At 47.3% G+C, this 144,179-nt stretch overlaps 1 protein-coding gene across 1 annotated transcript; it reads right to left on the bottom strand.

The window, feature by feature from the left end:
* Positions 1 to 23,761: 23,761 nt before the first annotated feature.
* Positions 23,762 to 140,887, bottom strand: CDR2L (cerebellar degeneration related protein 2 like). The gene is made up of 5 exons (XM_078654485.1): positions 139,345 to 140,887; positions 69,907 to 70,019; positions 50,199 to 50,347; positions 42,585 to 42,749; positions 23,762 to 24,783 (listed from the first exon to the last, which is right to left on the bottom strand). The coding sequence occupies exons 1-5, from the start codon at positions 139,421 to 139,423 to the stop codon at positions 23,895 to 23,897; spliced, it is 1,395 nt and encodes a 464-aa protein (XP_078510611.1). The 5' UTR covers positions 139,424 to 140,887; the 3' UTR covers positions 23,762 to 23,894.
* Positions 140,888 to 144,179: the final 3,292 nt, after the last annotated feature.

Raw genomic sequence — 144,179 nt, 5'->3', positions numbered from 1 at the left:
GGAACCGCGTGGCTACCTACCTCCGACCCTTGCCGCTGCTGCTGGAGAGATAACCTGGAGGAACGCTTCAGGGAGGAGGCCTGCAACGCACAGAACAGCACAATTGACAAGAGCAAGCAACACTTAGAGCATGACAATGTCCCGTATTTTCAGAAACTCGACATGGTGTAATTGCATAAATCTACATTGAACCTTCTTGAATAAATCGTGAGTATCCTGAAAACCTGGAATGGATCCGTTCTGCATGGATCCGTTTTTCCCACCAATGCTTGAGAGCATGCAACTGGTGCAGATCAGAAGTGTTTGTCTGACAATAGCGAGAAAACACAATTCACATTGGGTGTAACCTCTAGAGGTGAACAAAGATTTGTAAATACTATGAGACACTGCGCTCTAAAGGTCACCCAAGGCAAAGCATTGGACAAGGGCATCAACATGTAGCTACACAGCATCAGAAATATTTTCAGATTTTGCAGGGCATAATAATGCACATGGCATACCAATCAGCATTGGTGATGCAGAAGTACAACCGAATTGCCATAGAGTGTTGCAAAGAAATGACACAGTATCCAGTGCCCCATCAGCTTATCTGTTCCATGGGTCTATAAAATGTCTCTTCCACGAAACATATCGCGCCTGGCACCATGTGCGCCCCATAGGACAACAAGCTTGATCAGCCATACGCCGAAAGCGGCGTCATCACGACGTAAAGACAACCTTAACTGCATGCACCCACTAACATTAGCGCGCCAGTAAACATGTGCGCCACCAGCACAAAGCAAGTGTGAAAGACCCTCACAGAAACAGCGTCAACATAATATGAGGCCAACCTTATATGATTAAACACCCGTGCAAACCTTGTTATAAATGTCCTAGTTATACTGTAACGCGAAACATTTAGCACGCAAATCTAGTTACACTTGAACATGAAACATAACACGCAACCATGCTTTATACGATTATATACACGAAGCATTTAGCGCGCCAACCTAGATATATTTGAAACCTAGTTACACTTGAACATGAAACATATAACGCGCAAACATGCCTTATACAATGATAAAAACGAAGCATTTAGCGCGCCAACCTAGATATATTTTAACACAAAACATTAGCGCGCAAACCTTGTTACCATTGAAAACACGAAAAACATTTTTATAATTGTCCGCCGCTACCAGGAGATAACGTGCTTAAAACATTGCAGACCAGCAACACAAACCTCCTACCAGCGGAATCGCGCGCCAAAGGAGGCAGGGGGACCGCATCGAGTCTGGCCAGGGGCGGAACAGGAGGGGGCTTCACATTACCCGTCCGAACCAAGGGGCCGACACAAGACCACGCGGCCCCGGCCCGAGTCTCCGACCCACTGCTCCCCTCAAAAGCAATAGCGCATTTTCATTTGAACATTATAAAGCCAGAAATGTGCATCTCCCGAAGCAAGAGGATGTAGTGCGTTGCGTTCCCACGTGTAAACAAGGAAATTACAACTCTCACCATGCAATCGGGCGCCAAAGAAGAGAGGGGGACCGCATCGAGACTTGGAGGCGGGGAGCAGGTGGGGGAGGGGGGTCTACCGTACCCGCCAAAACCATGGGGCCCGGCGCTTGACCACGCGGCCTCCGCCCGAGTCCCCGACCCACCACTCACCGCCTCGTGTGCGCCAGAAGCGGGGGATACAAACTTACCCGCACAAGGCGCGGCCCTCAACGCGACTCATTTGGAATAGGTAGCCAGGCGGGCAAGAGCTGGGACCGCATCGAGACTTGGAGGCGGGGAGCAGGTGGGGGAGGGGGGTCTACCGTACCCGCCAAGACAATGGGGCCCGGCGCTTGACCACGCGGCCTCCGCCCAAGTCCCCGACCCACCACTCACCGCCTCGTATGCGCCAGAAGCGGGGGATACAAAACTTACTCGCACAAGGCGCGGCCCTCAACGCGACTCATTTGGAATAGGTAGCCAGGCGGGCCGGCGCCTCACGGACCCGACCGAGGCCCGGACCCTGGCCGGAAATCATAGGCCCCAGCCGGAGAGAACCGATGAAACAGGGATTGCCGCCCTAAGACCCCCAACACAGGGATGCGGAGCGAGTCGGCCAAGAACCACTGTACCAGGCCACGAACCCGCCAGAAAACCCCCCCCCTCCACGGCGGCCCGACGCTAAGCGGGGCCGCCTAGCCAGCACTCGGGACCTCCGCAGGGAGGGAGTAGGCGAAGAGGGGGGTAATGCCCGACGGCAACCCGAGAGACACTCACCGGCAACGAATGAAAGAGTGTCCAGAAGCGTCCTCGCAACGACCGGGGCGGCAAAGAGGCCACCGAGGTGGCCCGAGGTGGAGATATACCTCCTCATACCTGCCGCCCCCCGGACGTGCGTCACTGGTCCGCCCCCTCCACCAGGCGCTCTGCCCGGAGGGGGGGTGGCTGACCCTGTCTAGGGGCGGGGCGGCCCTCCGCGACTAAGGGCCCGCCCTCCTGATGGCCACCGGGTGGCCTCGGGCAGGCGCATTCCTGCAAGGAGGGACGTTGTTAACAACAGCGCCACGAATTCAGCTCTCGCTCTCTGATGCGCCTGTAATTATTTTTTATTGTCAAGGATTTGTTTTGCGCCATCTTGCGGCACCTTCAGAAAGTTTGACCTGGATGGATGGAAAAAGTTACAAAGGGGGTAGCCGAGTTCCGTTCCCCATTGACACTGCAGACCACAGATGGGAGCTCTATTTCGCCCCTCTCCATTTCATTGTCACCCAACCCACCTCAGCCTTTAGCAAGAGGTCAACAGAAGTGCTTTTCAAAGCAGTAATGGGCACCACCCCTAAACTTCCTGCCTTCAATCACGCATGCAGGGGCTGCCTTTCTTACCTACAAGCATCTCCTCCTCTGATGCCCATCGTTTGGAGGTGTGGGCCGGGGGGGGTGCACTCCCCGGCTGAAATACTCATTTAAACGAGCGCAGCCACTAAAGTGAGCAGACGCGCTGCAACTTAATGAAAAAATATAACTAGCGCGGCTGCAAAAGTGATCGGGCTGCGCTGCAAATTAATTAAATAAACAAGCACTGCCGCTAAAGTGAAAGCGGACAAGCGCAGCCGCTAAAGTGACCAGACCTCGCTGCAAATTAAATAAAAAATAAACAAGCGTGGCAGCTGAAGTGAAAGCGGATCGTGCTGCATACAAATTAATTAAGTAAGTAAAGCACGACCGCTGATGCAAAAGCGGACCACGCTGCAAATAAAACAAGCATTTACAATGCAATGGTCTCGGCATCATTAAAGGTAGAGCTATTGGCATTGCTCATGACATTTCTTTTTTTTTTTTTTAAATCATCAATGGCATTGTCATTTACATTGCCAATAGCTTAGTCGTTAAATAAATGGCATTGTCATTTACAATGACAATAGCTTCACCCTACACAGAGCCACCCTCACACAGACACACTCAACAGCACTCTGCACTTTGTACTGAACAGCAAACAGCACTCTGCACTAAACAGCACACAGCACTCTGCACTCAACAACACAAAGCACTCTGCACTCAACAGCACACAGCACTCCGCACTCAACAGCACACAGCACTCTGCACTTAACAGCACACAGCACTCTGCACTCAGCAGCACACAGCACTCTACAGCACACAGCACTCTACAGCACACAGCACTCTACAGCACACAGCACTCTACAGCACACAACACCCTACAGCACACAGCACTCTACACGGTTGTAGAGGGCAGAGAGTACTAAAGTAAGTCCGTCTATCTGTGTTCAGCTATCGGCAGAGAATGGGACAGAAGTCAAAAGTGGTAAGTCAAAAAGCGCAGAATCACTCAGCGCCAAAGTAGGGCAGCCGTGATTGGTGGGCAGCCTCGGCTAGTGTCTGTGTTCTGGTGCCAACAAAGGTCCGTGGGGTCAGTAGCCCCCGCAACCGTGTCCGATTAATTACACGGGAGGGGCTGCGGGCTCTGCCTTTCACTTTTACCCTCGCCGTACATCTCTTATAAAGTTATATTCACAGACACATATCCTGTAGGGTCGGCGGCAGCCCCTGCCTGGCCGGCCTGTCAGCCTCCACCGGCTGCAAAAACTTACAGACGTAAAGAGCATAACGCAGCTGAATTATTAAAATGATCTCCACACAAACATGAAACATTTACGAGACGAGTTTGGGAGTGCTGCATCGTGTTAAACCCTACCCTGGCGTCCCTGAGGAGTTGGGTAAACGTCCCAGAGGAGAATCAAAATCCTGCAAGAAGTAACCACGACATGTCATCGACGTGCATGCGAGCATCACCACCACCTGCACAATCACAGTCTTATTCATCTAGTTCCGGGACACTTACCCCCGCATCACTCTGCTCACGTACACCACCCACATCACACGTGTGCACGCGCCACATTGTCACGCAGATTGCACTTGTTTTTATCGCTACCCTTAAAGGAATATACAGTCACTGGATGAATCGCTTACATTTCATCATAAGTAGAACTACACCGCATCATGCTTTATCCGATTAAAAACAAAACAAACAGAAAAACGAGCAGCTGTACCATGGGGATGAGTGGACACGTATATGTATAGCACTGTCTGATGAAAAGTATACTGTATCCTTATCGGCTGCTGCCCCGCGTCCCTTTCCCTCTATAGAGAATGGAATAACATTAGTCTTGACAGTAACAGCGCAGACGATCTCGATCTAAAACATGGAGTTGGCATTGGTCCTATCACTCGGTGAAAGATTGAGCGCCCATGACCAGATTTATTTGGCTTATAAATAATGCTGCATAAAATGCAATGCACGCCCTCTTTTCGCCCGTACTTGCAATAAGGGTATACAAAATCCCACCCGTACAGAACAGGACCTGCAATGCAGGCAAAACAACGCACACAGGATTATTATAAAATGAGATAATGGTGGTCTCGTTACCTGCTGCATCTAGGGGAAAGGGGGCGCCGTAGCACGCTTTACCTGGAGAAATGGCAACAGCGATGTGGCAGGCGGTGTTGTGGCGGGGGTACTTCGCCGGGTCTGCTCTCCGCCCAGGTTCAGCACGGACATTGTAGGCATGGAAGTTGATTGTGAGCACAAGTAGGGACCGGCCTGTAATCCGGTCGTCTGTATCCATGAAGCGGGCAGCAAGTCAACCAGTGATAGGCAACGGGTGAAAGGCACGAACAACGGCACAAACAGGGGTGCAGGAGCACTAAAAACTGCACAAACGGGGGCAGAGGCAGAGGCTCACCTTCACTGCGGGGAAAAGAAAAATGGCGGCCGCAGGCTTCCGCATTTTTCGGAATCGGGGGCGTGGTTTTGCTGTTTTGAGTGACACATGACGTCACTGTCTAAAGAACAGCAAAACTTACGCCCCCGAATCCGAAAAAGACGGGGCTAAATTGGAGTGATGCATCTCTCCTCCAATGGCTGGCCTCCGTTTAGGAAGCCAGCCAATGGAGGAGAGACGGGGCAGGGAGGCGGGTTAAAGAGCACATTAAGAGACATTAAATCTCCGACCCCAGACTGCGCAAGCGCAGCCTTTAGGTCCTCGACCTAAAAACATTAAACAAAATAGAACTCACAGCCAAGATAAAGCAGACTGTGTAAAATGGGCAGTAAAACGTCTAGTCCTTATGGGCGGTAACAAATGGCGACAAAGCAGTACCAAGGAGGTACTAACAGGCCTATTTACCAATCAGAAGCGAGCATGTACGAAGGACAATGACACAAAGCCAATGACAAATATGGGCGGAGAGTGGGCGGATGTCTAGTGCATACATTAATACAGCATGCCTCGCAGAGTGAGCAATGCTTGCGCGCTGCCGTTAGGCTCGACCTAAAAACAGGCGTGGAATAATTAGTCACATGTGAAACATAGAAACAAAGAGCTGGGGGTGAGTACACGCATGGCAGGGCTGTTGGCGGCCCAGGCAGGGTTGTCACTAGATCCATGTCTTCACAGTCATGGCTTTATCTTTTACTAATCATTACTATTTTGTTTGGCAGATTTATATAGCGCCAACTCGACCCGAAGGTATTGGAGCGCTTTACATGAGCACCAGTTACATTACACAAGCACACATTAATGTTATTGGTAGGCACAGGGAGATTAAGTGATTTGCCCAGAATTACAGGATGTGGAGTTGACCCCGAGGCTGGAAACCTTGGTTTCCCAGCTCCAAAGTCGGCAGTCTAGCCGCGAGACCACATCCTCTCATCCACTATCAGGTGTATCAATGATTCCATAGGAGAAACCTGTGACTTCTTAGAGTACGTCAAGCTGTCAACCGGAATTCCAAACCTGGGAAAATGATGAACTGAAGACATGGAGTTGAGTGGGAAGTCCATTCAGACAAGGCAAGTGCAGAAGAGTCCATATGTATCCAGAAGCGCCCAGGAATTAAAAGTACAGATGCTGGGCAATGAAAATACCAGTAAAACTCATCCCCCCCAAACTACTGAAAGGAGCAGTGATAGCATATTGTCTGCTACACAAGTGCTAATGAACAGTAACAATGTCCTTGGAGCTCACCACCCTTTCCGCCTCTCACCGCTGGAGCTATGTTGAACTTTGCCTGCCTGAAGGTCTCTTACTCAAGCAGATATTCAAAAGCAGAATGTGTCGATCGCCACATTGAGCGTTTGGTGTACCTTTAAGGTAGTTAGCTGTGATTTATACGGAACAGGTGCACAAACTACACTCAAGAACCTGCCCAATGCTTACTAACTAATCTGGAAGTAATATTGCCATTAACAAGTCCTTGTTTCCTATACAAAAAACCCAATCTGAAATCGCAGCGATTTCAAAATTGTAATTTTGGCATTTACACTTATATTATTTCTAAATTAAATATTAAACTGCCTATTTGAATACATATACACAGTTATTTTAACTTTCTTTTAGAACAAATATTTTCAAATACGGAATTAGGATATTACGCGAGATGTACTGCAGTAGTAGTATTTCGTTCTTAAAGCAGTATTCAAGCTTTATTCAAAAGTTTTCACACATGCTTAAAGGGAAAATTGTGTTTCTGGCCTTTTTTAATGGATCTGTACACATCCAAGATGGCCACCACTGAGTCGTTTTTAAAGAACGAGCACAACATCAACCCTGGTGTTCTTTATATGCCAGTGGTTTGTTAAAATGTAAAGATACAACAAGCTATTTTGAAACAGGTGATGGGCTGGCGCTGTCCCACTCTCTTTATGCCTTTTGGTTATAGAGGCTGTTTCAGTTAAAATTAAAGGCGGGATTGGATTGCTCGGAAGTTGCATAGGAACCAAAATCATTTCACATAGACGAGGAAAAATTGAGAGCAAGTGTATTTTCAGAGTGTCATTTAGCATAAGCGTCTACAAGATAAGCACGATTTGTCAGAACACAGCTTCATTATGATGAATACTTTTAACAATAGATTCCTCGAACGTGTGGTCTCCTCAGCCTTTGCTCCACTGGAGTTTCCAGAGATGTTCAGGCAAACTAAATAGTGCTCACAGCCAAGATAAAGCCGACCGTGTAACATGACCATTAAAAGGTCCAGTCCTTATGGGTGGTAACAAACGGAGACAAGGCGGTTCCAAAGAGGGACTAACAAGCCTACTTATGAATCAAAAGCCAGCATTTATGAAGAGCAATGACATAAGCCAATGACAAATATGGGCGGAGAGTGGGAGACGCTTAAGGAACATACTCTATTACAACATGCCTCGCAGAGCGGGCAGCGCATGCGCGGGCCTTAGGCTCGACCTAAAAATGGCTTGCATTTTCCACCTCTTTTGAGCTGGCAAAATGTGTCAACAGGAAGGCCATGGGGATTTGTGCGGTGATAGGGAGCTGGCAGGTCATGGGAGGTTTCTGTATGCCCCGGAGGAGCATTGTCTTTTCTTTTCTAAGTGTTGAGCTACTGTCTGTAAGTGTTGGGCTACTGTCTGTGCTCCTGCATCTGCACCAGTAATGTCAAGTCCACAGCCTCCCTGCCCGGAATTTTTGGGCCAGAGTTTGCAGACCGGATAAAGACCAGAGAAACCAGAAAACTTGTAGTGGTAAGAGGGGTATCCACTCTCCCACTGGGTATACTCTTCTGGGCAACTCACAGAGGCCAATTTTATTGGCCTTTGAGAATGCTATGTTGGTGGGATGATGACTCGCTGTAGCTTCTACAGTGCCTAGTAAAGTACTGCAGGAGTTTCATTTAGGTTCCAAACCTTCTTGCTAAATGTGACCCTCGAACTTAAGTTTAAGGAATTTCGACCATGGGAATACTCCCTAACTCACTAATGCCAGCAAGCAGCGTGAAAGCTCCAAACCGATTATGGTAGTTACTTCAATCATCAGAGCTGCATGCTGGAGCTTGTGAATTGAACATGACTCACGCTAACAGTGCAGAAACTCGCGCTCCACGTGCCGTGCAGTCCAGAAGCCTGAGTATCTAAATGTGCACCAGGGCCTGCTCTATCTGCTGTGTGAGAACTATGTGCTACCTGACTTCCATGCACAGCAACGATGTTCCGCCGAACATGGGGCTTCCACACTAGATACGACTAGAGCCATGCATGCCCCATGGTGAGTGTCTCTTGCCTGTAGACACATGACGTAGAAGTGGCCTATATGGAAAATAAAAAATATTTACAGGACACTTTATAACATATTTTTCCAGGCAGCAGGGGATATTGAGGCGAAACAATTAAACAGAAACAACATTTGGGAAAATATCAACATTACTGGATGCCGCCTTTCCACCATCCGGGATGCTGCACCCACATCATGATTGTACTTCAGTTGAGCTTCCCAAATGTTTCTTAAATACACCTTCCCTCTCCATGCAAGAAAATGTTCACACACCACAAAGGAAGACAAGAAAAAAGAAACTTTGCTTCACTGTATGGAAGCAGCAATCACAGGTTGTTGATCTAGCAACTGAGGCCGAGGCAGGCTCCTACCTGCTGTGTACAGCAGGGCATTAGCAAAGCTAGTGGTGCAATTTGGTCTGAAACATAATAACATTTTTGAAAGGTATATACTTTTCTCCAGTTGGTAAAATGAAGACAAAAGTGTCGAACATTACTAAGAATATTGTCTATTTTTCTGGACTGCATCAAGGACCAGTTGATGTTTAAACGTGCAAATAAACACGTTGAGGAGAGATTGTGGTTTCTTTGAATTTTAACCCCCAGAAGGCAAAAGAAGGAGGATGGGAAAATCCTCAAAATGCAATCAATCAATCAATCAATCAGTAAATTTATAAAACGCGCTACCTACCCGTGAGGGTCTCAAGGCGCTGAATGCACACAAATTATGTCTGAGAAAAAGATGTATAACAGAAGGGGGAGGTCCATTGCATAACACAGGGGTCAGCTAGTAATAAAAAGACTAAGAAAAGGGCTGTATGTAAAGCAGCCTGTAGAAGGAACAAAACCTGTAAGGGTAATAATAAATAACATATATGTATTAGGTATGGTTTTCAGGAACATCTTATTGCTAAAGAGAATCTGGCATGGACATATGATTGTCACAAGTGTGGAAAGAGGGATACTTTTCACCCAGATTAGTAAGAGCTAGGTAAAAGGTGGTGAAGAATAAGTGATGGATAAGGAAGGAGTGGAGGTGAGGGGCAAGATAAAGTCGAGAGTTAATCAGTATTAGGGGAAATGTCTAAAAAAAACAATTGACATATGTGAAGAGGAACAGACATGAAATAATTTTCAGGAGAGTGGAATTTTATAAAATATCAACTTATCCAAGGAATAGGATGCTTCAGAAGTTTACTTGTCCTGTAAAGAAATCCACTTGTGATTTTTGGTGCCATGAGGTGACACACTATAGCAGCATTCTCATATCAGAGCTCTGATAACACCCTCTGTCAGGGATTGTATTACAGCAAGGCTCCGATTTTGCTACCTTTCCACAAATCTAGATACAGGGCTGGAAATAAGTGGGACGCTGTAGGTCCAGAGTTGGATGCTCTAACAGTCTGTTTAGACCCCCAAACTGAAATGTTTAAAGTATTCAAAACCAACTGTCCAATCTCTACCCATAGTGGAAAAGGTTGGAAATTTGCTCCTCACAATATGGCAGAGGTAAAACATTTTCTAGAGTGGGAAAATAAGGGATGTCGGCAAAGCGACTTTCTAAACACTCTGTAGATTTTCACATGAGCAAATATGCATGTGCATATGTGCTCATGCAGAATTGGAACTCACAAATGTTTGCTAGGAAACCAGTTTAACAAGCATTGGCATAGCCAATAGGTCTCGCCTTTGGGACCTTATAAGTGTTTAGCCATGCAACATTTTTTTTTAACATATGTTATTTATATTTGGATATCAACAGTACATTCTCATAGCAATACTTGTTTATGTGCATTCTTGGTAGTCATTGTAGCCATGCAACAGTTGATATTGTTGCAACAAGGATATTGTGCTGCATAACTAAATACTTATAAAGTCCCAAAAGCAAGACCTATTGGCTATGCCAATGCTTGTTTGTAATCTTTGTAGGATGAAAACCTGAGTCAGGAAGATATTAACTTGAAGCACACAGCACCTGTGAATACTTTTGAAAGTACACTATTCCCATATGCACTTTAAAAGCAAGCACTTCTTATGAGGCAAAATGATACACTAAGAGCCAACAGCATCAGGTGAGAGTAATACTCCTCTGGGGATTGGCAAAATCCCACTGTGTAGATGTTTAAGTAATGGTAACAATAGGTATCCTCCGTACCTAACGAGATCTCGCGGGAAGAGGCTCCAGTGGTTCTCTTTCTAATAAACATTTGCATGAACTGTTGTAAAAGGGTTTACATACACTGCCAGGTGTTCCCACAGATCACTACCCTGAGTCCACCTTCAGAGCACTTTATAAAAACCCTACTTCGGAGGGGTATTCTTACGTGCCAAGTGGCCAACATACATACTGAGAGGTAAAAACAAAATGCACTCTGATACATAAGAACATGTGGCACCATCAACGTCAGCAGCAAATAACATTATTTAAATAAAAGAAGCACGCATTTTAAAGTAAGCCCAAATCATGTGGCATTTATGGAAGATTTCACCATTCCATCCCTGTGTTCTCAGGCGGCTCTGCGTCATCTCACGATCAAAAGATGACGCAATAATACTTCCGAAACTTCAGGAATTGTGGCCGAAAAAGGGGGAAAAGGAACAACCACATCCTTACATGGTTTAAACTTGAGCTGGAGTTAACACAATGTGCGCTCACAAAAGAAAGTGGATATCTCATTTGTTATTGGTAGGAGGCGGAAGAGACTTTACAATATGGTAGACATGAACCAAAACAATCTCCTAAGGATGCCAGGCAGCAGACGAGAATAAAGGCATTGCCTGCTTTGGTTTTCTGGAGGAAAAAATGGAGGCCAGAGTATCAAAACTAGTTGTAAGTTTGACTGGGACATTGGTCTGTCTTGTCAGTGCAAACTCATTTTTTCTATTTTTGAAAGTTGTCTCGGCATGGGTAAGAGGATTAGCTGACAAAGATTTTTGGCTAGTAAATCTAGCAGGAGGGAAGGCGGTTGGACAGGTAGTGGCAGTCACAGCCGTCACAGGAGCACCGTGAGATCTTGAGCAGACTTACAGCCCTACACAGTTGTGGATATTCACAAGCTCATCTCTGATTGCTTCCCTCCCTTGAAAAGGTCAGAAATGTACTCCTGTCAAGAGCAGGAACAAATCTATTTCTACAGTGTTAAAGGAAAGCAAGCTCCTGCCGAATACAAAATATAACCCCATAGAGAAAAAAGAAAAAGTTTGGGCGTGCTCATTTTTTTCATGGGTAAAATGTTATGTGTCTATTTAATTCACAAACGTTTCGCTGGAGTACACCCAGAAGCCTGCGGCTCTTGGAGGTGTCCAGTCGTTATATGAAGCATGTTTATGAATCCCAAAAATTTCGAACTCTGTATCCAGTAAAAGACGTAGCCAGAGTACTTCTCACCACACAGTTAATTGGCTCAGTAATGCTGCCGAAAATCAAAACAAAACAATTTAGAACTGGAGGAACTACGGTACCAATTGGCTTTGACAAGGGCCGTGACTACAGCCATCTAAAAACGCCCTAGAAACAACTGCAGTCATGTTGGATGAGTTGTGCAATGTATGTATGGCAGTGTTTCACCAGGGGTCACCACAGGATGTGGTGAGTTACCAGGAATTTTCCTTTTTACATTATCAGAACGTACGAGAAATACATCACCATGGAGATTGATGGCGAAAAAGGAAACAATCAGTCAAATATTGAGCAATTGCGAATGTTCCATACCTTTATCCATCATGAACATGTTTGCTTTACATTGTTTTCAGCTTTCCAATCTTTACTATTACAGGGAAAATTTGGTGTTCAGTGAATGACTAGCGCCATACTCCTGTGGTGCTTTGCATGTCCTGATATAGGACTCACACTCTAGATCTATGCTTTAACTACTTGCTTAAAATGTCTCTATTTATAAGTCAACATATATGTCCGACCATTTCAGAAAACGTTACCACTATTTTATAAGTTCCTACTGAAATTGTTGCTCACCCATATGAAAAAATATTTCAAGGGCAGGAACAGTAAGGGAACACACCCAAAACCGTGGTGTAGCTGAGGGAAGCGATTTTTCCATTTGGAATAATTGTTATCAGGAGTGTTTTACTTGATGCGCTCTGTGGAGGGAGAGGGTAAGGGGCAGTGAAGCGAGGCACGCGTGACGGCAACGAGAAGGGAGTCGGAGAAGGGAGGGTGTAGGGGAGGGCATTCGCGTGATCAAAGAAGCCAAATGCCATCTGTGCATGTTACACGTGCTCTTGTGCGCGTGACAGTAAGCTGGTCGCCGCTTTGGTAGCAATTTTTAAAGCAGCTACTAAATGTCTCGGCCAGACCAGCGCATGCACTGGATCAGGCCAAGACCTAAAAACCTGCATCTGTAAAAATCTTGTGAATTCTGAAACTCATAAATCTTTGCCAATATAACGTCATATACTTGCTGGGACACTTTGTGCCTTTCTTCTAGAATTGGCCCCTAATTAATTTTCCTGTTACTCGTGAAGTTGCTCATGATGGTGGTACTATGATTCTTGTTAAAGATTACCAAAGCCAATGATGACTCATCAATTTAAAATTAATGTACCAGCATCTGAAAGGGACAATTTTTGGATATGGTTGGCTGACCACCGTTATCTTGCTTTAGTGATGGCAGAGACACCTTATAGTTCCTCGATTGGCAACAGGAAGCGTTATGTTTTTTTTCCAAATACCTTTTATTCAAAAATCAAAACAATATATAAGAGATGGTGATTTTTATTTGTGACTAGTAATGAAACTTCATGCATGCATCAAAGTCTGGAAACCAACTACTGGCAAGTTAGTACTCAGACTTTTTTATTTCTTTTTAGAGGAAAAGATACAGTCTTTATTAGTACCAGCCACTGTCACTCCTTTGTCGATGGGTTCAAGCATCTGCCTCCAAACCATCATGGAATAGAAAGAGACTGTAATACTTTTTCATTGCACCAAGTAAAACACCTCTGCGCGGCACCCCTCCCACGTCTATGAATTTCACTTGACTTGCCGACCTTTTCTATGGGTCCAGACCATACTCATGGAGTTTTGAGAAAGTGGGGGTGGTGGGTGAGTTGTCTGGAGGTATGGGAACACTGCAGTACAAGAATCACTATGATTGGTGTTTTGTACTATGGTCTGTGATTATGACATCTGTATAATGTTTGATGTTTCTTTTCCTCATTGAAGTAGATTCTCAGTCATAAAATATGATTGAGAATCTACTCAGATGTGTCACGGTGGATAAATGGCATGAAGTAAGATACAGTATATTGTGTGATAAATTATGGGCTATCTGATAATGTATAAACAGATTTTTAACGGCCTATTAATATGTAGGTTTTTAGTCAATGTTAAGGGAAAGTGCTAATTAATCCAGGGGGTTGGCTCAATCCCTCCGATGTTTTGTTTGGGATAGTGAGTTCCAACCCCCAGGAGGAAGTTAATGCTTGCCTGGAACGCCAGAGAAGTAATGAAATATTTTATTAGTCCCTCTTCAGCCTTTTAGCCAATGTATATGAACAATGTGTATTGAAATGCACCATTTCGCCGTTGCTCATTCATACTGTCAAATTCGAGGCACATATGTAAATGCAGCTCCTTTCAAAGTTCACCAATGGTCACTAGTGGGAGATACGGATTCAGTGTTAGTTTTGTGTTTGCAAGCGGGAACGAGCCACACAGCTATGCTCAGGATCCTCATTTTGGTAAAGATATGTGCATGTTTGGTATATGTATTTTCATGAGAGCGTGACTGGGTAAGAGTGCGTATTATGGGAGGAAGCAGGGTGCTGTTGTAATTTCAACGTGTAAGGAAAGACTTCTTCACACCTGTACATAGTACAGGCAAATGATGGATGTTTACTTAAGAGTTTTGAAGGAGGCTTCCGTGGGAGGAGAATCTGCCCCTCTGGTGAAGAGACTGAGGGCCCGATTCTGATGCAGGTTGGAAAGCTTCCCGACCAAATCAGTTTGGAAATGGTTTCCGAACCACTTGGATCGGGAGAGTCCGACCGACGGAGTACGATCCATCCGGATGCTTCCAGAAACGATTTGGTTGGATTCCCATTGACTTCAATGGGAGCATATGTTCCTAACCGCATCATAATTGGGCCAACGGTCGCGAAGACATGTTCCCGATCCAATTTGGAAGGAGCAAATGCCGTTAGGAGGCCTTTCTAACAGCATCAGAATCAGGCCCTAGGTGGGAATGCTTTCCTAACCGCATCAGAATCAGCCCATGAGTGTACATAAAGGTGTCTTGAGGGTGTGAGTGATAATCCAAGAGGCTGGACCAAGTCAGAGAGAATAAGATGTAGGTGTACATCAGTGAAGCGGCAGATGAGTCTTGTAACTAGGTCACACAAGTAAGAGCTGCTGTTAGGAGGATCCATGTACTCTAGATGCTGGCTCCTCTTGGTACCCATAGTTGGCAGTCTAAGAAGGCCTAATGGGCGTATATCAAACTGAAAGCAGGTTAATTGCATGCTTGGGCAGGGTTTATGTGGCATCCATAAAGGAAACTGTCCATAGTAGACAGGAACCAAACTGGACACTTTTTTGTAGAAGTAATGATTATTTCTGTCACAAACATCAATAAATGTATGGTTTAATTAATATCCCACCAGGAGCAAGTCTGCTTGCTCTAATTGTCTGTCTCCCATCAACATCAGAGAAAAGTGTCATTAGATGACTTCACTTAGGTATGAGAGAACCTAGCGAGAAAGGAAGCATCTGTTGATGCCAGTGCCTCTCAAAGGATGCACCCCAACTTAAGACCCTACATGGGTCCTCCATAAAGGGATTAAGGCAGCATCCACAGGGTAACTTTAATCTTGAGGGACCTTCTCTAGGGCCATCCTGAGCCAGTTGGTGGTGTCCCTCTGGTAGGACCTGGTTTCCCAACCACTCCTAAGCTCAGAGTGGCCATGGATCCATTGGTGCCAGGGTCACGGCCACAAAGGGCCACCACCCATGTGTGTTGGTCGGAGCACAAGAACTTTACCATCTAAGTCCCAATATAGCAGTGTAGTTCCTGGAATACTAAAGCACCAGGTGGAGGCACTATATTTAGTGACATATTGCAGATCCCTACGGTTGAGCACTTGGCATAGTACATCTTCACCTTGGTCGAATCAGTTCACATCGTTTCCATTCTACTGGACGGTCACCCTCTGTCCGCACTAGCAGACAAAAACAGTATCCTTTTCTATGTCCTTTATACCCTGGTAGGTGCACTTGGACCAAGGGATGACAAGGGGTTACAATAACCTGACCTAAAAGTAGCCTGTCACGTTCAACTGCACCGTTCCCTAGAAGTATCCCCTTGCAGAATGGAATGTATGAGCAACATCCATGTATATTGACAGCATCTTGGTGATGGAAACACCCTGGCGGTTGATGACAGCAATTTTGAATTGTAAACAGATTTTTTTTCTGGCAGCTAATAAGATTGGATACTCGCGCATTAATGAGCCTTATGTATCCTGTTGCATAATTTAGAGTTTGTTGACAATCTTTAGGCAAGGTTTTTTTATACAAGTACACAATGTATCAAACACAATTTCTCCGGTGGCACCAATGCTATTTTCCAATGAGCAGATAAGTGTATTTAATGCTGCATGAAAATAATTCTCTTGTCGTAAACCTTCTTTCCAATTATTTCATATGCGTCCTTTGAGACCCATCATCTATTACTTTTCAGGCAATGCATTTGGAAAAATGTGCTATAATATTCACCATTCAGTCCAGTTTCTTGCAAAAATAAAATCTGGAATGCAAAACACCTTCCTCTATTTTATTGTCCTCCAGGCAGCTCTTTTGATTCTTGGCCAGTGTCTCAGTCTTAAGGGGCGGGTATATCTCTTTTTAACAGCTCCTTTGAATTCTAATTCTGTCTTGGCTAAGTAAGACTAAATGAATTACTGTATTTTTTTGTGAAATTAATTAAAATACAATGCAAAAAGGAAGACATACACCAAGTAAATTTGCTGGGTCTTTTTACTATGAAGAGAATAAAGCATCTGTAAATAGAGCTGTCTGATTTGCGTACGAAAACAGCATGGTTGGTCCTCTTTAACATAAGGGAATAATATCTTCCCCACCTTCCACCATGGACAAAAAATCTTCAGTGAGCATCTGTTGGCATGAAGGTAAATACATTTATACAAAGGATAAACACACCAGCAGATCATGAGTGAAGCTGTACATGGCAGTAATGCAACATATAGCACAGCAGTTAAGTTGTCTGCCGTGCATGTTCATAAGGCATGGAGCCTTCCGCACTATATCCAGTTGGGAGACTCGGCTTCTGCAGCTCTTAGTATGGCTTTAGGCATGCTCAGCAAAGGCGGGTTAATACACAGTGCAGTAAGTGTAGAACGCATAGGGTTAGCCCTGTGATATAAAAAACTGCATTAAAGTACTATTAAATGTTCACTAAACACATTCCACGGGTGTGGTCAAAGAAGGGAGCATTTCCCATCATGTAAAAATAAAAGTGGTTAGTAAATGTTCAAGCTATAAACAAAAAATTATACTGGATAATCCACTTCTTAAAAATTTGACCCTATTATACACAGTTAACATACATAACTTAAAGCATTAACAATACATTAAAAACACTGTCTGTAACATGTACACCATTAGCAAATGCGATGTGTCCTATGGCCATGGAAGATAAAATACTAACATTTGCAGCCAATGGCACATCAAGCAGCGGATACTACCCCCATGATGGTATCACTAGGTTATTAAGATAGGGATGGTCATTCTTCCTTTGCAGAAAATATCAACTGCATGAACTAATACCTACCAAAGAGGGACCTCACGAAGAGACGAAGGACATCAGTCAATGATAAAAAGGACAACCAGAGAGGAAGTGGAAGGGAGTGTCATACAAGGATGAAGTGGTCGACCAAGAAGGAATGGAAAACCTTGAGAGGAATAGCGTCAGCCATTAAAGGAGAACGGAATCAACCACGGAAGGATATTGGCCAGGAAGGAAGGAGTCATCTCGTGAGGAAGAGCACTAATCACTCAAGGAAAAGAGAGAAGCTTAGAGAGACATAATCCAAGAAGGCAAGTCATATGTTGATCGAAATGCAGTCACCTACAGAAAAAGGGCAGCAAAAAGGGTTAGCCAAGAACCAAATTGCCATAGAGGGAGGGAGGGTTTAACCAAGAAGAAAAGGTCACCCTGGAACTTAGGGTCCCAACTAAAGAATATGGGGTCTTACCGGGACTGAGGAGTAATTGAGCAAGGAAGGACCATGTACACAGGGAGGAAGCAAACCAGGGAGGAGTTTCACCTAGAAAGGAACGGTTCATTTAGAGACAGAGTGTCTCTATCAAGTAGTTAAATCCACCATGGGTATGATCATTAACTCAGGGGAGGGTGATCCTGGGAGGAAGGGTTAATCCATGAAGAAAGAGACTAACCAGAGTGAAAGACCTCACATAGAAGGAAATGTGTCTAAGAATGGAGCCCTTCCTCCTCACCCCCCACCCCTACCCCTTACCACCCCCCGTAGAATTATGGCAGCATAGGAGGATGTCTCTCAGGGGTGTAAGGGTGCCAGCCAAGGAGAAAGAATTCATTCAGGGGGCGAGTGCTCATATTTTGAGGGACAGCTTCAACCAGGTATATATGTCCTCCAGGGAGGGAGTGGTTATCCAGAGAGAGCGAGGTTGCCAATGAAGGAAGGATATCGGGCATTAACCCCTCAGCTGCTGGCCCGATTTCTCTGCTGTGCTGGGGGGAGGGGGCGCGCACAGCGCCCCGGTGCTCATGACGAGCTCAGCTCATCACGAGCAACGGTTCTCGTATGCTCATGATGAGCTGAGCTTGTCACGGCCACACCCGTTTCAATAGAACGCTCAGCACAGCAGGGGAATTATCCCCGATTGTGAGCGTTCTAACGGGCGTGACGAGCTCAGATCGTCATGAGCACACGAGAACCGTGGCTCATGACAAGCTCAGCATGGGAGGGGTTAACCAATGAAGGACTTAACCACGGACAAGATAGTGGTCAGTGGAGAGACTAGTGTGGAAGGGTACAATAATGGAGAAAATGTGTCTATGAGGGTGGAGAAGTGCCTGGAAAGGTGGATATGCTAATCATAGAAAAGGGGTCAAAAAGGGATGAAGGGTACCAACCAAGAAGAGGTTACATAGGAAGATAGAGAACCAGTAGGGAATGGCATTCTCCTTGGAAGAAGCAGTCATCGAGAGAGGATGGTCACCAGCCAATAAAAGGTATGCACTAGAGAGGACAGGGCCTACTGTGGAGAACAGATGCTGAGTGCATGTGTGCTGGGGAGACCTCTAGGGGCAGAGACCAGACCTTGCAAGCAGTGAAGGGATATTGCAAGTAAAATATTACTACTGAGAGGCCTGCTGTGGGAGTCTGTTCCAGAGGGGGGTTAACCAACCCTTAGCCCCAAGCTTATCCTATGTGCATTCACACAATTGGAAAGGAGTCTGAGATATGGACGATTAACCCAGTCTTAAATCAGAGGTTCTTTCACCAATATAAATACAATATAAGGTCCTCTTTCTTGGATTCATTTGTTCTCAACCCTGGTCCATTTTACCTGGTGTGCCATCCTATTTTATTCCTACCTGAGCACTTTGCTTGATAAAGGTGCAGCTTTCATTCTTCGTACTATTGAGGATAATCTGGAGATCTCATACTTAGGAGAATATACTCTATTTTCAGTGTTTCTTGCTGCCATAAGCAGCGTTTCCCCTGAGAAACAGCAGAACTGTGCCATACTGTTCCTGAGTCTGTAACAGGAACAGTACAGCAGAGTTGTGCTAAATCTAGGTCTGTAACAGAAACAGTCAGAAGCATCTTCCTATATGTACGTTTCTGAAAAAACCCATCCCTCTGCACATTGCTGGTCTGTTGTATAAACACCGCTATCTTTCCACTACCTATGTAATAGAACACAGAGCAGCACCATGCTGCAATAAAGAACATGGAGTTTGCTTGAATCCAGATGTGTAATAAAACAGCAATTCTGAACTATGCTGCTAGGACTGTGCTGCTACAGTGTTTGGTACAGTGGCATCAAGCTGCCTATTATGTCTACGAGAGACGCAGCATAATGGGCCGCTCTACATCTCCCACCAAAGCAGCCACAGGGTCGCAGTGCTGTACACACCGTTGCTAGTACACAGAATCATGGTGCTATTCCCACATCTGTGAGGTTGTAGGTGCTTAAGCTATTGTTTTGACATTTAAACAGCGTTATTCCATTTCAGGGTCATGGCTACTTCCGCCAGGAGTCCCTGCTGTCCCAGTGCCTTACTAGGCCAGTGAACTCCACATCGGATACAGCGGACCTTGAGGAGCCTGGCAGGAAAGAGACCCAGTGCTCCTATTCAGAGCCTGGGTGGGCGGCTGCTGGGTGGGTAGGGAGCTATGAACCCCATCAAGGAAACATTGACTACCTTCTCTTTGCTTCCAGGCGGAATTCCTTGTCTCTCCTGCCCCTCTAATCCCACAAAACACTGTCATTCTGTGTCATCCAATCGAAGAAAGCGTTATCAGAATGCTAAGCAAGTTGTAGCCCATGAGGTATGAGGGCATGCCGAAAAGGCTAAGCAATAGAAAATGTAGGTGTGTAAGGAGCTAGTCCTTTCCTGGAGTACTCTGTCTGCCAAAAGGTACATATAGATTACAGAGTTAACAGAAGGTCTTCAAAGATTGAGCAAGAACTGTCCTAGAAATCTACAGGCGGGCCTAAATGTGCTGCTTTTATTTAGAATAAACATTTTACGATCCAGCAAGAGGCCTATTTGCGACTGCCTTGCCTGCATTCACTGGCCTCATCTGTGAACTGGATCCCTACAGGAGACCACTGGCTCTTTGGAATGTCCAGTTTGATCCGGGCTGTGAGGAGTCTGTGGGCAGTAAGCCATGAGCGCCACTACCATTCCCTATTTTATTTCATCCCCTGGAATGTTCTGTCCGTGGACAGATCACTGCTCTACTTGAGTCCCTGGCTTCCTGGAAGCTCGCAGAAAGCTAGGCCTCTGGGAGTGACTGAGAATGCAGGAGCTGGTGGACTTGCCATTTGTCTCACGTTAGTTTGTGAAATCGTGAGGTAGTGCTGTCATCAAGACAAAAAGGAAAATTCTCGGAAAGGGAAGCTTGGTCATAATGTGAATGTAACAGTTCTCCATTGGATACAGGTTGCACATAGCCTTGGCTATGAGGTCGACCACGGTCAGTCTCCCCAGAGGGCAGAATCTATGCAAGGCCAAGAAAGAGTCTGATATGTCCACTGCACAGAAAGGAGGGCATCTAAGCTGTTGCTGTGCTCCTTCAGGCTTGGCGAGGCTCCTCGTGTGAAGGAGTTTCTTGAGTTGTTTATTGCTGCACAGAGGGTGGACCCCTGATGGAGAAGCATTTTAAGGAGGCTCACCTCGCCGTGCCTTGTGCCCTTTAGACAATGGGTCCTGGAAAACCTTGGATTTCTCACTTTCTGTTGAACCCTTCTACACAGTATTCCTATGACCTAATCAGTGGTCTGCTGCTGCTGCAATGAAGAAACAAGTAAGGCTATGATTTTACTTCTCTGCTGCCAGAGAGGGCTTGGCGGGGAACCTTGAAAAAGGCTTGCGGGCAGTTTTGCACACTCTAGGCTTGGAAGCAGCCCATTGTTGACTTCTTCCTTTAGACTTACCCGTTCACCAGTGCTCATCCCTCCACATCTCATTACTCTTTCACACACTCTTGGGGCAGTAAGACTAACTGCCACTACAAAATGTGCTACCTCAGATGTTCCTCAGCTGCAACTACAGCCAGTCCCTCAGTTTAGGTAATGCCCCTCAGATCACCAATGGGCCCTGGCTTGGCAGTTCGGGCTGGGTTGTTCCAATTGGAGTAGGGTCAAGACTGATTTGCATATAGCTGGGTCCAAATTGAGGTGGCATGGTGTGCAAAATAACGATGGTCTGAGATGCGGCCCAGAGCAACTACCAATGGTTAACATTACTTCAAGCATTCCACCCATCACTTTTTTGTATACTTCAGTCTTTCCTAGGGCGAACATATTTCTTCGCTTCCTAGGAGGATAAACCCTTGTTTATTAGTTTTTGCAAAGTCCAGGTTATTTTGTCATTGTCAAGAGTATATTGTGTAAGATGTTGTCATCCACATCCTAGGATCTCCTAAAGCACCTACATCTCTCAAGGCCCTTGTCTTTTTACGGTACTTCACACCAGGGCGAGAAGCAGTACATCGCCTCGTGAGTCTCCTTTCCAGTTGAGCTCAGAGAGGCCACTATACTTTACCCCCTGTAGGCAGACATGGTGGAAGGTCCTGTGCGCCAAGAGCGTGGCACTGTGCAACACACCTTTTATTCATTCATTTCAGAGAACAGAGGTCAGAAAAAGGAGGGGATAGCTAAGGCAGAGTTGTTTGCATACATGTATGATTAAGTATAGTAGAAGAGGTCAGCATATTCCATTATGGAAGTAATGTAGAAAAAAATGGGAGGTGACAGCCTTCTCATGTCTGTTTAGGAGTAACATAAGAGAGGACAAGCTGTGTCAAAGATGGTGCACACAAAGAACAGTCTTTCTGCAGGATTGGAGAGAAAGTACGCCATGTATTCATGGCAAGAGAAGAAAGACCTTTCTAGAGAGCAAGTAGACAGCAATATAAGATGAAGGCTACAAAGAGGGGCATTGGTTGCCTGTCCTCAATATCTAGGTATCCTAGACATAAGGGCATTGTGAACGGAAGTTCTGGGGGTCGACATGCCAGTTGCATCACACCTTGCTTTTTGTTCTGGGAAAGTGCTCATAAAGGGGCAATACATCTCTGTCTGCTTCCATCGATGCTGCTTTGTGCCCTGCAAGCACGTACAGCAACAATACAAGACACTTTAAAATAGTACGTTGGTCTTTCCAGGGAGTGCAGTTAGAGGAGCAACTGAGCAAGCAAAATCACTCAGGGAAAAAAAGACTTTACCGCACTTTAACGGTTTTTCTTCTTGGCACGTTTACCTCCACATTTTGAATTGGTGATGGAGTATAGTTGTAGCTGTAGTTTTTTTACACGTTAAAAACTTTCCCTCTACAGACAAGTAAAAGTCGAAAAGAGGAAGAAATGCCTCCAGATTTCCCCTGGAAGAATTCTGCAGGTTGAAAAGGATCCAAATGTAATTTGGGTGAATCTTAGATCTAATATTGGCCAAAAGACGCTATTTGCACCCGCTTTTAGATTAACCAGGAAACTCAGGATGAGGGCCTACATTTGTTAAATTGGGTGCAGTCGTTTTGGTGACATCACTACCGCATAATCTGCCATTGAAAGCAGGGTTCCTTGCATAACAAGGCGTCTTACTGAAAACTAGAACTTTGCCATTGTAAATGCATCCGAGGAAAAACTTAGAAATAAATCGTCTGGAATGCTGCATTGACGTCACTGCGTTAGTGACATCACCAAGATTCCAACCCTCAGTGAGGCATTTTAAAACATTTGATTGATGCTGCATTAGTCACATACTCACACAATTCCCAACTTACGCAGCAGCAGTGATGGAAATGCTTAGAAAGATATATGCTCCATTTAAAACAGCTGTTATTTTAAATGGCTCAGACAGGCATTGGGACATCTGAAATAAAAAAAAGTATGGGACCAGAAGAAAAAGTGAATACCACACACTTGCGTCTAGTGGTGGAATTACAGTTTCAGCCACTTGGTGCAAATATAACAATACTAAGTTCTCTGTTTGGTCTTCAAGTGTCTCCAGTTTGCAACACATATTGCATTGAGAATGCTTGACACAACCTGCCGAGTGAAACAATGGCTTTGCTGAGGAGACCTCGCTCCCTTTGAGAGTAACAGTTTCACGTTTCTCTGTAAGATGCGACTGTGCAATGAAGACTGACTGGGTGTCGAGAAACTATCACACAACAGCTTTTAAAATGGCGGCGAAGGGCATTTCATGGTGGCAGGGCCCCGCAGAGCCTGAAGCCAGAGAGTGGAGACCGAATGCGTCAGGATGCTCTGGGGAGGCAGCAGGTCACGCTTTAGACGATTGCCCCAAAACACACATGCAGGAAGTACAAGAGACCGCAAAGGTCCCCTGACACCACAATATTGCTTTTCTGAAGGTTGAGCAGGTTTGACAGACTTCTGCTCAGACCATCCTTAAGGGCTCAAAGCAGATACCTCCCTTTGCCTCACACTGAATACTTGGCAGGTCTTATCTTCACAGGAAGGTGGGAGTTGGCACTGACCTTGCAGAAGGCAGCGCGCAGTCAGGGTCAGTAGGAGTCATGAGGGAATGTGGAGAAAGCACTATGGTGGGACCTTCAGGGCCTCACTTGCCATTTTTCTTGCTAACTTTAGTGGCATTGATGTCTGCTTTGGTCTTCTGAATGCGTGTGAAAATTTCCTTGAAGAGGGCCTTGTACTCAGGCTGGCTCTGCTCCAACCGCTTGTCCACGGCCTCAACCTGCTTCTTCAGGCTTTTTCCCTTGACCTTTCGCTCATCCAGCTCATGGCCCTCTGCCCGAAAGTCCCGAATCGAGCTGTCCCGGGAAATGGGTCGCGATGTCTGGACGCCAGTATGGCGCACACTCTCCTCATGCCGCCGGCACTTGCTTAGCAGCTCCTCATACTTTTCCAATAGGGCGTGGTACTGCTCATCCACTTCACGCAGGATGGACATTCCTCGTTTGCGTACATTGTTGGCATGCAGAGTGTAGTTGCCTTCATGGCGACTGGCCGCATCCTTTGTAACGATAGCATTGAGCGCTGTGTCGCTGCAGCTTTTGCGAACTGGGTGGCTCATGGGGTCAGACATGGATTGATCTTGGCTGCTCCCCCGTCCTTCCTCTGAGATGTCGATGTAATCGGCCTCCGGGGCATTGTTCAGAGGCTCCAAGAGGACAGCAGAAAAGTTGTCTTCTCTGCTGAGAAGATATTTCTTCACCTGCTTCATCTGCTTCAGCTCAAGCAACTCGGTTTCCAGCTCCGCAATGCGCAGTTTGCAGCTCTCGACCTGGCAGACCTGCTGCTCCAGTTCAGAGTACTCTTGGATGACCGACGTATACTCTCGCTCCACTCTCTCCTTTCGCTGCTTCTCCTGGCTCACCTGTGAGCGCAGTGAGTCCACCATGGCCTGTAGGCGCTCGTTCTCCTGCTCCAGGGGCTTCTGGTTGCTGAAGTCCAGGGAGGAGCTGTGCACTTGGAAGGCATCCTCATACCTGAAAAAGAAACAAGGAAGTAGAGAAGACAAAGAACAGCAAGTGAGAAACAAGGCTAAGGTGGCCTCCTGTCTCTTCATGGATGGGCACTTAGAGGCAGAACAAGGATATAACAAGCTAAGCTGCAAACAATACATGTTTCTAAACGTAGCTCTCTTAAAATTCACTGCCTGTTATTACGTCATCCATTGCTGGGAGGTGAGACCGGCAATATCAGGGGAGTGACGAAGGGCTAAACCCTGAAACACTAGTGTCTAGAGATATCTGCACTGCCAGAACCAACAATGGTTAAAAACTACAGCGACTTCAGAGTGCGAACTTACTGCATTTACCAGGATGCAATGGGGTCAAACAGCGCTGAGACGACAAGCAGGGTGCTCCCGCCCCCCTTTGCAATAGCAGGGGAGTTGTTAGGACTCATCACCAGGCTGCCTGCTCCAGCTTGTTGCATTAATAAGCCAAGTCAGGGCAGGAGGAGCAGTGGAACTGTGCAACAGAAATGGGGCAGAATGGGTACCTACAGGGAGAGTGTGGAAAAGACTGCACAGCAGGACATGGTGTTTGTCACCTAAGTGGGGCAGGGGGAAGGAGCTGAAGGGTGATGCAGGAGAGGGAGTCTTTCCTAGAGCAGGGCTAGGCAGCAGAACTGCGCTATGGGACGTGCAAGGGTAAGCCGGTGGGACAGGAAGGAGTGGGGTTCTACAGTGGGACAGGGGCAGAGAGCAGAGCATGGTCTCTGCCTTCCATGACTCCCTGTTTCTCTCTTGCTTGAGTTGGTTCTGTAATACAACTTCTGCTAGACCCCTGAGGTCCAGCATTTGAGTTGATTGGATTCCCAGTGTTTTGCATCTCGACAAACACTTGCTTTGAATGTTGTTGTTTCATCTGGTGACCCTTTTGTCCATTTGTGCTTGTGTCTTAGTAAACTTACAGTTCAGAAACATCCCAGCCACACTTTGCTGTGAATGAACTTGGGTGTATCTGCATCCCCAATAGATAGGATCACAATTCTTCCATGCATTTTCAGAGTTGCAAATGTAAGACTATCTTCAGGCAGAAGGTTTTACTTGTACATGTTCTGGGGTTTGTCTTTTATGCAGTGTCCCTGTTTGAATGTTCATGGGACAGCATTACTTTGGTTGTGTGTGGAGCAGATGTACATGTATGTAGAGAGACACATCATGCTGATATCAGCCAGACAGTCTACTGCAGTGCTTAATTTGTGAAAAAATAAGTGCCAAGGCCCTCGTCAGGAGGCCACTTTTGCTTGCACCAGCCCATAGCTCCTGTCAGAGTCACCTATGACAAAACCAACACAACTATTAACCATGAAAACCTACAAGTGTGTGTTAATTCGGACTATTCCATGTCCCCAAAGCTGTAGGAATGGCTTGGAAGGCAGGTAATAGCTATTTTAAGGTATATTGAATTAATAACCAACTGCTGCTTTGCTTATTTCTATATTGGACAAACATCGCCACCTTGTGGCAGACTGTCATAAGCTCTGGGGCTGACAATTAAGTGCCGGTGCAGAGCACCGGAAACTACCGGCTCAAATTAAGCACTGGTCTGCTGCATGTAATATCACACTATAGGGGTTCTTATTAGGAGGAATTGTTAGCATCCACGGTACCACTCCACAATAACTAAACTCACAAAAAAATTAAGCAGATGGTCTACCTACTGATCTCAGAAAAATGTGTTATATGTGAGGGAACAGACAACTGTATTTGTTAAGACGAGAACCCTCACTCACCCTGAGGTGACATGCTTCATCATTGGGTTCCTTCTTACACACTGCGACCGCAAGGTACACAGTGTGGGCTACAACTCTCCCTCATCTAAAATCAGTGAAGTGAAAAATAGAGATATGGAAGTTCCCTAATAAACTAATGTTTTTCACTTCGCTGATTTTAGATCTATCCACTGGAGACACTATTAAACTTATCTTTGTCCATCCAGGAGATAGTTTTAACTCACTTTTTTAATTCATTTTGCACTCTTCCCCTCACTCTAACTTACATTGGAAGACGTAAAACACCTTGCGCTCCTCTCCTGAGGGAGAGCTATAACCCACACTGTGTACCTTGCGGTCGCAGTGCGTAACAGGTAACCGAATGATGAAGCATGTCACCTAAGGGTGAGTGAGGGTTCTCGGCTTAACAAATACAGCTGCATGTAATGCCAGATTAAAATGTTCAGTGAGGCTGAGTGTCAATGAGGAAGCTGGAGAGGGACTGGGAAACTGGAAGGAGCTGAAGGGCTGCTGTGCACGGTTATGCATCCCCCGAGGCCACAGGCCAGCAGTAATCCCTGAGCACGTGCGGAAAGCCCTTTCTGGGTCTATCTCGCTACTCTTAAAGGAGGGGGTCCCAGGTTCTCATTGTCTTGGTCCAACGTGGTCAAGTGGCACTTTGCTCCCAGTATGCGGACAGGCTGAGAGGTAATTTGAGATTATATTTAACAGATGGACAACCAGGCTTCCTTATGGTTCTGATGGAAGAATGATGTTCCTATCTGGACTTCCCATAGGTAGGATTGGGTTCATGTGGATTGTGAATAAGAGGTGTTAGACCTGACACCTTTTGGCGTGATTCTTCCCCCATATTTTGCCTCTGACTCATGTGTGTTGATGCTGTGCTGGATTTCGTTTTTGCTGATTTAGATGTTTTGGACACTCTGCCACTGCTGATCAGTGTCAGAGTGTAAGTGCTCCTTCTGTAAATTGTGATATTGATTGAGTATACCTAATTGGCATATTTGTATCACCACGAAGTCCCTAGTAGAGGGCACTGTGTGTGCCAGGGCTGGTGATGACAAATGCTACTAGTGGGCCTGCAGCGCAGATTGCGCCACCCACATGAGTAGCTTTTAAAAGGTGACTCAGGCCTGCCAGCGCAGGGCCTGTGTGCAGTCAGTGACTGCCATGTCAGCCTGGCCAGTGTCCCCACTGGCTAGGCCTAATCCTTCCCTGTCTGTGCACATCAGTCACCCCTATGGAAGGCTCAAGGTACCCCCCTGGGCAGGGTGCAGTGTATGGATAAGGTAGAGCATGTGCTAGTGCAGGTACTATGCTCTGGTAGTGGGCTACAGCCATTTTGTGTGCTCACTGCTGTAAGGCTATCTTGCTCCATAGAGTAACATGGAGGGGGGCTGGGCCCATGTGATACCAGCCTATCTCCCCATAGGAACAAGATGGGACATAAGTGAAAGATATCCCTGGACTCAGAATTTAATGACACATCTTTTAGTGAAGGGTGTTTTTAAATCCTGGGTTGGAGAATAGCCCTTTTAGAAAGTGGCTATTCTCTTGTCTAAACCTTTCTGTGTGCCTGGGTTTGTGGAATGTCTGCCTGGTCTGGATGTGACAGGAAGGGGCTGCAGAGCCCCAGAGGAGAGGGTCGGAGCCATCCCGGGGATGAAAGGGCACATCTGCCTGCTTGGGAGGAGGGAGGAAGGAATGCCAGATAAGTGCTGGGCTGTGCCTGCCTACCTCCCCCACATTAGCTCTCTCCTGGTGGTCAACTGACCCCACTGGCCCTGAAGCTGACAGGAAGAAGAAAGCCAGAGACACCTCAGTGCTCCGCAACCCCCAGAACTGGTTTAGACTGGACCCAGGGCCTCCATGCACAAAGAACTTCAAAGACATTGGGGGGTATAAGGAAAGGACCCCTGTCTGCAGAGAATTAGATTCTGAAATTCTGCAAGCAAGAAGGAACCCTCGCTGGAAGGAGGACAGCTAGAGAACTGAAGGAAGACTGCCTTGCTGTGTGCTCTAAGGGCTGACTTGTTCTGCTGTCCACCTGGAAGCTAAGGAGAAGAAAGGGACTTTGCTGTGTGCTGTGACCCTGCCTACTTGAAACTGCCAAGACTCTGCTGTGTGCTGTGTCTACAACTGAATCTCCAAGGGCCTGAGAAGAGCTGGCCTCCTGCTGGGAACCCAGGGCTAAAGGTTCCTAAAGCTATCCCAGGAAACAGCTGCAAAATCGTGCTGTTGGGACCCGGGACGCGTGGTGCTGGACTGCGGAGCGTGAGGAGGAGATCGGTGTGCTCATCGGCACATTAATCGTGAGGGTTGGAGGCTTGTGGAGCCTCCCCTCGTGAAATCTGCTCCCAGGTGGTGGCAAGGTCGAGAGGGGGGGTCTAGTTCCGACCAGCGCCCTTTAAAACACTTTGCCGCCAAATCACCGTCGCAGCCCGGGGCCAGGATCACCCCTGGAAGTTGCTGTTCGTGACCAGGAGCGGCCGCGGCGAAGAACGAAGCCGCCGCGACCCCATTGGCTGAGGGAGCCGAGCCCCCTCACTAACGCCACGACGGGATTGGCCCGCGCGGCGTAGCGTCATCAGGTGTGGTGTGCCGTGATTGGCTGAGCCCGCGGAGCGTCATCGGCGAGGCCGCGCTGCCATTCGTTGGCGGCCTCGCGCTCAGAGGGGCTCGACTGAGGGCCGCGACCGGATTGGCTGCCTCCGCTGAAGCTGCAGGAGGTGCCTCAGGATTCCCCAAAATCACCGCCGGGACCGGGGAAGAGGTCCGACCCCGCCGAGGGACCTGGAAGCGTCCCGCACCCCTGGCCGCCGTCCCTCCATCAGGTGAGCTTCACCGCCTCCCCCGCCGCTCGTTGGATTGTCGAGAGCGGGCGGGAGAGGAAAGGGGACCGGCCGGGGCGGGGACGCGTGCAGTCTGCACGGCTGGTGCGCAGTGGTGCGCCTGTGATCAAGGAAGACGCGAGGCTGCCCCGGGGACGAGAAAGAGTCCCTGGGCCTCGCGAGGGAGTGTCTGACAGCGCCTGAAGCCCATAAATATCAGTACACGTGGGCCTGGTGTTGACTGTTCGTTTTGAGAGCGAAGTGCATAGAAATCAGGGGCATATTTTTGAGGCCTGATTTAAGAGACTAGAGACTATTTTTATTTTTATGCTGAGAACTGCCTATTTACAAGACCTACTAAGAATTAAGTGCAACCTTGTTCTAAATGAAGTGTTTAACGTGCAACCTTTAAGCTAAGAATGCTATGTGTTTTAAAGAAGTGATTATCATGCAACTGCTTCATTTACAGGCTGAAATTAGATAAAGTTATATTTTATATATACTTACCTGTGTGGTCTCAGTTTGTGGTGGATTGGGAATTATTGTTGTGTTAAGTGCAAATGTTATCCACATTGTCTCCGAGTTTAGCCTAGACTGCTCGCGCCATGCTACCTAGAGGGTGAGCAGGGGTTATCTCAGAGGGTTATTCCGTCGCCCTGACCGGAGCTAGGGGTCCCTACTTGGGCCAAGGTACTTACCTTTGCCAACCAGAGACTCCCGGTTCTAACATTGGTGGCTCGCGGTGCGGATTTTGAACTAATGATTGCACTTGACCTGCAGTGATTTCTTGTACATCACTAGTCTAGTTTAGCGGAACAGGTTGCGCAGGATTTTTTCTTTTTGGTGAAACCTTTTTAGTTGAAAAGGGGTAGGAGGTAACATGTCTCAGACCGCGCAAAGCATGAATGCAGAAGGGGAAGTGGAATTTGAAAGCCAGGAGTTGCTCACCTATAACAAGGAGCAACTGAGAAAATTCTGCAGACAGCTTGAATGCCCAGTAAGGGGCGGCGCAAATAAGGAAGAGCTACGGACAGCTCTGAGGGCCTGGTGGGAGGCCAAACATGGTGCCCCGGAAGCCGCTACTGGAGAGGGAGACACACAGGAGAATGGGTTTTTGCCCAGTGAATTGCCAGTGGCGAAGCCAGCGTCTAGGGCCGGCAGCACCCACTCCAGTAGGATTATTTCTCCAGAGGAGGTGGAGGAGAATCAGAGAGCTAGGGCCCATGAGATTGAGCTTTTGAAGCTCAAAGCGGAAGCCGACGAGAAGAGACTGCGCCTAGAAGTTGAGAAAGAGGCGCAGGAGAGAGCGGCGCAGGAGAGAAGGCATGCTCTCGCTTTGGAGGAGAAGAAGCTCCAATTGGCTCATGAGAGGAGCATGAAGGAGTTGGACTTCAAATATAAAGAGAGGGGGTCCAGTTCTAATGGTGGCAGAGCACAACCAGTACAGGCGGGTAAGGTATACATACCAAAGGATCTGGTACAGAATTATCAGAGGGGTGAGGATATTTATGCGTGGTTCAGAGCGTATGAACTTGCCTTAAAGATGAATGAGGTGCCTGAGAAGAATTGGGGAGCAGGATTGTGGAAGCATTTTGAGGCCTCTGGGAGGGATGTTTTGGCACCCTTAGAAGCAAAGGATGCTTTGTCCTACTCCGCCATGAAGGAGGCTTTGTGCCTCAGGTATGGGCTCACTGCTGAACAGTACCGCCAGAAGTTTAGGAACTTCAAGAAGCTTGATTCAAGTACTTGGGTGGAGTGTGTGAGTATGTACACGCGTGCACTGGAAGGTTGGATGAAGGGCAGCAAAGTTACTGATTATGTGGGGTTGTGTCACTTGATTAGTAGGGAGCACTTAAGTAGTTTGTGTGTCCCAGAGCTGCGCCAGCATCTTTTAGACAGTAAGTTAACTGATCCCAGTGAGCTTGCTAAAGAGGCGGACCGGTGGACTAGCACCAGGGTCCACAAGGGGGTGGTAAGTACCCCCGCCAAAGGTGGACAGGGTCCCCAGCAGAAGAGTGGGGGGGACACGGGTAATCAAAAGGAGTCTTCTAAAGGGCCCCAAAGTAGTTCCCCAGAGAAGGTGTCTCAACCCCCCAAGTCTAAGAAGTCCTGGCCCCATAAGGGCCCGCAGGACAAGAAGACCCTCACTTGCTATGCATGTAGGGAGGTGGGGCACATTGCTCCAAACTGTCCAAAGAAGAAATCTGCATCCACTGGTGCTCCAGCTCCAGCTCCGGCGATAGCCAGTGTAGCTTTGGGAGGGGATTTGATTTCTAGTGGGGAGAAGGGGTTAGCATTGATGATCCTTGTCTCTCTAGGAGACCAGGAGATGGCCCAGGAAACCTTGCTGCCCCAAAACACTAAGAAGTACGGGCAGAAGGTGACCATCAATGGACAGGTGGTGGAGGCTCTGAGAGACACAGGGGCCAGCGTGACATCTGTTAGGTGTCAGTGGGTGTCTGAAGAGCAAATTGTTCCCCAGGTACTCCGGCCTGTGGTGGCAGCTGACAGTTCAGTGCGCTACTGCAGGCTGGCGAAAGTTCCATTTGAATGGGGAGGAGTCTCCGGTATTTTGGAGATTGTTGTAAGTGATGCCTTGCCTGTAGATTGTCTATTAGGTAATGACCTGGAGAGCTCCCCCTGGAAAGAGGTGGAGCACCGGACTCACTTGGAGATGTTGGGTTTGCCTGCGTGGATCTGTGTGTCCACCCGTGCAATGACAGCAAGAGAGGGCGGTCTAACAGAGCTGGAGCCTGGAACAATGGCCCAGGGACCTGCCAAGAGAGGAAGGGGTAGAGGGCGCGGGAAACCGGCCCCCACTGTTCCCACGGTCCAGGAGGAGGCAGACCCGGAAGGGGATGCCCTGGAACCTACAGGGGAGCAGGTGGCCGAACTAGGGGAATTGCCTGAGCTGTCCCAGTGGCAGCAAGAGGGTGGTCCCTCCAGGGAGGAATTCTGCCAGGCTCATAAGGAGTGCCCTTCTCTCATTGGTGTGCGGCAGCAGGCTGCCGACCAGGCCGCCGGCCTGGGGTCCAAGGAGCATTTGATCTATTGGGAGGATGACTTACTTTATAGTGAGCCTAAGTTCGCTGAGCCCGGCGCAGCCCGTGTGCTGGTGGTACCGGAGCGCTTCAGGAACTTCCTACTGGGTCTGGCTCATGACGTGCCTCTCGCAGGACATCTGGGGCAAGACAAGACCTATCACAGGCTTGTCACCCATTTCTACTGGCCCCAGATGAAGACGCACGTCTCTGCCTTTTGTAAGTCTTGCCAGACTTGTCAGGCCAGTGGCAAGAGTGGAGGGAGGCGCGTGGCCCCCCTCCAACCCTTTCCGGTGGTGAGCACCCCTTTTGAGCGGGTGGGCATTGACATCGTGGGGCCCCTGGATCCCAAGACGGCCCTAGGCAACAGGTTTATCCTGGTCTTGGTGGACCATGCCACTCGGTACCCGGAAGCCCTTCCGCTCAGGACAGTCACCGCCCCAGTGGTGGGCCGTGCCCTGATGGGGATCTTTTCCCGGGTGGGATTTCCGAAGGAGGTCGTTTTGGACCGCGGGACAAACTTCATTTCTAAATATATGAAGTCCCTGTGGAGTGAGTGTGGGGTGACATACAAATTCACCACTCCTTACCACCCTCAAGGAAATGGTTTGGTTGAGAGATTCAACCGCACATTGAAGGGCATGATCATGGGCCTGGAGGAGCCCATGAGGCGGAAATGGGATGTCTTGTTGCCATGCCTGTTGTTTGCCTACAGGGAGGTGCCTCAGAAATCCTTAGGGTTCAGTCCCTTTGAGTTGCTGTATGGCCACCCTGTCAGAGGGCCTCTGGCTCTGGTGAAGGAGGGGTGGGAGAAATCCCGTGGGAAAACCCCTCAGGATGTGTTCAGCTATGTGCTGGCCATTCGCAACCAGACCAAGCGCTTCAGGAAGCTCGCTCAAGAGAACCTGGAGGCTAGCCAGGAGGAAATGAAGAGGTGGTATGACCAGAACACTTCTCTGGTTGAGTTCCAACCTGGTCAGAAGGTGTGGGTGATGGCGCCAGTGGAGCCTTGTGCGCTCCGTGACAAGTGGTCTGGCCCATATGAGGTGGTGGAGCGCAAGAGCGAGGTTACCTATTTGGTTAACCTGAAGACTCCCAGGCAGCCCCTGAGAGTGCTCCATGTGAACCGCCTCAAACCCCACTTTGAAAGAACTGAAGTGACTATGCTCATGGCTACAGATGTTGGAGGGGAGGAGGATAGTGATCCTCTCCCTGACCTCCTGGCAGTCAAGGAGCAAGATGGGTCAGTGGATGGTGTGGTCCTCTCCCCCACCCTGACCCCAGAACAGCAGGAGGACTGTCGCCAAGTCTTGGGTCAGTTCGCCCCACTGTTCTCCCTGACCCCAGGTGTCACCAAGTGGTGCGTCCACGACGTGGACACTGGAGACAGCATGCCTGTGAAACAGAAGTTTTACAGGGTGGCTGACAAGGTCAGAGCTAGCATCAAGGAAGAAGTTTCCAAGATGTTAGCGCTTGGGGTTATTGAGCCCTCCAGCAGCCCCTGGGCTAGCCCAGTGGTCTTAGTGCCTAAGAAAGCTGCTACCCCCGGTGGCCCCCCAGAACTTCGGTTCTGCGTGGACTACCGTGGGCTCAATGCGGTCACGAAGACTGACGCGCACCCCATCCCCAGAGCTGATGAGCTGGTGGATCGGTTGGGAGCTGCCCAGTACCTGAGTACTTTTGATTTGACTTCAGGGTACTGGCAGATTGCCTTAACTGAAGGGGCAAAGGAGAGGTCAGCATTTTCAACGCCAGAAGGACACTTCCAGTTTCGTGTCATGCCCTTTGGGTTGAAAAATGCCCCCGCCACATTTCAGAGATTGGTCAACCAGGTACTGGCAGGGCTGGAGCAATTCAGCGCAGCCTACCTGGATGACATTGCGGTGTTCAGCTCCACTTGGGAGGAACACCTGCAACACCTCACTGAAGTGTTGAAGGCTCTGCAGAAGGCAGGCCTCACTATCAAGGCCAGTAAATGCCAGATAGGGCAGGGATCTGTGGTGTACTTGGGACACCAGGTGGGGAGCGGCAAGGTGGCGCCCCTACAGGCAAAAATTGATACCATTCTGGCTTGGGAACCCCCCAAGACCCAGACTGAGGTGAGAGCCTTTCTAGGTCTCACCGGGTATTACAGACGGTTTGTCAAAGGCTATGGCACCATTGTGGCCCCTTTGACAGAGCTGACATCTAGGAATCAGCCCAGGAAAGTGAATTGGACTGAGGCCTGTCAAACTGCTTTTGACACCCTCAAAACTGCCATGTGCACAGCACCGGTGCTTAAGGCACCTGACTTTTCAAGTGAGTTCATTGTGCAAACTGACGCTTCAGAGCAAGGCGTGGGAGCAGTGCTCTCACAGATCAATGATGAGGGAGGAGACCAACCTGTGGCTTTCATTAGCCGGAGGCTGATCCCCAGGGAACAAAAATGGAGTGCCATTGAAAGAGAAGCTTTCGCTGTGGTCTGGGCTCTGAAGAAGCTGAGGCCCTACCTGTTTGGGACTCACTTCCGCGTTCAGACCGACCACAGGCCCCTCAGATGGTTAATGCAGATGAGGGGTGAGAATCCAAAATTGTTGAGGTGGTCCATTTCCCTACAGGGGATGGATTTTACGGTGGAGCACCGCCCTGGTACAGAACACGCCAACGCTGACGGTCTGTCCAGATTCTTCCGCCTTAGTGATGAGGACTCCCAAGAGGTTGGGTAGTTCTCCCCACTTTCAGCTGGAGGGGACACGTGTTAGACCTGACACCTTTTGGCGTGATTCTTCCCCCATATTTTGCCTCTGACTCATGTGTGTTGATGCTGTGCTGGATTTCGTTTTTGCTGATTTAGATGTTTTGGACACTCTGCCACTGCTGATCAGTGTCAGAGTGTAAGTGCTCCTTCTGTAAATTGTGATATTGATTGAGTATACCTAATTGGCATATTTGTATCACCACGAAGTCCCTAGTAGAGGGCACTGTGTGTGCCAGGGCTGGTGATGACAAATGCTACTAGTGGGCCTGCAGCGCAGATTGCGCCACCCACATGAGTAGCTTTTAAAAGGTGACTCAGGCCTGCCAGCGCAGGGCCTGTGTGCAGTCAGTGACTGCCATGTCAGCCTGGCCAGTGTCCCCACTGGCTAGGCCTAATCCTTCCCTGTCTGTGCACATCAGTCACCCCTATGGAAGGCTCAAGGTACCCCCCTGGGCAGGGTGCAGTGTATGGATAAGGTAGAGCATGTGCTAGTGCAGGTACTATGCTCTGGTAGTGGGCTACAGCCATTTTGTGTGCTCACTGCTGTAAGGCTATCTTGCTCCATAGAGTAACATGGAGGGGGGCTGGGCCCATGTGATACCAGCCTATCTCCCCATAGGAACAAGATGGGACATAAGTGAAAGATATCCCTGGACTCAGAATTTAATGACACATCTTTTAGTGAAGGGTGTTTTTAAATCCTGGGTTGGAGAATAGCCCTTTTAGAAAGTGGCTATTCTCTTGTCTAAACCTTTCTGTGTGCCTGGGTTTGTGGAATGTCTGCCTGGTCTGGATGTGACAGGAAGGGGCTGCAGAGCCCCAGAGGAGAGGGTCGGAGCCATCCCGGGGATGAAAGGGCACATCTGCCTGCTTGGGAGGAGGGAGGAAGGAATGCCAGATAAGTGCTGGGCTGCGCCTGCCTACCTCCCCCCACATTAGCTCTCTCCTGGTGGTCAACTGACCCCACTGGCCCTGAAGCTGACAGGAAGAAGAAAGCCAGAGACACCTCAGTGCTCCGCAACCCCCAGAACTGGTTTAGACTGGACCCAGGGCCTCCATGCACAAAGAACTTCAAAGACATTGGGGGGTATAAGGAAAGGACCCCTGTCTGCAGAGAATTAGATTCTGAAATTCTGCAAGCAAGAAGGAACCCTCGCTGGAAGGAGGACAGCTAGAGAACTGAAGGAAGACTGCCTTGCTGTGTGCTCTAAGGGCTGACTTGTTCTGCTGTCCACCTGGAAGCTAAGGAGAAGAAAGGGACTTTGCTGTGTGCTGTGACCCTGCCTACTTGAAACTGCCAAGACTCTGCTGTGTGCTGTGTCTACAACTGAATCTCCAAGGGCCTGAGAAGAGCTGGCCTCCTGCTGGGAACCCAGGGCTAAAGGTTCCTAAAGCTATCCCAGGAAAGAGCTGCAAAATCGTGCTGTTGGGACCCGGGACGCGTGGTGCTGGACTGCGGAGCGTGAGGAGGAGATCGGTGTGCTCATCGGCACATTAATCGTGAGGGTTGGAGGCTTGTGGAGCCTCCCCTCGTGAAATCTGCTCCCAGGTGGTGGCAAGGTCGAGAGGGGGGTCTAGTTCCGACCAGCGCCCTTTAAAACCCTTTGCCGCCAAATCACCGTCGCAGCCCGGGGCCAGGATCACCCCTGGAAGTTGCTGTTCGTGACCAGGAGCGGCCGCGGCGAAGAACGAAGCCGCCGCGACCCCATTGGCTGAGGGAGCCGAGCCCCCTCACTAACGCCGCGACGGGATTGGCCCGCGCGGCGTAGCATCATCAGGTGTGGTGTGCCGTGATTGGCTGAGCCCGCGGAGCGTCATCGGCGAGGCCGCGCTGCCATTCGTTGGCGGCCTCGCGCTCAGAGGGGCTCGACTGAGGGCCGCGACCGGATTGGCTGCCTCCGCTGAAGCTGCAGGAGGTGCCTCAGGATTCCCCAAAATCACCGCCGGGACCGGGGAAGAGGTCCGACCCCGCCGAGGGACCTGGAAGCGTCCCGCACCCCTGGCCGCCGTCCCTCCATCAGGTGAGCTTCACCGCCTCCCCCGCCGCTCGTTGGATTGTCGAGAGCGGGCGGGAGAGGAAAGGGGACCGGCCGGGGCGGGGACGCGTGCAGTCTGCACGGCTGGTGCGCAGTGGTGCGCCTGTGATCAAGGAAGACGCGAGGCTGCCCCGGGGACGAGAAAGAGTCCCTGGGCCTCGCGAGGGAGTGTCTGACAGCGCCTGAAGCCCATAAATATCAGTACACGTGGGCCTGGTGTTGACTGTTCGTTTTGAGAGCGAAGTGCATAGAAATCAGGGGCATATTTTTGAGGCCTGATTTAAGAGACTAGAGACTATTTTTATTTTTATGCTGAGAACTGCCTATTTACAAGACCTACTAAGAATTAAGTGCAACCTTGTTCTAAATGAAGTGTTTAACGTGCAACCTTTAAGCTAAGAATGCTATGTGTTTTAAAGAAGTGATTATCATGCAACTGCTTCATTTACAGGCTGAAATTAGATAAAGTTATATTTTTTATATACTTACCTGTGTGGTCTCAGTTTGTGGTGGATTGGGAATTATTGTTGTGTTAAGTGCAAATGTTATCCACATTGTCTCCGAGTTTAGCCTAGACTGCTCGCGCCATGCTACCTAGAGGGTGAGCAGGGGTTATCTCAGAGGGTTATTCCGTCGCCCTGACCGGAGCTAGGGGTCCCTACTTGGGCCAAGGTACTTACCTTTGCCAACCAGAGACTCCCGGTTCTAACAAGAGGTATGTGTGAGGGAACAGGGTTAGTGAACTCCTACCCTCGTCTTGTATGTTTCACATGGTTAGAAGTTAAGGGGAGTCCTGAGTAGTTGTGCTCAAATCTCTAGTGGCAAAGTGGGATTTGAGAGATTGCTCTCTGATCCAAATGTGAGTTGCCTCTTTTATGGTCCCAAGTGAGAAAAGTTCAATTTTGGAGAATTCATATTGCTTCATCTTCGCATTGACAAGGGTGTTATGATATGATCTGATTAAATCTGAAAGTGATGTACAGGCACAGAGTAGGAGCGAAGGTTCTCCTCCGATGCTCACTCTGGTTTGCACTGGCGATGTGTGGATCATATCCTTACACTCCTTACTCTCTTCTCAGGAAAAGAACTGAACACCTTCCTCCTCTACTGTTTACCATACAGCACTATGTTAATACAGATAGCACCGAGTAATACAGTGCTATGAGAAAGGGTGTTGTATTGGCAAATTCTTCACCGGCAGTGAGAGATGTAAGGTGCTTTACTGTTAATTCCAGAGTTCCTCAAATTACATCCATAACACTTATGTTGAATGATCTTGGTTTGTGAAGTTTCATTTTACTGATATGCGTTATAATGCTGCTGGGGTCGGCCCTATAGGGCAATCTGTCAGTGGCAGTGCTGGTCTGACTGATCAGTGTGTTGGCCAGTCTTGCGGCTATTTATGGGCATGTGTTATGGTATAGTTTCACCACAAACATTCTCTGCAGAATCACAAATGTCTGCAGTCTCTAATACCTTGAAAAACATCTAAACAGACTATCTTTACAAGTTCAGAAGTGGCCTGATTTACAGACTTTTTTAGCTATCAGATTCGTTAATGGGAACCAGTTTTATTTTGGTGCCTGATTTATTTATGGGATTTTTAGTGCGCAGCTACTACCCTAAGGTGTCTAGGCGCAGTGAGATACACTAAAATACAGTAGTCAGGACATGAACTTATTGATTGAAGAGCCAGGTCTTCAAAGCCTTACGGAAGCCAATGAGGGTTGGTGAAGTTGACTCTAGTCCGACCCTGAACACAGCTTGCCATTGGTTGGCAGCTCAGGCTGTCAAACTCTCTTCTCAGTTGCAGTCCTGCTCAGCTTTCCTGTCTCATTTGTATGCTAACTCCTCCTTAGGGTTATCAGGGTTCTCTCATAATTTAGGGGTCAAATAAACATTGATTTCTTCATTAGTTATACCGACAACTTTGCAGTTTGGCCAGACCTTGGGCAAAACCCAGTTGTGGTTTGATCCGCGGGGCTATACCCGGTTTCAGAATATAAAGTATATCTTGACAGGGTTGGTAGCTAGACTTAAGCGAGAGTTTGTGAACTAACTGCTGACACTCGACTGATGCATGTGCAGTAGTAGCAGTGTGTGATCAGGGAACCGAGGAAGGAACCAAATATAGGGAGGCCTCTAGCTGTGAACTCATACCATAGAAGGTCCTATATAGTATTCTGTACAGAGCCGTAAAGGTTCCCAGAAGCCAAATCGCATAGCTGGTGAACGATACTATGGGATTTCATGGTCGTTTGCAAGCTCAGCTGGTGCTATCTCAGTATCCAAGGGTGACTGATGGCGGCATGAAGAATATCCTTTCAATGGGTGTTTTTAAATGTAAGGAAAAGAAGGGTGCTCAGATGTGGACAGCTTGTTATGTTCTGTTCTGTTCTGTTATGGTATGGTATAGTATGTGTATTTGTAAAGCTCACAATCACCCACAAATGTTTCTTGTTGCTCAGCACGTACATGTGACTATCTCTGCCAATGGTAGGTTGCTTAATTGAAGACCAATCTCTTCAGCTTCTTGATGAATTCAAGAAGAGAGGAGGAGCCTCTGATGTGGAGTGTGAGGTTGAGCCACGCTTTAGGAGCGCTGTCAGAGAACACCTGCTCTCCTGTTCTGGTTCTGTATATACATGGGATGTATGTGAGTAGGACTCCTGCGGATCGGGGGTCAATGAGTGATAAGTGAAAGGAGGTGCGACAGATCAGGTAGATGGGGCCTGAGTTGTGTGGTGCCTTAAATGTGTGTGGAAGGAGTTTGAATTATGCACGTTTGTGTAGCAGGAGTCAGTGGTTTCTTGAGGTGTGGTGTGATGGGGTTTCTGTGTGAGAGGTTGAGAATGAGCCTGGCTGCTGAGTTCTGGAAGGTTTGTAGTCTTCTAGCAAGTTGTTTGGTGATCCTGGCGTGGAGGGTGTTCCAGTAGTTCAATTTGATGGGGACTAGGGTAGAAGTGACAGTTTTTCTGGTGTTGCTAGGGAGCCATTTGAAGATCTTATACAGTATCTTTTGGAAGTGGCAGCAGAATGCAGCAATGGCATTGACATGTGCGGTCATGTCCAGTATGATGATAATGATTATTCTGAGGCTCCTGACGTGGGTTTTGGGTATGGGTTCGAGGTTGGCTGGCCACCAGTTGGAGTCCCGTGGTGAGGTGTTCTCGTCGAATATCACTACTTCTTTCTTATCAGAGCTTGAGACAGCTGGCTTTCATCCTGTTAGCGACTTTGGTCTTGCAGGCGGTGAACTTGTTTCTTGTGTTGGGGTCTTGTACGAGAGGGAGAGTATGAGTTGTGTGTCGTCTGCATAGGAGAGAATGTTGATGTGTCTGTTGATGACACAGGCCAGATGGATCATGTATGCATTGAAGAGGGTGGGCCTGAGCTGTGAGGCTTGAGGCACTCCACAGATGAGTTTGTGGGCTTCTGAGGAGTAAGGTGCCAGGCTGACAGATTGTGATTTATCCGTTAAGAACGAGCACATCCAGCAGAGAGCAGATCTTTGGATGGCTATCTCGTGCTGGCGTCTGATGAGGAAGGGGTGTGAGACTGTGTCAAATGGTGCAGAGAGGTCCAGGACAATGAGGGCTGCCATGTCTTCTTGGTCAAAGACCATGCAGATGTCATCTGTGGCAGTAATGAGTGCTGTTTCTGTTCTGTGGTTGGGCCTAAATCCGGACTGCATGGTGTTGAGGAGCTGGTGGTTGCTGAGGTGGTCAGTGAGGCATTGGTTGATTATTTCTCTAAAACCTTTGCCATGTATGGTAGGAGGGAGATGAGCCTGCAGTTGGAAACTGTGGTTGGGTCAGCGAACAGTTATGTTGCTGTTATTGGTGCATCTAACAGCAGGTCCTGCACAGTCCCTGGGAAATTCACAGCATACTCCCCTTCATACACAGCAACATATTAGAGCCATCAAAGGATGAATACCCTAGCATTCACCACTACATCACAGAGTGTGGGAAGCAATGTAGCTCCTCTGAAATCCAAGCCCGACGACTCCTGAGCTGCCAAATCCAGATGTGGACCAATTTTTTTCTAGCCAACAGGGTTTCATCACAGAAATCTCGGACAAATAACTGTCTCGCAGTTGAAGAAGCAGATTAGCAAGGAGGCTTCAAAATCAGCCCAGTGTCTCCTCCTCAGTTTCCAGTGATGAGAAGTACACTATCCAGTAGGCCTTCTGGAGCCATGTAGGGAAAGATGCTGCTGACCTAGAGGCTCACAGGATGCTCTACAAAGCACCCAGGAAGAAGAGGAGCTGTAAATGCCAACATTGGTTCGAGATCCAGTAGCCATCCATGTGGACACTGCACTACAATGATAATGCATATTTCCCTTTCAGTGGGGTTTTATGAGTTACTCTAGGTTTAAACCTAAAACAAGGAAGCCTGGTTATATCTTAGTTGTGATCTTATTATGTTTGTATCACTGTGCCTGTAGTGTGTAGTCATGCAAAAGGACTGAGAGATGAGGCATTTATACTTCTAAGATGCTAGTGTATAAAAGGAGAGGTGTTGCAGTTGAGGTGTGGCAGTAAAGGCATATATGATGATTTCCTAACGGAGTGTGGCCTATGTGAGAACTGATTCTTAAATGATGTCGGTGAGAACCTATAGCTACCCTACTCATAGAGTGAAACGGAGGAGAGTGGGATATAGCTGTGCATATTGTTGTGCCTACCATCCTTTGGGTGATCTGGGATGGATCCCATCGCGGCCTAGTCACTGCAAATAGATTTGATTTGAGGAATAGACTGAAAGCTCATTAAAATATGCCCAAAGCCACTTTAAGCATGTCTTATACAAAGAACGCTACTTGTAAACACAACACAAGCCACAGAAACCAGAAGATTCTCTCTCCAATAGTCATGATTAGAGTGGCTTGGAATTCTTTATGGGAGTCAGAAAAACGGTTATCTTGATGCAGTCCTAGAAGGCTAAGGGATGGGATCAAAGAAGGCCAGAAGTGTGGCTCTAGAGGCCAACATGTTAATGCAAAACAACCCTAAATATGTCTTCCTTACCAAAGTATATCAGCTGAACTCCAGAATGCATAGAAAACACAAGCAGGCCGAAAAGGGTAGGTTTAGGGAGGGGAGGGAAGGGTCTTATATCTCAGCTAGCCAGCTAAAGGAGGACTAACTGTGAACAAGGATTTAGACATGGTCCAGCTTTTAACAGGTGCTTACACTTGTACAGCCTGTACGGGTCTTTACACTTCACACTCTATTCACCTCTGTACATTACGGCACTCTACGTTGGCACCATTTGTGTTTTACTTGGCCGATCGTTAGTGCCAGCCTTGGTCTGAGATTTCTGTTGTGGGTGTAGAAACAGTCACTTTCTGTGGATACCTCTTTCCCCTCCCTGCCCTTCCAAGGCTCCTTACCTGGGGCTGGAGCACAGCTCCTTCAGACATGGGAAGGTGTGAATGGTGCGCCGACGTTCCCGCTTCTCACGTCGGAGTCGCAGTTCGTTCAGGGTCTGCAGCTCCTCCACCTGCTGCTGAAGCTCCTCCACCTGCTGCTGCAGCCCATCGATGGTGTCTGTCAGGCTGGGAGAAAAGAGACTGGTGAGGATACCGGGTGACGAAGCAGCAGAGCTAGGGCACAACGGTCCTTAATACTAGCATGGGACATGCCCAATCCCTTTTTGCATGGAGTAAAACCCTTTATAATTGATTTGCAGTGGCCACTCACAGCCATGTGCCACTGTACCTGCTGCACCATTGACAGCAGTGCCCCTGGTGCTAGTGGTGTCCCCGTGCCTGATACATTGACAGTTTGGGTGTTTTCAACAATTGCACTGATTTTATTACAAAAATACTATTTACCTATAGCATTAACTGCATTAAAATAACCCCCATTCATAACAGCACTGGAGGGGGATCCACTAGTTAAAAATAGCCCTGAAATATTGTTGTCTAAAAGAGAGCATCAGAATTAGCAAAGATACCACAAACAAAATTAAAAAATGCAGCCTGTAAATGTCACTGCCAGTCTGTACATATGTAAGTACCAGATTGAGTGTTGTGAATAAATGGAAAAACGAAAACTGAGAAACCACATTGGAGGAAACCAAATCATGGAAAACCAATTGTAAGGAAAGGCAATTTTAAGGAAATACAAATAAATCAAAAATTAAAGGAAACATTTTAAAGGAAAGATAATCTAATGAAAACATACAAAATCACAACCTTATGTGAAGATTAGGGTAAGTGAGAGTTTTTGGGCACATGGAGGGGTGATGTTTAGGGATGATAAGTGGTTTTTAGGGTTTTTAGGGTTCAGAGATGGGTGGAGTTTAGGAGCGGTGATGTTTTTTTAAAGATCAGGCATGGGTGGAGTTTAGGGTGGTGAGGAGTTTTTAGGGTTCAGGGATGTGTGACTGTTAGATTTGGAGGGCTCTAATTGGCAGAGGTAGGTACCTTTGACCAAATAAGGACCCTTGCGTCTAGTCAGGGTAAGCGGGTACATTCCTAAAAGAGCCCCTGCTCACCCCCTTGGTAGCTTGGCATGAGCAGACAGGCTTATCTCAGAGGCAGTGTGTAAAGCATGTGTGAACACAAACAGTAACCCAGTGACAACACTACAGATGGACACCACACAAGTTGTATATTAAAAATACGTATTCTTTTATATAGATTTAACACAAGACCAAAAATGACAAAAATTCACAATACTGTACTTCAAATGGTAGAATTAGCTTAGTTCTCTTTAGATATTAAAATGCAACACTTTGAGTCAATGTACCTTACGATGCGTAACGCTTCTACAACGAAAGTGTTGCCCGGATGGTGATGCGGTAGTTCCTTACACGCAAATACAGTGATGCGTTGAAGATCAGGTGCAAAGAAACACAACATCTTCTTCTTGATGCGACACACTCCTCCGATGTTGCGAGATGTCTTGACTCGATGCAAAAGCTGCAGTGGCGACACCCTTATCCAGTGATGCAACGAGAGCGGCTTTGTCAGCGACACTCTTCTCCGACGATGCGAGTTGCTTCGGCTCGATGCAACAACTGCAGCGGCAACACCCTTGTTCAGTGATGCGACGACAGCGGCTGCGGCACACTTCTCCGTGGATGCATGGTGCTTCTGCGTTGCGATGCGATAGCTACAGCGGCGAAACCCTTGTTCAGTGATGTGATGGCAGCGGCGGCGACACGCTTCTTCATTGTTGCGAGATGTTTCTTGTGATGCGGTACAATGTGACAGCTACAGAGGCGACACCCTTGTTCAGTGATGCGACGGCAGTGGCTGCAACAGCAACGCGCTTCTTCTTCGTGAGTCGCGCTTCCAGCTCCTTGCGACACGCAGTCCTTCAGAAGGCCCAAAACAGCTGCAGGCACTTCCAAAGGACTCTTGCGGAGCTGGTGGTGGAAGTCTGTTGTCCCTGAGACTTCAGCAGGAGGCAAACTCTTCCCTCAAGCCCTTGGAGGTCCTTCAAAAGTTGAATAAAGCACACACAAAGTTCCCTTCTCCTTTCTGTGGCAGTCAGGCAACCACGGCAGGCCAATCCCCCAAGCAGCACTTCAGCTTAGAGATAGTCTCTCCTTAGTCTCCCTGGTTCTGCTCCTCAGCAAAGGTTTCTTCTTGTTTCCCATAAGTGATCTAACGTTCTGGGGGTTGGCAGAGGCCTCTCTGCCTTGTTCGCTGAAGGCAGAGAGGCCTTTGCCTAGTCCACACCAGTTCTGATCAGTCCTGGAGCACTCTGTTTACATGACTCCTTTCCTTTCACAGTGCAGGGCAGAGACATCAGACGCACCACAGGAGGTGGAGACAGCATTGTGGAGGGAAGGCACAGCCCTATTCAGGTCCCAGGTGCAACTCCTCCCTCCCGTCTAGATGCAGATCTCTCTATTCACCACTGGGCTGACTCACCCTGTCTCCTGCAATCCCCCAGCCACTGTCACTCAAACTCCAGACAAGGAATACACAACCTAGCAGAGGCAGGCTTGGATAATTAGACAAGAAAATACCTACTTTCTAAAAACCAACTTCACTAAAAGATGTATTTTATCATTCTGAGTTCAGGCATACTAAACTCGAATTTCTACCTAGTTCCCTGAGTCAGTTAGGATTATAAAATGTAATAATCTAACTGCCCATTCTGGCCTATGGGGAATAGGTAACCTTGCAATAATGAAAAACGAAAATGGCTGTAATTCACTATTAGGACATGCCACACACACCAGGGCATGTCCTACCTTATACTTACAATCCACCCTGCCCTTGGGCCCACCATAGGGGTGTCTGATATGAAGAAAAGGGAAGGTTTAGGGACTGGGAAGTGGTTGCACTTGCCCAGTCAGGGTGGCAGTACCAGACTGCACGCAGGCTCTGCAATGGCAAGCCTTAGACACACTTTTACAGGCTGCTTCTGTGGGCACAACCAGTGCTGTAAGCCCACCTGCAGCATTTGGATTACCAGCCCTGGGCACCCCTGGTGCACTGTACTAGGGTCTGACAGGTAAACCAAACCAGCCAATCATGGAATCACTAATCCATAGATCAATTTTACAAAAGGGAGCACTTGCACTGTGGCACCGGACAGCAGTGGCACAGTGCCCAAAGCATCTAACACCAGGAAAACACATGAGGCAATAGCAAAAATGGAAGGGAGACCAACACCAAGGTGCCAGGTCTAACAGTGGCTTATTGGGGTTTTGAGGTGTCTTAGGTTTTACGGATGGGTGGCGTTTAGGAATGGTGAGAATTTTAAAGGTTCAGTGATGGGTAGAGTTTTGGGGCAGCGAAGGGTTTTTAGTGTTCGCGATTGGGTGGAGTTAAGTGTGGCGTGGGGTTTTAAGGGATCAGGAATAGTTGGCGTTTATATATAGAAAGAGTTGTTAGGATTCAGAGATGGGGTAGTTTAGGGGTGGCGAGGGGTTATAGGGGTCATGAATGGTTGGTTTTCATGGATGGTGAGGGTTTTTAGGGTTCAGGGATGAGTGGAGTTTGGGGTGGTGTGGGATTTTAAAGGATCAGGAATGGGTGGGGTTTAGGTATAGAGAGGGCTTTTTAAGGTTCAGGAATGGGTGGAATTTAGGGGTAGTGAGAACGTTTTAGGTTAAGAGGTGGGTACAGTTTAGGAGTAGAAGGGGCATTAAGAGTTTAGGGTTGGGTAGAGTTTAGGGTCAGAGATGGGTGGAGTTTAGGTGTGGTGAGGGGTTTTTAGGGTTCAGGGATGGGTGTAGCATAGGGTTAGAAAGGGCTATAAGAGTTTAACAAATGGTGGATTTTAGGGGTCAGGGATGTGTGTAGTTTATGCATAGGGAGCAATTTTTAGGGGGCAGAGATGGATCTTGTTTAGGGGTGGTGAAGGTTCAGCAAATTAAATGCACACAAAGTAATTGTTTGACAATGGAAACAATATAAATCCAAAATAATGTCCTCCTATGGAAAGGATTGAAATAAATTAATTTGACAATAATGTTTCTGAAAGTAAGACCTGCAACTATTTCAATTACACCTCAAAAATATGTATGCAGAAGCCAATTTTGAGAAAAATATATTCTATGGATTTGTTTCTATGAAATGGTAAATGCCATTCATCCTGAAAATATCCATTAAACTGTTTGGATGAAATGTTTTTTTAGTAATGATATTCTATAAAATAGTTTTTCTTTTGGAATCACATACAACAGGGTGAAGGCCTGTACATATCATTCTAAATCTAATGAAAAATGTCAAAATGACAGAAGGCCAAGGTAACTGACTGTCTGACACTAGAGTGTCTGGCACCTCAAAGGTTTGATAAGAAAACCCTCACACACCAACCTGGTTGGTGTCATGCTTCATCATCGGGTCCCAGCCTTGTAGCCGAATGCTACCCAGCCGTGCTGCGACACCTGTTTACAGTGGAGCAGGTTGAGGTGTAGGTGAATGTGATGAAGTGAGTGAAAGTGTAAAAATACCTCCAGAATTCTACCAGTTGATTTATTCCTGATGATCTGGGCTATGTTTAAAAACAGGAGAGTGGATAATGGGCTACAAATACTATGTGTAGCTTGTTATTACCCTATGGTGGTTGACATGTTTCAGCCCTCTCGAAACAATTTTGGGGCTTTCTTCAGGACCTCTCAAAACAAAGGTGAGTGATGTGAAAAAGTGATTGGTAAAAATAGCTACCATGTGTAAAGCATTTTTAGCACTCGCGCTAAGGAGTGCTATATATGCGTGGAGGATGGACCTTATGTGGGTCCTCACAAATTGTCGAGTACATTAATCGATTTGTAGGCTTTCATATATGGTCCTGGGGGCGGGGAGCACGCCTCTTTTAAGTCACATATTTGCATGGAGGGTTTGTCCGCGGGTCCCTAGGAGCAGCCTGCTCCTGGGGACCCGTTTTAGGTGTACCAGCGGACGAAACCTCCACACAAATATGTGATTTAAAAGAGGCGCGCTACCCCCCAGGACCAGATATGAAAGCCTACAAATCAATTAAAGTACTCGACAATTTATGTATTTTTACACTTTTACTCACTTCACCACATTCACCTACACCTCAACCTGCTCCACTGTAAACAGGTGTCGCAGCACAGCTGGGTACCATTCGGCTACCTGATGATGAAGCATGACACCAACCAGGTTGGTGTGGGAGGGTTTTCTTATCAAACCTTTGAGGTGCCAGACACTCTAGTGTCAGACAGTCAGTTACCTTGGCCGTCTTCTTTGGTTACAAAATACTTCTAGGGACAAGGACGGCCGTCCTACTGTCCTAGCTCTCTACATTTTGGTTTTGAAAATTACAGAAGGGCCTGTGATGTTGGGAGTAAAGCCCAAATAGTGGTCAGACGGCAAAATGATAGACAAACACATTGGTGTATGTGCACCATTCTGCCTACACAGTGGCCTCTGACAAGTTCGTTTTAAATAATGGTTTCATGGGTTTATTTATTTTCTACTTGTTGTTTGTGTTATATTAGCACTTGGGGAAGGTAGTTGCTAATATTTGGCCTTCCTGACACTACAAACAGAAAGTGAAATATAAACAGTTCAACTGCTGTGTATATATTTCAAATGCACTGTGTGTGGTTCACATCTGGCAGCAAGTCCTAACAAGGAACAGTACACATAGCTGCATTGTGGAAGGATCTTTAAAGTTATGACTGCACAATCCGATTGAGGGTCCTCAGATCCAAGCATATACTAATCTTTGTAAAAAATGATTTCATGGCCTCAATACATGATACTTTCTTTAATTCATCCTGAAGCCTGTTTGGTTCCATCCCAGAGATCTCGATTCTTGGCACTATAACAGTCACCGTCACTACATCAGGAAAGATATGTAACAAGTTCCTTGACTTCTTTGCAACTACACTTCACCGGTACCAATGACGACTCACCTCTGGCTCTGCATCTTCCAACTATACTCTATCCCTAAAAATTAACTTGTTAGCGGAATGAAACAAAACTCTTTTGTTTTCAACTAAGGTTCTGTTAACATTGCTAAACGGCTTCCATGTTAACTCTTGACTAATTGGAAATCTGAAGTGTCGTAAATAACCTGCCTGCTACTGGTTTCATAGTAAAACAGCTAAAGTGAGTGGTAGCCCATGATTTAGAAAATCCCTGCCTAGACTTCGCAGCCATCAATAACTTAGACTTTGCAGTAACATACCATTCTTCAACAGTACTTAAAGCACAGTAACCTGCTTAATAATCTCCAACCTGGTTTAAGACCCTCATCCTCCTCCTTGGTAGCTTTTTACATGTTATGGCCGCTTTAGAACATGCTATAGCACTGCAAGATCTGAAAAGGTGAACAGGCCTTTCTGTGTGGGTCAAATCTGTCTTGGCAAGATGAACCCAGAGAATTATACTTGGACTTTTTGACTTCCATGGCCCTTGTGTTAACCTTTAGCGTGTCCCAATGATCTATTCTTTTACTGTTTCTTACATCTACATTGCCCACTGAGATATCCCGGCCAATGGTTTATTTGTCGTTCTTCATTCAGACTGCCAGCACATACTTAGTCGTAAAAATCCCAGGCTTACAAGACGCACAAGTGCGAGTCAGCTATATCTAATCCAGCTGGCAGTGCAGTCAGCTGGGATTGCTTGGATAACACTAAAACAGAATGTATCCTAATATGTCTAGAAAAACCATCTTCCAACAACCAAAGTATTTCCTCCCCATTTACTCATTGTCTAATATAAGTCTCAGGCTAGGCCCCTAGGAATCCTGTTTGGCCTCCCATCTCTCATTTACTACCCATCAAGTAAACAGTGAGCCCTGATATGGCACCCTCAACCTGCTCAGCAAACTGAAGCTCCTCCTCCATCCCAGCAACTTAAAAGCACCCTCAAGCTGTGCTCCTCTCTTTTCTTTAAAATTGCAACTTGCAGAGTTGTTTTGTTTTGCTCTAAAATAATGGAAGTTTTTTGTAACACTATAATGGTGGTTTGCCCAACACAAGATGCTCGGACAATATTACTAAGACATCTACTATTCCAAACATCAACTGGTTCCTATACTGTATTTTAAACGTTGTGTCCATTTCTTCTAGGGTTCACTCCTGTTACCCATCATGACCACAACGACTTCCTAGGGTTCCAAAATGACTTCACTGGAGACATTTAAACAAACCTCCACCTCATAATGAATTGCCTGATCTGGGGCTCCCCTGATTCACGGGGTTGGACTGACCTAATGTCTGAATCTGAGGCTTCGTAAGAGGTGTTCTGATCTTGGATCCCATAATGTCCTGATCTGGTACTCTTAGAACCCCTGTGGGATGTGCTGGTGTGGGCTCAACAGAGCATGATCTGATTTGAGGTCCTTATTGCCCTTATGTCTGGGTTGTTTGGGGAAAATGATCTGATTATTCAGATGGTAAACTATGAAGTTATTCTACTGGCAGCACTTCAGTCCCTGAACGCCAATATTCTACTGCCGTTTATAGCATGTTTTAATCTCAACAGTATCTCCATCACACCCACAGTGCACTACACATCCTTTAGATTTAAGAATTGAAGAACGCGTCTGGCAGTTACCCTTGTATCTTCTGTTGGGCAGCCTTGCTCTCTGCCACAAGCTTCCGATTGGCCATCTCCTGGTCCCGTATGGTGAGGTCCAGCTGCTCGTACACCTTTGCTTGCTGCTCGTTCATTTGCCGCAGCATCTCCAACTGCTTTGTGAGGTACTGAAATAGAGTGGGATGGATCATGTGAGCGTGGGATTCAGGTGATGAGAGGACAAGTGTTCTTAATAACACAAAAACATCAAGCGAAATGCATTCTGGCCAGTTTGCTGATTTTATTTTACAATAAACCAGGCAGCGGCCACAAATTAAAACAGGCTTTGGCAAAACCAATCAGTTTGCTTAGGGCATGTTGACCGAGCAATGCAATCGACTGCCAATGCCCAACTAGCCATGTTAAAAGTATAAAAGCATTGAAGCCATTGGTTTCTACACTTTCAAGATGCGCAGCAAAAAATATTGTTGCATTGTCATGAGCGTTGCAGCGAAGTGGTGACACTGTGCATATTGCATCACACAAGGTTGCAACCATCTTGAAAGTATGGAAAACATTTTTTTTTATTGTTTTCTGTATCTTTAATATGGACAGTCAATGATATTGGCTTTGCCAGTGCTAGGGAAATTTAAAAGCTTAGAGCACTCGCAAAGTATAGTGTCTACCACCACATAGAGGAGCAGCACTGGACAGTGCAATGCAACAACATCCAGGGTATAACCAAGGCTGCCAACCCATGCCTGACTCAGGAGAATCAGTGTAAGAATGGTAGGGAAGAGACAGGGTATCACCAAGGCTACCATTCAGCTATGCCTTAGCCAGTCAAAACAAAGAGCAAATAAACTATGCTCCAGGGGGGCGGGAGAAACACAGGCAAGGAAGAAAGCCACCAATAAAAAGCAGATTACTAAGATTGACGAGAAAGCCATCTAATCACACTCTATCTCCCCCCATTTAAAGACATTACACTGGCTCCCGATCACGGCCCGTGTCAAATTTAAGGCCCTGGTCCTTGCTTTCAGGGCTCTCAACGGAAAAGGCCCAAAATACTTGAAACAAAGATTAAAACCAGTCCACTCCTCCCTTAATCTCAGGTCTAACCATCTTCACCTTCTGCTCACCCCTAGATTCCGTCTAGTAAGAAAGGGTGGCAGAGCATTTGCAGTGGTAGTGTCAAAACTCTGGAATTCACTACCCATCAGCCTTCGGCTCATTGACGTCGAGTCTCAATTCAGGGGCAAATTAAAAACCTATCTATTCTCGGGTCAATAAATTTCTCTCCCCTGAGCTGCATTCCTCAGCGCCGGGACACCCCCGTTGGGGGTAGCTGTGCGCTTAATAAATGTCTGAATAAATAAATAAATAAATAAATAAATAAATAATCAGAGCCAAGGGAGGATCCTGTGAAGTAGTGATTACAATGCTGTCTGTGGCACACTACTGCAGCTGTCCATAACAAGAATGAAAAGAGTTAGCAAATCGAGAGAGAGACAGATTGTGTTTGTGTGTGATTAAGGGCCTGTAAACAATAAAATAATAATAATGTATGTGCTGCTCAATGTACCACCCTTCCATGGTTGCGGATCAATATACAAGTCTACTACATTTGTCCACATGCCAGGCCATGGATGCATAACCACCAGCACCAGGACAGGGATGACCAAGAATCAGGCCTAGTTGCCCCTCCTTGAGGCCAGGGCCAATGCTGTATCAGGCCTGATCCCAGCAATAGGATCAGGCCAATAACAGTGATGCTAAACCTTTTCATAACAGAGAAGTCATCATTATTTCTACCCTACTAGAAATAGATGTTAATCATGCATCAGGGTGTTCCAATGGAGCAAACAAAAATCATTCCGTAGCCCATCAATTTGGGACATTCATATTTTCTGGGAAAAGGTTTCATTCAATTGTAGTAATCAGCAATTAAAGAGTGACCAGTTAACCTTTGCAAATTGTCTGCCATTGTGATACACCAAGGGTGGCACATTATTTTGCAACTTTTGAACCGTTCGAGCAAGAAAAATGTTTTGTTGAAATCTGTAAAATATACAGCAGACGGTGGAATATATGACATGTATGGCAGGCAAATCCATAATTGTGCGGAAAATGCCCTGGCAGCACAGTTGCGTTCATTCCAGTGGACCTGATTATAATAAGCAAAATGCCAAAGCAACTTGTTTGGCTGTTCGTATAGGGATATTGTTTAATGTAATGTGTCGTCAAAATATTAACATGAAATTGCAGAAACACTTTAGACGACCTGCGCATGAACTGTTGAGAATATGGAAAATACATTGTGTGAACTCTTTAGATAAAAGGCATTTACTTGTAGACTCTCACCATACATTGTCAGTTGTTAATCCAATTTCTATTATATGCCGTAAAACAATATTTGGTATCAATAAGGAGGATGTGCAACTTTACTCAAAAGCAAATAACTAAGAATATGGATTGTCATAACGATCACCAGCCTAGCACCATGGTGAGCCTAACCCTGGCACACTGTTCTCTGCTAGAATGTAAGAAGGTACGCTGTGCATTGTGGTCCAGGGTCTGCATCTAGACTCTTCGCTTGCAGAGGCTGCAGGCAGCCAAAGCACATTTCTTAGCACTATTACTCAACTCTTCCCATGCACTTTGAACTACTTAGAAGATCAAACCTCATTAGCAAGGGTCAACCTGATTTATTGGAAATTCTTAAAACACTGGCTCAGCAGAAGCAGGGCTTTTCGTCTTTGATTTAATGGTGTTTAAAAATGATGTGCTGATTGGACCAATGCTTCTGCTCTGCTCAGGCCCCCTCTCTCCTACAGCGCTTCCCAGCTTGGATAGTGTGTCAGATTTAAGGCATGATGTTCCAATAGGTACAGATTTAGCTCTCAAAAATAAGATGGGGTGCAGAATGTACAAATGAAGTGCCGCAGACACTACTTAGTATGGAGTTGCTACGTCCCAGGGGCAGCACTAAAGGATTAGGTGTTCTTCTGCAGTGGGGCTTGTCCACATAATGACGTGTAAAACAAATGGTTTCCTTTATCTAAACTATCTTGCAAGCCCTTTTGCTCAAGGTGGCTGCTACATTGAGCCAATGGGCACACCATACTGGAGGCTGAACTGGTAATGTCAGTCCGCGAGTGCTCACAGCGAGTAGGGCAGATTGCTTGGCACTTCCCAGCTGAGACTCACTGTTTTTAAGGGGATGCCTCATTGCTGAAGCACAGGCGCGTGGATGGTCGCAGACACAACAGAAGGTTGGCATTCTGCCTCTGGGGGTATATCTGTGGCAGGTCCACATGGACAGGCAGAAGAATCTGGAGGTGGTCCTGCTCAGCTTCAAGAATGCAGACAACATGTTTTGGGTAACATGCCCGCAGAAGGGCAGTATGCTCCCAGTTCGACATATTGGAAAGCTGGCAGTATCCCTGCTCCAACTCGAGGGGACCTTTGGGAAGCTTTTGTTAGATGCAGCAGTAAACAATGTTCAGGATTGCTAAAAGATCCCCCTTTGCTCTCAACGCAATTTATAGGGAATTGAGAGTGTTACTTGAATTTTAAAAGAAGGAATCAGAAGGGTCGCATCCTTTCTAAACAGCACCAAACAGCACACAACGTGGGTAGGAAGCAGGGTAGTCTGGGAGCTGAATGGGCACAGGTCAGCTGATCTCTGAGCCAAGTATAATCTTTGTAGTTGTTCTGGCAAGAAGGGGAAAGGCTTCTGCATGAACGCTCCTCTGAAGGGTATGGTAGCTACCCAGGCCACAGCTGGCCGCTTTGACAGGCTACACCAGCAAGACATTGCATGGGATTTTTCTCCAACCCCAACTAGTCCCATGAGGTGCCAGTTTTATATAGGATCCCGTCATAGACACCTATCCTCCAGCACCAACACTAGCACACCTCTGTTCAAGTGGCTGCATGCAATATACTCAGGGATAAGGAAAACCATACAAGTTGTATATAGTACCACATGTTTTGTTTTCACGGAGGAGGCACATACCTTCGGGCAGCCCCCTAAGTTACTCATCCAACTCAGAGTATTCTTAGTCCTCCTCAAGAGGTGCTTAATTTGTATATAAATAAGTGCAAGGTCCCTTGTCAGGAAGCCGCTGCTGCTTGCGCCACCCATTGCCCTTACCAGCTGTGCCAGTGACAGTAACAACACAACAACTAACCATCATACATCTACAAGTGCAACGTTTTAGACTTTTCCAGGCCCCCAAAGCTATAAAATGGCTTGGGTCGCATGTATTAGTCATTTGTTATGTATATTGAACTAATAAACAACTGTTATTGTGCTGATCGTCAAATTAGACAAACAGTGCCATTATGTGGCAGCCTGTCATATGTGCCAGTGTGTGTTGACAATTTTGTTCCGGTGCCGTGTACCGGAAGCCATTGGCTCAAATTAAGCACTACTGATAAGATGTAGGGCCCAGCGTGGATTTCCCCCTGACAAGAACCACAATCTTTGCCAGGGTGAACCACAAAAAGTCAATAAATTAACCTGTACTTAACGCTGTGGTAGCTTGGCACAAAAGCAGTCACGCTTAACTTAGAGGCAAATTGTAAAGTATTTATGCAGCACACAAACAGTAATAAAGTGAAAACACAACACAAGAAAAATATTTAACAATTTAGAAAAATAGGATGCATTTTAATAAATAAATCAGACCAAAACAACAAAAATCTAATCAGAAGAACTGGCGATATTGCATTTCAAAGTTTCGGGTAAGTATAGCACCTAAAAATACAATGCACCACTCGTGGTCATCTGGTTGTGCTACTAGACCAGGGGAGTCACAAGTTCAGGTCAACCACGATGGAGCGTGAGACGGATACAGGAACCAGGTTAGTCCCATTCATTACCTTCTCAAAGTCCGGTGCAAATAGTCCAGTTCGTGATAGAGGAAGCTCCAAAGAGCAGGTAGAGCGTCGCTGATGGTCGTCGCTGTAGCATGAAGAGCAGACTGAGCGTCACGGACTGTCATTGCTGTAGTATGAAGATGTTCTCTCGTGTTGTGGACAGTCGTTGCTGGAAATTCACATTGGGGATCATGCAGGCTGCTGTTGCTGTCGGCCGAAGTGCAGATCTTGCGTTGCCAGTCGTCCTTGGCTGTTGATGTAGTGCGAAGAGTCAAGTTCACCAGAGCTTTGCGTCGGCGGTCACTACGGTTGGTAGAGTCTTGGTGCAAAACTTGCCTGTTTGAGGTCGCGAAGATCCCAAAACCTCAGGATTTCTCAGTTTCTTGAAGAGTGTACTGTGATGCCAGCTAAGATTCCAGGACCTTGGGAGGCACCTCTCGGGGATCAGGGACTCACTCTAGTAGAAGCCAGCAGGGTGCCTGGAAGTCCAGTTACAGGTCCAGGCAGGTCCAGTTGTAGCAGGTTAGTGGAGAGTTGCAGGGAGGCCTCAAAGGTTGGTGTATCTTCATAGCTCAGAACTGTAGGTCAGCCAACTGGCCCTTGGAGTCACGCATGTCTTTGTAGGAACAAGAAGATGGTCCAGTTCTCCTTCAGCATGGTAGGCCTTAAGCAGCAGGACAGTCCTCTAGGGGTCCAGGCAGGCATTCAGCAGCAGGACAGTCCTCTGGTAGCAGTAGGACAGTCATCTGGGGGTCCAGGCAAGCCTCTAGCAGCAGGACAGTCCTCTGGGGAACGAGGTCGTCCTTCTCAAGTCTTCCACAGTTTCAGGAGTGTACTGAAGAGTGGCTCAGGAAGTCCAATATTTATACCTGGAGCCAGCTTTTGCAGAGGTGGGATTCCCTATACTCCCCTTCCCTTTGGTTCTGGAAAGTACTTCCTTCCCCTGCCAAAGCTCCAAAAAGTCTGGGTTGACAAAAGACCAGTGTCGTGTCTAACATGTCCCTCCTCTCCCCCCAGCTAAAAGTAGGGAGAACTCCCATCACCGTTATTTTCAGTAATTCAGTTTTTTATGCGTGGACTGGTTCTTAGTATCTTTTATTTCAGGTCCCACTGTCCATTGTATGGATCAATTAGAATCAAAATAATTTAGAAGACTGTGCTACTAAGGGTATTTTCGTTTTAATCTTGAGATTGTGAAACTTTTATACTTTTATCCTATTGTGTGCTTGGAAAGAATTCCTTGTAAACGGTATTTGTATGCTGTTCCTATTTTGTTCATAATAATGTTTGCATGATGAATTATACCGCTGCAAACCCATCTACTGCCAAGATCTCAAAGGATTTTGCGAGCATTGGATGTCACTCAAACGGGGCCTGGTTCCAACAACATATTGCTGGAGCCAACGCTATTATGTTCGTTTTTAGGATGGTATAGCAGGTTGCAAAGAGGACCCTTAAAAAGCACTGAGTTTTAAAGTCAGCAGTGTTTTACGAGCCCAGATGTTTGCTGCCTTTAGCTCTGTACAAGGGTGGGGAGATCTTGGGAGCATCAGTCAAGCACGAACACTTGCACCAGTCTATCACAAAGACTCTTTTGCTGTTGGACTGATCATTAACTTAGAAACTCGTTGATGTCTGTGCCTCTCAACACAAGAGATGTAATTGCAGCATTATGCTCATGAAGAGGCACTAATTGCTTTTTGTGATGATATCCTTAGTTTCTGTTCAAATGTTTTCAGCCAGTGTTTTTCAGGGGCGCCAATTTCTTTCTTTGTTCAGAATAATGACATCTGTAAAGTCAGATCATGATGCACACGAGCAATTCTTGTGTCCCTTCTCTGGGGAGTATTAAATGACTGAGTCTCCAGAGGAGCATCGGCCTATCAGGAGATTTGTTTGTCTCTCAACAGGCTTCATCCTCTGAAAGTCAGCTTGGTGGGAGGTATGAGCCTGGCGTGACTGATTCTGGCCAACCACTCCTAGCCCTTAAAGTAGTCAAGGATAAGGCTTGTGGGGCCAGGAGAAAGCCTTGGCGATACTAGACTCAAGCAACAAACTTGGAGAAAACATTGTCCGCACGCCCGTAATAGCATGAACAATAAAGCACTATTATTTATCGGTAACCCAAGTGTAACCAAAGAGTAGCCTCACCGACCATTGTTCTCTCAATTTATGTGGGTGCCAGGTGGGGGCAGCACCAGAAAAACAGGCACCAAAATAAAAGTGTCCCCAATTAATAAATGAGATAGCTAAAAAAAAGTGTGCGATGTTTGCAAATTGGGGAGTTTTGAACTTGTAAAGACACACTCTCTTACACCCCCTTACACTCATTCACATTCTCACTCACTTGCATTAATTCTTTATCCCACTCATACTCAGTCATATTTACTAACACTCAGGTCCCGATTTACTAACGCTTTGCACCATGTTTGCGTCACGTTTGTGAGGAAACCCGGCGCCGAGTATTAGCGGGGATTTACTATGCAACGCAAATCCAGATTTGCGTTGGATAGTGTCCCAAAGAATTTAGAAATTGCACTATACACTGCTTTGCATTATTTTGCATCAAGTTACGTTCCATGGGTGGTGCATGGGCGTTCTTATGCAACTACCCGTAGGTTTTGATGCAAATCCTTATTTACAAAAATCGGTAGAGAGGAATTTATGCCAAAATCTAACGACTCCTAGAGGCAGGCATTACAAGGAGAAATGTTTTAATTTCTCATCGTTTTTCAACTTTGCATATGTGCTGCATTGTACACTACAAATACAAAAATGTGAAAAGCCTTAAAGTATCGTTTTTTTTTTACTGGAAGGTACCCCTTTCAGTACAAAACCTATGCTTCAGAGAATGCACACATGCTTGCACTATGGCATAAGGGTGTGTGCATTGGCGTGTGGCTGTCAAAAGTGCATCAGCGCATCGGGAGAGAAACAATGCACCATATCCTAGTAGATAAGGTACTTTTTTCAGTCTCTATAAAGCAAAGCAGCACGCATCTTTTGTGCAGCGTTGCCTTGCGTCAAAGTATAGTAAATTTGGTCCTCAATCTCACACACTATTTCTCACTGATTCTCACTCCCTTTCACTCACACACACATGCTTACACATATAGACACCTGCTCACACGCAGTCTTTTCTCACATAAACACACTCTCACCTACCAGCACGCACATTACATACATTTAGAAATATTTTTCATTACCACAGGTCCCATTCCAACTAAGTGTACTCCATTTTTTATTACACTAATAGTGAGCTGTCCCTGTGTTCTTGGCACTGAATTTGCCACCTCTAAGGTCAGCGTCCACCAAGGCAGTGCCAGGGGCAAGAGGGGTTTCACAGCTAAGACACTTGGTGACCCATAAATAATGTCCATGCCACACACTAACCTGTTAGACTAGTCAATCGGGGACTGCCTAATTGCCCTATAGGCCAGTCCGACCATAGACATTTGAGAAACTTTTGTGTCAATCGCTGGTAGATGGGGGAAAGATGTTCTGTATTCTGATAAGAGAGCTCCAAGATGCAGGTGCTAAGAAAAAGGTTGCTCTCAGGAATAAATAAGTATTGGCAACACCAATACCTTTGGCCTATAAATGAAAGTGGCTCTTCAGTTATTGATGGGTTTAGGCACTAAATAAACCATCGTACATGGACTGTCACACTGAACCTTGCACTAATACACCCACCCAGTGACTCTTTCTTACTTTCGTCCACTTACTTAACCATAATAAAAAAACACACACACAAAACAACATATGTAAGATAAATTAAAAGAATAGAAGTAGAAAAAAAGGAAACATGCTGCCACCTAAACATGGCAGGCACTTGCAGAGGCGGCCTGTATTTTTAGTAGGGGTGGGGTCGGAGGCCAAACACGCACACTCGTTTACACCTATGCATTCACATATGTGCATGCACACCCCCATTCACAACATACACCCACAAAGACACCTACATACACGCACGTACATATGACCAAACATTAAAAAAACATAAAAATGACCTTCACTGCAGCTCTTTGGAAGGAAAGCCTCGTAGGTCCCAGCAGCTGTTTTTGTTTGCTCCCGCAGAGCAGGAGCAATGTGTGTTTCCCTGCTCGTAGGGGTGCAGGCAGGAAAACAAAAGTCTGCTCCAGCTCGGCAGGAGCATTTTTAAGGCCCCAACGAGCGAGGACAGATGCGCCTTTCCTGCCTGCGCTCCTGCAGGCAGGGATGGCATGTCTGCTCCCACCCAGCAGGAGCTTTATAAATGCTACCACTGGATTGGGAGCAGACATATGTTCCCTGCCCACGCTAGTTCGGGTAAGGAAACTTCTGTGTCCTTGGGGTGGACTTCCCGGGACACTGTTTGTGAGCTGGCCCCGGGGATGCGAGGCCTGGGTAAGGATCAGGGAGGGGGCTGTGCAACCCCCTCCCCAATTCTCAGTGAAGCTTCGAGGACCCCATTCCCCTAGGCCACATGTCGCTAATATATATATATATATATATATATATATATATATATATATATATATATATATATATACACACACACATATATACACATATATATATATTTTTTTTAAATATATTTATATATGTGTATGTGTATATATATATATATATTATATATATTATATATATATATATATTTCTTCCCGTCTGATCAAAGATAGAGGCTTCCGGGTGCTCTCAGGCGGTGCAAGCGAAGCGCAGCAGGACCAGCCGCGTTTTAAATGAATTCCTTTTTCCCCGTTCGGGGAGTTATTTCTTCATGCACTCTCGGGTCTCCCAAATTACACCACACGTTTTTTTGCAGATTAGTTCGATTTATTTCGTCATTGTAACAGCGAGCCAGCAGCACCTAACGCGTTTCGGTCTCAACGGCGACCTTGCTCACAGGGAAACTCAATCAGCATTTTTTTACAATTTTAAATAAAGTGCTTCCACATTGATTTTACATCACTTCCTGTTAGTTACACGGGGCTTCTGGGACATGTAGTTTTTGTATGAAAAGGTATTTCAATCATATTATAACCTGCTGCAAAAAATATATACATATATTTACAAATTTGTCTCCCAATTCATGATATTGTCTTGCGACGGATGCATTTCAACCGTTTTGTTTCTCATATTAATGGTCATGCTTTCTGAGACCTACTCGAAAAATATCTGTTATTTCAAACTGATATAGTACATTAACCCCTCCAGTGGGCAATAACCAATTGTTATCACATTAGTATTTTGAACTACATTGCTGTATTAATGCCCTCCAGTGGGCTTTTAACCATATATTGTACCGCCAATATCATAGACAAACTCCCTCCATGTATGGTTATATGCAAAAAAAAATCTTTTTTTTTTTCTTTTTCAATTTCATATCATATTCAGATTACATGCCCTACGAAGCATTGAGAGAAAACATGATTGTGAAACAATATAGTGCAACGAATATTTCAAGTGGTTGTGCAAATTAAAATCACTTAAGGAGAGGTAACTTTACTGCTCAAAATTGTTCAGTTAATCAGTTCTTTGAGTATTTATAGGTGGCAATGCAATTCTTCGTCCTGGTTAAGCCCATAAGGGCTCAAGGTTCGAAAACTCATAATGTGCTTTGATTCCTTCTGTCTCATTATTTTTTCACGATCTCCCCCTCTTTGGTTTGGCCCAACACTCTCAATTCCATAGAATTTAAGTTCTTTCCAATTTCCATTGTGTTCCTTTTCCATGAGTTTGGCCATTGCGTTGCTTCGATCTGTGTTGATCGTAGCTCGGACATGCTCGAGAATGCGCATTTTTAGTTCTTTTTTGGTGCTACCGATATACTTCAAGGAGCACGGGCATTCTAAAACATAGATAACAAATTGAGTTTTACAGTTGATCAATTGTTCAATTTTCCATTTCTTTTTATTTGCCATCTCAAGTTCTTTGATTTTTTTGGCAATACAGCAAACTTTGCACTCTGAACATTTGTAAAATCCCCTTGGTTTGTACCAGGCTTCTGGCTTTTTCTGTTCTCGAAAATGACTGTAAATCAATTTGTCCTTTAGATTTTTGGCCCTTCGATATGTAACATTGGGGTGATCTCCCACAATTTCTGCTATTTTCGAGTCCATGTGCAGAATATGCCAGTTTTTTCTGAGAATTTTGATTATAGATTGATTGGCTGTTGAGTGGGTTGTGATAAATCGAATCTTTTGATCATCGTTATTAGTTGTTTGTTTTTCTTTCAGTAGATCAATTCTTTTGACACCGGCAGAGCGGTTTAAAGCCGTTTGGACAGTTGCAGAGTTATATTTGCGTGTTTCGAATCTTTTGCATGCTAGTTTTTTGTTGATGTTCCAATCTTCTTCTTTCGAGCAGATTCTCTTTATTCTCAAAAATTCTCCGTATGGAATATTTTGATTGAGACTGGATTGATGAAAGCTTTGGGCATGTAAAACCGCATTGGTCGCGGTGCTTTTGCGATGCAATGTTGTCTGTATTGCATTATTTTCAATAAAGATTTCAGTGTCCAGAAAGATCACTCTTGACTCACTAATTGTGTATGTAAAATTTAGACCAAAATCCGAGTTGTTAAGTATTTTGAAATAAGCCTCAAATTCTTCATTGGTTCCGTCCCAAATTAACAGTAAATCATCTATATATCTTAACCATGCTATGGTTTTTGATACTGCCTCATCATTTTCAAATTTCCATGCCCATGTCTTCTCCCATTGTCCCATCGTGAGACAAGCATACAATGGACTAAAAGAAAAGCCCATTGCTGTACCTTTTGATTGGCGATAGATCTCTTTCCCAAACATGAATATGTTTTGCTCCAAGCACATTGAGATCATTTCTAGAAGCATATCGTTGTGATCTGCAAATTGAATATTTCTGTCCATTAGGAAGGATTTACATGCCTCCAAACCAATTTTGTTTTGAATATTCGAATACAGAGATATGACATCCATTGTTTTATTGTTTTTTTTATTGTTATATATATATATATATATATATATATATATATAAGGCATTTTTTATTTCTTGAAAAATACAAGTTCATCCAATCTGGCTCTTTTGATGAAAGTTTTATACTGATACATCAAGCAAATATTACAGATGCTACAGTGGTTCAGGTTCCTAATTAAAAGAAAACATTTGTGACTTTAAGTGATTCATATCAATAATAAAAAAAAATGATGATTCAGTACCCTTTAGAAATTAGTCAAAACGTTTTCTTTCTCTTTAGTGAGAAATATTTTTTTACAGATACACAACAATACAAAAAGTGCTCCTAAAATTACACAAACATATTTCGATAACAAGGACAAACTTTAGTGTAAACATAAATAATAATGGTGGCAAAAAAGGAAACATGTTATATACAGTGGCAAGTTTGTAGCATCACAAAAACACAGAATACTCAATGCTTCCTCTGATTTTTTGCCAGGGAAGGCGTTGACGGCGTTTCAACTATAGTCATTTATTTAGCAGGTCATCATCATAACAAAAATATATAAGGAGCACATGTCAGTCGTTGAAACGAGGGTGGGGAAATCTAAAGCAACACGAGGGCGCAATGGTCAAATTTGGAATGCGGTGACACACAAAGTGCATCTTCACCTAAGAACCTAATTAGTTGGATTGGACCGTGGAAGGAATATAGTTATCCATGAAACCAATAGCCTCCCGGCTTCCTTTTGGCCACGTATAACTGCATTGTGATTGATTCACCGAGCGACCATTGCACCCTAGTGATACTTGTGATATCCCCAGCTTCGTCCGAGCGACTGACAGTTGCTCCTTATATGTTTTTGTCCTGATAATGACCTGCGAAATGACTATGGTCGAAACACCGTCAACGCCTTCCCTGGCAAAAAATCAGAGGAAGCATTGAGAGTCTGTGTTTTTGTGATTCTACAAACTTGTCCCTGTATATAACTTGTTTCCTTTTTTGCCACCATTATTATTTATGTTTACACTAACATTTGTCCTTGTTAACAACATATGTTTGTGTAATTTTAGGAGCACTTATTGTATAGTTGTGTATCTGTACAAAAATACTTCTTACTATGGAGAAAAAATATTTTAGGACTAATTTCTGAAGGGTACTGAATCATCATTTTTTTGATTATTGATATGAATCATTTAAAGTCACACATGTTTTCTTTTAATTAAGAATCTAAACCACTGTAGCATCTATATTGTTTATAAGCCTCAGGTTTGGGTTACAGGGCTGCCCCTGTTGGTTGTCATCGATACATCAGGCAGAGGCAAAGAGAAAGGGGAGGGGGGCTCAAAACCGTGATTTACAATTTTAATTCCGATAGCAAAGATTGCTCTTCAGTACAAAGAAAATGACACACGGATTCCCACCAAATTTGGCACACAGGTAGAACTTTACTCAGAAAGTGTGCTTTTGAGTTTCTGTGTAAATACTTTCACCCATTTTCAAGAAAGTAGCATTTAAGAGGGATTTATTTTGGACATGATGAAGTTAACCCTCAGAGGAAGTTGACACACATGTATGTTTGGTCATGTGGTACTCCTGTGGTACCAGAATGTAAAAAATACTATGACCTGATTGGTCGAGTAACCTTTTCCTCCACTCTGCCATTTTGCTACCACGGCTATTAATAACATTGAAGAAAATGTTATGGCTGTCATTACAGGACTTCGGGACGTGGTCCTCTGAATTAAAAAGAAAAAGGGCATATAATGGGACAGCTTGAGCACACCCGGATTCCCAAGCCCATGCGGGGTTGGGGCCCGTTGGGACACCCCCACAGTAAATTTTAAAAACAATTAAGATGATTTTGACGCCAGTCCTGCGATACTATTGTGAGTATTGATAGTACTGCAGTAGAATAGATGTAGAAAAAAAAAACAAAAAAAAAAAACATAAAGAGTTTGACCGTCCCATGAAGGCCATGTGCAGCAGGGATTGGCTGTGTTGGGCACAGGTGCTAGCCACAGACCAGGCCCTGTGGCCAACCCTCACTAAGTATGGCCGAAGGAAGTACTAAGCGTGGGTTGGCTATATCGTGGTGGGTTGGGTGAAGGGCCTGCCAAAGACCAGGTCTTGCAGCCAACTTCTCTGTGGAACTTTGAGAGTAAGATAGCACTCTATTGTTGACTTTATGGGTCCCACTGGAGCACTGCAATACCCAGGGCACCCTCAGGGAACATTACTCAAAAAATAAGCCCCAGGCTTCAGAAAAAAAGTAGAAAGCAATTTTCTGAACAGCATTAGCACATTGCTGTTTTACAGACGGCAATTGCTATGCAAAGAATCAGAGCCCATACGGCCTCCAAGAAAATCCAGATCAGCATCTACCTTCCACACAATCCACTGATCGCATCACAGGATGACAACATGATTGTGCTGCCATCAACATCTTTCAGAGGCATAACCAACTAAGCCTGAAAGGGAATCAGTGTGTGGAAGTTCTTTTCATTTCCAGCTGGGCAAAAAAAAAAAACAGTGCCCAAAAAGTTACATGCCCCTTGCACAATCAGGAACTCTATCGGGTGTAACCTGATCTTACTCAATGGGTACCAGCGGGATGTGGTGTGGAAGCACCTACGGGCTATGCACCCCAATCACATAGCTCGTTCAAAGATGGAAAGACACAACAGAGAACAGTAGGAGATGAAATTGCACCACTCGAAATACAGCATCAACAAGAAGAGGAGGACGGCGACACTATGCAGTATTCAGATAAATACTGCAAACCCTGCCAGAAGGTCGCAGCTTTTGACAAGACAAAATAGTTTTCTCAAAAGCAGTGCAGGACCATCTGAGAAAGAACACACACTCACTTGTACAAAAAAACATAAGAAATAAAAACAGTTCATTACATTAAAAAGAATTCAAAATAGTTATAAAGTTGAAAAATTCAATAGTTCAACAATGTAGAAAAATAAAGGTTAAAAATGGAGAAAGTTCTATCAAAAAAGCTTAAATAAATACTAAAGAAAACCTTAAAAACAAAACAAAAAAATCAAATTGACTGAAGGCAAGGTCTAGCATCCTATATCCTCTGCACACAGCTGTTGATTGTGTGCAGAGGTAGTCATGTTGGATGCTTACAGAGGGTTGGGTGCAGGGCCTTAACCGGAAGCCAGGTCATGCACCCAACACCCACTGCACATGGCTGTAGGACATGCACAGTGGAGTTGGCTGTCTGAAGATGGTGTTACAAATGCTACATTTAGTATGTGGTAAAAAGCAGATATTCACTGGAAAAAACAAAGGTTAAAGTGATATTATAATTAGGTGTTGAAATAAAACTGGAGCTTACATTTCAAAGCTGAACATTTGTCAGTTTAAGTTTAATGAGCTATCTATGACTTGCACCCCCGTACTGCACTGCTTATGACGTATATATTACACATCACTAGTGACATGTTAAATGACATAATTGATGACATCACTGATGACATCTCAAATAGCATCATTGATGACATCATCCAATGAATGTGACCGTGTGCTATAGGCTTTTTGCGAAGGAATCTAATAAACTACAGCTGTGGCAAAACATCTATCTGCAATCAAGTGACTGTGGACATCATCCAAGGAATGTGACAGTGTGCTTTAGGCTGTGTAGACTGGAAGGAATTTATTAAGCTACAGCTGTGACCAATTATCTACCAGCAATCAAGTCACAATGGACATAACCTTTTGCAATATGTAGAATACATTGCATTTCTATCCTGCATAATCAACAACATATGCTCGATGTTATCCTCTTTTTACTGGTATTCAGCTGCTTAAGAAACAAAATGCCTGCACAGACATAAATGTGGTCAATAACTTATTACGCCTGCAATAGCCTCCAAAAAAAACAGTTTGTACTTTTTTTTACCTTATTGGGATTAACCTCTTAAATACCTCATCAGAACTACAATTTTAAGTCAAGAGCTTCATATCTATGCATTACCCACTGATAAAACACATTCAGCTATGTTCTATAGACAACCCTCATCATTTGATAAAATATACCAGATACATTCCTTCAATGAGCAGAATGGAGTACAACCTTGGAAACATGCTTACAACCAATCACACTGTAAGTTAAACTATCTCTAAGTGGGTCACAGATAAATGGTATAGTCTAACTATGTATGATGTCTCATAATATTAAATGACGTTCTGCAAATAAGTATTCACAACGTATAAATCCCCAGTATATGTAGAAATTGTCTATATGATATATATTTAACTTGACATCCACAGTTGTGTAATATAATGTAAAAGGAAACTTTAGTTGTTCTCATATATTTTGGCAACAGACTTTAGATTTAAGCCAAATGGGCCTCTGCAGCCCACACCAATTAAACTTATTCTATACCTTGTTTACATGGAGTAGTGCTTGCACTGGAAGCTTTACTAATAGGGAAACTGCACACCATATAAGTTTCAGCACACTGAAGAAGACTTGACTTTAGGTCTACGCTATGTGTATTCTATATATGCACTAGTGTAAACACAGTAATTCTATGTTGTATATGATTGTTGGCCCTTTACTTCCAACGTACTTTCTTTTATAATGATCTAAGCATCTATGGAGTAAGGTGAACAACAGTATCATGAATGACATCTTAAGTGTTGCCATCAGTAATGTCATCAATGAAGTTAACATGTCATGAGTGATGTGATATATAAGGTCATAAGCAGTGCAAGTAATAGTTAGATCGCTAAACCAAAACTGGAGAATCAAGGCCAAAACTCACAAGACCGAAACTTGTTGATGCCAATTCTCATAGTTTAGTTACCATCAGTGCTTTATTGCATGAAACTGAGTGCCCGCCTCTTTCTACGCTTAGACATTGCATATACAAGGATTTCCCCTTCCTTTGGTGGTGGCACCAGCTCCTGGAGGGCTCAGAAGTCTTTGTTCTCGGGGAATTAACTTTGAATTATATGTATCTAATATGTTTTTCTGTTAGAGCCTGGTAGACACCTAAACCTGTGAAATTCTCTGCTTCTAAAGTTTCTAGCGAGAATTAGTGCAATGCAAATCTTCCACCCAATGGATTATGGAAAGGGAGCAATTAACAACAAAACCCTTTCCTACTAGATTAATCTGTGACATTCCATGTAACAAAATACGTCTAACACGTTGCAATAACAACCCACAATTAAAAGGCCTTTTGTTTTTAACTTATGTGTTTCATAATAACTACATTGGGCCTGTTGCCTTTTCATAAGAAACCTATCTGACCTATTACATCAGACATCATTTTTGCAAATGTACCAACCAATTCTAGACTTGATCACTGGCTTATGACCATAATAAATTCAGGCCTGATGTATTGAGCGTGAGTGTTCTAGATATGTGAATGTAAATAATTTTTAGATCCAGGGCAAAAGGGGTTCTGTGAAGGATACAGTACCAGACTGACTATTGTTTCCGGTCTTAACAAGGTAGACAGACAGTGACGCTCCAGAGCTTTGATACTGCTTGATTTACCACACTTGAGAATATTGGGTTTCGAGGTATAGTCATAAAATGGTATAAAGATTTTTTTTTATCAGACATGTTTTTTTGAGTTCTTTGAGGCAGTGTTCATGCGGCGTCTCCAGGGCTCTCATCTTGTCGCCTATGCTTTTTAATTTGTATTTGACACCACTGGCTTGGCTGATTGAGTCCTTTGGTTTCAAATTATTTTTATATGCAGATGATACACAGATAAATGCTAGCGTTAGATTGGGTGATTACAAGGCTGCAGTAAATCTACAGTAAATCTACATGTTTAGAGTAAGTGCAGGGCTGGATGAATGTGAACCATCTGAAACTCTGCAGTTTCAACTTCGGAATCATCTACTTTAACGTTAGCAGGTATCTGTGTATCATCTGCATATAAAAATAATTTTATACCAATTCAGATTCAGGAGGAATTAGGACAACTTGCCTCTTTTCCCTGGCCTACAGAGGAGGAATGACACATAGCAGAAATGAACTGGTTTAAGACTTGTTTTCAGCGCACCAGGACACCAAAGTGGGGTGACAGATAGGCTTTATAAAACATATAATATAAATAAATATATAAAGGCAACCATTAACATACAGTAATCAAGTAATAAATATGTTCAAAATTGGCAATTTGGCCATACAGTTGGCAAAAAACATCACATTCATCCCAATAGGTTCTTATAGAGTTTATCATGGTACAAATATATCCCCACTTTTTTCGATTTGGTGACCAAAACAACAAAACCTTTTTGCATAGATTCCTATGGTAATCCGTGTAATTCCATATATATATATAAAAGACCTGCCTACGGGCTTTAACCCAGTGTAAGAGCAGTCAACTCTTTAAAACCTTTTGCCTTCAACACGTTTTTCACAATAGGCAAGTCAGGCCTAGTGGCTTTGCCTTAACTTTCACAAAAAAAATATCTAACCAATGAAATCTGACATAACTTTTAATTTCCCAATGAAACAATAAGGCCTATAGCCTTATATAGCTTTTCACAGTACCCTCCACTACAAGTATACTGAATTGTGCATAAGATAGCAACAATCACTCGTAGAAGTATAACATTACAAATATGTAGGAAATTACAGTTTGCAAAATAATAAACAACCAGTTTCAAAAGGACCGGACAAGGATTATCATAATGATAAACTTCTAACCCCAGGATTTGTCACATGGAATGACCTACACCTAAACTGTTGCCTACTATGGCAATCTCTGAGAATTCATTTAACAAAAAACCTGCCCACAGTCTGTAACACAGAGTGATAATAATCCACCCTAAAGGCCTAATGGCTTCCCACAATTAAAAGAGTGCATTTGTCATAATATTTAATAATAAAAATCTTAGACCTATGACATCAGACGGAACATTCTCCAGTAAATCAATCAGGCTTACTGTCTTTATCATTGGAGTGTCCCCATAAGCAACACAGACCTACTATAATAAATGTATGAGACTCTATGTAACAAAGTCCCTCTCTGCAGTCTCTAATACAGAGTAATAACAGTCCACCCTTCAATTTATATTGGCTTTACCACATACTTTTTACAATGCATACATCACACCTACTGCCTTTCTTGTAATTTTTCATGATAAACAAATCAGGTTTTTAGGCTTGATCATTAGCTGGCTTATAATAACAAACACAGCCCTGCTGCAGTGAACATAAGCTTTCCAATCAGGCTTAGATACAATACAAGTGTTCTTGTGTTTTTTTCAGTGAAAGCACACCACATCTGGCCAATCAAAAGCTGTGTCAAGTAGGCTGAGCCAAAGCCCTCTCTCGGTAGAGCTTCTGAAAGCTCTTATTGTGTTAATCGCATTAGATATAACAGCGGCTGCACTGTCACGCCAAACCTAAACATAAAGGAACCATACAAAGAATCCCTAAAGAAGACCCTTAACTTAGGAGAAATGCTTAGCAGCAAGCACTCTTCCTGCTCGAGGAATTGGTGGAAAACACTTTTACAACTACGAAGCAATACAAAGACTTTGCTGTCAAATAATAGAAGATGTTTCTGTAATATCGTACTGTCTTTTGCACTCTCCAGGTCTACGAAGGCGCAGGTCTTCAGAATGCTTCCAGATAGAGCTGGGTCTTAAGGCAATATTCTACAGTGGTTCCCAACAATGATCCAATGTAGCCTATTTACCAAGGGCAATAGATTGCCCTTTCTCCTAAGGCACCCAAATCCCTTGCATTGGCCCTGATTTCAGCTGACCAAATCATTTTAAATAAGGATGTCACTTTCAACATAAGGCGTTGCACACATTTCATAAATATGGTGTATTGCAGTATACATTTTGTCAAGATTTTTTTACATGTTGTATTGAAGAAGGACAAGTGAAAGTTCATTTACTCAGACAATGGTGCATCTGCTGGGGTTGTGTTTGCTGCCTTACCTCTATCTCTTGCACTTGCTCCTCACTTGTTGTGCACATCTGTTGTAGTGAGTCCTCCAGCTCCTTGTTCCGCTCTAGAAGGGTTTTTCCAAGTTCGGCAGCCAGGTGTAGATCTGCAAAACCAAGGCAAGGTAAGGAAGAGGTAGCTGTGGCTGGCTGTGGCCACTGGACAGTAAAAAACAGCAGCGCCCGGAGCCAAATACCCCCACCATTTAAACAAGCATTGAAAATGCAATAGGTCTCGCAATAGAAGAGTTTGACCTTTTTCGTTTTGCAAATGGATGAGTGGCGTTGCGTGGATGAGTGGCGTTGCGTGGATGAGTGGCGTTGCGTGGATGAGTGGCGTTGCGTGGATGAGTGGCGTTGCGTGGATGAGTGGCGTGTGTGAGTGGCGTTGCGTGTGTGAGTGGCGTTGCGTGTGTGAGTGCCGTTGCGTGTGTGAGTGGCGTTGCGTGGATGAGTGGTGGATGTGGTGGTGGATGCGGTGGTGAAGTGGTGGTGGATGTGGTGGATGTGGTGGCGGATGTGGCGTTGGATGTCATGGTGGATGTGGTGGTGGATGTGGTGGTGGATGTGGTGGTGGATGTGATGGTGGATGTGATGGTGGATGTGGTGGTGATGGATGCGGTGGATGTGGTGGTGGTGGATGCGGTGGATGTGGTGGTGGTGGATGTGGTGGATGCGGCGGTGGTGGTGGATGGGGTGGTGGTGGTAGTGGTGGATGGGGTGGTGGTTGTAGTGGATGTGGTGGTGGATGTAGTGGTGGTGGGTGTGGTGGTGGTGGGTGTGGTGGTGGTGGTGGATGCGGTGGTGGTGGATGTGGTGGTGGTGGATGTGGTGGTGGTGGATGTGGTGGTGGTGGATGTGGAGGTGATGGTGGATGTGTTGGTGAAAGCACAAGGAGGCAATAAGGCCTCAAAGGGTGCCTGGCATAACACCCTCTTCCCCTATTTCCACCCCCAAAAAGATTCCGCTGACCACATAAACCCATTACTGACGTGCCAAAGTCTAACCCAGTATAAGTATACCCTACGTGGTTTTCAAACAGTTGGTGTGCAGGGGTATAGAAGCTGAAATTAAGAACAGAAGAGGACTGGGATGGATAAGCAAGGTCGGAGGTCAAACATGCCATCTCAAATTCTTTCGGGGTGGGGGCAAGGAACGCACGGCAGGAAGTGTCGGCCTGTGTCAAAGCAGCAGCCAGCTGGGAGATGAGCACGTGCCTTTTGGGGGTGGGCTGTTGCAGCGAGTGCTCACGTGACCTTCCTCAACACAAACAATGCGCATTCAAACCCTCCAGGGGAGGGGTGGGCGTACTTGGACCAGGAGGTTAATTGCGGCTGGCAAGTGGCACGCTATTTTAATACAATATGGAGTTTTGTGCAACGTGTGAGTTTGGGCTGCGGGGGACTGTGGGAGTAGGCAGCAAAAATGCTTGTTAGTATGGAGTGCTAAAAGGTAATATGCGAGAAAGTTATTTCAAAAGTATTGTGTGTGTGAAGGAAGATTGTATGGGTGAATGGCAGAGTATGGATAAGGAAGAGTGGGGGGCAAAAGATATAAGAGCAGCAACTTGTTGATAGTAAAGTTATGGAAGGCAAAAGGAATGTGAGCATATTTGTAGAGGCGAACTAAATTGTTTTTGTGTGTTGTCGTGTTATTTAACAGAAATAACTAACAATTGTAGCATTGTAATAACATATAAAAACAAGTAAACAATAATGAGAAGTAGTAGAAATACAAAAGTTGCAGTACAGCTCCAAATTGTTATAATAAAATGGATGCTGTAGTAGGTAGAGACAGGGAGGGAGAGAAGAAGATAGTAGCAGTTGCGTAAGAGTAAGGTAGTATTGTGTGCAAATGGTATGATGTATTATAAAAAAACAATAAGGGCTTAATGGAGAAAGGGAGGGTTGACACCTCTCCTTCCCCATCTCCCTCCCCACTCCCACCCACGAATATCTCACACCTGACACAACAACTCCCACCCACAACACGCCTACATCTGCACACACCATCACTCGGAGTTTATCCACCCATCCCCCCCCCCACCCCCCCCACGGCAGACACCTCTCCCTTCCCTGCTCCCTCCCCACTCCCACTCACAACTCTATCTCCCTCCCAACAGAAGATACAGAACATACCTCCTCCCTTACCTTAGCATCCCCCTCTCTCCCACCTCCTATTCTCAGCCCTCACTACCCTCCTGTCTCCCCCACTGTCTTCAGCCTGCACTCACTCTTCTACTCACCGGCACCGTCTCCCACTGAAGTCACTACCTATGCTTCCCACCCACCGCCTGTCTCACCTACATCACCCACACCCCTCGCCCACAAACACGTCCACACCTTGAATACCATCCCACTCTTTAGCACCGCGGAACCCCTCAACAACGCTAGTATACCCCCCCCCGATACCCTGCCTGCTCTCCAGCTCACTACTCAATCACTCACCAACGGCTCTCTCCACCAACACCTTCCCCAATGACCCTCCTGACCTGACTTTATCCACCCTCCAACAAGTCAAAGAGGAAATCTTACAAATCAAAAAAGACGTCCACGCAATCAAAGACCTTCTCTCCTCACAGCCCAGTCTACCTCCCACCATCCCACTACCCTACAAACGACGCACCCTCCCTACATACCCTCGCCCCCGACGACACCAGCAATGGCCTACTATCCCCGTTCGCAATAATTCCCACCGCCCCCGTCGTGTTCTCAACCCCTTATCGGACCGCGACCTATGCTCTCTCCTACGCTCTTATGGCCCAGGTCCGGTAAAAGACTTTTCCAACTCACACATCCCCATACCCACAATTCTTACAAACCCTCTGAGGCTCCCAACACTCAACAACAGAGGCTCCGTCCCTAACAACCTCAGAAAAGTTCCCCTCACACTAGAAAGCTCGACCACCCTACTCTCTCCCAAACTCAAATGCATCCTACTAAACTGCAGATCGGCCCAGAGACATTCCTCCGACATCGCGGATCTCGTCTCAGATAGGGATCTGGACCTAGCCATTCTAACGGAAACGTGGCTCACTGAAGCCTCTACCCCGATTATGGACATACTAGTCCCCCCCAATTATCACATCATTAGGCTGGACAGGTCTCCTGGCAAGACGGGCGGGGGAATTGCATGCATCTTTAGGAGCAACCTCTCCGTTACTCAAGTCACCTCCCCTTCCCTTTCCTCCTGTGAACTCCTCTGCCTCGACATCACCAGTGAGGGCAAACAAGTCTGTGCTTTACATCTCATCTATCACCCGCCTGGTGACAATCTCATATTCACCCAACAATTCATGGACCTGATCACTTCCAATGCCGGTCGGCAGACCACTCAAGTCTACCTGGGTGACTTCAATCTCCACTGGAACGATCAGAAAGACACCGTGGTGAATAGTCTCAAAACTTTCCTCAATGCGCTTGACCTCACCCAATTATGCGATAAACCAACACACGACAAAGGCGCGATACTCGATCTCATCATTGCCAAAGAGAACGCTATTCAACTGGAGGCGATTCTACCCTGCGATTGGTCAGATCACCACATTATCACCTTCTTTATCAACGAAAAAGTTAAACCTAACCCTACTCAACCAATCAAATCCAAAACATGGAAAAGGGATTTGAAGAATCTTAACCCCTCTACCCTACCTCCCCACATCGGCAACCTCCTCCTTCCCCCTTCAGGTGCCTCAGATGCTCAATCACTGACTGACCACTACCTTGACTCTATAAATACAATAGTCAATGAAGTCGCCCCTCTGCAACTGAAGAGAGTCTCCACCAAAATTTCTAACCCCTGGTATGATGACAGACTCAATGACGAAAGGCGTAATATGCGAATGGCAGAGCGCACCTGGAGATCGGACCCTTCAGCACTGCATCTCAAAAAGCTTAAGAACAAGAGAAATGCCTACTTTAGGAAAATAAAGCGCACAAAGTCGGACTTCTTCAGCCGCCAGTTGGACCAAGCGAAGAACAGGCCAAGAAAACTGTTCGAGCTAATCAAGACCCAAACAAAGGCACAACCCACACAATCAAACAGCACAACAAATGACACCCCACACTGTGAAGCCTTCTCTGCTTTCTTTAAACTAAAGACTGACAACATAAGAAATGACCTCATCATGGATGTAAGCCGATACCCCAACCAGACCAGAATGGCAGACACTCAACCTAAAAACAAGGCATCCTGGCAGTACTTCGATACCTATTCGGAAGAAGCAATACACAAACTGCTCTGCACCCTGAAGCCCTCTAATCACCTCACTGACCCTCTACCTGCTAATGCTGTAAAAGACTTTACCCCCTTGCTCCTCCCTCTCTGGACCAAGATCATCAACAGCTCTTTGCAACAAGGCCACATTCCAGACTCCCTTAAGGTGGGGCAAGTCACGCCTATACTCAAGAAACCTACAGCTGATCCGTCTGACCTAAACAACTATCGGCCCATCACCAATATCCCCACCCTGGCCAAACTGCTGGAGAAATGTGTCCAACTCCAACTAACAAAACACATTGATCAATTTGACCTCCTCAACCCTCATCAATCAGGCTTCAGAGCGAAACATAGCACGGAAACAGCTATGACACACATAATTGATGACGCCCTCCAAATTCTGGATCGCAATGAGTCCTGCCTCCTCATCCTTCTTGACCTCTCGTCAGCATTTGACACGGTCAAACATGAGAACTTGCTGGAGCTGCTAAGTACTCGAATGGGGCTATCGGGAACTGTTCTCAAGTGGTTTTCGTCCTTCCTTCACAACCGGTCTCAGAGGTTCAAGATCGACAATGTGCTATCTACACCTGTGCCTGCAGATCTAGGTGTTCCACAAGGATCCACCCTCTCCCCTACACTGTTCAACCTCGTTATGGAACCGCTCGCCACCTTGCTTCAAGCATCCAATGTTCAATTCCATATGTACGCCGATGACACACAACTCTATCTAAAGTTACAATCCCCGGAAGATATCAAACATCTGAATTCCACGCTTATTAACACCCAATCTTGGCTGGCCGATAATCACCTCAAACTAAATGCTCTGAAAACTGAGTTCCTACTCATCTCACCCCCGGCGAAAATCTCCCCCACCCAAACCTGGCTCAACAACCTAACAGCACTCAATGTCCAACCTACCATCGTGGACTCGGCGAAATCCCTAGGCATCACACTCGACGCCAAGCTCAACATGCAGCAGTACGTCAGCAAAGCCACAAAAGCAGCTAATTTCCAAATTAACACGCTGAGGAAAATTAAACCCTTCCTCCCGGCCAAAGACTTCCAAACTGCTGTACAAGCTTTAGTCATTCCTCGAATAGACTACGGAATTGCGGCCCTCAGCGGTCTCCCGCTATCCACAACAGCACCCTTAAGAGCCTCCCTGAACGCTGCCGCGAGACTCATTACTGGCTCTAGAAAGCACTCGCACATATCCCCAGACTTAAAGTCTCTAAAATGGCTGCCTTTTGAAGACAGAATACATCTAAAAATTGCAGTTATGACACACGCGGCCGTGCACCACAAGGCACCCAACTACCTCGCTCAAAAGCTGTCTATATCAGGAGGTTCGAGATCTAATAGGAGTACAAAAAATCTACTCCTGAAACCTCGTAGATTCCGGAAAGCGAAAACCTACAAGCGCTCCTTCTCAGGAATGGCACCCAGGATCTGGAATGCGCTCCCTCCTGAAACCAGGCTGATCTCCTCCACGGCACTCTTCAAGAAAGAGGTGAAAACCATCCTTCTGGCCAAGATCTCCTGATCGTTATAGATGTTGGTTCAGAGACTCTGCATTGCTTTGTATCACTGCTCACCCTATCCCTTGGCACTACACTCTACTTGTTGGGGGCACTACTACGCTACTCTCTTACTACCGACCAAGATATGATACACGTTGGTTTACTGATCCACCTGAACACCTCTGTAGTGGGATCAATGACTTGTGCTGTCCTATATTACTTCCTTACCTGATTGTATACGGATTGGTTTTATGTATGTTTTTTATTATCCATGTTATTACCATGTTATTGACTTTTATACTGTTCCCATTATCTCTGTTGACTCCTACTGCCCCTACCCTGTCTTTGTGAAGCGCTCTGATATCTGTAAGGATCCTGTTCGCGCTATATAAAACTTTGAATAAATAAATAAAATAAATAAGAGCACGAAAGATGGCAAGCAAATAGTAGTGGCATGTAGCTAAAGCAGAAGGGACTCAAGAAAAAGGGAGGTAGGGAGGGAGAAAGCAGGAAGTGCAGTATGGTAAAGTGTTAGTTTGTGTTAAAGCAAATAGTAGCAGATGCACTGAAGGCGCCTTGCAGTCTGTATTTTTTTTTTTTTTTGCAAGTAAATGGTCCGGTATTTAATTAAAATAAAAGAAGGGACTTGTAGGACACAGGATGAGAGGAGCGCGCAGGACGTCAAGCAAATAGTAGCAGATGCATCGAAGGTGCCTTCCAGTCTGACAACACAGAATAGATGGTGAGGTAGATTAGGTTAAGGAGAGGCCGCGCATGAAGTAATGAAGCGGACGCGCTTTGTGGTGGGGGAGGGGGGTGCATCTGTTCTGTTAAAGTGTTCATGAGTCTGTATGAAGGGGCTTATATGTTTGTGTGTGAATTTTATAGTTGTCAAATTCTTTGTAGTTGAGAGAGGCAAACAGAAAATACAGAATGACAGAAAAGAGACGGGTGAAAAGGAAAGCAAAAAAGAGACGGAACCAGCTTTGCAAAGGGGCAGATGGAAATGATCTAGACAAAAGACGAGAGGGAAACCTGAGCAATGCAGGCAGAGAGAGAGTGAGGGTTCGAGAAAAGAATGAGGCGTTGCGGTTCTCTTTCTCCCTCTGGTCCCTCCTACCTGGGATGATCCCTCGCTTGTGAAAAAGGGAGAAGAAACGGTTTTCACGTGAAAGGGCATGTTTTGGGATCAACTTCAACTACACACGTGCAAATTGTGAGATCGGGAAATGCATTGTGTCATTCCTTCAGAGGAATAAATGGAAAAAATGCTTCCGTGTGGCAGCGCTGATTGAGCCGAGTATGTAAGAGGAAAACAGCTTAGGGAGCCACTAGAAGCTTTGCCTTCATCCAGAGCGATTCTGGCAGGCTGAGATTGGGAGGGTTTCAGCGCTGCTAACTTTTTGCTGGGATTTCACGTGGTGCGTGCGCACACAAAGAAGGGAGGGGTAGTGAGAGAGAGGAAGGGGGAGAAGAGAGGGGGTAGTGGTACACGAGTGCAAATTGTGAGATTGTTAAAAGCATTGTGTCATTTCTTCAGAGGAATAAGTGACTCCGGGGGAAAGGGAGGGGGCGGAGCGGGTAAAAAAAAAAACAAGACGGAGGGAAGGCAGAGAAGGGGAGGGGGGAGGAGAAATGCGACACGGCGGGCAGGGGAGGGGCGGAGCGGGGAGAGGGTGTGAAAGCAGCAGGGGTCTGGAGTGCGGCTGAGGGAACTTAAGAAATGCGACACGGCAGGCAGGGGAGGGGGCGGAGCGGGGGTGTGGGAGGAGTGCGCCTGAGGGAAAATACATGCAAGGCAGGCGGCTGGGGGCATGTGCACGCGCTTTTAAGCTCAATGCGCATGCACATTGAGCTTGAATTTCACGGGCACTGCAAGGAATCGCCACGATTCCTTGCAAGTTGGTTAAAGACTGTTTAAGCCCCCATAGTCTCGCAAGCTCGATGCGCATGCGCATCGACAGGCGAGACCTAAAAATGGCACATCACAGAATCAAATCTAGACAGGCTGCTAAAAAATGTAAAGATGGAGAACTTTGCTACACTGGGACACGATTGGGGGAAAGGAAATCAACTTTCAAACGTTGCTTACTCCCAAGGAAATATTGATATACTTAATATTGACTCTTCTGGATCAATATTTTGGTCTTTATTTTTTGTGATTTGTTTCTTCGTTTTGCCTTTAGTGTTCTCACTCCATTCCTATTTTCATGACGAGAGAGGGTCACAATGTCCCTCGTTTTCTCCACTTAAATTCTTTAAATGTATTTTATCATAAAACCTCCTTCAAGCCTCCATTCATTCCTTCACCCCACCCCCCTTCTGCAGTTACGTGCATCTGGCTCATTAGGGGAAGCACTGAATGTTGAAACAGTTTGACAGGAATGGCATTATGTTGCCGTACTCCTGTCAGTGCAGTTTTACTGCTGTGTAAGTATGGAAAGATAAATGAAACAAGAAAAATCAGTAAGGCATTGGAAGAGGGCCAGAGGGTCAGAGAAGGAAGGAGAGTCCAGACGAGGCCAGAGTTGAACAATGGAGGAGACAGAGGCGAGAGAGCAAGCACACTGGGGAGACAACTAAAAAACACATTTACTCTCCCGGGGTGCTTAAGACAAAAGGAACAAGCATTTGCAATGCAATGGGTCGCGCATTTACGAGAGTTTGAGCTATTAGCATTGTAAATGACAATGCCTTTTATTTGTGTTGTTTCTAAAACAGATAAATAAAAGTTATTGCAATTTACAATGCTAATAGCTTAAACTCTCGCAAATGCAAGACTTATTACTTTGCAAATGCGTTCGGCGTCCGTGCTACAATCTTTTTTAAATAGCATTAGGAGAGAGCATGTGCTGCCTGCAACAGCAGGCTATTTGAGAAAATAGTGCTCTGAGGCTGTGATTAAAGCTTACCGAGCAACAACACACGTAACAGGGGGTGTTGCCATGGGAGGTTACAAAATGATACAAGGCGGTACTTAGGAGGGATTACTAAGCCTATTGACCAATGAAAGGCCACAGTTTACAGTGGACAATTATACAAGGCAATGAAAAATACTGACGGAGAGTAGGTGGAGCTTCAAGTTCCTACCTGAATACAGCATGCCTGGCAGAGCAGCGCATGCACTGCCCAGGCTCGACTCAAAAAGTAGGTGCCTAAAAGGGACCATAGGAAGGAAGTAAATTGACAATGCTCCAGGGGTGGGACAGACACAAGATAAGCAAGCAAACCTTTGAATTAGAAGCAAGCAAATGAGAGTCAGAGGAAAGACAACCAATGTTAAGCAATGGGTGAGCTCCAAGCCCCTGTATGTTGTTGGGAAGTCCGCAATATGTCTCACAGCCGACATTGCAAGCACTGTCTAGAAGGCTCAACCTAAAAATGGGCCCTGTTTCCCAGTTAGCTATTGAGAGACAAAAATAATTGATGTGCAAATGGAGCTATACACACATGGCCCCGGTGCAGGAGAGCCTGCTCCACTAATGGTAGCTACAACCCTGAGACATGGCTCTGGAATTCGGGGTGCAGGAGTTGCTGCGGCATCACCATAAATCTTGAAGGAGGTTAGATGGAGAATGACTAATAAAGGGGCCTTCACATGTTTTTCTTCTGGCAGCATGTGTTGTGGTTCCAAATTCAGACTGTCACGTATCCCCTGTACCTTTAGTGAAGTGATGTTATTGTTCAGACCCATCACTCTAAAAATTATTCCAACACCACAGCCCCTGAGAGCAGTGCTTAATTTGAGCTGGTGGTTGCCAGTGGAGGCTACCTGCGCTTATTTTACTCATTATACTTTCACCCTGAGGAAGAGAGAGAAAAACACAAAATGCGGGGATGATCAAGAGGTAGTGAAAGACAAAAAACAGTGACAACGGTGGAGCGCAGGGATGAGAAGGACCAGCAAGAGCGAGATGATGAGGCAGGGGATGTTTGTTGGTGAATCAAACAGGCATGAGGCGGAATCAAGACTACGCTGCCTTGATATTTCGCACCCCGAACATTCATAGTGCCGGCTGTGGGACTTTGGGCCCCGGGACTTTGGGCCCCGGGACTTATTGTTTTACAAATTAAGCACTGCCTGAGAGAGGCCTGAAAGGCGTGAGGGGCCGTTTCATTGCTCTGCAAGCATTAAGACTGCACCTTACACTGCCTCCTATAGTCTAACTTTAATCTGTGCATATTAAACCAGTCTGAAGGCGTAATGTTTTAGCTGCCCACGCAGGGATTGTGGTTCTTTGGTAACCTACCCTCGTCGTCGTGGGCAGTGAATTAATTCCTCCTATGGAATGGAACTGTGAGCAGCAATCAGCCGTGGACAAAGCGTGACATTCACTCCCTCTTCCCCGCCCCTCCACCTTCTGCTGCCGTGAAGGGCGCTGCATTTAGGAGATTACAGTGATGGGGGTTGCAGGCACCCAGGAGGGCCGTGCATGCCTCGGAGCCGTCCCAGGCTCCCCATTCAGACCTCCTGCCTACGTGTGAATGTGCACCGCGGACAGACATCAGGCCAGCTACACGGTCTGTGAGAGTTTAAATGCCACCTCTTATGATGCCTAAAGCTCTTTCTCGCGCACCCACAGGGCAGCCCCCGACCCACCCTCACATTCCCCTGCCACATCCGGTCTCTAGTCGGATCTCAACCTTCTGGCCCTGTCCTATCGACCTACCATCGCCCCCACCCCCACAGTGTTCTAATTATCCGTCCCGTGACAGCAGCTGCCGCCTCTGCAGCGAGTTTGATAATCAGCCCCTTGTCCCTGTCGGTCTGTCTCTGAGAGGGTTTGTGAACCCCTCCAGGCGCACACGATCAGCCCACAGATCGCATGAGCAGGGTCCTCGGAGATCTCGTCCATTGGGGGCCTCGGAGGGTGATGTGCGCTGGCAATATACCCGTAGCAAGTTCAAAGTCAGGGCCCTGCACCTCTCCCTTTACTAGTGCCCTGTATCCGCCACGCGTCTGGACACAGCACAGCCTAAAAACCGCATCATTCCAAGTCAGAGGGCCGCCGCAGGAAGAGCCCCGCCCCCCCGGGCATCTGAAGGTTAACTGTGGCATCGCAGCCAAGCTGGCTTGGCCCCGAGACCAAAGACCGCCTGGCACGGACTTTAATTAGGATGTCAAAGGACAGCAGCTGCTACTCTGGCTTGCCAATGATGCCCCTGGCACAGCCCTTCCTACACTTACTCTGGTTTCTACGATTTGCTCTTTCCCTAGACTCTCAGCAGCAAACAAAAAAAACAAGCATTTGCAATGCAATAGGTCTCGCATTTGCGAGAGTTTGCGCTATTGACATTGTAAATGACAATGCCTTTAATGTATGTGTTTGAAAACCTGCAAGCGGTTCGTAAACGCGCACTTTGTACTTATAGTACTTGCTTACGAGAAGCAAGGCAGGCAGTGTACTCAAAACACATAAGTAAAAGGCATTGTCATTTATAATGCCAATAGCTCAAACTCTCGCAAATGCGAGACATATTGCATTGCAAATGCTTGTTTAAACTAATGCGCCCAATGCAAGGCAAGATGAATGGTGGCTAAGAGTCCACGCACCAGGCCCGGTCGCCTCGTGCAGTGTGATCGCCAATAGCATCGCCTGTTCTGTCAAGCCACTTTCTGCATGAAAAATATTTTTATAACCTCCCATCTCTTGCTGAAATTTAATATGGAGAATAAACAGAAGCCTATTTTCGAAGCACTTAAAAAAAGAAACTTTTCTGTCCGCAGTGTATAAAAGTAGAATGAGGCAGGGAGGGAGCCTTGATGTAAATCATGAACGTTATTTTCTCCTGTGACGTTGGCAAAAGAGCACAATTTCAAATTGTGAAAAATGTCTTCGTTTGGCTGGCATTTATTTTTTGTTGCATTTTCAGTGTTTTAAACTGTAAGAAAAAGGGCCCTTTTATTTTGTGGTAGGGAAACAAAGCAGGAATTACATCACTTTTTAAGTAAATACTGTTTTTGCCAGTTACAGCCTAAAAACACATATGCATGACTCTGCAACCAGCACACTAGTCTGGGTTCGGACCGTTATGGTTCCCTGGGGGCTTGTTTTTCCTCCGAGGATATTAAATACCATCTGTGCTGCCGTCAGAGGAAAACGACATAATATCTAGTTATCTGCCACACTTGAACAGCATTCCAGTGTCATGTGTGTCTCTAAAACTTCAAGTTTAGGCAGCTGGATAAATAAATCAAACAATCACAGCTGCAGAGAGTAATCACTTTTAAAGTAGAAGCAGATAACTTCTGCCCAATTAAAAAAATGCACTCCTAGCCATGCATTCAGCATTCACCTAGAGGTGCCAGGCCCTGCGGAGTCCTTTATCCCAGGGTCTCAAGCCCACAACCAGGGGTGAACATTTGCTGTTGGGGGCTTCTCAGTCCCTAGAGGCAAGCCTGATACGGCGTAACGCCCCGGCGATGCGGCTGTGATGGGCAGCCATCGTGACTCCACAACTGCCATGCAGGCCAAAATGGCAACATTGGCAGTTGGTGACACCCAAGGCCTCCATCAGCGGCTGTGGTCGGGCCAGCAGCATAGACGGCCCCCCTTAGCGTTTTGACTAAGAGGCCCAGAGAGAGCATCCTGAGTCCCCTCAGTACATAGGGGGCAGAAACTTGACTGGCACATTGATGCCCTGAGGCGGGAGGGGAAGCGAAGCGGCATGTGCATTGCCCTAGGGAGACTGAAGCAGACTGTAGATTACCCAGAGGCTTAGGTGAGCCGGGGTGCTGGGTGTAACGTTCTAGTGTTTCGCGGGTCTCGGCTGAGACCCGGAAACACCCCCACACATTGTAGCACCTTCTGGCCACCCTGGCCAGAAGGCTTTAAATAAAGGGACCGGAGTCGCTCGGGACTTCCGGTCCGTACCTGCATAGCTGTGTGTGCTGTCCCCTCATTGCACGTAGTGTGACCGGTGGTCCGTGGCCTGTGAGTCAGGTGGGCCACAAGTAGCTCCCTTACACTGGCGACGAGGGCGGACACTGGTGTGAAGAGCCCTACGACGGAGCAGCGTCCCAGCAAGCGCGTCGCGCCTACCTGAAACTTGACGGCCTGCGCCGGCGGCGAAGGCCCTGCTGTGCCGGAAAAGTGAAGGCGGCGCGGAGTTGGGCCGGTAAGCAGCGTGAGGGGAGCTGCGTCAGGGACCGGCGCTGTCCGTGTGGTGAAGTCTGGAGCGTGTGTCAGGCCTGGGAGGGCCTGCGACGGCCTCGTGTGGTGCGCGCATGCGCAGTGGAGACGCCCAGAGCGTGTGTCGGGCCTGGGAAGGCCTGCGCCAGCATCGTGTGGGGCGCGCATGCGCTGTGGAGACGCCTGAACTGCCCGGCGCTTGTGTGGCGCGAAAGAATCCCTGGGTGCAGCGTGTGTCCTCGCGGAGAGGAAAGGAGCGTCTGGATCGTTGGTGAAGCCCTGTGTGGAACAGGAGAAGACGGATAACAAGCATTGGCAAATCCAAACAGAAAAAAAAAAAAAAATGACATTTTACAGGATTAAATAAATGAATCAAGAAAATAAGTAAAAGCACGGTATAAGGCAATATTAAGACAGTGAACCAGTAGGGGATAACGTCACCAATAAGACCCAACTATGTCGGGACAAGAAGGGGCAGCGACAGGGGGAGCACAACAGGCTGCACAACCAGCGGCAGTGGCAGGAACAGTGGCACAGCAAGCAGTGGGGACAGTAATCCAACAATCCCCGCACTCACAAATCAACCCCCTGCCACCATTTAGTGCCCACATTGAACCAAATACCGCCGCACCAAGATGGGCAATGTGGCTGCGCCGTTTGAACAATTACTTCACGGCAACACACGAGAAGGACGATGAGGTAAAACGCTCCCTCCTGTTGCATTTTGGAGGAGATGAACTCCACAAGCTATTCACACACCTACCAAATACAGGGGCAGCAACAGACTACAACGCGGCAGTACAAGCGCTAAATGACCATTTCGACCCTCAACTAAATCCCCATTATGAACGATTCAAATTTAGACAGTCCAAACAAAGAGAAGGGGAGACCATGGATGCGTTCCATGCAAGACTCCGGGAAATGATAAGCACCTGCCCTGACGACGATCAAACGAAGGAAGTGACTGCCCAACTGATCCAGGGTTGTAGAAGTAAGCATTTGAGGACACTAATTCTGCGACAGTCGCGCATTACGCTGGACGAGATACTGATGCTCGCCAGGTCACACGAACTGTCAGATGCTCGTGCCACCGCAATGGAGGAAGCTATAAATCCATCCACCAGCCATGAAGTGACAGTGAAAACAGAAAGAGTGGACGCAATGAAAAGCAGCAACAGCAGGGGCAGAGGAAGATGGCCGACCCGGACGCAGCGAAAAGCCCCGTGTGGAGCATGTGGATATGAGGAACACAGCCAAAATGGCTGTCCTGCACGTGGGAAGGCATGCGCCAAGTGTGGTGGAATGAATCATTTCGCGAGCGTCTGCAGAGGGGGCGCCAGAGGAAATTTCAGAAGTCGAGAGTCGGCAGGGAAGAAAACTCCAAACAGAGCGGTCAGACAACTGACACTAGAAGACGCCCGTGGGAAATCGGCTGCGACGGGGGACAGACCACAACCCCGGTATTCACAGTACCCCGATGAATCGTTAGCGGATGAAGACGATGAGTGTTATTACGTATCATTTGTCAGTGAGTTGAAGAGAAGACGGAGACCGCAACCCAAGTGCGAAATACAGATCGATGGATCGACAGTAACGGGTGTAATAGACACTGGGGCAACGATCAATGTGATGGGGTGTCAGCACTACAATGCCTTGAGACCAAGACCGGAACTGTTACCATCGAAAGCACGCATCCTCACATACGGAAGCACGAAACCATTACCCCTAAAAGGAAAAATGACTGTGCAAGTAAGAGCAGAGGGACAGGAGCTCACAACAACGTTTCATGTAATAGATCGAGAAGCAGATCTACTCAAAGGAAGCCACACCGCCGAAGACCTCAAGTTGATAGCGTTCGCAAATATAGTGAAGGCGCTACACACAGAGGAGCTCCTACAAAGATTCCCCTCGCTATTCCAGGGTCTGGGCACCATCAAACGACCGCCAGTCAGGCTACACATAGACAAAGCAATACAACCAGTAGCTCTGCGCCATAGGAGAATTCCATTCCACCTGCGGTCAGCGGTGGAACAGGAGCTGAAGAATCTTGAAGAACAAGGCGTGATTGAAAAAGTGACGGGGCCAACCCCGTGGGTGTCACCTATGGTAATCGCACAGAAACCCCGACAACCTGGAAAAATCAGGATTTGCATAGACATGAGGATGCCGAATAGAGCAATAAAACGAGAGAGACACCTCACGCCTACAGTGGATGACATTTTGACCGATTTAAATGGAGCGCAATGGTTTTCTAAATTAGATCTTAATGCGGGATATCATCAGCTCAGGCTGGCGGAAGAGAGTCGGTACATCACAACGTTTTCTACACACTTGGGCTGAGACGTTACAAGAGACTCAACTTTGGAATAACATCAGCAGCCGAGATCTTTCAGAACACCATCAGAGAGATCCTATCCGGGTTGAGCGGAGTATTGAACATAAGTGATGATATCCTGATACATGCAAAGATGAGTGAGGAGCATCATAGACGACTAAAGTCGACACTCCGAAGGTTAGCGGAGTTCGGAATCACCTTGAATAAGGAGAAATGCCAGTTTTTCAAGCAGTCAATCGAGTTTTTTGGCTATGTCTTTGACGCGGAAGGTGTCAAGGTGGATCCCAGGAAGTCATCAGCAATCAAAAACGCCCCCGCTCCGACGACAGCCTCAGAGGTGAGAAGTTTCATGGGGATGGCACAATACTGTGCCAGGTTCATTCCGCAATTAGCCACAATTGCCGAACCGCTAAGAAACCTGACGAAGAAAGAAACGGCGTGGAGATGGTCGAAAGTAGAGGCGGAGGCGTTCGAGAAAGTCAAGAAAGCGCTACTGGACAGCACGACGATGGCCTACTTTGACACTGCCAGGGCAACAGAAATTCTGGTGGACGCCAGCCCCGTAGGGTTGGGCGCACTCCTCACCCAAGAGTCAGAACCGGGGGTGTGGGTCCCGTTGGCATTCGCAAGCAAGGCCCTCACGGCAACCGAAGCAAGATACTCTCAGATAGAGAGGGAGGCATTAGCAGTTAAGTGGGCCTGCAATCTTTTTCATCTCTACATTGCTGGACAGCCGTTCAGGATGGTCACCGATCATCAACCACTTCTACCACTATTCAGAGGGACCGCTCCACACCCTCCACCACGGATTGAGAGGTGGGCCATTCAAACGCAACATTACCAAATGGAGCTGGCATATCGTCCGGGAGCAAAGAACCCGGCCGACTTCTTGTCGCGACATCCCACAGAGAAGGAAGAAAATGGGAGCGATCAGGAGGCACAGACGGAGGAGTTTGTAGACATGATATCACAGCTGGCGTGTCCCCGTGCACTGGTGGCCGAAGATATTGTGAGTCAATATGAACATGATGCCACGATGGTAAGAGTTACAGCGGCCCTTGACTCAGGGTCCTGGGAGAGTTTCCTGCGCAACGTGAGCGACTGGAGTGAAGCCGATCGAAATCGACTGTCCCAAATCTGGAGAGTGCACAACGAGTTGAGCAAAGCCAGCAATGGACTAATCCTGAGAGGGTCGCGGATAGTTATCCCAGTAACGCTCCAAGACCACGCAACCCTGCTAGCCCATGAGGGACACCAAGGGACCAGAAGGATGAAGGCGAGAATGAGGGAAAAGGTGTGGTTCCCTTACATGGACGAGAAGGTAGACAGCGTGGTAAAGAACTGCCGGGCTTGTCAGCTCACGAGTACCCCAGAATCGCCAGCCCCGATCATTACGGAGGAGCCATCGCCATCTCCGTGGAGCTGGATCAGCTTAGACTTTGGTAGCTTCCCGGACGGGAGAGTGACAGTAGTAATGGTGGACAGTTACACCAAGTACCCAGTGGTGGAGTTAGCAACATCTACCAGCTTCGCAAACATCCACCCGCTGCTTAGCAAGACTTTTGCGCTATTTGGCATTCCCCGGAGAATTAAAACGGACAATGGTCCGCCATTCCAAGGAACTGAATTTAAGGAATTCTTAAAGGAACTGGGAATAAAACATCACAGAATCACTCCGCAATGGCCGCAGGCTAACGGGGAGGCCGAGCGTTTTATGAGGACAGTTAACAAAACCATACGAATTGCCATGGTCGAGGGCAAAGACCCAGAGGTAGCGCTGCAACTGTTCCTGAGGGAATACCGGAGTACCCCGCACAGCACAACCCAAAGATCCCCGTGGTCACTGATGTTCGCCGGACCAAGGAGGGATCGACTGCCCATGGCTGACAATTGGAAAGTGGCGCCATACAGACCCGCGGCCACCCAAGAACGACGGCGACAGACCAATGAACGGGCTAGTTACAGGAGAAGGGCTCAAGACAAAGAACTCAGCCCAGGAGACACGGCGCTGCTGCGAGCCAGAAGACCGGGAGGCAAATTCCGTACGCCCTACGAGGTCGACCCGTGGGTCATCAAGACAACGAAAGGTACGGCAGTGACAGCACAGAGAAATGACGAGGTGGTGACCAGAAATATATCATGGTTCAAGCGCATCCCAGCGAGTCAGGACAACCGACAAGGTGGTGAAACACAGGACACGGAGAGGGCGGAGCAAGATGATGGCAACATCCATACAGAAAACAGAGAGAGCGCACCCGAACCGGCGAGAGGAACAGAGCCCGGTTTACAAGCGACCAGGGGAGGTGAGAGCCACCATCTAAGACCCAACCCTCGACCCAATGTGAGACTTGCGGATTTTGCGTGTTGACTTTTTATGGTCCTGTCCAAAGGATAAACAAAGGACCAAGTTGGAATGGGATGTAACGTTCTAGTGTTTCGCGGGTCTCGGCTGAGACCCGGAAACACCCCCACACATTGTAGCACCTTCTGGCCAGGCGTGGCCAGAAGGCTTTAAATAAAGGGACCGGAGTCGCTCGGGACTTCCGGTCCGTACCTGCATAGCTGTGTGTGCTGTCCCCTCATTGCACGTAGTGTGACCGGTGGTCCGTGGCCTGTGAGTCAGGTGGGCCACAAGTAGCTCCCTTACACTGGGGGATCTGCGATTTTCTGCCTGGTGTCTGACCTGTTCTGTCACTCGGGTCTGGCCTGCAGGGAGCTAAGTGGGTGGCTGCTCCGAATAAGTAAAAAAAAAAAAAACTAACAGAGCACGGTGTCCCTGAAGCGGGCACTGTGCTACGAATAAGTAACAAAAAAAACATAGCGCTCTGTCCGTGAAGCGGACACCGTGCTCCGAATAAGTTAAAAAAAAGAAATAAACAAACAGTGCGGTGTCCCTGAAGTGGGCGCCATGCTCAACTTCAAACTTTTGAAAATAAAATGTAAACTGAGCGCGATGTCCCTAAAGCGGACGCCGCGCTCAGCATGCACATACAACAAACAAGCATTAGAAATGCAATCGGGCTCGGATTTATTTGAGTTTGAGCTAATGGCATTGTAAATGCCAATGTATTGTTGCTATGTGTTATGGAGTGTGTTCATGTGGTGTGTACTGCCAGTGATCTCCTTGTGAGTGTGCGAATATTGCACCGTTACTGCCTGTGATGTCCTTCTTGTGAGTGTGAGAAGCTTGCACCTCTGCTGCCTGTGGTCTCCTTGTGAGTGTAAGAAGCTTGCACAGCTGCTGCCTGTGATGTCCTACTCACTACTCTACTCTACTCACTACTCTACTCTACTCACTACTCTACTCTACTCACTACTCTACTCTACTCACTACTCTACTCACTACTCACTACTCTACTCACTACTCTGCACTCACTACTCACTACTCTACTCTCTACTCACTACACTCACTACTCACTACTCTACTCACTACTCTGCACTCACTACTCACTACTCTGCACTCACTACTCTACTCACTACTATACTCTCCACTCACTACTCACTACTCTACTCTACTCACTACTCTACTCACTACTCTACTCTACTCTACTCACTACTCTACTCACTACTCAACTCACTACTTTCTACTCACTACTCTACTCACTACTCAACTCACTACTCACTTCTCTACTCACTACTCTGCACTCACTACTCACTACTCTACTCACTACTCACTACTCTGCACTCACTACTCACTACTCTACTCACTACTCTACTCACTACTCAACTCACTACTCACTTCTCTACTCACTACTCACTACTCTGCACTCACTACTTTAGTCACCTCACTACTCTACTCACCTCACTACTCTACTCACTACTCTACTCACTACTCACTACTCTACTCACTACTCACTACTCTGCACTCACTACTCACTACTCTGCACTCACTACTCACTACTCTGCACTCACTACTCACTACTCTACTCACTACTCTACTCACTACTCTGCACTCACTACTCACTAATCTACTCTACTCACTACTCTACTCACTACTCTGCACTCACTACTCACTACTCTGCACTCACTACTCACTACTCTGCACTCACTACTCACTACTCACTACTCTACTCACTACTCTGCACTCACTACTCTGTGTGCCTGGTGAAAGCGTGCACTGACGGCTGGTGGTGTGTGTATGCCTGGTGAAAGTGTGCACTGATGGTTAATGGTGTGTGTGTGCGCCTGGTGAAAGCTTGCAGTGACGGCTGGTGGTGTGTGTGAGCTTGGTGAAAAGCTGATTACCCTGCATACTCACATAGTGATTACCCTGCATACTCAAACACTGCTCACCCTGTACAGTCACACACTGCTTAACCTACACACGCACACACTGCTCACCCTACACACTCACACACTGCTCACCCTACACACTCACACACTGTTAACCCTGCATACTGCTCACCCTGCACGCTCACACACTGCTCACCCTGCAAAGTCACACACTGCTCACCCTGCACACTCACACACTGCTGGCGCTGGACACCAACGTACTGCTCACCCTGCATACTCACACACTGTTGACCCTGCACACTGACACACTGCTGGCCCTGGACACCAACGTACTGCTCACCCTGCATGCTCACACACTGCTGACCCTGCACACACACACACTCCTGGCCCTGGACACCCACATACTGATCACCCTGCATACTTACATACTGATCACCCTGCATACTCACACTCTGCTCACCCTGCATACTCGCACTCTGCTCACCCTGCATACTCGCACTCTGCTCACCCTGCATACTCGCACTCTGCTCACCCTGCATACTCGCACTCTGCTCACCCTGCATACTCGCACTCTGCTCACCCTGCATACTCGCACTCTGCTCACCCTGCATACTCGCACTCTGCTCACCCTGCATACTCGCACTCTGCTCACCCTGCATACTCGCACTCTGCTCACCCTGCATACTCGCACTCTGCTCACCCTGCATACTCGCACTCTGCTCACCCTGCATACTCGCACTCTGCTCACCCTGCATACTCACACACTGCTGACCCTGCACACTGACACACTGCTGGCCCTGGACACCCGTATACTGATCACCCTGTATACTCGTATACTGATCACCCTGCATACTCAAACACTGCTCACCCTGCATACTCACACACTGCTGACCCTGCACACTGACACACTGCCGGCCCTGGACACCAACGTACTGCTCACCCTGCATGCTCACACACTGCTGACCCTGCACACTCACACACTCCTGGCCCTGGACACCCACATACTGATCACCCTGCATACTTACATACTGATCACCCTGCATACTCACACTCTGCTCACCCTGCATACTCACACTCTGCTCACCCTGCATACTCACACTCTGCTCACCCTGCATACTCGCACTCTGCTCACCCTGCATACTCGCACTCTGCTCACCCTGCATACTCGCACTCTGCTCACCCTGCATACTCGCACTCTGCTCACCCTGCATACTCGCACTCTGCTCACCCTGCATACTCGCACTCTGCTCACCCTGCATACTCGCACTCTGCTCACCCTGCATACTCGCACTCTGCTCACCCTGCATACTCGCACTCTGCTCACCCTGCATACTCGCACTCTGCTCACCCTGCATACTCACACTCTGCTCACCCTGCATACTCGCACTCTGCTCACCCTGCATACTCACACACTGCTGACCCTGCACACTGACACACTGCTGGCCCTGGACACCCGTATACTGATCACCCTGTATACTCGTATACTGATCACCCTGCATACTCAAACACTGCTCACCCTGCATACTCACACACTGCTGACCCTGCACACTGACACACTGCCGGCCCTGGACACCAACGTACTGCTCACCCTGCATGCTCACACACTGCTGACCCTGCACACTCACACACTCCTGGCCCTGGACACCCACATACTGATCACCCTGCATACTTACATACTGATCACCCTGCATACTCACACTCTGCTCACCCTGCATACTCACACTCTGCTCACCCTGCATACTCACACACTGCTGACCCTGCACACTGACACACTGCCGGCCCTGGACACCAACGTACTGCTCACCCTGCATGCTCACACACTGCTGACCCTGCACACTCACACACTCCTGGCCCTGGACACCCACATACTGATCACCCTGCATACTTACATACTGATCACCCTGCATACTCACACTCTGCTCACCCTGCATACTCACACTCTGCTCACCCTGCATACTCACACTCTGCTCACCCTGCATACTCGCACTCTGCTCACCCTGCATACTCGCACTCTGCTCACCCTGCATACTCGCACTCTGCTCACCCTGCATACTCGCACTCTGCTCACCCTGCATACTCGCACTCTGCTCACCCTGCATACTCGCACTCTGCTCACCCTGCATACTCGCACTCTGCTCACCCTGCATACTCGCACTCTGCTCACCCTGCATACTCGCACTCTGCTCACCCTGCATACTCGCACTCTGCTCACCCTGCATACTCGCACTCTGCTCACCCTGCATACTCGCACTCTGCTCACCCTGCATACTCACACACTGCTGACCCTGCACACTGACACACTGCTGGCCCTGGACACCCGTATACTGATCACCCTGTATACTCGTATACTGATCACCCTGCATACTCAAACACTGCTCACCCTGCATACTCACACACTGCTGACCCTGCACACTGACACACTGCCGGCCCTGGACACCAACGTACTGCTCACCCTGCATGCTCACACACTGCTGACCCTGCACACTCACACACTCCTGGCCCTGGACACCCACATACTGATCACCCTGCATACTTACATACTGATCACCCTGCATACTCACACTCTGCTCACCCTGCATACTCACACTCTGCTCACCCTGCATACTCGCACTCTGCTCACCCTGCATACTCGCACTCTGCTCACCCTGCATACTCGCACTCTGCTCACCCTGCATACTCGCACTCTGCTCACCCTGCATACTCGCACTCTGCTCACCCTGCATACTCGCACTCTGCTCACCCTGCATACTCGCACTCTGCTCACCCTGCATACTCGCACTCTGCTCACCCTGCATACTCGCACTCTGCTCACCCTGCATACTCGCACTCTGCTCACCCTGCATACTCGCACTCTGCTCACCCTGCATACTCGCACTCTGCTCACCCTGCATACTCACACACTGCTGACCCTGCACACTGACACACTGCTGGCCCTGGACACCCGTATACTGATCACCCTGTATACTCGTATACTGATCACCCTGCATACTCAAACACTGCTCACCCTGCATACTCACACACTGCTGACCCTGCACACTGACACACTGCCGGCCCTGGACACCAACGTACTGCTCACCCTGCATGCTCACACACTGCTGACCCTGCACACTCACACACTCCTGGCCCTGGACACCCACATACTGATCACCCTGCATACTTACATACTGATCACCCTGCATACTCACACTCTGCTCACCCTGCATACTCACACTCTGCTCACCCTGCATACTCACACTCTGCTCACCCTGCATACTCACACTCTGCTCACCCTGCATACTCACACTCTGCTCACCCTGCATACTCACACTCTGCTCACCCTGCATACTCGCACTCTGCTCACCCTGCATACTTACATACTGATCACCCTGCATACTCACACTCTGCTCACCCTGCATACTCACACTCTGCTCACCCTGCATACTCACACTCTGCTCACCCTGCATACTCGCACTCTGCTCACCCTGCATACTCGCACTCTGCTCACCCTGCATACTCGCACTCTGCTCACCCTGCATACTCGCACTCTGCTCACCCTGCATACTCGCACTCTGCTCACCCTGCATACTCGCACTCTGCTCACCCTGCATACTCGCACTCTGCTCACCCTGCATACTCGCACTCTGCTCACCCTGCATACTCGCACTCTGCTCACCCTGCATACTCGCACTCTGCTCACCCTGCATACTCGCACTCTGCTCACCCTGCATACTCGCACTCTGCTCACCCTGCATACTCGCACTCTGCTCACCCTGCATACTCGCACTCTGCTCACCCTGCATACTCGCACTCTGCTCACCCTGCATACTCACACACTGCTGACCCTGCACACTGACACACTGCTGGCCCTGGACACCCGTATACTGATCACCCTGTATACTCGTATACTGATCACCCTGCATACTCAAACACTGCTCACCCTGCATACTCACACACTGCTGACCCTGCACACTGACACACTGCCGGCCCTGGACACCAACGTACTGCTCACCCTGCATGCTCACACACTGCTGACCCTGCACACTCACACACTCCTGGCCCTGGACACCCACATACTGATCACCCTGCATACTTACATACTGATCACCCTGCATACTCACACTCTGCTCACCCTGCATACTCACACTCTGCTCACCCTGCATACTCACACTCTGCTCACCCTGCATACTCGCACTCTGCTCACCCTGCATACTCGCACTCTGCTCACCCTGCATACTCGCACTCTGCTCACCCTGCATACTCGCACTCTGCTCACCCTGCATACTCGCACTCTGCTCACCCTGCATACTCGCACTCTGCTCACCCTGCATACTCGCACTCTGCTCACCCTGCATACTCACACACTGCTGACCCTGCACACTGACACACTGCTGGCCCTGGACACCCGTATACTGATCACCCTGTATACTCGTATACTGATCACCCTGCATACTCAAACACTGCTCACCCTGCATACTCACACACTGCTGACCCTGCACACTGACACACTGCCGGCCCTGGACACCAACGTACTGCTCACCCTGCATGCTCACACACTGCTGACCCTGCACACTCACACACTCCTGGCCCTGGACACCCACATACTGATCACCCTGCATACTTACATACTGATCACCCTGCATACTCACACTCTGCTCACCCTGCAAACTCGCACTCTGCTCACCCTGCATACTCGCACTCTGCTCACCCTGCATACTCGCACTCTGCTCACCCTGCATACTCGCACTCTGCTCACCCTGCATACTCGCACTCTGCTCACCCTGCATACTCGCACTCTGCTCACCCTGCATACTCGCACTCTGCTCACCCTGCATACTCGCACTCTGCTCACCCTGCATACTCGCACTCTGCTCACCCTGCATACTCGCACTCTGCTCACCCTGCATACTCGCACTCTGCTCACCCTGCATACTCGCACTCTGCTCACCCTGCATACTCGCACTCTGCTCACCCTGCATACTCGCACTCTGCTCACCCTGCATACTCACACACTGCTGACCCTGCACACTGACACACTGCTGGCCCTGGACACCCGTATACTGATCACCCTGTATACTCGTATACTGATCACCCTGCATACTCAAACACTGCTCACCCTGCATACTCACACACTGCTGACCCTGCACACTGACACACTGCCGGCCCTGGACACCAACGTACTGCTCACCCTGCATGCTCACACACTGCTGACCCTGCACACTCACACACTCCTGGCCCTGGACACCCACATACTGATTACCCTGCATACTTACATACTGATCACCCTGCATACTCACACTCTGCTCACCCTGCAAACTCACACTCTGCTCACCCTGCATACTCGCACTCTGCTCACCCTGCATACTCGCACTCTGCTCACCCTGCATACTCGCACTCTGCTCACCCTGCATACTCGCACTCTGCTCACCCTGCATACTCGCACTCTGCTCACCCTGCATACTCGCACTCTGCTCACCCTGCATACTCACACACTGCTGACCCTGCACACTGACACACTGCCGGCCCTGGACACCAACGTACTGCTCACCCTGCATGCTCACACACTGCTGACCCTGCACACTCACACACTCCTGGCCCTGGACACCCACATACTGATCACCCTGCATACTTACATACTGCTCACCCTGCATACTCACACTCTGCTCACCCTGCAAACTCACACTCTGCTCACCCTGCATACTCGCACTCTGCTCACCTGCCCTCAGCGAACTAGCATCCACCTGGAAACCTTTCCAGAGAGGCCATGGACTGTATGGGCTTGGAACCATTTGGCGGTTATACAGCAGCGAGGGAAACTGTGCCTGTTCTGTTATGTATTAGTGAAGTGGCTGCATCAGACAGGGTTCAGAAAGTTCAAAATGCCTAAACTTCATTAGAAATTACGGAAGTCTGGGAATGTGCATCAGTCTTGCAGTCAACAGCCTGTTCTAGAAACTGTGGGGCAGTGAAGTTTTTAAAAATCTGATTACGTAGACAACGTCTCTCTCCTCCGTGTTCTGGATCATTGAACTGAAACCTACACACATTCAAACAACGGACGGACACACTCCCCTTCCCAGACCCTAAAAATAAACAGTCAGCACACCATCGCTCATTATTCTTACAGACTGTCACGCAGAGGCAGAAAAAAGACACCCCATAGCAACTTAAAACAAGAACTACAGTGTGGACGAGCATGTATGAGTCATCTTCTGTGAGCCTCGCCTGCTGCCTCTCGTCATTTAACATTGAACGCGCTCACCGCTGTGAACGCGTTCGCATCATCTGGCTTGCATTACACGGGCACTCTGACAGCTCGTAATTAAGATTAATCACTCTGCCATGCTCGCTCTCGCACACAAAATGCCACATCGGGCACGCGTACATTACTTACAGCCTATCACTTCAAGGCTACTACATACACAGCACAGGGAAGACGAATCACTGACCAGATGCCAGAAAACGCAAAGGAATGTGTGGAATTCCTCTCACCAAGGCCCTTCTTCTTCTTCTTCTTTTTTTTTCTTATAACATTAGGATCTCTTAACTCCTCCCCCAGGAGGGGGAGGAGTCCGAGCCCTAAAAAAGCAGCCACTATTGTCAATAAACTAAATAGTGCTCACCAACTAGAAGAAGCATGGTGTGTAACGAGGGAAGTTAAAGGTCCAGTGCTTATGGGCGGTACAAATGGAGACAGAACGGTACCAAGGCGGGACTAACAAGCCTCATAATGAATCGGAAGCCAGCGTTTACCAAGGACAATGACACCAGCCAATGAAAAATATGGGAGTTGAGTGGGCGAGGCTTCCACAGCATACTCTACTAAAGCATGCCTTGCAGAGCGAGCAGGGCATACGCGCTGCTGCTAGGCTCGACCTAAACAGTTAAAGAGCCAAGAGCAGTACAGAGGATCAGCCCTGCGAGGTTAATGGGGTCAAAGGGCATGTAATTTCACTTCTACTCCAGCTGAGGAATGAAATTCCATGTAGCCTAGCCTCTGTCATCCTAGAGACGATACATCCTTGAACCCTGATGGCATCTGCTCTAACAGAAGCCCCAGGTACACAGGAAAGTAAGAGAAATGTGCTCAGAATACTCGATCCAATCACCTCCTCCCTGCCTGCTAACCCCTCACTCTAGGGAGGGTTCACGGGTTACCAGATCACTCAGAGAGAGAGGACAAGGAAAGGGCTGTCTGAAGACATTGTGTCTGTAGATGGAGGGAAAGCACTGACAAGTTATCCTAGGCTCTCTGTCAGACCCTGCTCCCAGCCACCTGTTTTGTATCACACGGGCTAACTCTGAATCTTGTAACTGACATTCCTGACTTCTAATGGTCAAGAACGTATTTCTCTTGCAACCATTGCACCTTCTGAGGCCAGCAACTAAATACAATTCCGCTTCTACGTAATGTTGAATTCTGCCAGTTTTTAGATGTTGGCGGTTTTTGTAGCTAGAGGAACAAGGGCATGGCCTTGAGTCTGTGGTCAACCAGCCCGACATCCTCAAATACAAATAAATGGGCCCAGAGTTGCTCTGAGAACTTGAGAGCATAGGTGAGATGCAGCAGGTAAGGGGTCTCTAGATTTGATTGAGATGGCTACAAATGCTGTGCCAGAGCTAGCCAAGATCTTTGGTGCTGTGTGTGTTGGGGCTTTCGGCAGCACCGTATCTCCAGCTTGCTGCGAGCTAACAGAACTAATCTGCGACCACAGAATACCTAGATTTCTATAGAAACCTGTAGTCCTGCTGGCTAGAGGCACTATTTGCGCCGCATTTGTGGATTTAAAATCCGCTTTCGATTTGGTGTGTCGAAATAAACTGTGGGAAGTTTGTAGGGATCTAGGTATGCCTGAAGAACTATTAACAGTTGTGATACATTTGTACACCGATAACTTTGCACAAGTACGCTGGAGTCCACAGGGCAATGTGACCAATCAATTTCCTGTATCTAAAGGGGTGCGGCAGGGATGTGTTTTGGCGCCAACATTATTTTCATTGTTATTATTGTAGCACATTTTTCCACATTCCCGACTGATGCACCAACTCTGGCAGGCGTAAGAACATCTATACTTATGTTTGCAGATGATACTCTCATTATTTCAAAAACATAGAGTGGTTTGCAGAGGGCCCTGAACAGGTTTGAGGGATTTTGCAAGGAACGTTGGCTGGAGATAAACGCTAGTAATGGTCCTCCATAAGCACCGGGCCATTAACCTCATGCGCGCTGCGGGTTTTCACGCTGTGCGCTGAGAATCGCGAAATCCCGCGGTTCATGACGAGCTCAGCTCGTCATCAGCATACGAGAGGTGTACCTGATGACGAGCTGAGCTCGTCATCAGCGTGGAAGGGGTTAAAGGAAGGGTGTTGCTAAATGGAGAACACTTAGACCAAACAGAGGCTTTTAATTACCTGGGGATTACAATAGGGAGTAAACTCAGCTGGAGGTCCCAGATAGAAACCATGGCTCTACAGCATGGTCACCTCCCTGTTGCATTATTGAAGGACACAAGTTGTCCCTGACCCAACCCATTTATCCACTACTTAAGATTTGTAACACCAAGGTTATTCCCTCTGTAACCTATGGAGCAGAGCTCTGGGGATTCGATGATCTGAGGCCACTAGCTTTGGCGCAGAATAAATTAGTACGAAATGTAATTGGTTTGCCATGTAGTACCCCTCTGCAGCCGGTCTTCTACGACTTAGGGTGTAGTAGACTGGCAGAGGTCGCCAAATTTTGTCCTATTGCTTATTGAGGCAGATTATGTTCTACCCCTGAGCTAGTGAATTATGCTGCTGCTTTAAAAGATGTATGGGCAGCTGATACTTCATGTAAGATTAAATGATTGCAGAACATCAAAACAACGTTGATTGGTATAGGAGTTCGACATTTGTGGGATGACCCAGAGGGTCAACAATTCCGTTCAAAAAAAGGACTGAAAGGTCTATATTGGACCATGGTGGATAGGAATAGTTTAATTACCACTGAGCCTATTTCCCTGACTGGTACATTTTTAGAGTTTAAACCTTACCCTCAATATGAGCATTTTTGGGATATTATCACCAAACCTAGGGACAGACGCCTATATTTTCAATTTTGGGCAGGGTCGCTACCGGTAAACGCATTCTCATTATCATCAAACACTTTATTGCGGCTATTACAGCCATAAAAGCACATTTAAATTTACAGCACAATAAAATATGATCCAATACAGTAAACAAGAATACAATATCATAAAAACACTGGTATATACATATGTAGGGATGCCCAGGCCTCATTGATTATGGAAATCAAATACTTCATCATTAATAACAAAATTATGGAAATAAAAATTAGTTTAAAACTATAATTTAGAATAAAAACTTTTAAGAACATTATTAAACACATTCTATAAATCTTCAAACGTCCATTGTCGGTGAACCTGCTGGTAAGGAGATGATCTGATTCTCACACAGAGCTAGCTCCCAATGTCTTACTGTAAGAGTGATTATAACAAAATGGATGGTCACAATTAACTAAGTGCCAGTCTTTCACAGATGCCTTCGTTTAAACCACATAGCAAGGAGAAATTTTGAAATGACAGCAACATATACTGGATCAGTGTCGGATTTTGTGATCCTAAAAAATATGCGGTAATTCCTAATACCCAGATTTCTGCACAATTGTATAACCCATTTAAACCTGGCCTGTTTGTATGCCGGGCAGAAGAACAGTACGTGAATTACTGTTTCCTCCTCCACTAGGCATCAAGGGCAGAGACAATGGGTATCGCCCGACCACTTATTAGTTATTGCAAAGAGCGGAAGAGTCCCATATCTAAATTGCAGAAAGAACTTCCTTGCTAATGCGGGCTGTATTGAATCTAGCACCTGCTCAAATTGATAGTGTGACTTAAAATCCAAGAACCCATGTGTTAAGCTTGTAGCTTTGGCTGCCTGGATTATGCTAGTCAATTTAAACTCTTTCACTGCTTTAGCTAGAGTTTTTTTAGGGATAGCTACACAAGATTCTTCGGGAGTAACCCATAGGTCCTCCCTACCCATAGCACGAAAAGAGTCCCTAACAAAAGACAGCCAAGGTATACTGCCCACAACCCATAGTGATGACATTAATGCTTTTAGTTCCTCCCTATAGTGTCTCAACTCAGGTGTACTCCACAACCGTCGCCAATAAAGCAATGGTCGGGTTGAGATTAAGTCCACCACAGGGAGGATAACCAAATCCTACCTAAGAGGTACTAGGGGTGTGTTTATTGGCAAAGCCAGGATTTGTCTAATGAACTTATTTTCAGTAAGGGTCAGTACATTTGTTGGACTGTGCCCCTAGAGTCCAGCCCCATATAAAGTAGCCGACCGCACTTGTACTCTATATATTTCTAACGGTGGGCTTATAACCTTTGAAACACAACTCTTCTGGACTTTCAGTATTCCTACTATTGCCTGAATAAACTTCTTTCTAGTAAAGGCTGTAAGGACGATGTTATAAGTCCATCTATTTTTTGCCAGTAGACATCTTCAGGCTGAGGCAATCCAATGGCAGTGTCAGCCACATTCGCACCATTAACTGCAGGTGATCTTTCCTGGGGGGCTTCAATAGCAAGAGTCTCTATATTTGCCGTATCGCTAGGCTTGCTTAATTTAGAAATCTTAGACTTCTTTCCCCTCTGTTGGACACCCCCTCGCTTCCTATTAGGGGCCACCCCCTGTATGTGCTACATGGGTTGTGGGGGATCTTTGTGGACTTCAGCGGCACACACAACTGGGCCATTAATCTAATTTGGCAATACATTGCACAGCAATGGCGTGGGGTGGGAGAGCTCTCCATCTGTATGAGGGGACCCTATAGCTTGTAGTTGGCTTGTACTCTGTATCTGTGACCCAGGAGAGGGGACAGTCTGGGAATGTTTTTCTGGCGTGCGTGCATTCGTTAGATCCCCCAAAGATGATGTTTGGCAAACACAGGGTCCATAGAAAGACGACGCTCTGTGATGGCTATCTCATGGGCCAGCACCGATGTAGCCCTCGTTATGAATTGATCGAGAGTTCCAGCTACATAGCCGATCCCGGGGGCTTTCCTCCCCCTTCCCTCACGTCCAGTCATTTCTAATTCAATTTAATAGAAATAAGGTTGAGTATCAGTTGATTCTCCACTTACTAGAAGGGCAACCAAGCCGTTGGTATAAGAAAAGTCAGAGGTGGAGCCCAGCCCAGCCTCCCCCGGTCTCCAACGGGCTCAAACGAGCCTGGCGCGAGCCCGCGCAGTGTGTGCGACGAGGAGCTTTTTAGGTGGAGGCAGGAGGGGCTAATGAGCCTTAGGTGACGGGCGCGGGGCTCCTGGTACTTATAGTCCTCCCGCTAGACGAGGTATGGCAAAATCCACAGCAAACAGCGTTTCTCCTCTCCACGAAGCAGCACCCGCGCAGCGGGTGCGGCGAGGAGCTTTGTAGGTGGAGGCAGGAGGGGCTAACGAGCCTCAGGTAACGGGCGCAGGGCTCCTGGTACTTAGAGTCCTCCCGCTAGACCAGGTATGGCAAAATCCACAGCAAACAGCGTTTCTCGTCTCCACGAAACGCATTCTCATGCAAATGGGAGACAGTAAATGACAGCAAGTGCAAATTGTGTCTAGAGGGTGAGGCGACGTACTCGCACATTTTATTTGTTTGCCCTGCATACCAGGCACCACAGAGAAAATGGATACAGCCAGTATGCAGAAATATGGGTGTCAGGAGTAGCGCTATAGCCATGAGAATTTTATTAACCAGCACAGAAGTACCATGTGTAATAGCTGTCGCTAAATTCCTAAGCTGGATGTGGCTAGTTCGTCGAAAAAAAATTTAAAAACTGAATAGGCCGAGGAACACCAACAGCTGTACAGGAAGACAACAGATAAAGGAATGGTTAGGTTATTATCTTGCTGTTAGTAGCTTAATGCATAAATGGTGTGTTGTCCCAGGCATCAGGATCTTTCTTCTTCTTCCCTTTAGAAATATTGTGATTTAAGATACGCTGTTGTATGAATTTGTATATACTTGCTATTTAATGACTCCGAAATAATTGTGCTCATCAATGATTGTATTTTCCTACATTTTAAATAGTTTTACTGGAATTAAGTTTTATGTCTTTATATATCTATGAAATTTAATATTTTTTTAATAGAAGAATTTCTAGTTTTTATATATTTTATGTTTTATTATGCTGTCACCCCTAAATGGTTGGGTTGATGTTATATGTGATAATGCCTTTTATGATCTTAAGTGATCACAATAAAGATGATATGATGACGATAGATCCCTCTTTTAAAAAGTCACATGAGATGTTCTTATTCTTACCAGTAAAGTATGACAAGAGGCCGATGTACGAGCACATACCTGTACAGTCACAGTGTACCATAGCGGATATAGTAGAGAATTCATAACTAATTCATACCTGATGGTGAGGTCATAGAAGTGGTAGGACTGACTATTGCTAAAGCTGCCTGTAAGTACTTGAAGTAGGCGGTTTGTGCTACCTGGGCCATTCATGCAACTGTAAACTGAGACCTCCCTACAGGGAGAAACAGTTACCACCTGATGCCAATGGGCTGCTGTAAAGAGGCCTTGGCAGGTTACAATTGAAGTGACAGTGAACTCCTCAGGACCAGGCGTAGGCTGAGGGAGCGACGGAGACTAGCATCTGCAGATTCGTTTATTATTTGTAGTCAGTGGTCTCAGTGGAGTGGCATGAAAAGATGGAAATGGGTCCTCAGCCACCAAGTGGCATAGTAAAAGACAGCCACAATTAGGGTGAATTTGACTCACGCCCACCAGGGCCCTGGTGCCTCTGCACTTGCTGCACTAATGATAGTTTAGTTTAGTTTAATCTAGTTAATGATAGCTATTCCCCTAAATACACTGAAGCTCTGCCTAGCCCGGTGCTCACCATGGTGGACTTAACACTGGAGGTCCCAGGGGAGTCCCTTGACATCAGAACAGGGGAGGGGCCACCTACCGCTGGCTGGAATAAGTGAAATGACTCCTCCGTTGCGGCATAAACCTGGTGAAGGCTCAACTGGAGGAGCCTGCCAATGTTCAGAACAGAGATCTCCAACCTTTTCTGTAGTAAGCACTTCTTATTTTCAATAAAAATCATCCAGAGCTACTATTATCATTACATTAGTGGTCACCGTATGCAAGATTACCAGCAGTGATCACCTCAGTTCATCAGGAACGGTACAAGCACTAATTTACAGAAGGGTTTGTCAATGTGGAATGCCTCTTGGTGCATAATACATAACAGCCACACCTGCAACGCCCCTGCACAAGGGTAATAACATTAGTAATATGTTTCCCCAGCACCTCATTGTTTATCGCTGAACATCAGCTTTAAATATACTTTTAAAATTCTGCCTTTTGTCTACAAACATCATCTAATAAGATCTGAAAAGACACGCATTCTTGTCTTGAATGTTGATACACATAAATCCATTCCACCAAGCTAAGGTTTCTAAATCACTAGCCTGAGCTGCACACAGAAGAGCATCTTGCAGGTAGCCGGAGAGCTACTGGCTGGAGAAACCCGATTTAAAACCTCTGGGCGCATGACCCTGCTATGATTTGGCCTCTCTTCTGCAAGGAGGAGGAGGCGTGAGAGGGCAACATTCCTAAAGGCCGAGTGCCAGGCTGCGGAATACTTACGGTGGTGGGCAGCAGAGAAGGCCAACAGGCCTCCGACTCAAAGTGCCCAAGCTGTTCGGAAACATTTGAGAATAAGTGCAGAATTCAGAAGAACCGGCGAGGCTGTGTTTTTTGCCACCAAGTTTTTACGAGTCTGTGCAAACTACATCGCTGTCACGCGGGTGCGCGTTCTGGGACCAGCTGGCCTGTCTTCACAGTACACTGTGCTGTGGCTTTCTGTAACCTATGCATTCAGCTGTTGCCAGTGCTTGAAATGGAAAAATAGAAGTGCAGGTACTCTGTACCAGAGTACCTGCTTGTTTCTGAGAAGTGCCGGTACTCTCCAGTTGAAAGTATTACGTCACTCTTGAGATGTGCCGGTACTCTCCCTCTCAAAATAAAAAAGTGCTCGTACTCGGTACCGGACAGGTCCAGCCCATTTAAAGCACTGGTTGTTGCTGTAGGAGTTGGGTAGTGTCTGCGTGACTTAAAGTGTTTTGAAGCGTGTGTACGATATTCATGCAGCGTGAAAAAAAGAGACATGGGTCCATACACGGTCAAAGGCAACGAAATAGTCAACAATTTCAAATGGGTGTTGTGTGATCTGTGGGTGCTGCTGTTTCCTGTTCCATGAATCCAGCAAAAAATCAGGTGCAATTTGCTATGAGCCGAAACGACACAGTGCCTCAGACAGACTCTATAGATGTAGGGGTGGAAGTAAAGAAATAATCAGGGCGAGTCGAGCCAGAGAGCCGAGCCAGGGGTCTCTCTGGGGTCTAAGTGTGTGCACGAGCCCATACCCTAAACATGTTTGGCATGTATACCATGCAACAAATATCATGTAAAAAATGTGACGCTCTCTTCAAAATAAAAAAAACTACAATTTTTAAACTGCAAAAGATGTTCACCCTAGTACAACAGTTATAAATCTTTGCAGTGTTTTGGGAATCTTTTTTAAGTGATAGTTTTTTTTACATGAACGTTAACACATTCATGCCTCCCGCCCTGACGACTTTGCCACGAGTGCAGAAAGAGTCGATGTGGGTAAAACAAAGAATGCCAGCTCAGCTTTTCACGTCTTTTAAAAGACAACAAACTGAGCACCGGTGAATTAGGACAAAGAAAATCAAGTTACTTACTGATTAGCGCTTACAAAAAGCAAACTGCGGCATTTGGTGCTATACTAAAAGCAAGTTATTATCAACCACCAAAAGTGGAGAAGAACAAAAAAGAATCCCCTGCCTTCAAAGTCTTTGACTGCAAATTACTAAAACAACCACAATGAAGCTTCAACCTTGACAGCATGATGGTGCAAAGCTCCCGCTGAAGTGTCAGAACGCATTACATAGAACCTGTTGCATTACATTGACTTTGGACCACATATTTCGTTAATGGATAGGAACAGCGAATTTTGCTTAGGAACAGGATGCGAGTGGAAGCGTTACAATTTACACAAGCTATGCTCTGCTATTGTGGACTGTGTACACCTTACAGAGCTAACACTAGTTTCAGCCAGCTAAGTGACAAACGTGGGCAAATGTTTCAGGGTATAGCTATCTTGCCATTACAAGAGGATATGTGACTTAGGGGCGAGTTACATAAGCTTCAATGTACATGTAGAGGTTTAAATGCATTACAGGTCAGTAAATTGACTACTAGAACTAAAATTCCTAAACTGTGGTTGACGCAAGCACGATGCGTGTTTCATGATAGCAGAAAAAAATCGTCGTAGTTGCATGACACGTTCCACACTATTGACCATGGCGCTGGAGGTAAGCTTTCTTGCCTCACCCAACCCTTTCGAGAAGGTACTTTGTACAATCTAGTTTTCGTACCTGACTAGCAGGGCCATGGATGCTGGTTATTTATCTCTGGCTGCGACCAGCTCTGACTAAGCCATTAGTCATGACCAGTGGTTGCGTTTATAATGGGGGTAATGACAGAGATTCCACAAGTATGCGGCACGCTAGGCTAGCCCCCAGTTTTGTCATTATTGTCGCCGCATCTTCTTGTAATTTAGTTATTGCCGCAGCAGTTAACCACAGGTGTCAGGCGCGTTCTATGAACTAAACGTTATTTGGGAGCACCATTGAACACCTTTGTAAAGCATACGCTAAGTACTGGGATCATAGTGACATGAACGATCAAATTATCACAAGCAGGAGGTAAAAGTGCTTTCAGACGGAGAAAGTGACAGGTTGGCAGGTTCTAATAGTCAAAGTACAAATAGAGGCATGAGACTGCATTCAGGCAGACTGTCTTTCACAGCGCTAACAGTGGTCGCACTTGTGCAAGTCCGGGGAGCATTCAATGTAAGAGACAGTAGCTGGTTCCCATGTTTAGCAGGCTCCTTGCTATACTATCTCAGGCATGTTATGTAGGGCATGGTATAGCATAGGCACTACAATTTCATTGCCTGCCAGTCTCCCCTGTTTCAGGCATGCCCTTGACACACTCACTGGTGGAGGGCTAGCTATTTTGGCGGCTGCAAGCAATCCGGGGCATGGTTGGTTTCTCTCCTAAGGTCACTTTGGGCAGCAGGTCCTGGGAGCTTCTAACTAGGGCAGGATAAGAGTTTACCGCCCGGCAGTCTTGGGGCATGTCCTTTTGACAGGTACTGGAGGTTAGTACTCCTCCCAATTTGAGCTGTTGGCCTGATGTTTGTTGTCTCCAATTCCTGGAGGCACCCTGTACCAGTCTAAGCAATCCCTTATGTGGGTGGTTTTAGGTCAACTTCAGACAAGCTATCTTAGAGGTAGCATGGACTAAGCAGTCTCCAGGCGAAAATCAAGAGAGCATGTGGAGCCTGCTGTTTTTCACTTTAGATCCTGTTATATCTAAGGAAGGTACACCTCACTAGTTAATTATCATAATACTCTCGTATTTTCCCTACAATAATCGCCTGTATTCTTTGAGTATAGAAGCACAAGCGTTTAAACTAAAGCACAGTGTACGCCAGCCTCACCCTGAAGCAGTGGTGCATGGGCCTTGGCGTGCGATAATGTCTGTTTACAGGAATCATGCCAGCGCTGTTGGCTGTTTAGGTGTACGAGCCTCGAGTGCAGCAGGAGTACAGGACACCCCCGGCTCTCGTGGCGGACAGATATCTTGGGCTTTCTATGCCGTTTTCCTTGGAATAAGTGGGATGCCTGTGCAGGCATTAACGTTTAAGATGTAGGTTATGCCGCATATCTCACAGTCATGTCAGAGATGACAGGGTGTGCTACAAGCTTCTCACGGGGGTCAGAGTATGATCCGTATGGAACTCAGCTACACAACTTCCTAGCACAGAGGGATAGCTTTAACCCTTCAGTCTTATGTAAATAAAGTGTGCACAGCGTAGGATCTATACAGTCCTATGTCAGCTTGAGTGGCCTTGGCCGGCAAGAATGTTTTGGGTAACAGCTTCGGCCTATTTTTGCAGGGATAGGTTCTCTGCCCTCCTTTAGGATGGACTTTTCCTCTGTCCGGCAGGAAGCAGTCTGGTTATTGGATGCACTGCTACTGAGAAAGGTTATTTGATAGACATACGTATATAGGTTGCAGGTAGGAAGGAGGCTAAGTAGGGGGGGCCCATCCGGCGTCGGTTGCCGCCGGCCGGGCTGTGGCGGAGTTACAGGGCAATCCGGAAGCAGAGAAGTTCAGCACTGGACCTCAGCGGGCACATAGGGGTGCCAGAGCCAAAGACCTGGGGCCTCAGGGGATGTTCCGGGAACACGTGTCGGCGCCCCATTTGTCCTTTGGGCGGTTGTGGGCCTGTGCAACCAGGGGTTTGCCTAGTACGCCCCGCAAGGGGCATGAGTATTATGTTTACCATAAGGGGCAGCACATGGTGGTTCGCCACGGTGCTGCCTGGCTCATCAGGCGGGCAGGTGGCGAGAATGCGGCCTGCCCTTGGATTGCCCGTAAGATAACCCACTATGATTACATAACGTTGTATGTAATAAAATAAACCTGCAGCAGTTTCTTCCCAACCTAACACTGGTGTCTAGTGTGTTATTTGCGGGATGCATGCTAAGTGTGGGGTGGGAGGTCCTGTTGCCCTGAAGTGTCTATGCGGCTGCCCGAGGCCACGCAGTGGCCATCAGGAGGGCGGCCCCTTAGACACAGAGGGCTTCCCCCCACCCCTCTCTAGCCTCTCTCCTCCCCCGGGCAGGCGGAGTCCCGAGGGGAGCTAGGAGGAGCTGATGGTCCCGTCCGGTGCGGCAGGCAGGGCGAGGGGTACTTAAGCACCCCTCGCCATTTTCTCTGCCTCTTTGCCGCACCGGACGCGTCTGAGTGTCCTCGTGGGGACACACATTTTCCCTCCCGACCTCTCACCCTGTGTGTCTGCTTGTGGAGGACAGTTTGAATGTTTTAATGTTCTAATTTTTCGTTGCAAGTGGAGTTACAGGGCAATCCGGAAGCAGAGAAGTTCAGCACTGGACCTCAGCGGGCACATAGGGGTGCCAGAGCCTAAGACCTGGGGCCTCAGGGGAGGTTCCGGGCACACGTGTCGGCGCCCCATTTGTCCTTCGGGCGGTTGTGGGCCTGTGCAACCGGGGGTTTGCCTAGTACGCCCCGCAAGGGGCGTGAGTATTATGTTTACCATAAGGGGCAGCACATGGTGGTTCGCCACAGTGCTGCCTGGCTCATCAGGCGGGCAGGTGGCGAGAATGCGGCCTTCCCTTGGATTGCCCGCAAGATAACCCACTATGATTACATAGCGTTGTATGTAATAAAATAAACCTGCAGCAGTTTCTTCCCAACCTAACACTGGTGTCTAGTGTGTTATTTGCGGGATGCATGCTAAGTGTGGGGTGGGGGGTCCTGTTGCCCTGAAGTGTCTATAATAATTATAAAACGTGCTCTTTCCTAGACCCCAGGGCATGATGTTTACAAACATACAGCTCTTTAGATGATTTCTCGCCTAAGCCCACGGCGTTAGTCTTAGAGAGGCAGTCTAAAATGAATCCTTTTTAAAAAAATTTTTATTTCAGCGCACTGACGCCTGTTCAGTCGTTCCAGACGCTGCATAGATGATCGTATAGTTCCTTCACTAAATCTTCCATTCTTTTCTTCCTCCCCCTTCCTTCTAGTTGTTTTTCCATTTCAACTAAATAGGTGAATCGGGGGAAGGGAAAAAGGAACTAACATGTGAAAACGAAAGCTCCTCCTACAGTAAAATCGCACAGCGTCCAATTTCAGCAAAGGCCTGCCCTGCCTGCACTCTCCCTGCACACTCAGAGCCTGAGGTGGCCTTGTAGGCCAAGAGCCTCCTCGAGGCTTGATCCACAGGGAGCACAGAGACGGTGTGATTGGAATCTTTGAAGACAGACCTCACAATCTAGAAAGAGCAGTACATGTGTTGAAGACATCTTTAACTATTTTTTTTGCAGTTTTATTTGATGCAAACTTGACCCAAAGGTATCGGAGTGTTTTACATGAGCACCAGTTTCAATACACAAGGTCACATTTCATACTTTAGGCAGGACGAGTTTAAGTGATTTGCCCAGAACCACAGGATGTTGAACCCACGCCAAGACTCGAACCTGGTTCCCCAGTTCCAAAGTCAGCAGCTGGAAGCAACTGAAGATGAGCACTATTTTTAACTTTCTTTGAAATGTATCTCACATCTGTTGGCGGCAGGAAGATGTGAGATACTTTTCAGACAAAAGGAAACAATAGTGTGCAAACGTGGCCATTATGCTGCTGGTGTCATGCAGCTACCCAGTGGACTTCGTAGTGAGGAAAGGTAATAGTTGGAGACCCAAGGAGATGAAAGATCAATATGAGAGGGACCAGGCTCAGCTCGCTTTGGGCTTTAGGGTCCAAGTGGACCCCCAAGCTGAGCCAGAGCCATGGATCCAGCTTGAGCCAGGCTCGAGCTTGCAAGGGCTCGCTCACCTCCATATAGACATAGCAAGCCACAGCAGCACCCATCCACCCTGCTGGTCCCCTCTGTTTTGTCGCGGGTTCTAGGCCCACATGCTAAGTGAATAAGTACACGGACACACGGGTATGGTACTTATAACTGGCCATGAGCACGTGCACCTGGGCCCTTTTGGCAGGTTCAAGTCATGATGGGTGTGGGGGTGCCAGTGTGTCCAGCCCTCGTGGAAGTGGCTGGCAAACTAAGTGCCTGCTGAGACACTAGAACATGTCCAGCACAAGACTACACCCTCCACGTGACGCTTTGCCTGCATGTAACTAGTGAGCCACCCGGCCCATTACGTTACTTCCACGCAGCACGCACCACGCGGGCTGGCCGAAGCCCGAGTGGTTATATAAAGGGCACCTGACCGCTTGAGGTCAGATTGCATAAGACATCATAATTACCATGTGGGCGCCGTCCGTGGGCTAAGGCCAGGCCTCAGCAGCGGCCAAGGGAGGTCCAACTAACTTTACAGTAACTGCACTACAGCTCTCCGAAGTCGGTATGCATAATGCTCAATACGGTTCTCTTACGACTGACTGTGACAATAGTACATTGTGCAATAAATATATGTAGTGCAGCTCCTCTGTCTCTTCATGGGTAGCAGTCTCCTCCATCTCAAAAATCACTCACACAGCTACATGCATTTGCATGATGGCCGATCTCTTTTAGGGAATCGCAATGTGTCTTTGAGTTGGCTGTCATTCAGTCCTTCAATGGTATCTTTAAACTGGTTGCTATATTTTGGAGCTATTTGTGTTTCTATGCCCTGCCATCTCTACTGAGCATGCAGATGCATTGCAAGCAAGTGAAGAGGGGGACCTATATTACACTCTCCCTGCTTGCAAGACATCAGCAATGTACCTGAAAATACAATTTCCCCAATTATTCGAGACCTGCCACTGGAATAATAAATCACCCTGTCCTTGAATGTTTGGGCATATGTCTCTACCCCTCCTTAGCTTTTCAGTGGAAGGTTGGAAATAGGACCACATCTGGGAAGTATGGACATACAAGGGAGATTCCACTGTTAACACTCGTTTCCCCCCTGAGTATGTAAAAAAGGGTAGGGTGACCACCTCCCTCGAGTCATTACAGACGCTGTTTCCAGTCCTGGACCTTTGTGTGACAGTCTAGTGTATACCGAGTTTTGTAGTCTTATTTTGCTTCCATCAAGATAATAAGACTTATACACCTGAATTCAATGATTTGTTGGTGATACGTTCAAGCCTTGGTTCTGCTCCAGTAGGGACAGTTGAGCCAGAAATGCCAAGCCAGGTGTCTTCTGAACTGGAGCACAAGCAACCACATACCAGTTTTAGCTTACTTGTGGCTGGTCAGTAGGGTGCAGCAAGGAACTCTGTATCGGCATACCCACTGCATTAGAGAATTGCATTGAGGAAAACAAAAAAGTGATGGGTGGAATGCTAGAATTAATTTTAACCACTGGTAAGAACTGGGGTCATATTGCAGTCCATGGTGTTTTTACCCACTGTGTCACCTCAGACAGGAGCCAGCCATGTGCAACTTGGCTTTGTCCTGCTCCAGTAGGAGCATTCCAGCCTGAACTGCTAAGGCAGGTCGTTCTGAACTAGAAAACAAGAAACCCCAGCTTGGTTTCAGACACCTCTAGCCTCATCAGTGCGGTGCTGATTTATTTCAGAGGCCAGTTTCACACATCTCTAGCCTTGTCAGTACGGTGCTGATTTGTTTCAGTGGCACAGTGAGAGTGGGACCCACATCTTGGCCTACCCGTGACACTTAAGGCATTGTACTGAAGTAATCAAAAATGTGGCGGGCGGAATGCTTGACTTAATCTCAATCATTGGTAATTACTCAGACCACATTCAAATTCATTGTATTTTTTTGCCACCATGCCACTTCAAACAGGAACCAGCAATATGCATATCTGTCGTGGTCCTGCTCCAATAGAACAGACCAGCATGAACTGTAAAGCCAGGTTCCTCTGGAATAAATGCAGAGTGTACATTATGGATGAGCTCAGCTCATGTTATGAAAGCGTTGCTAAATGCTTTAATGTCAGGGACACAATGTTACTTGGACTACTTTAGACAATTAAATGTATATTCTTGGCGGCTGTACATCAGGACATCATTAAAAAAAATATCATCTGACAGAAATATTGTATCCTAAGTATTGATATCCCTTTGGATTTTCTATTATTAACTCTAATGGGGCAATATTTTAGCACAAAATTTAGGACACAATATTTCTGTCAGATGATATTTTGGTTATAATATACATCTTCCTAGGAGAAAAAGTATATTCTCATTCTGGCAAATTATGGATGAGAAGAAATAAAAGTTAGTGGAATTAGAAAGGGGAACACAGATTGGGATAAACTGTGATGTTCCCTACACAGTATTCTGTTGATTGTTTTCTTTTCTTAGGGAAAACAATGAAAAAAGATAATTTATCATAAAAAAAAGCGGGAACATAACTAAGGCTACAAGTTTTCTGTTTTTACTGATTTTTACAGATAAATACAGACAGCAAACAATGTGTTTACTGTCTGGATGTATTTTTAAAAGCAGAAAAATACTGAAATTGGTGCATCTTGTGAGAGACGCTCCATGCTGTATTTCATGAATTCCAGGAAACAGCTGAGCAGACAGACAGCATGGTGCCTAAAAAAACAGGATGAGATGTCCTTAAATACAGGCACATGTTAACATATATTTGTAGTTTAATGCTAATATATACCTGTGAGCGTAGTGTTTTTTGTTATATGTGGCTGCTTAATTTGCTAAAACGTGACAGGCAATCATGTATGAGTGCACGTCTAAGAATTAAATAAAAGTGGATATATACCATTATGCAATTACATTTATTCGCGAAACACAAAATAAATATGGATAAATACCAATGAGATGCCCCAAAAATAAATATATGGATAAATACAGATGGAAATAAAAAAAAAATACCATAAAGCAGGGAGCCCTAAACATAACTCAGGAAAGACAGCTAGCCATTCTTCCAATTTCAAATGGGTCGGGCTGCCAGGAGTAAGCTAGGGTTTTGGTCTATATTGGCCCAAACTGCCCGCTTCTACAACCTTCATTGTACAAACTACGCTGTGGTGTGCTGGCCCATCTTCATAGTTTTTTCAGAGGGCTGGTATGTTTTGCCTGCTTGGTACAGGACAAGTCTGGGGTTCCTTCTGCCACCCTGTATCCAAGGCATTGAAGCACTCTCCTTTATGTGTCTGCCACTGTGTAGACTCAGAATGCAATGTTCTATCTGATCTCACATGTGATTCACTTGAAACTGCTTTTAATAAACCTAACACCGATAGGTTATAAAATCTGCTGCCTTTGTTCACACGTACAAGCCTTTTTCCAGTGCAAGGCCCTCTTTACCACTTCACCTTGTCTGTTGCCTCAGCTCAGTGCAGGAATTGGACAGTGGATCTTACTAAGCCCCTGGCTCAGATGTCTGCGAAATAAAGTGAGCTTTACAAATACAGAGTTGGAAGTATTGTGCACCACGTTTCTTGAAAAATATCTTAAGCAGGAGCAGACAACTTTACATCAATGTGTACCAGAAAAATTATAAACGTATTATATTGACTCATGAAATAAACACAATGAAAAGCACTTCATTTACAATGACTCCATTTACAATGCGAGGAAGTAAAGACTTCAGCATTTAATGTCTTATTATTGCCTACACGTGTTTATAAGTGAATACTGCTACTAACCAGGTGCAACTATAGATCATTAAACAAATACATCATTCTGCAGGATTATTTAATATTGCAACTAATCAGTAAGAGTTAACCATTAGTACTGTATGGTCTCAAAAACAGACTTTAAGCAAAAAATGATGCCGCGTACTGTGTATCAGCCTGTGAACAGTGTCCTGTTTACATCTTGGTGATTAAAAAAACGTGATTAAAGGCCCAAATCTAATCCACCCACTCAAAGGCCGCAAGATTTTGAAGAGACATGATAAAACACGAGAATCAGAGAGAATTGTTTACGTATTGAAGTGTCCAAGCGGGGAGAATGTCTATCAGACAGATGTCACGAAAATATCCAGATCAGGCGAGAGAAACCTAAATCCGAAACACAAACTAGGAACATGAATACGAGTGCTGTATGGCATTTATAGGACTACATTTCACAACTTTTAATATTAGGTTTATAATTCATACTGACACCTCCATAAGGGATAAACATTACATACACGTTTTTACAGAGAGAGATCTCTGTTGGTGGATAATTTTTGGACACTCTAAGGTCAAAAGTTGTAAATGGATTTCGAAGCTATACATTTTTTGTACCAATGTGATAAAAAACAAAGAAAGTGTATGAATGCATCAGCAGAAATAATGAATCGCCAGCACAATTTATGTTTAAAACATAAGGTAACTCATGAAAACCATTCTACAGATAGGTTTGACATTGTGTAGGTGGCTTGGTGTACCTTTTCCGCTACAATTAATTAACACAATACATTACTAACCGCTGCAGGCAAAAGTAAGACACTGAATGCTAAACTGTTCCTTGTGTTACATTGTGAATATCATGATTTTTATTTACTTCAGCTCATAAGATAATAACAGAGGTATCCTTTTTTCCTTGCTCCGAGATGAAAAGTAAAATGCACCTGATAAAGAGGTTTTCATGAAACATGAGGAGTGCATAATTAATTTGAGACGTTGAACAAGAAAATATAATGTCAACAGTAAAAACTTTCCATGATTTAGAAAGATTCAGAAATTGAATAAGGTCCACACTGTGTGCGTTCTTTAATCGTGACTGCATTTTTATGTATAATGTTTTTCCCTCTAATTGAGTTTCGGGATAATAGGACCACTGAAAAAACACAAATACCATCTATTGTGGCAATATTTTGATTTAAAAAGTAAAGTGAGCATCAATCGCACAAGCTGAGATCAATCAATCAGATTTTTTTTAAGCGCGATACTCACCCGTGAGGGTCTCAAGGCGCTGGAGGGGTGGGGGTGGGCAGGGAGGTGCAGCTCAGGATCAGAACCCAGATGTGCAAGTGAAACAGGGAACGTATATGGCGACCTGCGATGCAGGACCTAGTAGTGCAGTCCGATAGGGAGAACCTTAGGGAAAATACAAATCTAGGAAGCTAGAGGGGCAGCACCGGGGCATAGAGTCCATTGGTGCAGCAGCACCGGGGCCCAGAACGAAGGGTGGGGGCCTAGCCTGCCCTACACCAGCTGCACACTTATTAGGCCATCTGCAATGTTTAAAAAAAAAAGTATTTGCATGGGACCAGGCAGCTCACTGTTTTTTCTTGGCGGGGCAGAGGGGGCGTGGTAGGGAGAGGCCTGGAGGGCACAGTCACAGAGAGCAAGACAGACCCTGGCACGCACTGAAGCACGGGGGGGGGGCAGTGAAGCTGTTCAGTTCACATGTAGACTTCCATCTATCTCATTCTCTCTGCACCTGTCTATCTATCTACACTATGCCTATCTATCCACACCTATCTTTCTGCCAATCTCTTTTTTTTTCTTTTTTTTTTGCGTCCTCATACATGCCACCAGTAGATATTGACTCTAGGTGAGCTCACTCCAGGCCACTGACACAAACCAACCTTTTCCACCCTTCTGCTGTGGAAAGCCGTTAGAGATTGCCCAGAGGTAGGTCAATTCCAATCCAACTCCCATTTCCGATGTTACTTGCCACTTTTGGAGGATCGGACCATTTAACCTCTGGCATAATCATTGGACTTATGGATATCATTTTTCACACCATGTATTTAGTACTGACCAAAGTTTTATGGAATTTTCTCCACCACACAACAAGTCTAAGCGGCTTACTGCCATAATGTTTCTTAAACAGTCTGCAAACTTTGGAGGACTTTCAGATTTCCACTCCTTGCAGATCTCCCTCCTAGCAATGACAACTACATAAAAAATAAACTGTGTAATACAACTTTTTATGTTGTAATCATGTGGGAGACCAAATAAAACTAATCTGGGGCTATAAATTATTGGTATTGATAGCACTTCTTCCAGAAACCCACACACCTGCCTCCAATACTTAGCTATTTCTGAACATTCCACAAACATATGACCATCGTCCGCTGCTGGAGATTTACATCTTGGGCATAAATATTCTTCCGTTGCAATTTTAGAAAGTTTCGCAGGTGTCCAATATGACCTGTATGACGTAAAAAGATGATTTCTACGCAAGTTTGAGGGTTTTATGATTTTTTGAGACAGAGTAAAAGAGTCCATCCATACTTTTAACAGGACTCCTTCGATCTGTACTGTAGAATTATCCCATAACTTAATGATTGCCGCTTCTTGGTTATCTCTGGTTCCCACTAGAGTCCTATACCACAATGCAACCTCGCCCTTCCATCCCTTCGCTCTACTGATTGGTTCGAAAATGGAACTCTCCTCCTCACTATACCAGTTCTGATTTTCCCACCAGGCAGATAACTGATAGAATTTAAATCTAGTCATAGTTCCTCCTGTTAGATTTGATAGGGATTCCTAGCTCAGTAAAGTGGAATTAATACTCAATTCCCCACATTTCGTAAAACCTGCTGTTTTCAGCGGGAGGGCAAGTTGATCCTGTAAGCATTCCGGGGTGCCAGGAGAATCCCATATTGGGGCGTGAAAATGGTAATATGGAATATCTAGAATTCTGCGTATGGATTGCCAGTTGTCTAAGGCTGCCCATAAAAGCTTCAAATGAATTTTCTTAAAGAACTTCTGATCTCCAAATTTATAAAGAAAGAAGTCTGGGCCGTATATTAGGTCTGATGTCATTGCCCGAAAAAGTTTACCGTGCGATGAAGAGTCCAATTTATTAGCTAAGAGTCTGATATTTTTAAACTGAAAAGCATAACAATAAAAAAGTAAATCCGGAAGAGCCAGCCCCCCCAGTTTCAGCCCCCTCCTCAATTTCTTCCAGGCTATTCTCTGTGATTTTGTGGCCCATATAAACGAGCCAATCCTCCCTTGCAGGTTAGAAATGTCTTTTTTGTCAAATTTTAAGGGGATAGAATTAAATAAGAAGGAGACCTTTGGCAATATTATCATTTTAATTAGGTTAACTCTACCATAGATGTTAAGAGGCAAAGTGTTCCATCTAATCAGAAGCTTCCTGATTTCCTTGATAACCATTGACCAACTAGTTTTTGGGACTTCTTCCAAATTATGTGTAAGATAAATCCCTAAATATCTAATTTTTAGTTTTGCTTCTGGGATTTGAACTGGGTTATTCCAACTCATTATATCTCTTTTGTCTTTATTTATGCTATATCCCGAGACTGATCCAAATTTTTCAGCCAATTCAAATAGCCTAGGGATAGCCTCCATGGGATTGGATGTATAAAGGAGGAGGTCTTCTGCATAGAGAGCAGTCTTAAGCGTCAGATCTCCCATTATGAATGGTTTAATCATTGGATCCTGTCTCAGGGAACAGACAAAGGGCTCAATGTAGATATCAAAAAGAAGAGGGGACAGAGGGCAACCCTGCCTTGTTCCCCTGGAGATATTAAGCCATTCAGACAAGCTTCCATTAACAAAGACTTTGGCCCGAGGGCTCCTATATAAAGTTTCGATCCCTTTAATGAATATATCTGGGAATCCGAATTTTGTCATAGTCTTCCATAGGAATTGCCAATTAACTTGGTCAAATGCCTTTGCGGCGTCAATAGCCACTATGGTGAGTGGCATCTTCTTTTCAATTGCTACATCTATTGCACCAATTACTTGGAATGTCAGTTCATTCAATTGACGGCCAGGGATGAACCCCCTCTGGTCAGGGTGAATAATAGACTTGATTATTTTTGGCTAACCTAGATGCTAGTATACCAGAATAGATGTTTGAGTCTGAATTTAAAAGGGAGATGGGTCGGTAAGATTATATTTTTTTGGGGTCTTTGTTTGGTTTAGCTATAAGGGAAATTGTGGCCTCTGACCACGAGGCTGGAAAACATTCCCCCTGTAAAAATATTTTGTTAAAAAGTCTCAGTAATGTAGCTATCACTTCTTCTAAGTTGTCTTTATAAACTTCTGATGACAATCCGTCGGGGCCGGGGGCCTTATTTCTAGCCATTTTTTTCAACTGAGACCTTACTTCTCCCTCTGTGATCTCAGTGGCTAAAAAAGTTCTATCTGAATGGCTCAACTGAGAAAGGTCTCTCAAAGCCCACCAAGTTTCTAACTCTTCCAGCCCTTGCGTATTCTTTTCCTGATAGAGTTCCTCCATAAAGCCTCTAGCGTCTTCCTTTATCTCTATGTCTTCTGTTAAAGGCAGCCCCGTGCTTCGCTGTGTTAAAAAGCTGATGTTATTTCTGCTACGTTCTGACCTTGCCTTCCAAGCTAACATTGAGCCACACTTCTCTCCATACTCGAAATTACGGAGCTTACTTACTTCCCATCTGTCCTTGATTATCTTGTCCGCTCGAGCTTTGTATCTTGTCTGTAGATCTAATATTTCTTTCTCAAGACCCTGTATACTATTTCTATCACTTAACGCCGCTTGCTGCAATTGGAGTTCCTTTGTTTTAATTAGGTCCAACTCCTGGGTATCTTTTTCTTTCTTAAGTTTCCTATTTAGAGCCATTTGAGAACTAAAGACCCCCCTTAGATATGACTTAAGTGTGTCCCATAGAATTTGATCTGAGGCCGTTCCCTCATTAAACGAAAGAAATTCCAACAGACTAGCCTTGATTTTATTTTTATTCTCATTGTCTAATAGAATGGTCCTATCCAATGTCCACCTATACTCTAGGTAACTAGTTTTAAAAATTATTTTTAGTTCAATCACCGAGTGGTCTGACAAACCTACTGGAATATGTGAAATTGAAACTATATTAGACAAAAAAGATTGCTCTAACAAAAAAAAAGTCTATTCTGGAGAACTGACTATACTTTTTGCTGTAGAAAGAATACTCTCTAAGATTGCCATACTTAACTCTCCAAACATCTTGTAATGAAAAATCTTTCATGATGTTCTTTAGAGCTAAGAGGGATTTGTTTGGAGTATTGTATTTAGCTTTGGAGGTGCGGTCTAATTGCAGGTCCAATATAAGGTTAAAATCACCTCCCAATATGACTGGGACTGTATATTGTATCAGGTATTGCTCCAGCTTTTGAAGAAATTGAAAGAAATTATGGGACCATAATAGACTGCACACAGAAAATTAAAGCTACCAATTGAAAGAACTGCTGCTAACCATCGACCAGTCTGATCCGTCCCCCAGTCCTGAATCCTGATCCCCTTGTTCGCTCGTATCATTAAAGCTACCCCTCTAGTAGAACCAGTTTGCTTAGAGCAGATCATTTCCTGTACCCAGTTAAATTTTATGAATACTTTCTTACACTCTTCTGCTTCCAAGTGTGTTTCTTGTAAGAGATATATGTATGCTTCTGAATTTTTCAAAAAATCGCAGACTCTTTGCTGTTTCTTTCGGCTCCCAATACCATTTAAGTTCCAAGAAAGGATCTTACTACTTAATGCCATATTTAAAATCATGTAACCATAATTCTGTACCTAATAGCGGTAGTGGCTTGTAATCAAATTTGGAATTAGAAATATATAAACTTATGGCAGATGAGGACATTTTTATTTGTTTTTCCCCTTCTCGCCTGAGACCCCTCCCTACCCACCCCCCGAGGAACCCAACCCTTCTGTTTGGCGTGAACACGCCATTGGGGGCCCCCGCTCCCTTAGACACCTTCTGTGTGTAATTAAACAGCAGTGCTTTTCCCCAAACAATTTTAAACAAACATTTTTTTTTTTTTTAAGCCAGAATATTTTCTTTCAATTTTCTTTTTCCAAGACAACAATCAAATGATTAAGGGAGATTGGGTAAGCTCCCCTACTAAGGGAAAATTAACAACTTCTCATTTTTACTAATATATCATCGACTTCTTCTGGAAAATGGCAGGTGAACATCTTATTGTTCCACATTATTTTTAATAATGCGGGAAATTTCATTTGGACCTGGGCCCCTAGTGAGCGTAACTCCGGCATCCTTGAGCCCAGCTCCCATTGCCTCTGAGCAGTCTTACCCCCAATATCAGATCTAACTCGATAAGGGTTTGCACGATAATGAAGAGAGGTACGTGCCAAACACCTACCAAGAATTAGTTCTTTTACACTGTAAGTCTGAAAGTAGACTAGAATCTTCCTTGGTGCCTTACGATCTGGATGTAGTCTATAGGGGTCTCTATGTACTCGCTGGATTTCTGCCAATCTCAATCTCTTTCTATCTATCTATCTACTCTACACATGTGTACCTATCTATGTATATCTGTCCAATCCTACCTACATACAATATCTATCTACATACCATATCTACCTACATACCATATCTCTCTATCCATCCATCTGTCTGTCTAAATACCTACCTGTCCGTCTATCACTGTACGTAACTATGTATCTATGTCTAACTATCATTTCTGTACCTCCTGCACTCTCTCTCTGTAACTCGATCCCTGCCCCTCATTCTTCCATCCTTTGCCCCCCCCCCCCCTTTACTCCCCTTTGCTCTGCCTCTCTCTTTCGGTCTCTCTTCGTGCCTCTGTTCTGGTCTCTGTACCCACTCCTCTCTCTGCCCTCTGCCTTTCTTGAGACACTGGGGAGAATGGAGAGATAGAGAGGAAAGCAAATGGAAGCAAGGAGATGTATATAGGAATAAGGAAAAGGTAAGGCGGAGAGATCCCAGGGGAATGGAAAAGTACAGGGGAGACAAGGAAATAGAAAGAGAAGAGAGAATAGTAAGAGGAGAAGAAGAGCGGAGAGGTACGGAGGGCGTAGAGGGAGCATGAAAGGTGGGAAGTAAAGATGCACAGAGAAGCCAGGAGGAAGGAGCATGGAGGTGCACAGGAAAGGGCGTACAGATGCAGGGAGGCGGCTAAGAGTAGAACAGAAGCGTAGAGATGTGGAAATTAACTAGATGTGGACGTGTGTTGAGTTGTGGGAGACAGTGGAGGAAAGATGGTGAGAGGGAAGAGAAGGGGAGTAAAAGGAGATTACCTGATGATTTGAGTGATGCAGGAGAAAAAAGAGAGATGAAGGTTAAGTAGAGTGAACGGCAAAAACAACAGGTGATGGACAGAATGCAGAACATTGTCATACATTCACCCCAGTACAGAGATCTGGGCCTAAATCCATTGTTTTTTTGCACTCCACACCACCCCAGGTCAGACATGGCCATATGCAAATCAGCCTTGACCCTGTGCCTCATGGGAACAGTCCAGCCCGAACTGACAAGCCATGTCTTTCCTGGACCGGAATCAAGCATCCAAGGACCGGTTTCTGGCTATCAGCCGTCATCAGCCTGGATAGCTTGACTCAAGTGGTGTGGAGAGCATGGGACTCACGTCTGAGCATACCCATCCCACTCGGAGCTACAAAGGCAAAAACAACAGGTGATGGACAGAATGCAGAACATTGTCATACATTCACCCCAGTACAGAGATCTGGGCCTAAATCCATCGAGTGAACACCAGTGAGGAATAGTGAGGAGGGGGCAAGTGGAGACGAACAGGTTGGAGTTTGGGGGAGAGTGAAAGGTGGAATGTGGCGAGTCAGAGAGGAAGCAAGAGGAGTGGAGTAATGCAAGGAACAATGTGCAGATATTAGAGTGAACACGAGTTGGAAGGTAAATATATACGGGCAGCGTATGAAGGAGTGTGAAAGACTAGAGAGGAGAAGTGGGATCGGAGGCTAGGGGAGGAGGGGTGCAGTTATCAATACAGCAGCAGGTGCAGTGGCCCCAGGGCCCTAACGATCCGAGGGCCCACTGAATCCTTACTGCTGCATTTTGCTATACAACCAGTATATCTGGGAGCCATTCTCTCTGCTTGCATTGTGGCCTATAGCACGCTTGCTCCGTCACTGGTGCAGCCCATGATGAAGTGAAGCCTAATAATAGGTGCCTGGATGGGAGCCTCCTTCTGAAGCAATGGCTGTGCCTAAGGGTTACAACAGCGTCTCCACTGCTCACCCCATTCCTCCTCCTCGGTCCTCACCCAACACTGTTACCAGGCATTACTCACAGCTCTCACTCCAGGACCCTCCATTTGCTTTCAAATCTCAGCAGGAGCTGACAGGAGCTGCTCTACTCCTTTCTTGACTCGGATAACCCTGTCCTATTTCATCTCCTCTTCCTCTACTTAGTCCTTCCTTTATGTTTCTCTCTGTTCCTTCCTTCTGGGTCTTCCCCCCATGGATCCCTTCTGGTTGTATGTCAGAATATCATAAATAGAAATTTCATCTGACTTTAAAATCGTGTTCTAAATATTGCTTATAAAACATTGTCCCATAAGGTGTAGATTTTTTGTATAATGGAGCGATATTTTTGTTGAAGATATTGAACACACGACATTTATGTCAGACGATATTTAGCACGATATTTCTGCCTGCCGATGATATTCTGCTTCTACACCTCTCTTCCACCCCTATTCCATCACTTATACCTCTCGCCCGTACCACTGTTCCATCATTTACACTTCTCTCCCACCCCATTCCATCACTTCCACCTCTCTCCCACCACCGTTCCATCACTTCCACCTCTCTTCCATCACCGTTCCATCACTTCCACCTCTCTTCCACCACTGTTCCATCACTTCCTCCTCTCTCCCACCACCGTTCCATCACTTCCACCTCTCTTTCATCACCGTTCCACCACTTCCACCTTCTCCCACCACCGTTTAATCGCTTCCACCACCATTCCATCACTTCCACCTCTCTCCCACCACCGTTCCATCACTTCCACCTCTCTTCCATCACCGTTCCATCACTTCCACCTCTCTTCCACCACTGTTCCATCACTTCCTCCTCTCTCCCACCACCGTTCCATCACTTCCACCTCTCTTTCATCACCGTTCCACCACTTCCACCTTCTCCCACCACCGTTTAATCGCTTCCACCACCATTCCATCACTGCCACCTCTCTCCCACCACCGTTCCATCACTTCCACCTCTCTTACTTCCACCACTTCCACCTCTCTCCCACCACCGTTCCATCACTTCCACCTCTCTTCAATCACCGTTCCATCATTTCCACCTCTCTTCCATCACCTTCCATCACTTCCACCACCCCTCTCCCACCACTGCTCCATCACATCCACCTCTCTTCCACCACCGATCCATCACTACCACCCCATTCCATCACTTACACCTCTCGCCCACCACCACTGTTCCATCACTTCCACCTCTCTTCCATCACCGTTCCATCACTTCCACCACCCCTCTCCCACCACTGTTCCATCACTTCCATCTCTCTTCCACCACCGATCCATCACTACCACCCCATTCCATCACTTACACCTCTCTCCCACTTCTTTCCATCACTTACACCTCTCTCCCACTTCTTTCCATCACTTACACCTCTCTCCCACCACCGTTCCATCATTTACACTTCTCTCACCCCACAGTTCCATCACTTCCAGCTCTCTCCCACCCATTCCATCACTTACACCTCTCTCCCACCACAGTTCCATCACTTCCAGCTCTCTCCCACCCATTCCATCACTCACACCTCTCTCCCACCACAGTTCCATCACTTCCAGCTCTCTCCCACCCATTCCATCACTTACACCTCTCGCCCACCACAGTTCCATCACTTCCAGCTCTCTTCCACCCAATTCCATCACTTACACCTCTCTCCCACTTCTTTCCATCACTTACACCTCTCTCCCACTTCTTTCCTTCACTTACACCTCTCTGCCACCACCGTTCCATCATTTACACTTCTCTCACCCCACAGTTCCATCACTTCCAGCTCTCTCCCACCCATTCCATCACTTACACCTCTCTCCCACCACAGTTTCATCACTTCCAGCTCTCTCCCACCCATTCCATCACTTACACCTCTCTCCCACCACAGTTCCATCACTTCCAGCTCTCTCCCACCCATTCCATCACTTACACCTCTCGCCCACCACAGTTCCATCACTTCCAGCTCTCTTCCACCCCATTCCATCACTTACACCTCTCTTCCATCACCGTTCCATCACTTACACTTCTCTCCCACTTCTTTCCGTCACTTACACCTCTCTCCCACTTCTTTCAATCACTTACACCTCTCTCCCACCACCGTTCCATCATTTACACTTCTCTCACACCCCATTCCATCACTTCCAGCTCTCTCCCACCACCGTTCCATCACTCCACCTCTCTCCCACCACCGTTCCATCATTTACACTTCTCTCACACCCCATTACATCACTTCCAGCTCTCTCCCACCACCGTTCCATCACTCCACCTCTCTCCCACCACCGTTCCATCACTTACACCTCTCTCCCACCACCGTTCCATCACTTCCACCTCTCTCCCACTTCTTTCCATCACTTACACTTCTCTCCCACCACAGTTCCATCACTTCCAGCTCTCTCCAAGCCCATTCTATCATTTACACCTCTCTCCCACCACCGTTCCATCACTTCCACCTCTCTCCCACCACCGTTCCATCACTTCCACCTCTCTCCCACCACCGTTCCATCACTTACACCTCTCTCCCACCACCGTTCCATCACTTACACTTCTCTCCCACCACCGTTCCATCACTTTCACCTCTCTCCCACCACCGTTCCATCACTTCCACCTCTCTCCCACCAACGTTCCATCACTTACACCTCTCTCCCACTTCTTTCCATCACTTACACCTCTCTCCCACCACCGTTCCATCATTTACACTTCTCTCACACCCCATTCCATCACTTACACTTCTCTCCCACCACAGTTCGATCACTTCCAGCTCTCTCCCACCCCATTCTATAATTTACACCTCTCTCCGACCACCGTTCCATCACTTACACCTCTCTCCCACCACCGTTCCATCACTTCCACCTCTCTCCCACCACCGTTCCATCACTTACACTTCTCTCCCAACACCGTTCCATCACTTCCACCTCTCTCCCACCACTGTTCCATCACTTTCACCTCTCTCCCACCACCGTTCCATCACTTCCACCTCTCTCCCACCACCGTTCCATCACTTACACCGCTCTCCCACCACCGTTCCATCACTTACACTTCTCTCCCACCACCGTTCCATCACTTCCTCCTCTCTCCCACCACCGTTCCATCACTTTCACCTCTCTCCCACCACCGTTCCATCACTCCCACCTCTCTCCCACCACCGTTCCATCACTTACACCTCTCTCCCACCACAGTTTCATCACTTACACCTCTCTTCCACCACCGATCCATCACTACCACCCCATTCCATCACTTACACCTCTCGCCCACCACCACTGTTCCATCACTTCCACCTCTCTTCCATCACCGTTCCATCACTTCCACCACCCCTCTCCCACCACTGTTCCATCACTTCCATCTCTCTTCCACCACCGATCCATCACTACCACCCCATTCCATCACTTACACCTCTCTCCCACTTCTTTCCATCACTTACACCTCTCTCCCACCATCGTTCCATCATTTACACTTCTCTCACCCCACAGTTCCATCACTTCCAGCTCTATCCCACCCCATTCCATCACTTACACTCCCCTGCCACCACAGTTCCATCACTTCCAGCTCTCTACCACCCCATTCCATCACTTACACTTCTCTCCCACCACAGTTCCATCACTTCCAGCTCTCTCCCACTCCATTCCATCACTTCCACCTCTCTCCCACCACCGTTCCATCACTTCCACCTCTCTCCCACCACAGTTCCATCACTTCCAGCTCTCTCCCACCCATTCCATCACTTACACCTCTCTCCCACCACAGTTCCATCACTTCCAGCTCTCTTCCTCCCCATTCCATCACTTACACCTCTCTTCCATCACCGTTCCATCACCGTTCCATCACTTACACTTCTCTCCCACTTCTTTCCATCACTTACACCTCTCTCCCACTTCTTTCAATCACTTACACCTCTCTCCCACCACCGTTCCATCATTTACACTTCTCTCACACCCCATTCCATCACTTCCAGCTCTCTCCCACCACCGTTCCATCACTCCACCTCTCTCCCACTTCTTTCCTTCACTTACACCTCTCTCCCACCACCGTTCCATCATTTACACTTCTCTCACCCCACAGTTCCATCACTTCCAGCTCTCTCCCACCCATTCCATCACTTACACCTCTCTCCCACCACAGTTCCATCACTTCCAGCTCTCTCCCACCCATTCCATCACTTACACCTCTCTCCCACCACAGTTCCATCACTTCCAGCTCTCTCCCACCCATTCCATCACTTACACCTCTCGCCCACCACAGTTCCATCACTTCCAGCTCTCTTCCACCCCATTCCATCACTTACACCTCTCTTCCATCACCGTTCCATCACTTACACTTCTCTCCCACTTCTTTCCGTCACTTACACCTCTCTCCCACTTCTTTCAATCACTTACACCTCTCTCCCACCACCGTTCCATCATTTACACTTCTCTCACACCCCATTCCATCACTTCCAGCTCTCTCCCACCACCGTTCCATCACTCCACCTCTCTCCCACCACCGTTCCATCATTTACACTTCTCTCACACCCCATTACATCACTTCCAGCTCTCTCCCACCACCGTTCCATCACTCCACCTCTCTCCCACCACCGTTCCATCACTTACACCTCTCTCCCACCACCGTTCCATCACTTCCACCTCTCTCCCACTTCTTTCCATCACTTACACTTCTCTCCCACCACAGTTCCATCACTTCCAGCTCTCTCCAAGCCCATTCTATCATTTACACCTCTCTCCCACCACCGTTCCATCACTTCCACCTCTCTCCCACCACCGTTCCATCACTTACACCTCTCTCCCACCACCGTTCCATCACTTACACTTCTTTCCCACCACCGTTCCATCACTTTCACCTCTCTCCCACCACCGTTCCATCACTTCCACCTCTCTCCCACCAACGTTCCATCACTTACACCTCTCTCCCACTTCTTTCCATCACTTACACCTCTCTCCCACCACCGTTCCATCATTTACACTTCTCTCACACCCCATTCCATCACTTACACTTCTCTCCCACCACAGTTCGATCACTTCCAGCTCTCTCCCACCCCATTCCATAATTTACACCTCTCTCCGACCACCGTTCCATCACTTACACCTCTCTCCCACCACCGTTCCATCACTTCCACCTCTCTCCCACCACCGTTCCATCACTTACACTTCTCTCCCAACACCGTTCCATCACTTCCACCTCTCTCCCACCACTGTTCCATCACTTTCACCTCTCTCCCACCACCGTTCCATCACTTCCACCTCTCTCCCACCACCGTTCCATCACTTACACCTCTCTCCCACCACCGTTCCATCACTTACACTTCTCTCCCACCACCGTTCCATCACTTCCTCCTCTCTCCCACCACCGTTCCATCACTTTCACCTCTCTCCCACCACCGTTCCATCACTCCCACCTCTCTCCCACCACCGTTCCATCACTTACACCTCTCTCCCACCACAGTTTCATCACTTACACCTCTCTTCCACCACCGATCCATCACTACCACCCCATTCCATCACTTACACCTCTCGCCCACCACCACTGTTCCATCACTTCCACCTCTCTTCCATCACCGTTCCATCACTTCCACCACCCCTCTCCCACCACTGTTCCATCACTTCCATCTCTCTTCCACCACCGATCCATCACTACCACCCCATTCCATCACTTACACCTCTCTCCCACTTCTTTCCATCACTTACACCTCTCTCCCACCATCGTTCCATCATTTACACTTCTCTCACCCCACAGTTCCATCACTTCCAGCTCTATCCCACCCCATTCCATCACTTACACTCCCCTGCCACCACAGTTCCATCACTTCCAGCTCTCTCCCACCCCATTCCATCACTTACACTTCTCTCCCACCACAGTTCCATCACTTCCAGCTCTCTCCCACTCCATTCCATCACTTCCACCTCTCTCCCACCACCGTTCCATCACTTCCACCTCTCTCCCACCACAGTTCCATCACTTCCAGCTCTCTCCCACCCATTCCATCACTTACACCTCTCTCCCACCACAGTTCCATCACTTCCAGCTCTCTTCCTCCCCATTCCATCACTTACACCTCTCTTCCATCACCGTTCCATCACCGTTCCATCACTTACACTTCTCTCCCACTTCTTTCCATCACTTACACCTCTCTCCCACTTCTTTCAATCACTTACACCTCTCTCCCACCACCGTTCCATCATTTACACTTCTCTCACACCCCATTCCATCACTTCCAGCTCTCTCCCACCACCGTTCCATCACTCCACCTCTCTCCCACCACCGTTCCATCACTTCCAGCTCTCTCCCACCACCGTTCCATCACTCCACCTCTCTCCCACCACCGTTCCATCACTTCCAGCTCTCTTCCACCCCATTCCATCACTTACACCTCTCTCCCACCACAGTTCCATCACTTCCAGCTCTCTCCCACCCATTCCATCACTTACACCTCTCTCCCACCACAGTTCCATCACTTCCAGCTCTCTTCCACCCCATTCCATCACTTACACCTCTCTTCCATCACCGTTCCATCACTTACACTTCTCTCCCACTTCTTTCCGTCACTTACACCTCTCTCCCACTTCTTTCAATCACTTACACCTCTCTCCCACCACCGTTCCATCATTTACACTTCTCTCACACCCCATTCCATCACTTCCAGCTCTCTCCCACCACCGTTCCATCACTCCACCTCTCTCCCACCACCGTTCCATCATTTACACTTCTCTCACACCCCATTACATCACTTCCAGCTCTCTCCCACCACCGTTCCATCACTCCACCTCTCTCCCACCACCGTTCCATCACTTACACCTCTCTCCCACCACCGTTCCATCACTTCCACCTCTCTCCCACTTCTTTCCATCACTTACACTTCTCTCCCACCACAGTTCCATCACTTCCAGCTCTCTCCAAGCCCATTCTATCATTTACACCTCTCTCCCACCACCGTTCCATCACTTCCACCTCTCTCCCACCACCGTTCCATCACTTCCACCTCTCTCCCACCACCGTTCCATCACTTACACCTCTCTCCCACCACCGTTCCATCACTTACACTTCTCTCCCACCACCGTTCCATCACTTTCACCTCTCTCCCACCACCGTTCCATCACTTCCACCTCTCTCCCACCAACGTTCCATCACTTACACCTCTCTCCCACTTCTTTCCATCACTTACACCTCTCTCCCACCACCGTTCCATCATTTACACTTCTCTCACACCCCATTCCATCACTTACACTTCTCTCCCACCACAGTTCGATCACTTCCAGCTCTCTCCCACCCCATTCCATAATTTACACCTCTCTCCGACCACCGTTCCATCACTTACACCTCTCTCCCACCACCGTTCCATCACTTCCACCTCTCTCCCACCACCGTTCCATCACTTACACTTCTCTCCCAACACCGTTCCATCACTTCCACCTCTCTCCCACCACTGTTCCATCACTTTCACCTCTCTCCCACCACCGTTCCATCACTTCCACCTCTCTCCCACCACCGTTCCATCACTTACACCTCTCTCCCACCACCGTTCCATCACTTACACTTCTCTCCCACCACCGTTCCATCACTTCCTCCTCTCTCCCACCACCGTTCCATCACTTTCACCTCTCTCCCACCACCGTTCCATCACTCCCACCTCTCTCCCACCACCGTTCCATCACTTACACCTCTCTCCCACCACAGTTTCATCACTTACACCTCTCTTCCACCACCGATCCATCACTACCACCCCATTCCATCACTTACACCTCTCGCCCACCACCACTGTTCCATCACTTCCACCTCTCTTCCATCACCGTTCCATCACTTCCACCACCCCTCTCCCACCACTGTTCCATCACTTCCATCTCTCTTCCACCACCGATCCATCACTACCACCCCATTCCATCACTTACACCTCTCTCCCACTTCTTTCCATCACTTACACCTCTCTCCCACCATCGTTCCATCATTTACACTTCTCTCACCCCACAGTTCCATCACTTCCAGCTCTATCCCACCCCATTCCATCACTTACACTCCCCTGCCACCACAGTTCCATCACTTCCAGCTCTCTCCCACCCCATTCCATCACTTACACTTCTCTCCCACCACAGTTCCATCACTTCCAGCTCTCTCCCACTCCATTCCATCACTTCCACCTCTCTCCCACCACCGTTCCATCACTTCCACCTCTCTCCCACCACAGTTCCATCACTTCCAGCTCTCTCCCACCCATTCCATCACTTACACCTCTCTCCCACCACAGTTCCATCACTTCCAGCTCTCTTCCTCCCCATTCCATCACTTACACCTCTCTTCCATCACCGTTCCATCACCGTTCCATCACTTACACTTCTCTCCCACTTCTTTCCATCACTTACACCTCTCTCCCACTTCTTTCAATCACTTACACCTCTCTCCCACCACCGTTCCATCATTTACACTTCTCTCACACCCCATTCCATCACTTCCAGCTCTCTCCCACCACCGTTCCATCACTCCACCTCTCTCCCACCACCGTTCCATCACTTCCAGCTCTCTCCCACCACCGTTCCATCACTCCACCTCTCTCCCACCACCGTTCCATCACTTCCAGCTCTCTTCCACCCCATTCCATCACTTACACCTCTCTCCCACCACAGTTCCATCACTTCCAGCTCTCTCCCACCCATTCCATCACTTACACCTCTCTCCCACCACAGTTCCATCACTTCCAGCTCTCTTCCACCACCGTTCCATCACTTCCACCTCTCTCCCACCACCGTTCCATCACTTACACCTCTCTCCCACCACCGTTCCATCACTTACACTTCTCTCCCACCACCGTTCCATCACTTACACTTCTCTCACCCCACCGTTCCATCACTTACACTTCTCTCCCACCACCGTTCCATCACTTCCACCTCTCTCCCACCACCGTTCCATCACTTCCACCTCTCTCCCACCACCGTTCCATCACTTCCACCTCTATCCCACCACCGTTCCATCACTTACACTTCTCTCCCACCACCGTTCCATCACTTCCACCTCTCTCCCACCACCGTTCCATCACTTCCACCTCTCTCCCACCACCGTTCCATCACTTCCACCTCTCTCCCACCACCGTTCCATCACTTCCACCTCTCTCCCACCACCGTTCCATCACTTACACCTCTCTCCCACCACCGTTCCATCACTTCCACTTCTCTCCCACCACCGTTCCATCACTTCCACCTCTCTCCCACCACCGTTCCATCACTTCCACCTCTCTCCCACCACCGTTCCATCACTTCCACCTCTCCCACCACCGTTCCATCACTTACACTTCTCTCCCACCCCCATCGTGGATTCTACGGCAGATCGTGTTCATCAATATCACTTTAACTTCTTTCTTGAATGAAGCATTTGAGGGGTTCCGTCTGATTTCAGGGGTAGGGTGTTCCAGATTCTTGGTGCAATACCTGAGAATTCTCTGTCATATGTTTTCTTTTTCTGCCACCACCATTCCATGAGTTACTCGTCTCTCCCACCACCGTTCCATCACTTCCACCTCTCTTTCATCACCGTTCCACCACTTCCACCTTCTCCCACCACCGTTTAATCGCTTCCACCACCATTCCATCACTTCCACCTCTCTCCCACCACCGTTCCATCACTTCCACCTCTCTTCCATCACCGTTCCATCACTTCCACCTCTCTTCCACCACTGTTCCATCACTTCCTCCTCTCTCCCACCACCGTTCCATCACTTCCACCTCTCTTTCATCACCGTTCCACCACTTCCACCTTCTCCCACCACCGTTTAATCGCTTCCACCACCATTCCATCACTGCCACCTCTCTCCCACCACCGTTCCATCACTTCCACCTCTCTTACTTCCACCACTTCCACCTCTCTCCCACCACCGTTCCATCACTTCCACCTCTCTTCAATCACCGTTCCATCATTTCCACCTCTCTTCCATCACCTTCCATCACTTCCACCACCCCTCTCCCACCACTGCTCCATCACATCCACCTCTCTTCCACCACCGATCCATCACTACCACCCCATTCCATCACTTACACCTCTCGCCCACCACCACTGTTCCATCACTTCCACCTCTCTTCCATCACCGTTCCATCACTTCCACCACCCCTCTCCCACCACTGTTCCATCACTTCCATCTCTCTTCCACCACCGATCCATCACTACCACCCCATTCCATCACTTACACCTCTCTCCCACTTCTTTCCATCACTTACACCTCTCTCCCACTTCTTTCCATCACTTACACCTCTCTCCCACCACCGTTCCATCATTTACACTTCTCTCACCCCACAGTTCCATCACTTCCAGCTCTCTCCCACCCATTCCATCACTTACACCTCTCTCCCACCACAGTTCCATCACTTCCAGCTCTCTCCCACCCATTCCATCACTCACACCTCTCTCCCACCACAGTTCCATCACTTCCAGCTCTCTCCCACCCATTCCATCACTTACACCTCTCGCCCACCACAGTTCCATCACTTCCAGCTCTCTTCCACCCAATTCCATCACTTACACCTCTCTCCCACTTCTTTCCATCACTTACACCTCTCTCCCACTTCTTTCCTTCACTTACACCTCTCTGCCACCACCGTTCCATCATTTACACTTCTCTCACCCCACAGTTCCATCACTTCCAGCTCTCTCCCACCCATTCCATCACTTACACCTCTCTCCCACCACAGTTTCATCACTTCCAGCTCTCTCCCACCCATTCCATCACTTACACCTCTCTCCCACCACAGTTCCATCACCTCCAGCTCTCTCCCACCCATTCCATCACTTACACCTCTCGCCCACCACAGTTCCATCACTTCCAGCTCTCTTCCACCCCATTCCATCACTTACACCTCTCTTCCATCACCGTTCCATCACTTACACTTCTCTCCCACTTCTTTCCGTCACTTACACCTCTCTCCCACTTCTTTCAATCACTTACACCTCTCTCCCACCACCGTTCCATCATTTACACTTCTCTCACACCCCATTCCATCACTTCCAGCTCTCTCCCACCACCGTTCCATCACTCCACCTCTCTCCCACCACCGTTCCATCATTTACACTTCTCTCACACCCCATTACATCACTTCCAGCTCTCTCCCACCACCGTTCCATCACTCCACCTCTCTCCCACCACCGTTCCATCACTTACACCTCTCTCCCACCACCGTTCCATCACTTCCACCTCTCTCCCACTTCTTTCCATCACTTACACTTCTCTCCCACCACAGTTCCATCACTTCCAGCTCTCTCCAAGCCCATTCTATCATTTACACCTCTCTCCCACCACCGTTCCATCACTTCCACCTCTCTCCCACCACCGTTCCATCACTTCCACCTCTCTCCCACCACCGTTCCATCACTTACACCTCTCTCCCACCACCGTTCCATCACTTACACTTCTCTCCCACCACCGTTCCATCACTTTCACCTCTCTCCCACCACCGTTCCATCACTTCCACCTCTCTCCCACCAACGTTCCATCACTTACACCTCTCTCCCACTTCTTTCCATCACTCACACCTCTCTCCCACCACCGTTCCATCATTTACACTTCTCTCACACCCCATTCCATCACTTACACTTCTCTCCCACCACAGTTCGATCACTTCCAGCTCTCTCCCACCCCATTCTATAATTTACACCTCTCTCCGACCACCGTTCCATCACTTACACCTCTCTCCCACCACCGTTCCATCACTTCCACCTCTCTCCCACCACCGTTCCATCACTTACACTTCTCTCCCAACACCGTTCCATCACTTCCACCTCTCTCCCACCACTGTTCCATCACTTTCACCTCTCTCCCACCACCGTTCCATCACTTCCACCTCTCTCCCACCACCGTTCCATCACTTACACCGCTCTCCCACCACCGTTCCATCACTTACACTTCTCTCCCACCACCGTTCCATCACTTCCTCCTCTCTCCCACCACCGTTCCATCACTTTCACCTCTCTCCCACCACCGTTCCATCACTCCCACCTCTCTCCCACCACCGTTCCATCACTTACACCTCTCTCCCACCACAGTTTCATCACTTACACCTCTCTTCCACCACCGATCCATCACTACCACCCCATTCCATCACTTACACCTCTCGCCCACCACCACTGTTCCATCACTTCCACCTCTCTTCCATCACCGTTCCATCACTTCCACCACCCCTCTCCCACCACTGTTCCATCACTTCCATCTCTCTTCCACCACCGATCCATCACTACCACCCCATTCCATCACTTACACCTCTCTCCCACTTCTTTCCATCACTTACACCTCTCTCCCACCATCGTTCCATCATTTACACTTCTCTCACCCCACAGTTCCATCACTTCCAGCTCTATCCCACCCCATTCCATCACTTACACTCCCCTGCCACCACAGTTCCATCACTTCCAGCTCTCTCCCACCCCATTCCATCACTTACACTTCTCTCCCACCACAGTTCCATCACTTCCAGCTCTCTCCCACTCCATTCCATCACTTCCACCTCTCTCCCACCACCGTTCCATCACTTCCACCTCTCTCCCACCACAGTTCCATCACTTCCAGCTCTCTCCCACCCATTCCATCACTTACACCTCTCTCCCACCACAGTTCCATCACTTCCAGCTCTCTTCCTCCCCATTCCATCACTTACACCTCTCTTCCATCACCGTTCCATCACCGTTCCATCACTTACACTTCTCTCCCACTTCTTTCCATCACTTACACCTCTCTCCCACTTCTTTCAATCACTTACACCTCTCTCCCACCACCGTTCCATCATTTACACTTCTCTCACACCCCATTCCATCACTTCCAGCTCTCTCCCACCACCGTTCCATCACTCCACCTCTCTCCCACTTCTTTCCTTCACTTACACCTCTCTCCCACCACCGTTCCATCATTTACACTTCTCTCACCCCACAGTTCCATCACTTCCAGCTCTCTCCCACCCATTCCATCACTTACACCTCTCTCCCACCACAGTTCCATCACTTCCAGCTCTCTCCCACCCATTCCATCACTTACACCTCTCTCCCACCACAGTTCCATCACTTCCAGCTTTCTCCCACCCATTCCATCACTTACACCTCTCGCCCACCACAGTTCCATCACTTCCAGCTCTCTTCCACCCCATTCCATCACTTACACCTCTCTTCCATCACCGTTCCATCACTTACACTTCTCTCCCACTTCTTTCCGTCACTTACACCTCTCTCCCACTTCTTTCAATCACTTACACCTCTCTCCCACCACCGTTCCATCATTTACACTTCTCTCACACCCCATTCCATCACTTCCAGCTCTCTCCCACCACCGTTCCATCACTCCACCTCTCTCCCACCACCGTTCCATCATTTACACTTCTCTCACACCCCATTACATCACTTCCAGCTCTCTCCCACCACCGTTCCATCACTCCACCTCTCTCCCACCACCGTTCCATCACTTACACCTCTCTCCCACCACCGTTCCATCACTTCCACCTCTCTCCCACTTCTTTCCATCACTTACACTTCTCTCCCACCACAGTTCCATCACTTCCAGCTCTCTCCAAGCCCATTCTATCATTTACACCTCTCTCCCACCACCGTTCCATCACTTCCACCTCTCTCCCACCACCGTTCCATCACTTCCACCTCTCTCCCACCACCGTTCCATCACTTACACCTCTCTCCCACCACCGTTCCATCACTTACACTTCTCTCCCACCACCGTTCCATCACTTTCACCTCTCTCCCACCACCGTTCCATCACTTCCACCTCTCTCCCACCAACGTTCCATCACTTACACCTCTCTCCCACTTCTTTCCATCACTTACACCTCTCTCCCACCACCGTTCCATCATTTACACTTCTCTCACACCCCATTCCATCACTTACACTTCTCTCCCACCACAGTTCGATCACTTCCAGCTCTCTCCCACCCCATTCCATAATTTACACCTCTCTCCGACCACCGTTCCATCACTTACACCTCTCTCCCACCACCGTTCCATCACTTCCACCTCTCTCCCACCACCGTTCCATCACTTACACTTCTCTCCCAACACCGTTCCATCACTTCCACCTCTCTCCCACCACTGTTCCATCACTTTCACCTCTCTCCCACCACCGTTCCATCACTTCCACCTCTCTCCCACCACCGTTCCATCACTTACACCTCTCTCCCACCACCGTTCCATCACTTACACTTCTCTCCCACCACCGTTCCATCACTTCCTCCTCTCTCCCACCACCGTTCCATCACTTTCACCTCTCTCCCACCACCGTTCCATCACTCCCACCTCTCTCCCACCACCGTTCCATCACTTACACCTCTCTCCCACCACAGTTTCATCACTTACACCTCTCTTCCACCACCGATCCATCACTACCACCCCATTCCATCACTTACACCTCTCGCCCACCACCACTGTTCCATCACTTCCACCTCTCTTCCATCACCGTTCCATCACTTCCACCACCCCTCTCCCACCACTGTTCCATCACTTCCATCTCTCTTCCACCACCGATCCATCACTACCACCCCATTCCATCACTTACACCTCTCTCCCACTTCTTTCCATCACTTACACCTCTCTCCCACCATCGTTCCATCATTTACACTTCTCTCACCCCACAGTTCCATCACTTCCAGCTCTATCCCACCCCATTCCATCACTTACACTCCCCTGCCACCACAGTTCCATCACTTCCAGCTCTCTCCCACCCCATTCCATCACTTACACTTCTCTCCCACCACAGTTCCATCACTTCCAGCTCTCTCCCACTCCATTCCATCACTTCCACCTCTCTCCCACCACCGTTCCATCACTTCCACCTCTCTCCCACCACAGTTCCATCACTTCCAGCTCTCTCCCACCCATTCCATCACTTACACCTCTCTCCCACCACAGTTCCATCACTTCCAGCTCTCTTCCTCCCCATTCCATCACTTACACCTCTCTTCCATCACCGTTCCATCACCGTTCCATCACTTACACTTCTCTCCCACTTCTTTCCATCACTTACACCTCTCTCCCACTTCTTTCAATCACTTACACCTCTCTCCCACCACCGTTCCATCATTTACACTTCTCTCACACCCCATTCCATCACTTCCAGCTCTCTCCCACCACCGTTCCATCACTCCACCTCTCTCCCACCACCGTTCCATCACTTCCAGCTCTCTCCCACCACCGTTCCATCACTCCACCTCTCTCCCACCACCGTTCCATCACTTCCAGCTCTCTTCCACCCCATTCCATCACTTACACCTCTCTCCCACCACAGTTCCATCACTTCCAGCTCTCTCCCACCCATTCCATCACTTACACCTCTCTCCCACCACAGTTCCATCACTTCCAGCTCTCTTCCACCCCATTCCATCACTTACACCTCTCTTCCATCACCGTTCCATCACTTACACTTCTCTCCCACTTCTTTCCGTCACTTACACCTCTCTCCCACTTCTTTCAATCACTTACACCTCTCTCCCACCACCGTTCCATCATTTACACTTCTCTCACACCCCATTCCATCACTTCCAGCTCTCTCCCACCACCGTTCCATCACTCCACCTCTCTCCCACCACCGTTCCATCATTTACACTTCTCTCACACCCCATTACATCACTTCCAGCTCTCTCCCACCACCGTTCCATCACTCCACCTCTCTCCCACCACCGTTCCATCACTTACACCTCTCTCCCACCACCGTTCCATCACTTCCACCTCTCTCCCACTTCTTTCCATCACTTACACTTCTCTCCCACCACAGTTCCATCACTTCCAGCTCTCTCCAAGCCCATTCTATCATTTACACCTCTCTCCCACCACCGTTCCATCACTTCCACCTCTCTCCCACCACCGTTCCATCACTTCCACCTCTCTCCCACCACCGTTCCATCACTTACACCTCTCTCCCACCACCGTTCCATCACTTACACTTCTCTCCCACCACCGTTCCATCACTTTCACCTCTCTCCCACCACCGTTCCATCACTTCCACCTCTCTCCCACCAACGTTCCATCACCTACACCTCTCTCCCACTTCTTTCCATCACTTACACCTCTCTCCCACCACCGTTCCACCATTTACACTTCTCTCACACCCCATTCCATCACTTACACTTCTCTCCCACCACAGTTCGATCACTTCCAGCTCTCTCCCACCCCATTCCATAATTTACACCTCTCTCCGACCACCGTTCCATCACTTACACCTCTCTCCCACCACCGTTCCATCACTTCCACCTCTCTCCCACCACCGTTCCATCACTTACACTTCTCTCCCAACACCGTTCCATCACTTCCACCTCTCTCCCACCACTGTTCCATCACTTTCACCTCTCTCCCACCACCGTTCCATCACTTCCACCTCTCTCCCACCACCGTTCCATCACTTACACCTCTCTCCCACCACCGTTCCATCACTTACACTTCTCTCCCACCACCGTTCCATCACTTCCTCCTCTCTCCCACCACCGTTCCATCACTTTCACCTCTCTCCCACCACCGTTCCATCACTCCCACCTCTCTCCCACCACCGTTCCATCACTTACACCTCTCTCCCACCACAGTTTCATCACTTACACCTCTCTTCCACCACCGATCCATCACTACCACCCCATTCCATCACTTACACCTCTCGCCCACCACCACTGTTCCATCACTTCCACCTCTCTTCCATCACCGTTCCATCACTTCCACCACCCCTCTCCCACCACTGTTCCATCACTTCCATCTCTCTTCCACCACCGATCCATCACTACCACCCCATTCCATCACTTACACCTCTCTCCCACTTCTTTCCATCACTTACACCTCTCTCCCACCATCGTTCCATCATTTACACTTCTCTCACCCCACAGTTCCATCACTTCCAGCTCTATCCCACCCCATTCCATCACTTACACTCCCGTGCCACCACAGTTCCATCACTTCCAGCTCTCTCCCACCCCATTCCATCACTTACACTTCTCTCCCACCACAGTTCCATCACTTCCAGCTCTCTCCCACTCCATTCCATCACTTCCACCTCTCTCCCACCACCGTTCCATCACTTCCACCTCTCTCCCACCACAGTTCCATCACTTCCAGCTCTCTCCCACCCATTCCATCACTTACACCTCTCTCCCACCACAGTTCCATCACTTCCAGCTCTCTTCCTCCCCATTCCATCACTTACACCTCTCTTCCATCACCGTTCCATCACCGTTCCATCACTTACACTTCTCTCCCACTTCTTTCCATCACTTACACCTCTCTCCCACTTCTTTCAATCACTTACACCTCTCTCCCACCACCGTTCCATCATTTACACTTCTCTCACACCCGATTCCATCACTTCCAGCTCTCTCCCACCACCGTTCCATCACTCCACCTCTCTCCCACCACCGTTCCATCACTTCCAGCTCTCTCCCACCACCGTTCCATCACTCCACCTCTCTCCCACCACCGTTCCATCACTTCCAGCTCTCTTCCACCCCATTCCATCACTTACACCTCTCTCCCACCACAGTTCCATCACTTCCAGCTCTCTCCCACCCATTCCATCACTTACACCTCTCTCCCACCACAGTTCCATCACTTCCAGCTCTCTTCCACCACCGTTCCATCACTTCCACCTCTCTCCCACCACCGTTCCATCACGTACACCTCTCTCCCACCACCGTTCCATCACTTACACTTCTCTCCCACCACCGTTCCATCACTTACACTTCTCTCACCCCACCGTTCCATCACTTACACTTCTCTCCCACCACCGTTCCATCACTTCCACCTCTCTCCCACCACCGTTCCATCACTTCCACCTCTATCCCACCACCGTTCCATCACTTCCACCTCTATCCCACCACCGTTCCATCACTTCCACCTCTCTCCCACCACCGTTCCATCACTTCCACCTCTCTCCCACCACCGTTCCATCACTTCCACCTCTCTCCCACCACCGTTCCATCACTTACACCTCTCTCCCACCACCGTTCCATCACTTCCACTTCTCTCCCACCACCGTTCCATCACTTCCACCTCTCTCCCACCACCGTTCCATCACTTCCACCTCTCTCCCACCACCGTTCCATCACTTCCACCTCTCCCACCACCGTTCCATCACTTACACTTCTCTCCCACCCCCATCGTGGATTCTACAGCAGAATCGTGTTCATCAATATCACTTTAACTTCTTTCTTGAATGAAGCATTTGAGGGGTTCCGTCTGATTTCAGGGGTAGGGTGTTCCAGATTCTTGGTGCAATACCTGAGAATTCTCTGTCATATGTTTTCTTTTTCTGCCACCACCATTCCATGAGTTACTCGTCTCTCCCACCACCATTCCATCACTTACTCCTCCCTTCTACCACCATTCCATCACTTGCTCCTCTCTCCCACCACCATTCCATCACTTAAGCCTCCCTTCTACCACCATATCATCACTTACGATTCCCTTCCACCCCCATTCAATCACGTGCCCCTCTTTGCCACCACCATTCCATCCCATTTCCCGGCTGCAGCCCAGCCCCGTGGTGCCCGCCTTACCCTGCTCCAGGTCATGTTGGTGGTACCAGGGATCCTCTTCTTCACTCTGGAACTCTTCCATTCTCCCTGCGCTCAGCATCAGCGCCACGTCCCTGGCACAGGGCTAGATCGGGAAGGTCGGGCGAGGAGTAAGGTGAAGAGGTGAGTGCTTCAAAGCTTAGAAGGAGCAAGCAGCCTGCAGCTCTCATGCATGGTGTGTACTAAAAATATAACAGCAAAGAGCCCAGTGCCTGGCTGGAACTTGTCCGGGTCAGAGCATCCAGAGAGTGTAATATCCGGAGCAGAACTGCAATTACCAGGCAGCTGGGGATGCTAGTGCCAGGCTGGGGCTGGCATGGAGACAGCTTTCTGGAATAAGCTGGTAGAATCAGACCCTGAGCTTCTAGATAGGCTAGTACAAGGATTACCACAAGTGCAAACGGATTACCAGAAACTGAGAAAAGTTCCCAGCGTGGCAGAGGCGGATTCTGAGCAACCAGAGAGGTTAGTGCCAGGCTGGGAGAGGCAGATCTTGGGTATCTGCAGATGTCAGTGCCAGCTCCTGAGTAGTTAAATGTTATTCTTTTGGGACCACCCGTTCCAGAACAGCGGCAGGAATCTGTGGCAGGCAGGCCCGTGGCATCCGGAGAGGCTGGCTCCAGACAGAGGAAGGCTGGTCCTCAGAATCCGAGAGGTTAGTGCCAGGCTGGGAGCGCCTGGTCCAGAGAACCGTTGGTGCCAGGCTTGGGTGAGCACTTCCTGAGCATCGGGAGGGGTTATTGCCAGGCTGGGCACAGCAGATCCTGAGCATTCAGAGGCGGGTGCCAGGCTGAGACATGCAGATGTCCTGACTCCAGAGAGGGCAGTGGCAGGCTGAGACAGGCAGGTTCCGGGAATCCAGGGAGGCTGGTGCCAGGCTGAGACAGGCAGATCTCCCGACTCCAGAGAGGGCAGTGGCAGGCTGAGACAGGCAGGTCAAAGGAATCCGGTGATGCTGGTACCAGGCAGTGACTGCAGGTCTCCTGCATCCAGAGAGGGTAGTGCCAAGCAGTGACAGGCAGTTCTCCTGCATCTAGGCTGGGGTCAGACTTCGACGGCTTCCCGAGAGGCTGTGCCAGGCAGGCCCTCCTGGGCAACCAGAGAAGCTGGTCCCTTACTGGTATGAAAGGCTCTTACTGCCTACTCCTCCGTGCCCGGGACTTGCCCGGGGTGGGCACTGCAGTGCCAGGCGGGACCCCTGCAGCCGTGGTGCCGGCCTGCTCTCAGTCTGCACTCTGCGCTTACATCAGCTGCGCCCACCGGCCTCCTGCAGTCAGCAGGGGACGTGGCAGTTCAGCCCCTCCCCCGGTGCAGCACTGACAGGCAGGGACCCCTCGGCTGCCGCCGCTCGGCACCGGCCCCGGGTGAGAAAGGAGAGGCGCGGAGGGAGTCTCTGGCAGGGGTGGGGGTTGGGAAGGCGACAATCCGGGAGAGTTCAGTCTGGGAGGGAGCCTGCAAGAAGCCCAGAGCATCCTCTGCAGCCTTGGAGGGGAGGGATGCCGGCCCAGCATCCCCCAGGACTGACAGCGGGGGGGGAGGCGGGAGGAGGAGAGAGGGGCGAGACCAGTGGGAGGAGACGGGGCGGAGAGCACGGAGGGAGGAAGGAAAGGGGCCGCCTTCCTGCAGCCAATAACACGCGCGGTACGGTGCTGGCAGGACACGTCATACAAGTGTTTAACAAAGTAAGTATATATTCACTACATTTCTACCACGGCCTCCCCACTTGTGGGTTGTTTCAGTTTCTAGGCTGTGCAGATGTATTTTTCTTTTTTTTGGCCAGTTTCTTTGAGCCACGTGAGTGGATCCCATTTTGCTGCTTTTCCAGCAGTTTTTGTCTGGTTCTAGCTCACGGGGTCTCTCTCGTGGGCCATTATCTCAGATGTTCTTGTCTGCAGAACTGAGCCGCTCCTCACAGGACATGCCACTGGCATTTCTCATCATCCCTGCCAGTCTCATTTTACAGCCTATGGCCGCTCGTTCCATCAGCTCTGACGGCTGCGAGGGGCGTGGAAAGAGAGGAGGGAAAACAAGGACAGGGGTTGGACCATCAGACGACACAACCCCCATCGAACAACTCACCACCAGCTCACAGAAACAGCTTGGAAAAACCATGTAAGAAAGTGTCACTCAGCTATGTATCACTGCTTGCAGGTTCGGTCTGGACCATACGGCCAGTTAAGGCTGGTTTTATATGCCCCTATGGGCTGGAACGTACGGCCAGTGAAGGCTGGTTTTATATCTCATTATGGGCTGGACCATACCCATACGGCCAGTAAAGGCTGGTTTAATATTTGTCAATGTGAGTTGGTTTAATGGTCCAGGCAGGCTGGTTCCTTAATGGTCAGTGCATTACAAATACAATTTACTGAAGGAGCTCAGCAGTACAGATGCTGGGGCTGAAGTGCCAGGCACATGTGTACGTGTGCATGTTATTGTTATGACTATTTGTAGAGCACACATCTCACCCAGGGGGGTAACCAGGCACTCGATAAGAAGGGAACTGAGCTGACTGAGTCTGAGTTCTAGGTAGAGTCATGACTTATCCCCAGATTCACCATTGTCCTCTTTTGCGAGTCCTTAATAGCGATTATTAAGGAATCGCTATTAAAGACTCGCAAAACGGGATGCATGTAGAAATCGCAATTCATTTTGCGATTTCTACTGCTTCCTTATTTGCGATTAGCTAATTGCTAATCGCAAATAAGGAATGGCTTTCCCATTCATTCCTATGGGCCTCAAGGCCTATGGGCCTCAAGGCCCATAGGAATGAATGGGGAGTCATTCCTTATTTGCGATTAGCAATTAGCTAATCGCAAATAAGGAAGCTATTTCAAGGGTGCCAGGGTGTCCAAAGGACACCCTGTAGCACCCCTGAAATGCAAATGTACACAGGTGTTGCGCACACACATGTCCAAAGGACATGTGTGTGTCTAACATACAACTTAGAAAAATGCACTAAAGTGCATTTTTCTAAGTTTCTCGCTATTTACCATGAAGTTACACTTCGCGGTAAATAGCGGCCCCATATTGCGAATTCGCAATTTTAAAAAGGTTCATGAATAGCATTTAAGGAATCTCTAATTGAGATTCCTTAAATGCGATTCTTCGCAATTTAGCGAGTTCTGTAATTGCGATTTTTGCATTTGGGATGATGAATCCCAAATGCAAAAATAGTGCTCGCAAAGGGCCGGATTCTCAGAATCTGGCCCTTTGCGAGCCGATTTCACTTTGATTAATCTGGAGAAGAGGAAAGGAGAGAAAGGGTGGCTTTTAAACACAGCAATTTATCACAAAGCCATCAAGAGAATTACATGTAAAGTGCATAGCGCTGTTATCGTTATTTTTCCTATAAAACCAAATTGATCAGACTAAAACACTGCTATAAAAAGGGAGCAAGAGTGCTTCAATTTGAGGGTATATTACATTGTAAAAATTGGTGTCTTTCATTACCTAGTTCTTATCTGCTGACGCATTCGGGGTTTTAAGAAAGACCCTTCTTGTATACCACATGGAGAACAGGAACCCTGCCACAGAGTAGACAACTGGGATGTTGAGATCGTATTTCAATATCCTGATTGCTTCAATATAACGTCTACTACCTAGATTTCTACAAATTTGTGCAAGCCATCTTTTTCTTATTTTACTATATCCCGGGCATCCGAAAAAAACATGGAGCTCGGATTCTTCAAGATGGTTACAGGCAGGGCACCTATCCTCATTTTGGGGTTTCCACTTGGAGGTCAGGCAACGCAGGGGCAAGACCCCAAATCTAAATTGCAGATAGAGTTTTTTAGCAGTTGGAGGTTTAATAAGGTCGAACGAACACCGTCTCAAAAACAGAATTGTCCTTCATTTCCAGAAAGGTTAGGGTTGATTTTCCTATGTTGGAATTAGATTGTAGCAAGGCATTCTATGGTTCTCATATATGATCTTTATTTGTTTTTTTGAGAATTGGGGACATGCTACCTCCGGGTCAAACCAGCATTCCCCCAGACCCATGCCAATTAGTAAATGTTTGACGTGGGAAAACCAGGTAAGCCTAACAGCACCTCTAATCTTTAGAATTTTGGACAATTCCTCTCTGTAAGGAAGAAGTTTGGGTGTCGACCATAAATGTCGCCAGTATAGATGGTGCCTAAGGCATAGGACTGCCTCCAGTTCCATCAAACCCAGATCTAGGCGGAGGGGAACTAGAGGGGTGCTACGTGGCAATCTAAAAAGATTCCTAATATACTTGTTCTCAATCTGCAATAGGGATTTGGGCCTACAATGGTCCCAGAGTTCTGCTCCATACAATGCACCCCCACAAGCTTGAACCTTATAGATTTCGAGCGCCGGGCTGACGGCACTCCTATCTGAGTTGTTAAAAAACTTCAGTATTCTGTTGACTGGGCTAATTTTAATGTTGATTTCCCTATATGCACTCCCCAGTCCATGGTCTCAGTGATTGTAATGCCTAAACAGATAAACAATGTTACCCTTTCAAGGGGTTCATTGTTTAGTAAAGGATTTGGACGGATACTCTTTGGTTTGTTAAAGACCATAAACTTCATTTTCTGGAGGTTAATCTCAAGCCCCCTTTCCTCACAGAACATATGGAATTTGTCCAACACCCTTTGAATCCCCATAGGGGATTTGGACACCAGGAGTGTATCGTCAGCAAACATCATAGCTGAGATCTTTCGTGTAGCTAGTTTGGGGGCATCTAGATCTTTTTCTTGCGACAGTACATTTATAAGGGCATTTATATAAAGGCTGAATAGTGTAGGGGCAAGTACGCAGCCCTGGCGTACACCACGTTTAATTGGTATGGGAGC

Source organism: Lissotriton helveticus, chromosome 7 (genome assembly GCF_964261635.1).
Source record: "Lissotriton helveticus chromosome 7, aLisHel1.1, whole genome shotgun sequence".
Taxonomy (NCBI): domain Eukaryota; kingdom Metazoa; phylum Chordata; class Amphibia; order Caudata; family Salamandridae; genus Lissotriton; species Lissotriton helveticus.
Note: the sequence above shows the minus strand (reverse complement) of the source record. Positions and strands in the feature narration are given on the sequence as shown.

Excerpts from the sequence above, each read along its gene's own strand:
- CDR2L (XM_078654485.1), bottom strand. The coding sequence starts at position 139,423 with ATGCTGAGCGCAGGGAGAATGGAAGAGTTCCAGAGTGAAGAAGAGGAT. Across the intron at positions 70,020-139,344 it reads CCAACATGACCTGGAGCAGG|ATCTACACCTGGCTGCCGAA; the intron begins GTAAGGCGGGCA and ends TTGGTTTTGCAG. Across the intron at positions 50,348-69,906 it reads AGCAAGTGCAAGAGATAGAG|TACCTCACAAAGCAGTTGGA; the intron begins GTAAGGCAGCAA and ends ACTCTATTTCAG.